Source organism: Capra hircus, chromosome 7, assembly GCF_001704415.2.
Source record: "Capra hircus breed San Clemente chromosome 7, ASM170441v1, whole genome shotgun sequence".
Lineage (NCBI taxonomy): Eukaryota > Metazoa > Chordata > Mammalia > Artiodactyla > Bovidae > Capra > Capra hircus.
This window is the reverse complement of record NC_030814.1, coordinates 100,922,810-101,044,030: the sequence shown is the minus strand read 5'-3', so window position 1 is coordinate 101,044,030 and position 121,221 is coordinate 100,922,810. Positions and strand designations below refer to the sequence as shown.

Sequence of the window (121,221 nt, the reverse complement as noted above, 5' to 3'; positions counted from 1 at the left end):
CTGTGCTTCCACGTCAGGGGACATGAGTCCCATTCCTGGTCAGGAGCTAAAGATCCCACATGCTGTGCAATGCGGCCAAAAACTAAATTTTTAAAAAATTTACATAAATGACTACAATAATGTCTGGTAAGGATCTTAGTAAGTAGGATGTGCTCACAGGAAGGACAAGGAACCTAGTTTAGATAATGTGGTCAGAGCAAGGCCTCTAAGGGGCAGTGATGTTTGAATGATCCCAGAATGATAGGAAGACAGGAAGAAGAGCATTCTGAGCAAAGGGAACAAGTGCAAAGGCCCTGGGGCTGAATGAGGGGAGGCTCCTCAAGGAGCAAGAGGTCAGTGGGCTGGAGTGGGGAACCCACAGGGAGAGGAGACCAGAGGTGAGGGAAGAAGTCGACTGGGAAGATTCTAGAGTATGCAGGGCAGAAATGAAAGGCAAGGGTGATGGGTGCCTCAAGGCAGAGGGACCAGTGGGTTCCAATGCCTAGAGGCAAGGAAGCACCTGGGCCAGCCTGTCTGGGGCACCGGAAGTCATCCTGCCTTCAGCTGTGCTGATATAAAGTGTAGAACAGGAAAGAGGAGTGAACAGTTAGGGGCAAAGGTAACCTCCCCAGGGGGAACCAATTGTCGCTCTTGACCACAAGCCACCCCAGGCTGATTCAGCAAGATTCTGTTATCAAAGTTCAGCTCCCCAAAGAACAAAGCAACACAGCAGCAAGTCCCTCCCCGCCCCCACACAAGAGAATCTGCCTTAAGGATCTCACCTCACCAGCTTCCAAAGGGGTTCAGGAAACCTCAAAAATGCTTGCAGGCTGGATCTAGCCACCAATTGCTATGTGATTTTAGCAAGTTACTCACCCTTTTGAGCCTGAGTCGATCACTTTTTTGTTTGATTCATCTTTAAATCAAAAGCCTGCTTTATTTTTTGGCCATGCTGCGTGGCTTGTGGGATCTCAGTTCCCTGACCAGTGATTGAACCCAGGCTCTCAGCAGTGAAGGTGTAGAGTCCTAACCACTGGACCACCAGGGAATTCCCTCAAAGGTTTATTTAACGCAAGCCCCATCGTCTGCCTACATTCTCCGCATTCATTCTGCATATTAAGATAGGGACTGAGATAATAGAGGGGCTTCCCAAGTGGCATTAGTGGCAAAGAACCCGCCTGCCAACGCAGGTGAACATGAGAGATGCTGGTTCGATCCCTGGGCCGGGAAAGATCCCCTCAAGGAGGGCAAAGCAACCCACTCCAGTATTCTTGCCTGGAGAATTCCACAGACAGAGGAGCCTGGCTGGCTACAGCCTGCAGGGTTGCACAGAGTCGAACACAACTAAAGCAACTGAGCATGCATGCTGATGAAAGAGGGAGATGGAGATCCAGAGTATACCTTGCCCAAGTTGGGAGTTAAACCCAGATCTGTCGGATTCCGGGGATGGTGAGGCTATGGGGGTACAATCCTAAAACCCTCCTTAGCAAGTGTGTGGCACCCAATGGTCACGAAGCAGATGGGAGCTATTCTGTGGTCATTAAACTCAGAGTGGTGTGGTACCTCTCCCAGCCTCAGATTTTTGGCTGCCAAATGGAGACTTAGAATTCTTTCCTCGCTGGCTTTGGGAGGCATCAGAGATCCCAAGTGTGTAAAAATAAACGGTGGAGTTTCATGATCTCTCGAAAGATTAAACATCTTAGTAATTCCACTCCTGGGTGGAAACCCAAAAGCACTGAAAACTGCACTCAAACAAGTGCAAGCACACACTCACGTTCACAGCAGCACTATTCAAAGTGGCCAAAAGTGGAAGCCACCCAGATGCCCATCAAATGACGACTGGAGAAACAAAATGTCAAATATCTACAGAAAAGAAAATTATTCCTCCATAAAATCGAAGGAAGCTCTGACATACGCTACCTGTAGATGAGCCTCAAAAGCATTATGTTGAGTGAAAGAAGCCAGACACAAAATGTCCCATAATGTATGACTCCATTTTTATGAAATGCCCAGAATAGGTAATTCTTACAGACAGGAAGCAGACTGGTGGTTGCCAGAGGCTGGGGAGGGAGAGGGGAAGGAGGAAATGGGGAGTGATTACTTAATCAGTATGAGGTTTCCATCTCGGGTGATGAAAATGTTTTGGAACTAGATAGAGATAATAGTTCAGAGAAGGCAATGGCACCCCACTCCAGTACTCTTGCCTGGGAAATCCCATGGACAGAGGAGCCTGGTAGGCTGAAGTCCATGGGGTCGTGAAGAGTTGGACAGGACTGAGCAACTTCACTTTCACTTTTCACTTTCATGCACTGGAGAAGGAAATGGCAACCCACTCCAGTATGCTTGCCTGGAGAATCCCAGGGACAGGAGCCTGGTGGGCCGCCGTCTATGGTGTCGCACAGAGTCGGACACGACTGACGTGACTTAGCAGCAGAGATAATAGTTGCCCAACATTGTGAAGGTACTAAATGCTACTGGATTGTTCACTTTGAAATGATTAACTTTATGGTACATGGATTTCACCTCATTAGTAAATAAATTAGATATAAATCATCAGTAGGTTGATGTTATTTCATATCACTAATACCTTTGCTCCAAGCATAAGATAGACACATTATTATTCACATTTAGAGATGGAAGAATTAAGGCATGGAGAAAGGAGGGGCTCCACCCAGGGAGTAGGGAGGCCTGAATTGGACCTGGGGTCTCTCTGCCTTCAATCATGCTCCACTCCTCTGCCTGGAAGCCAAGCAGGTAACAGACTCACAGTGGACACATCAGCCTTAGAGCACAGGTGACTTAGCAAGAGGGCAAACAGGAGAACCCAGAGTACTGGCTAGCTTGACCTAGTTCTTTTCCTCTGGCCCAGGAGGACTCAGCCGGAGAGGCCCAGAGCTAAGGGACTGTCCTGTGTTCAGGCAGAAAACCTTCTGTTATTGTCACCCTTCTGTTCTCAGTCTTGTGCTGAATGCCCCCAGAAGACTCACTTCTGGAGCCAGCACTCAAGGAGCTCCCAGTCTGGAGAATATGGAGCTTGAGACACTCTCAGCCTCTCGATGTCAGGACTGAACCGGAGGAAGGACTCTGGAGCTGGGAAAGGCAAGAAGGGAAAGCCTGAGGAGAAGGGAAGTCTGCCTGGATGTTGGGGATGGGTTTTGAAGTATGTATAGGAGTCCACCAGGGGTCCCAGGTGGCACTAGTGGTAAAGAACCCCCCTGCCAATGCAGGAGACACAAAAGATATGGGTTCAGTCCTTGGGTTGAGAAGGTCCCCTGCAGAAGGAAATGGCAACCCACTCCAGCATTCTTGCCTGGAGAATCCCATGAACAGAGGAACCTGGCAGGCTGTGGTCCATAGGGTCACAGAGAGTCAGACATGACAGAGGTGACGAAGCACACACACATGCATAGGAGTCCATCAGGTCAAATGAAAAAGCTTGTGAGTATTTTACACACTCACATACTTTACTAGGGAGAATGCAAAGTGATATGCGTCCTGGAGGGGGGAAATTAGTAAATATCTGGCAAAATTATACATGTATCTATCCACTTAGAGGAATATACCCCAATAGAAGATTTTTCACAACAAAGAAAACTATAAGCAAGGTGAAAAGACAACCTTCAGAATGGGAGAAAATAATAACAAACGAAGCAACTGACAAAGAGTTAATCTCAAAAATATACAAGCAATTCCTGCGGCTCAATTCCAGAAAAATAAATGACCCAATCAAAAAATGGGCCAAAGAACTAAACACACACTTCTCCAAAGAAGACATACAGATGGCTAACAAACACATGAAAAAATTCTCAACATCATTCATTATCAGAGAAATGCAAATCAAGACCACAATGAGGTACCATTTCACACCAGTCAGAATGACTGCTATCCAAAAGTCTACAAGCAATAAATGCTGGAGAGCGTGTGGAGAAAAGGGAACCCTCTTACACTGTTGGTGGGAATGCAAACTAGTACAGCCACTATGGAGAACAGTGTGGAGATTCCTTAAAAAACTGGAAATAGAACTTCCTTACAACCCAGCAATCCCACTGCTGGGCATACACACTGAGGAAACCAGAATTGAAAGAGACACGTGTACCCCAATGTTCATCGCAGCACTGTTTATAATAGCCAGGACATGGAAGCAACCTAGATGTCCATCAGCAGATGAATGGATAAGAAAGTGGTGGTACATATACACAATGGAGTATTATTCAGCCATTAAAAATAATACACTTCAATCAGTTCTAATGAGGTGGATGAAACTGGAGCCTATTATACAGAGTGAAGTAAGCCAGAAGGAAAAACACCAATACAGTATACTAACGCATATATATGGAATTTAGAAAGATGGTAACGATAACCCTATATACAAGACAGAAAAAGAGACACAGATGTATAGAACAGTCTTTTGGATTCTGTGGGAGAGGGCAAGGGTGGGATGATCCGAGAGAATAGCACTGAAACATGTATATTATCATATGTGAAACAGATCGCCAATCCAGGTTCAGTGCATGAGACAGGTGCTCGGAACTGGTGCACTGGGATGAGCCAGAGGGATGGTGTGGGGAGGGAGGTGGGAGGGGGGTTCAGGATGGGGAACATATGTACACCCATGGCTGATTCATATCAATGTATGGCAAAATCAATACAATACTGTAAAGTAATTAATGGAATTTAGAAAGATGGTAATGTAACCCTGCATGAGAGACAGCAAAAGAGACACAGATGTATAGAACAGTCTTTTGGACTCTGTGGGGGAGGGAGAGGGTGGGATGATTTGGGAGAATGACATTGAGACATGTATAATATCATATATGAAATGAATCGCCAGTCCAGGTTCGATACATGATACTGGATGCTTGGGGCTGGTGCACTGAGACGACCCAGAGGGATGGTATGGGGAGGGGGGTTTGGGATGGGGAATACGTGTATATCTGTGGCAGATTCATGTTGATGTATGGTAAAACCAATACAATATTGTAGAGTAATTAACCTCCAGTTAAAATAAATTCCTATTTAAAAAAAAAAAAAAGGATGAGTGAAAAAAGTTTTTCATAGCAGCAGCATTTAAATTGTCAAAAGATTGGAAATTTCCATATGTCCAGCAGCAGGGAGCAGTTGAATGAACTGGCGAGATCACATGGTGGAGTACTATGCAGCTGTAAAAAAAGAAAGAGGAAGCACTCTGTATACAAGGAAGGGAGAGAAAGAGAAAAAAAACATTAAAAATTGTAAATTGTTACTGAAAGGAAGGGAAAGAACATGATGGAGGGTTCTCCATCCAAGAATAGAAGCTAGATGTCTCTCTATATGTCTTATTCTGTACATCTGATTTTGGAACCATACAAGTATTTTGACGGCAAGAGGAGAAGGGGCGACAGAGGATGAGTGATTGGATGGCATCACTGACTCAATGGACATGAGTTTGAGCAGACTCTGGGAGATGGTGAAGGACATCTGAGCCTGGCCTGCTGCTGTCCATGGGGTTGCAAAGAGTTGGACATGACTGAGCAATTGAACAACATCAAAATGATATTAGATTTAAAAATCAATCCCCTCACTTCATACCCATTAAGATAGCTAATATATAGAAAAAAGAAAATAACAAGTGTTGGTGAAGATGTGGAGAAATCAGAACCCTGTACATGGTTGGTAAAATGTAAAATAGGGTAGCCACTCTGGAGAACAGAATGATGTTCCTCAAAAAAGTAAACATACAATTATCACATGATCCAGCAATTTCACTCCTGGATATACACTGGAAAGAAGACAAAGCAGGAGCCTAAATAGATATTGTACATGCATACTCATAGCAGAACTAAGCTGCATTTGTTATAGCACAATATTCAGTTTTTGTTCACTTGCTCAGTGGTGTTGGACTCTTTGCGACCCCATGGACTGCAGCATGCCAGGCTTCCCTGTCCTTCACTACCTCCCGGAGCTTGCTCAAGATCATGTCCATTGAATCGGTGATGCCATCCAACCATCTCATCCTCTGTCATCCCCTTCTCCTCCTACCCTCAGTCTTTCCCAGCATCAGGGTCATTTCCAATAAGTCAGTTCTTCACATCAGGTGGCCAAAGTATTGGAGTTTCAGCTTCAGCATCAGTCCTTCCAATGCATATTCAGGGTTGATTTCCATTAGGATTGACTGGTTGGATCTCCTTGCAGTCCAAGCGACTCTCAAGAGTCTTCTCCAACAGCACAGTTCAAAAGCATCAACTCTTCGGCACTCATTCTTCTTTATGATCCAACTGTCACATCCATACACAACTACTGGAAAACCACAGCTAAGAATATACAGAACTTTGTTGGCAAGGGGATCGCTGCTTTTTTTTTTCTTACTCTCTAGTTTTGCCATAGCTTTTCTTCCAAGGAACAAGTGTCTTTTAATTTTATGGCTGTAGTGATTTTGGAGCCCAAGAATACAAAGTCTGTCACTGTTTCCATTGTTTTCCCATCTGTTTGCCATGAAGCGATGGGACTGGATGCCATGATCTTAGTTTTTTGAATGTTGAGTTTTAAACTAGCTTTTTCACTTTCCTCCTTCACTTTCATCAAGAGGCTCTTCAGTTCCTCTTCACTTTCTGCCATAAGGGTGGTGTCATCTGCATATCTGTTATTGGTATTTCTCCCAGCACTCTTGATTCCAGCTTGTGCTTCTTCCAGCCCAGCATTTCACATGATGTACTCTGCTTGTAAGTTAAATAAGCAAGGTGACAATATACATCCTTGATGTACTCCTTTCCCAATTTGGAGCTAGTCTGTTGTTCCATGTCCAATTCTCACTGTTGCTTCCTGACCTGCATGCAGATTTCTCAGGAGGCAGGTAAGGTGGTCTGGTACTCCCAGCTCTTGAAGAATTTTCCACAGCTTGTTGTGATCCACAGTACTCAGAGATAGCTTTAAATGGGGTGGTGGAATAGTGATGCGAATGTTTTAATAATAATAGCAGGCTAATAATTATCATTATAACATAAACCCTGTTACTTGAGATGTTTTCTAATCACATATTGTTTCCAGTTGCACAATCTTATCATGCTGGTTTTTTATGGTTTAAAAAAATAAAAACTTTCTATCGTTATAAAGAAATTTCCTAAAAATAGAAAGCTTCAAGTTAGAGATATAACCTTACAAAATGAAACTCAGATGACATTGCATGCACGCTCAGCCCCTCAGTCATGGCCTACTCTTTGGGACCCTGTGGACTCTAGCCCCCATGCTCCTCTGTCCATGGGATTTTCCAGGCAAGAATACTGGAGTGAGTAGCCATTTCCTCCTCGAAGAGATCTTTCTGACCCAGGGATTGAACCCTTGTCTCCTGTGTCTCCTGCATTGGCAGGCAGATTCTTTACTACTGAGCTACTAGGGAAGATCCTCAAGTGACAATGCAGGACAGTAACTTGGCAGCACATTCCCAGTGGGATATACCCAACAGACAAAAAGGAGAAAAAAAAAAAACCAGAAAAAAACACTTCAGTGGATTTTCAACAATCATACTGTTTCAGGCACTGTTTTGTTATTCTGAGATGATATATGTGCCTTGTGGAATAAAGGAAATGTCAGTGTCATTGAGAATTTGAATTTTCAGCGTGGGGAATACAGGTATAAGATTTATCAGCTGAAGTAAGTCATATAACCCTAAATATGACTTAGAAGTATCGATATAAGTTCATGATGTATTTTATTTTTTAAAAAATAGTGAGGAATTTTCTATTTCTGTCCAATGAAAACACTAGAAAAAACTAATAACCCATTAGCCATGAGCACCCTTGACTGTGGTGTTAGACCACTTTCCAATCAAAGGAACAAGATCTCCTTGGAGAAATGGCTGATTCCATGCTTGAGGCAAAAAATGTATAAGATGTCCCTTATCTTGTTACATCCTATAGCAAGGAAGCTACCTAAGTGTCCTGTCCAAAAGAGCTCAGGAGTCAATGTGAAGAGCCTCCTACTGACCAGAGAAGGGAAAATCATTTGATTAGTCAAAGCTGTGTTTTTTCCAGTAGTCATGTATGGATGTGAAAGTTGGACTATAAAGAAAGCTGAGGGCAGAAGAATTGATGCTTTTGAACTGTGGTGTTGGAGAAGACTCTTGGGAGTCCCTTGGACTGCAGGGAAATCCAACCAGTCCATCCTAAAGGAGATCAGTCCTGAACATTCATTGGAAGGACTGATTTGAAACTTAAACTCCAATGCTTTGGCCACCTGATGCGAAGAACTAACTCATTTGAAAAGACCCTGATGCTGGAAAGGATTGAGGGCAGGAGGAAAAGGGGATGACAGAAGAAGAGATGGCATCACCGACTCAATGGACATGAGTTTGAGCAAGCTCCGGAAGTGGGTGCTGGACAGGGAAGCTTGGCGTGCTGCAGTCCATGGAGTCGCAAAGAGTCAGACACGACTGAGCGACTGAACTGAAACTGAAACTACATGATAAAGACTGCAATGTGTGTGTTTGTCAGCGGCTCAGTTGTGTCCAACTCTTCGCAACTCTATGGACTGTAGCCCGCCAGGCTCCTCTGTCTGTGGAATTCTCCAGGCAGGAATACTGGAGCGGATTGTCATTCCCTCCTCCAGACGATCTTCCTGACTCAGGCATCAAATCCAGGTTTCCTGCATTTCAGGCAGATTCTTTACCACTGCACCATTTGGGAAACCAATGAATTAATAGATCTAGGCAATAATCATCTATAGCAGATAGCATTGCAGAGGAGAGACAGTGAGTGGAGGTTATGGAAGCAGAAGATGCCTCATGAGTCAACATATATCAACTGGGTGATGGAAATTCACGGAGGTTCATTACACTGGGTTGGCCAAAAGGTGTGTTCAGTTTTTTCCATAAGATGGCTCTACTAGCACTTTATTGTCTTTAATTTTATTTGGAACAATTTTTTATTGTATTGTGACAGCTGTCATATCAGCCTGCCTTTAAAATTTAACATCAAAATTGGTGAAGTTCATGTAGCCATTTTAATATTAAAGATGGGAAAGAAAAAAGCAACATTTTGGAATGTTATACTTTATTATTTCAAGAAAGGCAAAAATGCAACTGAAACCAAAAAAAAAAAAAATGATTTGTGCAGTGTATGGAGAAAGCGGTGTGTGTGTGTGTGTGTGTGTGTGTGTGTGTGTGTTTAGTTGCGTCCGACTCTTTTTCAGCCCCACAGACTGTAGCCTGCCAGGCTTACTCTGCCCATGAGATTATCCAGGCAAGAATACTGGAGTGGGTTGCCGTGGCCTTCTCCAGGGGATCTACCCAACCCAGGGATCAAACCCAGGTTTCCAGCGTTGCAGGTGGATTCTTTACCATCTGAGCCACCAGGGAAGCATGGAGAGGGTGCTGAGACTGACGAAGCATGTCCAAAGCAGTTTGCGAAGTTTTGTACTGGAGATTTCTCTCAGGATGACACTCCATGGTCAGGCAGACCAATTGAAGCTGATAGCATTCAAATCGAGACATTCATTGAGAACAGCCAATATTGCACCACGTGGGAGATAGCCGACATACTCAAAATACCCAAATCAAGCGCTGAAAATCATTTGCACCAGCTTGGTTATGATAATCACTCTGATGTTTGGGCTTCACAAAATTTAAGTGAAAAAAACCTTCTTGATCCTATTTCCACATGCGATTCTTTACTTAAACATAATGAACAGGGCTTTCCTGTTGCTTCAGCGGTTAAGAGTCCACCTGCCAATGCTGGCAACACTGGTTCCATCCCTGGTTAGGGAAGATTCCACATGCTGTGAAGCAGCTAAGCCCCTGCACCACAACTACTGAGCCCATATGTAGCAACTACTGAAGCCTCGGAGCCCTGGAGCCAGTGCTCCACAGCAAGAGAAATCACCACAATGAAAAGCCCATGAACCACAGCTAGAGAGTAACCTCCACTCTCCACAACTACAGAAAGCCCGCGTGCAACAGCAAAGACCCACAGTAGCCAAAAATACACGAATAAATTAAAACTACCTTATTTTTTAAAAAGCATAACAAAAATGTTCCATTTTTTAAAACAAATTGTGACAGGCAATGAAAAGCAGATACCATATAATAATGTGGAACAGAAGGGGTCATGGGGCAAGTGAAATGAACAGCCATCAACCACACCAAAGGCTGGTCTTCATCCAAAGAAGGTGATGTTGTGTATATGGTGAGATTGGAAGGGAGTCCTCTATGAGAAGCTCTTTCTGGAAAACCAAACGATTAATTCCAGCAAGTACTGCTCCCAGTTAGACCAACTGAAAGCAGCACTTAACAAAAAGTGTCCAGAATTAGTCAACAGTAAACACATAATCTTCTACCAGCATAATGCAAGACTTTTTATTTCTTTGATGACAAGGCAAAAATTGCTACTGATTGACTGGGAAGGTCTGACTCATCTGCCATATTCACCTGATATTGTACGTTTGGATTTGCATTTATTTTAGTCTTTAAAATACTCTTAGTGAAAAAAATTTCATTTCCCTGGAAGACTATAAAAGATACCTCAAACAGTTCCTTGCTGAAAAATATAAAAAATTTTGGGGAAGATGGAATTATGAAGTTGCCTGAAAAATGGCAGCAGGTAGTGGACAAAACAGTGAATACATTGTTCAAGAAAGTTCTTGGTAGAAATGAAAAATGTGCCTTTTTTTAACTTAATAACTGAAGGAACTTTTTGGCCAATCCAATACAATTCTCTCTACTTTAAAAAAATGTATTTATTTTTAATTGGAGGATACTTACTTCACAATATTGTGTTGGTCTCTGCTGTCCCCTCCCTCCTGAACCTCCCTCCTGCCTCCCACCACATCCCACCCCATCCCACCCCTCTAGGTCGTCACAGAGCACCGAGTTTGAGTCCGCGCGTCACACAGCAAACTCCCACCGGCTCTCTGTGTCACACACGGTAATGTATATGTTTCAGGAGTGCTCCCCCAGTTCATCTCACTCTCTCCTTCCCGTGATGTGTCCACAAGTCTGTTCATTATATCTGCATCTCCATTGCTGCCCTGCAAATGGGTTCATCAGTTCCATCTTTCTAGATTCCATTTATATATATACGTTAGTAAATTATATTTGTTTTTCTTTCTGACTTACTTCAGTATATAATACGCTCGAGGTTCATCCACCTCATTAGAACTGACTCAGATGCATTCTTTTTTATAGCTGAGTAATATTCCATCGTATATATGTACTACGACTTCTTTATCCATTCATCTGTTGATGGATATCCAGGCTGCTTCCATGTCCTGGCTATCGTAAATAGTGCTTCAAGGAACACTGGGGTACAGGTATCTTTTTCAATTTTGGTTTCCTCACCGTATATGCCCCATGGTGGGATTGCTGGGTCATATGGTAGTTTTATTCCTAGTTTTTTAAGGAATCTCCATACTGTTCTCCATAGTGACTGTATCCATTTACATTTACACCAACAGTGCAAAAGTGTTCTCTTTTCTCCACACCCTCTCCAGCAATTATTGTTCATAGATTTTTTGATGATGGCCATTCTGACTGGTGTGAGGTGATACCTCACTGCAGTCACATTTGCATTTCTCTAATAATGAGCAACGTTGAGCATCTTTTCCGGTGCTTGTTAGCCATCTATACATCATCTTTGGAGAAATGTGTCTGCTTAGGTCTTCCGCCCATTTTTTGACTGGGCGGTTTGCTTTCCTGATGTCGAGCTGTATATATTTTGAAGATTAACCCTTTGTCGGTTGTTTCATTTGCAACTTTTTTACAATTTTATATCTTATTTATTTATTTGTGGCTGTGTTGGATCTTCACTGCTTTACAGGCTTTGTCGGCAGTTGTGCTGCACAGGCAGTGGCGTCTCTTGTTGCGCAGCACAGGCTCTAGGGAGAGAGAGTCACAGTAGTTGCTACACACAGGCTCGGTAGTTGCAGCTCCTGGGCTCTAGAGCACAGGCTCCGTAGTTATGGAGCACGGGCTTAGTTGCTCTGCAACATGTGGGATCTTCCCAGACCAGGGATTGAACCCATGTCTCCTGTTTTGGCAGGAAGATTCTTTACCACTGAGCCCCCAGGGAAGCCCAATTCTCTACACTTTTGAATAGACTTGAAACGTTCTGTTTAGGAAAAAATGTTAAAAATTATTTTGCCCTGTATCGTTTCCTCAAAGCAGGGTGATTAGGAGCTCATTGGTGCTGGGGAAACATTTCTCAAGAAGTGCCAACATCTGACCCATTTACCTCGCACTCACTCTTGACCTCTAGCATACCACCCAGGGCCGAGCTCACAATTTTGCTGCAATATCCAGAGTGCTCAGTTGCAAAACCCCCTCCTCTCTAATTCCAGGTGTTGAGAGATTAAATCTCACCTCTAGTCCCCCATAAAAAAGCAACTGAAGTCAATCTCTGCCCACTGGAGAGGGTAGAATAACACCAGCTGGAAGCTGTGAGGTCACTCTTACACATCACAAGTTGTTTTCCCCTTTGCAAAATAGATCTGATCAATTCTTGGAGCAGTCTGCCCTGGATGTAACAATTTGGCTGTGGTTTCGGACTGTCTAGAGGGCCAGCCCTAAGGCTTAGCTGCTAGGGGTGCTGAGAGGGGGCCAGTGGGGAAGACTTGGCTTAACAAGGGCCCCAGATGTGGAAATAATAAATGACTGTGAGTCTGGACTCATCCAGGATGTGGGAGTCTGGCCATAATAGATTGTCCTGTGGGCTGGCCCTCTGCTGGGGAGGCCGGGACAATCAGGTAGATGGGCAGAAATGACTCTACTTATTGAATACTTTCCACACCCTGGCACAGTTATTGTTCAGTCGTTCAGTTATGTCGGATTCTTTGTGACTCCATGGACTACAGCACTATAGGCTTCCCTGTCCTTCACTGTCTCCAGGGGTTTGCTCAAACTCATGTGCATTGAGTCAATGATGCCATCCAACCATCTCGTCCTCTGTCACCCCCTTCTTCTCCTGCCCTCAGTCTTTTCCGGCATCAGAATCTTTTCCAGTGAGTCGGCTCTTCGGGTCAGGTGGCCAAAGCACTGGAGCTTCAGCTTCACCATCAGTCCTGCCAATGAATATTCAGGTTGATTTCCTTTAGGATTGATTGATCTTGCAGTCCAGGGGACTCTCAAGAGTCTTTTCCAGCAACACAGTTTGAAGGCATGGTCCTTCAATCCATTTTGCATGAATCTCCTCATTTAACTCTCTGAGGCACCAGGGAAGCCCATTTAACTCTCACAATAACCCTATGAGGTTGATACTATTCTTCCATTTCAGAGATGGGCAAAATGAGGGCTCGAGACTAAGTCTTTCTCTAGTTAGTAAGGAACAGAGTGAGAATAGGAATCTGGGTGGGCTGGCTCAGCAGGAGTCAGCAAATTTTATCTAAAGGCCACATGAAGCTGAATGAAATGAAATTACTCCCCAGAAAGGTTTCTGTGCCCCATGTTCACTGATGCATTTTTTTTCATAATAGCCAAAATAGGGAAACAAGCTAAGTGCCCCCTCAATGGAAAAAGAAAATGTGATATGCTTATAATATACAAGGGCTTCCCTGATGACTCAGTGGGTAAAGAATCTGCCTACAATGCAGGAGACACAAGAGATTCAGGTGCTATCCCTAGGTTGAGAAGATTCCCTGGAGAAGGAAATGGCAGCCCGCTCCAGTATTCTTGCCTGGAGAATCCCATGGACAGAGGAGCCTGGCAGGCTACAGACCAAAGAGTTGCAAAGAGTCAAACATGACTGAGAGACTAAGCTTGTATGTATATTATGTATATATATATATATATATATATATATATACACATATATCTCACAAATGTGATATATATTACATATTTATTTGTATTTATATAAGTTGTTATATATACAATTCAGGCATAAAATATAAGAAAGTCCTGCCATTTGCAATGACATGAATGGAAGCTGATGGCATTATGCTAAGTGAAATAAGTCAGACAGAAAGACAAGTACTGTTTGGTCTTGCTTATATGTGGACCCTACAAAAGAAAAAATGAACTCATAGAAACAGAGAGTAGAATGGTGGTTGCTAAGGGCAGCAAGTAGGGGAAACGGGGTGATGTTGTTCAAAGGGTACAGACTTTTAGCTATAAGATAAATAACTTCTGAGAACCTAATGTACAACATGGCCACTACAGTCACCAATTTTGTATTCTTGAAACCTGCTGAAAGAGCAGATCTTAAACATTCTCACCACATACACACAAAATGATAACTATGTGAGGTGAGGGGTTGGACGTGTTAACTAACCTTATTATGGTCATCATTTTGCAATATAAACCTACATCAAATCATCACGTTGCATGCCTTAAGCTTACACAATGCTTTATGTCAATTATATCTCAATAAAGCTGGAGGTGGAGGATGCACATTGTTAAGCATTTTCAACTTTGCACAACAAATGATCTCCATTGCAGGGACACAACTCTGCTGTTAGAGCATGGAAATAACCATAGGTAATGTGGAAACAAGTGGGAGAAAATGTATTCCAAGAAATTTTCCTTTTACATAAACAAATTGTGCTATATCCATAAAATGGAATATTACTCAGCCATATATAGGAGTGATTCATAGTAAAATGCATTGATTCAGGCTACAACATAAACGAAATTTGAAAACATCATGCTCAATGAAAAGAAAACGCCAGACACAAAAATCACATATTGTATGATTATATGAAATATCCATAATAGGTAAATCCAGAAACCAAAAGATTGGCAATTGTCAGGGGCTGGTAAATGATGCAAAATAACTGTTTATTGGGTGCAGGGTTTTATATTGGGGTGATGAAAACTTTGGTAGATCAGATACAGGTGATGGCTGTACAAAACTGTAAATGTAATAATGCCACAGAATTGTACACTTTTAAGTGGTTCACTTTATGTTAGGTGAATTTCACCTCGAAAACAAAAAACAACTGTTTACAAAAACAGACGATCAATCCACAGACTGTGTTTTGGCCACTCCTGCCTTAAAACATCTCTTCACAAAACCCAGAGCTGAACTTAAAAAATGTAGGCTTATACAAAACATAGAAACAATTTAAATGACCATCGATAGATGAATGGGTAAAAATGTGATACATATGTACAGTGGAATACTCAGTCGTGAAGAGGAATGGAATGCTGTCATTTGCAATGATGTGGGTACAACTAGAGGGGTTTCCCTGATGGCTCGGATAGTAAAGAATCTGTCTACAATGCGAGAGACCTGGGTTTGATCCAGAGAGTCAGACAGGATGGGTACGACCAGAGATTATCACACTATAGTGAAGTAAGTTAGAAAGAGAAGGACAAATATCAATACTACAGGATATCATTTACACACGGAATCTAAAATATGGCACAAATGCACTTATCTGCAAAACAGAAACAGACTCACAGACATAGAGAACAGACTTTCAGATGCTGAAGGGGAAAGGTGGAGGAGAGAAGGATTCCCAGGATTGTTGTTGTTTAGTCCCTAAGTCGTGTCTGACTCTTGTGGCCGCATGGACTGTAGCCCACCAGGCTTCTCTGCCCATGGGATTTCCCAGGCAAGAATACTGGAGTGGGTTGCCATTTCCCTCTCCAGGGGATCTTTCTGATCCCCCAGGATTAGCAGATGTAAACTATTATACATAAGATGAATAAACAACAAGGGCTTACTGTATATCACAGGGAACTATATTCAATATTCTATAATAAATCTTAATGGAAAAGAATGTTCTAAAAAATTGTATCTATATGTGAATAACTGAGTCACTTTGCTGTATAGCAGACACTGACACGACATTGTAAATCAGCTGTATTTCTGTAAAGAAAAAAAATGTTTAACATGGGCATATAAAATCTTTTCTTGGCCTTCCATGATGCTCAGTGATAAAGAATCCCCCTGCCAATGCAGGAGACACAAGTTCGACCTCTGATCCAGAAAGATCCCACATGTCTCAGAGCAAATAAGCCCGTGCTCCACACCTCCTGCGCTTGTGCTCTGGAGCCCAGGAGCCGCAACTGTGTCCGTGTGCTCCAACTACGGAAGCCCACACTTGCCCCAGAGGCTGTGCTCTGCAACAAGAGAAGCCACTGAAATGAGGAGCCTGGGCTCCGCCACTGGAGAGTAGCCCCCGCTTTCAACAACTAGAGAAAACCCTAAGCAACCACAAAGAGCCTGCCCAGCCAAAAATAGATCAAGAAAATTATTTTAAAAATAAATAAATAAAACCTTCTCTCAGAGACCCGTACACGAGTTTATCAGGGTCTTCACTCTTATTATCGTTACTCTTACCAAAGAAAGTGTAGTGAAAATGTTAGTTGTTCAGTCATGTCCAACTCTTTGTGACCCTGTGGACTGTCCCAAAGTTCAGGCTTCTCAGTCCATGGGATTCTCCAGGCGAGAACACTGGAGTGGACTGCCATGCCTCCCGAACCCAGGGATCGAACTGGGGTTTCCTGGATTGCAGGCACATTCTTTACTGTCCAAGCTGCCAGGGAAGCCCACTGTTACCAAAGTGAAAGTTATTAACTCGGATCTTGGTCCCCCCAAACCCAGCCCTGCCCCCAAGCTCCTTTTTCTCTGTGCTCGGGCCTTGATCCCAGCGTCACTTTAGATCCAGATTCCAGGGCTCTGCCGGTGTGTGCTGAGGCTGGACCCAGGCACCAGGTACTCTCATAAGACCCCTGGTCTGTCCGCAGCCTGGAGGAGCCTTGACCTTCACTGACAATGGGCTTCACAGAGGTGGGAGGGACGCGGGGGCGGGGGATGACTCATCACGGGAATTCCAGCCTTCCTGTAGCCTCCCAAGCCCAGCCCAGCCCAGGTGCCTTGATGTGTGGGTGCCTGCATGTGCCTGACCTCAAACTGGTCCCCCTCAAGGAGGCCTATTCTATATTCAACAGTCACTCCCTGCTACCCATCTGGTCTCTGAGCTGTGGTGGGCATTCTTGGACAGCCTAAGAAAATTCAACATCTTCTAGCCTGGGGGAGATGGAATCCCAGACAGAGAAACTCGGGATTTTGTATGGATAGGTCTGGGTCAAAGGTAGGAATCCTGGGCTAGGGAACCAGAATGGAGAAACTGGGGAGCCAGGGATAATCAGGGAGGTTTCCTGGAGGAAAGGTCCTACCCGAGAAAGTCACTAATCCCAGACGGACCCTTAGGGAAATGCTGGCTGGCTATGTCCCTGGCTCCAAAACCACCAAGCTCCTACCACAAACTTCAAGCTTTAAAAGGGTATCAGGGCTGCCCATCTGGCCCAAGAATTACTGGGTGTGAAGCTGATCTGTGGCCAGTCTTGCCTCTGACCCTGATCTCACCACAGGATGGTGAACACACGCACTGAGCTTGGCGCTCTCCCCAGGTTCTCTTGCCCAGGTGTGACCTTGGGCAAGTTATTTAGCCTCTTTGAGCTCACCGTCCTGCTGGGTAAAATGAGCATCAGTGGGTGGTTAAGTAAAACTTCAAGGGACTTAGAGAACAAACATGGTTACCGCAGGAGGGGGATGGTAGAAAGGGATAGTTACGGAGTTTGGGATGGACATGCCCGCACGGCTATATTTATTTATTTATTTGTTTTGTTTTGTTTACGGCTATATTTAAAATGGATAACCAACAAGGACCTACTGGGTAGCACGGGGAGCTCTGCTCATGTTATGTGCCAGCCTGGATGGGAGGGGAGTTTTGAGGGAGAATGAATACATGATATACATATGGCTGAGGCCCTCTGTTGTCAGCCTGAAACTATTACAACGTTGTTAATCGGCTATACTTCAATATAAAATAAAAAGTTTAAAAAATTTAAAATGGATGACCAACAGAAAAAGTTTTTTTAATAAAACTGCAAGTGCCCCCCGACAGCCACGAGAATCAGAGAGACAAACCCAGGGTTCATGAGGCCGCATCAAGGTCATTTCCAGACTGAGGACTGCAGGTAGGAATCTCATGGGACAGTCCACCTGGCAGCCCCTGGGGGCTACCTCCAGTGGATCCAGGGCCTGAATGAAGATAAAGCAAGTGAGCCACAAAGACAGCATCAGAATTCCTGGTTTTTCCTTTCACCTCTGGCTCCAATATGTCTGAGCACAGCGCTGCCCCTGATCCTGTCTTTACTAAAATGTTGCTAATTTGTTCATCATGGATTTTTTTTTTTTTTTTTTGCTTTGCTTTTAGTCTTTTAAAACATTGCACTATGACGTAGGGCGCTGAAAGCTGGTGCTCTGTGACAGCATAGAGGGATAGGATGAGGAGGGAGGTGGGAGGGGATTCAGGATGGGGGACACATGGATACCTGTGGCTGATTCATACTGACGTATGGCAAAAACAATCACAATACTGTAAAGAAATTATCCTCCAATTATAATAAATTAATAATTATTTTAAATAAATACATAAGTAAAACACTGCATTAGCAGGACTTCCCTGGTGGGCCAGTGCTTAAGACTCCATCTTACAATGCAGGTGGCGTAGGTTCCATCCCAGGTCCGGCAACAAGGATCCCACATGCCTCGGGGCACAGCCAGAATAAAAAATTGCATTAGAATATTGTTATCTTGATGGCTGAGATTTTTAGCACCACCTTAAACTCTACACTCTCCACTCTAGTCCTGCACCCGACAGACACACAGCCCACACCCTCCACATGGTTCTACCAGGCCGAGCCCCTCACCCCAAATCCTCAGAAACTGGAGCTTGAGGAAGAAGATTTCCTCAGAATCTCCTGGGGAGCAGGCTCTGGGCTAAGCACCCCCCTCCCTTAGCACCTAACTATGAGCCCCCACTGTGTGCCCAGATTTGTGCTAGGCTATGCTTCAAATTTTGGAATTTTGGCGAATTTGAGGTGCTTGCTTGGTTGCATCCGACTCGGCGACCCCAGGGACTGTAGCCCTCCATATTTCTCTGTCCATAGGATTTCCCAGGCAAGAATACTGGAGTGGGTGGCCATTTCCTTCTCCAGGGGATCTTCCTGACCCAGGGATCACCTTCCCAACCCAGAGACCAACCCGTATCTCCTGCATATCCTGCATTGGCAGGTGGATTTTTAACCTCTGAGCCACCAAAGAAGCCCAGGCTGGGTGACTCTCAATAGCTAAGTAGGCCCCTGGGGAATCCCAGGCCTGGCTCCGCCCAAATATCCCCAGGCCCGCCCAGGGCCCGCCCTCTGCTGAATGCCCAGCCTGGTGGGTTTCCTGGAAACTCCCAGGGCTGGTTTCGAGATGGGAGGCCCACGGTGAAGCAATAACCATGGCAGCTCCAGTCACGTTGAGCCCATCCCACCTGACACCAGATAAAGGGGAGACAGGCTCTCTTCAGCAGGACTTGGCCACGGACACCAGCGGAAAAGGGAGAGAACCCCTCACCACCAGCCCAGGTGAGCCCAGAAGTCAGGTCCGGGGACAGAGTCAGGGTCCCGAACACCTCCCCCGAGCCCAGTTCCTGCTCTCAGCTATCCCTGATGGCATGGGATCCGGAGCTGGAAACAGACGAGAGGTAACATCTCAGAGTCCCCCTACACTCCGAGCAGACTTCACCTCGGCCCCTGCACCCACCCTCTGCCTGAGGCTAAAGCGCTGGCATCAAAGAAGGCAGGAGGTAGTGTCAACTTCAGACAGGCCTCTCCTCTCTCCACTCTCAGCACAGCCTGTCCTACCAGTTGGGTAGGCACTTGAGAGTCCCCTCTGGTGGCCAGAAGCAGCCACAAAACTATCCCCATAGGAAGGGTGGAATGCTGGACGGGCCTTAGTCTACCTCTCTTGGGGAATGGGCTGACTCTGATGGAGTCTGAACTGTCCGGTTTCCAAGGCCCCTCCTGGAACTTACTGATCCTTGACCTCGGCCTGGGAGGAATGGGATAGGCTAGGGGAGCCCCTGGGACCCAGACGACCTTGAGGCAGGGCACTCTGTACCCGTGCCTCTGCTGCCTCCCGCCCACAGCTCTACAAGTGGCAGCCGTGTCATTCACCGCTGGACTTTGACAGTAGCCAAAGGTACTACTTGTTTTCCCTGTCTGTCTCCTTCCAGCCCTGCTGAAGTCTCCGCTGAGGTCAACCGGCTATGTCCTTTGGAAACTGGAAGCCCACAGTGGTGGTCCAGGGTATACTCTGGATCCTGTATGGATTGCTGCTGCAGCCGGAGCCAGGGACAGGTGGGTCAGAAGGCAGAGGCCTGAAGCCAGGACTCTTAGTTCAGTATATTGCTGCCCCTCTGTGTCCAGCTCTTTACAGGGTGAGGTTGGACTCACAGGCTCAAGTCTCTAGGAAACTCCAGTCTGGGAACACGGATGTTCCCAGCCCCATAGGATCCGGGCAAGGGTTGGGGGAAGAAACTGAGGCCAAAAGAGCAAAATTTAGGAAGACCTCCTGGAGGAGGGGAAAGAAATCTAGGACAGGAAGAAGAATTTTACTTGGTGGTGAAGCAGTAAAGGACATTTTAGGCAGAGAGTAAAGCAAAGTTATAGAGGAATTACTATGTGAACTGTCTGGAGAAGAGTTGAATTGCAGCAGATGGTGGAGTGTAAGGATTACTACTTTCTGTGTTCAGATCCTGCCTCTGCCACTTCCTCGCTGTGTGATCTTAGGTAGGTAATTTAACCTCTTCACGCTCATAGGGTCCTTGTGCAGATTAAATGTGTTGTTATATAAGTCACCTACAATGGTGCCTGGCATATAGTAAATGTTTAATTAATGTCAGCTATTATTCAACAATTCACCCTAGCTCTGAGCCCCACATTTCTAAGTTCCAAGTTCAACCACTGACATTTTTCCCACATGGCACAGGCTCACCCTCCGCTGGGGACCCTTCAAGACACCGTTCCCTCTATACTTCTGCAAACTCCAATCCACTAAGAAAAACTGTCCATCATTCCCTTAAGATACCTGAGGACACTGCCCACTCTTATCCATCACAGCATCACCATCCTGGCTTCAGCCACCTTCACTACTTACCTCCACCCTCTCTCCCCTTCTCTACTCTGATCTGCCCTCCAAAAAATTATATTCTTCATACGGCACTCAAAAGAGCAATCTTAGAATTTCAACCAGGCTGTGTATCTCGCCTGCTCATGAAGCTGCTGTGGCTCCCCAGTGCCCACTGATAGTCTAAGCTCCTTAACTTGTTGTCGGCGTTTCAGTTTCCTCACCTACACAAGGGCAGTGTCAGACATCGTATAAAGTTGTCCAACAAAGAGTTGGGGGCATTGAGAAGATGCAGAAGCGGCAGGAGGAGGCTGAGGAATGGGGGTGCTGGGCTGTTGGGTTAATGCCATCCCTCCTCCCACAGCGACCCTGCCCCTGCTCATGGACTCTGTCATCCAGGCCCTGGCTGAGCTGGAGCAGAAGGCACCAGCCACTGAGGCTGGCCATAGTGTCGCTGCATGGCTGCTGTCAGCCCAGGGCTCTGGTACCCACAGTCCCCTCCATCACTTCCTGCTGGAGGGGAAGCGTCTCAACATCACAGAGCTGGATCCTCCTTTGCTGAGCCCAGAGCTTCGAGGCCTGATGGGAGAGGTGGCGAGACACAGCATGCAGGATGGGAAGGAATATGGGGTGGTACTAGCACCCGATGGCTCGACTGTGGCTGTGGAGCCTCTTCTGGCAGGGCTTTGGGCAGGCCTTCAGGGACACAGAATCGTAAACCTCTCCTTAGAGAGCACGGCCACCCCTCCGGATGCTGGAGTCACCTTTCCAGACCTTGGCAACAGCTCCCCAGGGCTCAGCGATGCCTCTCCTGATGTCACCTCTGTGGATGTCAGACCTGTGTCTCCAAATGTTAGCACCAAAGATCTAGATGTCGGAGCCACCTCTCCAGCAGTTAGACCTGGCTCTCCAGATGTCCAAGCCTCCTCTCCAGATACCAAGGCCAAGTTACCAACCGCTGTGGACAGCCTCCTCGTGGTCACCCTGGCTGGGGACCTGGGCCTGAACTTCCTCCAGGGCCCTCAGACCTGGAATCATTCTGGACTGGGAGCTGAGGGATGCTGGGACCAGCTCTCTGTTCCCAGGACCTTCACGCTCCTGGATCCTGAGGCATCACCCCTCACCACGGCCTTCCTCAACGGTGCCCTGGACGGAGTCCTCCTTGGAGACTATCTGAGCCGGACCCCTGAGCCCCGGCCAGCCCTCAGTCACCTGCTGAGCCAGTACTATGGAGCCGGGGTAGCCGGAGACCCAGGATTTCGGAGCAACTTCCGACGGCACAACGGAGCTGCTCTGACTTCGGCCCCCACCCTGACCCAGCAAGTATGGGGGGCCCTCATCCTGCTACAGAGACTAGAGCCAGCACACCCTCATCTACAGGGCATGAGCCAAGAAGAGCTCGCACAGGTGGCCACCCATGCTACCAAGGAGTTCACTGAGGCTTTCCTAGGTGAGTAGGACCCCCACCCACTGAGACAATCCTTCTCACAGATACCTTCTCAGTGCCAGACAGGTCAGTGGGATCTATGGTTAGGGGATTCCAGAGGGGGCCAACAGGACTAGGATGCTGTTAGATTTAGTTCCCAGTGGGGGCCAGAGTGATTGAAAAGTGAAAAAAGTAAAAAGTGTTAGTCGCATTGGACTCTTGGTGACTCCATGGACGGTGGCTAGGCTTCTCTGTCCATGGGATCCTGCAAGCAAGAATACTGGAGTTGGTAGCCATTCCCTTCTCCAGGGCATCTTCTCCACCCAGGGGTTGAACTCGGGTCTCCTGCATTGCAGGCAGATTCTTTACCATCTGAGCCACTGGGGAAGACTGATGTGAGAATGAACCGTCCCCAAATCTGGGAGGAGACTGGGGGGATGATCCTTACGTGCCCTCTTACTGTGAGAGAAGGCAGCAGGCAGAGAAACGCTCGCTGACTCCCACTCTCGATTCCCTTCCCCTCAGGGTGTCCAGCAATCCACCCGCGTTGCCGCTGGGGTGCCGCACCGTACCAGGGTCTCCCGACGCTGCTGAAGCTGCCGCTCGGGTTCTTGTATGTGCACCACACGTACTTGCCCGCGCCACCCTGCACCAGCTTTGAGAGCTGCGCCGCAGACATGCGCTCTATGCAACGTTTCCACCAGCAGACACGCGGCTGGGCGGACATAGGATACAGGTGGGCGGGAACCTGCGGAGCGCTGGCAAAGGAGACCAAGGGGCGGTGCAGTGGAGAGGCTGGATGGGCGGAGCCTGACTCAGGGGGCGGGGTTTGAACCTGAGCGAAGCAGGCAAAACCGAGGCGGAGTTTAGGGTGGGTGGAGCCAGGGTTGAGAGGGGCAAGGCCTAGACTGGGGTTGGAGTCTTAATAGCTACTAGAAAGAGCTCACTTGCCTGGAGAATCCCAGGGATGGAGGAGCCTGATGGGCTGCCGTCTACGGGGTGGCACAGAGTCAGACACGACTGAAGTGACTTAGCAGCAGCAGCAGAAAGAGCTCAAGAGTGGGACTCTTTTTAGCCTGGGGTGGGAACCAGGAAAGGTGTCCAGACTTGGGAGAAGAACAGGACCTGTGGTAGCGGCTAAGTCCGGGACGGAGCAATAATGGATATGATCTCAGCCAGAAGAGGGTCAGAACTGCGGAGGAGTTAGACTTGAAATAATGAGGAGCGAGCTGGGTAGAAAGAGACCGGGCTAATGTTGAGGACAGATCCAGAGAAACGAGACTATTTCTGGGGTGGCATTTGGAGGGAGAGTGGGACATGGCTGGACCAGGTGGAGTCTGCGTGACCGGGGGAAACTTGGGGTGACGGTGGCCCTTGGCACGGGTGCGGAAACTGGGGTAGAGGGCCAGATGTGGAGCGAGACCTCACGCCGTCTGGTTCCTGCTTCCCTCTCTCCTCCGCAGTTTCGTGGTGGGCTCAGACGGCTACGTGTACGAGGGCCGCGGATGGCACTGGGTGGGTGCGCACACACTCGGCCACAACTCCCGCGGCTTCGGCGTGGCCTTTATAGGCAACTACACCGGGGTGCTGCCCTCAGAGGCCGCGCTGCGAGCGGTGCGAGACGAGCTCCCGCGCTGCGCTATACGCGCCGGCCTCCTGAGGCCAGACTATGCGCTGCTAGGCCACCGGCAGCTCGTGCGCACTGAGTGCCCTGGCGACCTGCTCTTCAACCTGCTGCGCACCTGGCCGCGCTTCGACAAGGTGAGTCCCCGGCGCCCGCACTACCTCGGCCTGAGGCCCCTCTGTTCACACAAGCTCAGCTCGTGCCCTGATCCCTGCCTGCTTGCCTAACTCCCCTCTCACTCCCTCCTGTAACCCTGTGCCCACAACCTCAGCCAAGACCCTTCACTCCCTTGCAATCTATTCAGGCAATCTAGACCCAGACTTCAGTCATTCTGCTTGCAACATAGCCTACTGCCCCTGCCCCTCTACATTTCACAACCTTATCCCAGCCACCCAACCTTGCCCTCACCCTTGCTCCCAACCCAAAGGCTCTCTGTCCACACAACAGTGATCAAGCCTGTGACCCTCTGCAGAAAGCCTCTTTGCATAGGACAACTTCTGTGCTGTGTGCTAAGTCACTTCAGTCATGTCAGACTCTTTGCCACCCTGTGGACTGTAGCTTGCCAGACTCCTCTGTCCATGGGATTCTCCAGGCAAGAATAGTGGAGAGGGTTGCCATGCCCTCCTCCAGGGGATCTTCCCAACCCAGGAATGGAACCCAAGTCTCTCATGTCTCCGGCATTGGTAGGTGGGTTCTTTACCACTAGCACCACCTGGGAAGCCCACACAGCTTCTGCCCAGCCCCTAACCCAGTTGTTGCAATCCTCAGCCCAGATCTTCTCAGTCCCAAGGATGCTTGTTCAGCCCCAGGCTCCCTGACCATTGATGACAACTTCTTTGCTGGAGCAATCTAGGCCCAGTTAGCACGTTCTCAGCTTGGTGATGGCACCACACCACCAACCATAATGACAAAGCCACCTCTATAATCACCCCTGTATAATCAAGTTCCACTTTCAAACTACCATTCCATTTCAATAAGCTGGCCTGCAGTTGGGGTTGTACCCACCTCCTCACTTTGGGCCCCTGTCCTCTTACCCATCCAGGGTGCCACCGTGAGGAGCACAAACCCAGCTCCATTATCACCACCACCCCCACCACCCCCACCTAAACTCTCTTGTCTTTTTCAGGACGTGAAACCAAGAACTGCCAGGAGGGCCTCCAGCATATCCAAGAGAAGACCACCTCCAACAATACTGCTATCCACTGACCTCCAATAAAGAGACCTGGGAGAGACTTCCCCGGTGGTCCAGTGGTTGAGAATCCACCTGCCAATGCAGGGGATATGGGTTTGATCTCTGGTCTGGGAAGATTCCACATGCTGTGGAGCAACTAAGCCTGTGCTCACAACTACTGAGCCCCGGCTCTAGAGCCTGCAAGTCGCAACTACCGAGCCAGAGTGCTGCAACTACTGAAGCCTTGTGCACCTAGAGCCCCGTGTTCCACAAGAGAAGCCACCACAAGGAGAAGCCTGAGCACTGCAGTGAAGAGCAGCCCCCACTTGCTGACACTAGAGAAAGCCCACCCACAGCAACAAAGGCCTAGCACAGCCAGAAAATAAAATGATTTTTTTTTTAAAAAAAAGGACACCATGAATAGAAAGCCTGTGTTCAAGCATCATCTGCATTTGCATGCTCAGTCACAGTTTGGGGTTCCCCAGAAGCAGACCCTGGGACAAGAATCCCAGTGGAAGTAGTCTGTCTGGGTGGTGATCCCAGGACATATCACCTGAGGAATAAGGAAGTGACACAGGGAAGGGAAGGCATGCTGGTATGGGAGGCACATGGAGCTCCATCCTACGGGGACGTCTGGGGGACAGTGTAGGGCATATACCTCACAGACATCCCACTTACAGAGCAAGCGAGCTGGAGTACTGACCCTCCAAGCCCCATAGTCATTGGTTGAGGGCAGCCCCCTGGTTATTTTCTTTTTTTTTTTTCTGTTTAGTCACTCAGTAGTGTCCAACTCTTTGCAACCCCATGAACTGCAGCCCCCTTGGCTCCTCTGTCCTTGGGGTTTCCCAGGCAAGAATACTGGGATGGGTTGCCATTTCCTTCTCCAGGGGATCTTCTCATGTCTCTTGCTCGGCAGGTGGATTCTTTACCACCAAGCCACCTGGGAAGCCCCGAGCTCCCAGGGAGGTGTTAACGTGCTGACACTTTGGGATTGCTAGCTGTACGGGCAATGTGGACTCCACCTGTCAGAGAAGACTCCTCCAGCAAAAATGCAGGGATTGAGGCCAGTGCACAACGAAGAGGAGAAGGCTCAGAGATCCAGGAGAGCACTGGGAGAAGCTATCAGTGTGTGCAGTGAGTGGACCGAGTGCCGCGTGGATGAGGAGGGCATAGCTAAGGTGTGTGCACCTGCGTGAACATGTCCAGCCCCTGGAGAAGGGGTGTTGATCCTCACTGAAGACCCTCCTCCTCAGGACAAGTTACAGAATGTTCGAGGCCCAGTGCAAAATGAAAACGTAGGCCCCTTGTCCAAAAAGCAGGAACTTCAAGACAGCGACAGCAGAGCATTAAATCAAGCTCAGTGTAGAGCCCTGAGCATGGGGCCCTGGGTGAGTGCACCGGCCGCATGCTAATGAGGGCAGTTCTACCCATCCCATCATGTAAACGCTGGTCACCCTTGCCTTTGCACAAGCTGTTCCTTCTATCTGGTATGCCCTTCCCACGACCAGCTCTTTCTCATGCTTCGGGTCACAAATGCCAGCTCATCATGGAGGCCCTCCTGGGTTTTTCCAGCTCAAAGTGGGTCTCTTGTGCTCAGCCTCTGCTCTAGTCTGTTTATTTTCTTTTAAGTCCTCCTCACCAGCTAGAAATGTCCTACATTCATGTTTAGGACTTGTCTCTCTTGCTGTACTGTGAGTTCCAGGAAGGCAGGAATCACATTCATCTTGTTCCTTGTCACTTCTCCAGTGCCAGCACATAGTAGGCACGAAGAGAACATTGGTTGAAGAAACAAGGTGTCCCATTATAAATCTTTTGAAACTGATGTTATCATCTTGTACAAATCAGGAAACCAAGGCTCAGAGAGAGGAAGTGACTTGCCTGAGGTCACACAGTGAGAGAAGGACCAGCTGGCACTCAAACTCACCCTGGGACCAGTGGGCCAGCATTCTGCTGATTCTCACATTAACTCACTCATTCCTTAGAACAGCATTTGGCCACCCTTTTTTTTTTTTCTTCCAAGTGAACACTTTTTGTGGTATTAGCAGAGATGCAAGAAAGGGCACCCAAATGTGTGGTTAATGAATTTTCACAGCAGAACACACCCATGTAACCAACATTCAGCTCAAGAAATAAAAGAGGTTATATTTATACTATGTGAAGTTCACTTCATTAAAAAAAAAATGATCAGCTCCCAAAAGGCTCTCTTGTGCTCCTCCACCTCCCCAGTCTCCAGCCCCTCCAAAGGGAAACCCATCTCCTGACTTGTTACACATGTTTTGCCTGCTTTGGAACTTACCCAGGAATCAAACCTACGTCTCCCGCATTACAGGCAGACGCTTTAACCTCTGAGCCACTAGGGAAGCCCATAAATAGAAATACATAGTGTTTAATCTACATCGTATTTTTTTGTTCAGCATTGTGATTCATCTGAGTTCGATTATTCGTATTGCTACATAATATTTCACTATGCGAAGAGACCACAATTTATCCATTCTACTGTATATGCACATGTTGGTTGTTTTCAGGTTGGGGCTACCAGGTGGCGCAGTGGTAAAGAATCTGCCTGCTAGTGCAGGAAACACGGGAGACACGGGTTCGATTCCTGGGTCAGGAAGATCCCCTGCAAGAGGATATGGCAGCCCACTCCAGTATTCTTCCCTGGAGAATTCCATGGACAGAGGAGCCTGGCGGGCTACAGTCCATAGCGTTGCAGAGTTGGACATGACTGAAGCGACTTGGCACGCAAGCACGTAATCTTTATAAGGGCTTCTCCCATGGCTCACCTGCCAATACAAGCACCACAGAAGACCCGGATTTGATCCCAGGGTGGGGAAGATTTCCTGGGGTAGGAAATGGCAACTCGACCCAGCATTCTTGCCTGGGAAATCCCATGGACAGAGGAGCCTGGTGGGCTACAGTCCATGGGGTTGCAAAGAGAAAGACAGTAGAACACGACTGAGCAACTGAGCACACACACATTATGAATAGGGCTGGTGGGCATGTCTATTGGGTGTTTACCTAGCATATACACCCAATATGTGGAGCTGCTGAGTCAGAAAAGAGGTATATGGTCAATATTCAAAGATCACACCAGGTTTCCAGCTTGGATGAGTCGGTCTACATTCTGGCCAGCAGTGGATGAGAGTTCCAGCATTTAATCTGCATGTACCCATTTTGCAGAGAAGGCAACTGGGGCTCAAAGAGGGGCATGCGCTACCTCCTGGTCACTGAGAGATTCTGAGTCCTGCTTTGTCACCTCCTCTCCTCTAGCATCCTGCCCCCTGTTGTGCCCTCCCAGCCTGGCTGTGGGGTGGGGTGGGACAGACAGGGTCACGTGGAGTTGCGTTCAGCCGGAGGAAGCCGGGCAGGGTGCAGACGGCTGCTGATTCTGAGGCTGGTCAGGAAATCAAGGTAAGAGACGGAGTGTATGTGGCCCCCAAAAGGGGTTCCCTGGGGGCAGAGCTGAGAGTGAGGAGGGGGCAGAAACGAAGACAGCACAACCCTGTCCAGTGGGCAGACACCGGACAGAATTATCACCGTCTCATTCCCCCAGGAGAATCTCTGCCATGGACCCACCTTCACCAAGCCAGGCCTCCCAAACCCAGCCTGCAGCCCCATCCCCTCTAACCTCCTACCGCTGGCACTCAGGGGGTGGTGGGGAGAAGGGAGCTGGGGGGTTCCGCTGGGGCCGCCTTGCAGGATGGGGGAGGGCACAGAGCCACCAGGAGACCACGGCCAGCAGCCAGCCAGCCCCGCGCTCGCTGTTTCGTCGCGTCCTCTCTGCACCCGCCAAGGAGTCACGCACGAGCCGCCTGAAAATATCCAAGAGCCTCTGGGGGAAAAACAAGAGCCCACCGCTGGATTCAGAGCCGGAGCCAGAAAACCCAGGTACGTGGCTCCCCCACCCAGGCTGGGAGGCCCGGATGCAGGGAGGTTTTGTCTGCCTCCAGAGCATCAGCCTTACAGACACAGGAAGTTGTGGGGAGTGCAAAAGCCCAACAGGAAGTGGCTGGGGGCCCAGCTGGCTGCCCTCTTCCCTCTTTCCCCCTCACCCCAGGGGCCTGGGCATGGTGGGAGTGGCTAGGAACCTATGAGCTGGGGGTCCAGCCAGGGGAAGGGGCAGGGAACAGTCTGATGCAACAGCACTGTCCAAATGCCAAAAGGCTCTTGGCCCTGGCAGGTCTATCCTCATATTCAATGGCCCAGGCATCTTCTCTCCTGCCTGGATACCCATTTCTGCTGTCTTCTACTTTCCCGCCCTCCAGCCTCGATATCTTAGTATCTCCTCTTCCTTGAGCTTCAGTTTCTCCACAGGTTAAAATGGAATCATGACTCCTATCCTGAAGGGTATATCATTCATTCATTTGGTCATTCAAACAGAGGTCTACGAGCATTTACTGTGTTCTAGGCCTGCCCTGATTTAGACACTGAGGACACAGCAGGAACAAAACAGATGAAAGAGCCTGCCTGCCTCATGGAGTTCAGGGTGCAGTGAGTGTGACCGACCGTAAACAAGTAAATAAGGAGATGACGGATGGGGCTAAGTGTCACACAGAGAGATCTAGAATTCTAAAGGATACCATGAGGGTTGGAGCTCAGGAATGCCTATGACTCAGCACATTTTATGTGCTCCATTAGCAAGTGGAGTTATCGCTTATTCCCCTGGTGGTAAAATAGTAGGACAGATGGGTCCCCTGGGAGGGTTGATTCTGTCCTCCTAATTCTGAAAGCTCATTTAATTATCATCATTCATATCCCCACTTTGCAGAAGTATCCCTTCAGCCCCCTCCAGGATATCAGATATTGCCCACTCCATAGCATCCAGTGAGAGCTCTCTGACAAGCCCACCTGCTCTTCCCTGACTCAAACACCTCCCATGGTTCCATAATACCTTCAAGATGAATCCCCATCTCCTCTAACTGACACTCAAGGCTCTGCCAATCTCTTTCTTAACCTTCCCCTCCAGCCTTTAAGCCTTCCAAGCCCTCCTTACCTCTCCGTTTAATTCTCTGGGCCAGGCCACGTGCCAAATCCCAGCCTTTCCTCAAGCTGTGTGTGTGTGTGTGTGTGTGTGTGTGTGTGTGTGTGTGCGGGTGCCCTCAGTTGCTCAGCCATCTCCAAATCTCTGTTACCTCATGGACTGTAACCCACCAGGCTCCTCTGTCCATGGAATTTTCCAGCAAGAATACTGGAGCGGGTTGCCATTTCCTACTCCAGGGCATCTTCTCAACCCAGGGATTGAAACTACGTCTCTTGCATCCCCTGCATTGGCAGGCAGGTTCTTTACCGCTGAGCCAGCTAGGAAACCCTGCTCACTCTGTTAATGCTACCATCTCCTCAATCTCTGTCAAATCAAACCTGCTCTTCAAGATCCAGTGCAGGGCATTCCCTGGTAGTCCAGTGGTTAAGGGGCTTCCCTAAGTAGCTCAGTGCTAAAGAATCTGCCTGCAATGCAGGAGACCTGAGTTCAGTCCCTTGGTCAGGGAGATGCCCTGGAGGAGGGCACAGTAACCCACTGCAGTATTCTTGCCTGGAGAATTCCACGGACAGAGGCGCCTGGCGGGCTACAGTCTACAGGGTCACAAAGAGTCGGACACGACTTAGCGACTAAGCAGCAAATGGCAGCAGCCTTGGTAAAATGGGGGTTTTAATAGCCCTTTGAATGGCTTCTGGAGGATTAAATGAGAGAAGGAATGTGGAGTAGTAAGTACAGTACAGGACACATAGTCTGTGGGGCTGCATCCACTACCCATTACTACCCATGGCTACCGGAGACAAGGCCCAGAGAGGGGTGGGGGCTTGTCCAGCACCTGACATGACTACTGAGTGGGTTGGGAAGAGGAGGCACTTAGGAGGGAACCCTTGATGAGCCTTGGTGAATGGAAAGGTTGTCTTGAGGGAGAAGAAAGGACTCCCAGGTCCCCAGCGCCACTTCCTCTACCCAGAGCCTGCGCCGGAGCTGGAGCCCCTGGCCGCACAGATCCCAGAGGCTCCCACCCCCGATGTCCCCGTCTGGAACATTGAAGCCTTCACACTACTTGATGGGAAGCTGGTGCTGCTTGGGAATGAAGAGGAGGTAAGAGGGGCCACACAGGCAAGGGAAGGGGAAGGAAGGAAGGGAGCGAGCACAGCAGTAAGGGAGCATGAGGGGTATAACAGAAAGGTGTCCGCCTCTCCTTCTGTCTGTCTGCCTCCCCTTTCTGACCATCCACTCCGGTTGGGGGACAGGGTCCTCGCCAGCCCCGGATTGGGAGCGCTAGCTCTGAGAGCAGCATCCAAGTGGCCTTGGGGAATCTCAAGGATCCAGGTAAGCTTGAGAGACAGGGAGGGCTGGGGCATTTGGGAACCTGTTAAAGTGGGGCAAAATCCAAGATGCTCCCACCCCCCGCCAATCTTCCACCCCTGACCACCCACAGATCGGACCCCTGGAAAGACAGAGCCAGAGGCTGCTGGCCCCCACCAGATCCACAATGTTCGCGTAAGTGGTGGGTGGAGGGGAGAGAAAAGATTTCAGACCCTCAGAGGTGAAAGGGGGGACTTTTCCTGGGTGATATTTTTTCATTAATTTCCTGGGATTTTTTTTTTTTACTTTTTAATTTTTTAATTTATTTGTCTTTATTCTTGGCTGTGCTGGGTCTTTGTTACTGCTCATGGGCTTTCTCTAGTTGCTGCGAGCAGGGGCTCCTCTTCCTGGAGGTGAGTGGGCTTCTGCTAGCAGTTATTTCCCTTATTGTGGAGCATGGCCTCTAGGCACATGAGCTGTAGTAATCACCACTTGGGCTCCGTAGTTGCAGATCATGGGCTCTAGAGCTTGGCCTCAGTGATACAATGCTCAGGCTTAGCTGCTCCAAAGCATATGGAATCTTCCCATACCAAAGACGGAAGCTGTGTCCCCTGCAATGGCAGACGGATTCTTAGCCACTGAACCACTAGGGAGATCCTCCTGGGCCATCTTGACCAGGTCACTGACCCTCTCTGGGCCATAGCATCCCTATCTGTCAAATGAAGCAGGTGAGAGAAGCTCCTTCTTGGGGCTGTTTATGAGAAGTCCATAGAGAATGTAGAAAAGCACATTTCTAAATGGCTGGTGCTTTAGAAATGGCAGCTGTTGACTGCCTTTAATATTCTGGCAAATGTAGTCTGACCTTGTGATTTCCCCCAAGATCAATAGATCTTCCAGGACATCCTGGGTGGGGCAAGGAAAGGACCTAAAGAGGGAACATAGGGTTCTGCCCAGCTGACGTCCCCCTCCCCACAGGGGCTGCTGAAGCGGTTGAAAGAGAAGAAAAAGGCCAAGTCAGAGCTAGGAGCCAGTGCTTCCCGAGATGGGTAAGGGTCTCTGAGGAGGTAGAGGGGTTGAGATTCAACACTACCCCTCCCATTCCTCCTGCCGATAATTCTGATCTTCACCAAATATACCCTGTGGGCCTCTGTGTCCTGCCCCTTGTTGAGCAATGCGGGGGCCACTGAAAGACCCTAAGGATGGAGTCAGCCCTCCACTGAAGGGTGGGGGCAGAGTGTGACACAGTAACTCTAAAATAGCAGCCGAGTCAACACCTTGGTTTGGGAGTGAGTGTCTCGGAAAGGGACGCTTGATCTGAGACGTGAAGGGTGTGTGTGTGTGTGTGTGTGTGTGTGTGTGTGTGTGTGTGTGTGTGTTTGGTCATGTCTGACTCTTTGCAATGCCACGGACTGTAGCCCACCAGGCTCCTCTGTCAGTGGGATTTTCCTGGCAAGAATACTAGAGTGCTTTGCCATTCCCTCCCTCCGGGGAGATCTGAAGGCTGCTGCTGCTGCTAAGTTGCGTCAGTCTAGATGGAAGTTAATCAGGCCAAAAAGGACAGGAAAAGCGTTCCAGGCAGAAGGAACAGCAAGTGCAGAAGTCAAGAGGACGAATGAAGTGACAGAAGGCCAGTGTGACTGGAGTACAGACAGTGAGGAATTCAGTGTCAGAAGTATGGATTCACGTTCAACTTAGGTTCAAGTTCCCTCTGGGTTCCTTCCACTCTTTGGGCTATAGGGGGCAGGTTGTGGGGGTCAAGGGAGTGAGTAGAAATGACAGCTTGCCCACGTGCGCCTTCGCCAGGCCCCCCAGTGCTCTGGGCTCCCGGGAATCGCTGGCCACGATTTCCGAACTGGACCTCGGAGCCGAGCGGGACGTCCGGGTCTGGCCACTGCACCGCAGCCTGCTGGAGGAGCCCCACTGCTTCCAGGTAAGTAAAGGCAACTGTCCACCTCGCCTTACCCTTTGGCTCAACCCTTGGCCTCAACCGTACTCTTGGATTCCCCCTCCTCAACAGGTAACATGGGCAGGCGGGAGTCGCTGCTTCTCCTGTCGCTCGGCTGCCGAGAGAGACCGCTGGATCGAGGACCTTCGTCGCCACTTCCAGCCTAGTCAGGTAGGTACGCCCAAGGTCGGACGTGGAGGCCCCGCCCACAGCCCGGGCCCCGCCCCTTCCACCCAATCCAAATTTCTCTCGCGTTAAAACTTTGCCCCTTGGACACATCTGCCTTCCTGCACGTTTGCAACCACTCCGAGATCCTCCGCCGGTTCCATGAATTGCCAGCCCCTTCCACAGCTCGGATTGTATTCAGCCCAAGCCCTATTTGCACCCCAGGGAGTCGCCAAGTTTCCACCCCGCGGTTACTCCTCCATGCCCTGGACCCCGGATCTCTCCGGGAGGGCCCAGAAAAGCTTGAGGATCGTCGTGGGACCCCCGTAGTCCCGCTGTCTTCCCCCAGAGGCACAGCGAACCCTTGGGAGTACGCGTCCCGCGCTTCATCTCTGATGCGGCATGTGGAGCACCGAAGCCACGCTCCTGTCTCTGCTTTGGTCCGCAGGACAACGTGGAGCGGGAAGAGACGTGGCTGAGCGTGTGGGTGCACGAAGTGAAGGGGCTGCCCCGGGCGGCGGCGGCGGCGGCGCCAGGAGTGCGCGCGGAGCTGTGGCTGGACGGAGCGCTGCTGGCGCGCACGACTCCGCGGGCCGGCCCGGGCCAGCTCTTCTGGGCAGAACGCTTCCATTTTGAGGCGCTGCCGCCAGCGCGTCGCCTGTCCCTGCGACTACGCGGAGCGGGCCCCGGGGACGCGGTGCTGGGCCGAGTGGCCTTGGCGCTGGAAGAGCTGAGCGTCCCCCGGGCGCCCGCCGCGGGTCTGGAGCGTTGGTTCCCGCTGCTCGGGGCGCCAGCCGGCGCGGCGCTGCGGGCACGAATCCGGGCGCGGCGCCTGCGAGTGCTGCCGTCGGAGCGCTACAAGGAGCTGGCGGAGTTCCTCACGTTCCACTACGCGCGCCTCTGCGGGGCTCTCGAACTCGCGCTGTCTGCTCAAGCCAAGGAAGAGCTGGCCGCCGCCATGGTGCGCGTGCTGCGGGCCACCGGCCGGGCTCAGGTGCGGCGCCGCGAAGGGACGAACCCGGGTGACCAGGGGCTGACCGATCGCGTGCTCCAAGGCGGGGAGTTAGCGGGGACCAGTACCAGAGTGGTACCTTCGAGGGGCGGGGCAGCTTGAGGGGTGGAGTCTGAACTGAGCTCCTGCACCGTGAGACCCAAGTTTCTGCTTTGATTCGGAGGTTCCCGTTTTGTTAAGAACCCCAGACGCGAGGCCAATGGGCCCGAGCAGCAGCTGCGAGAGGCAGGGCCTGTGCCCCAAGGGTGAGGGATCCGCCAAGAACAGGGATTCTCACGACTCAGTCCGCGCCCAGCGCAACGTAACCCCACTATGCCTAGGCCCTGGTGACAGATCTGGGCACCGCAGAGCTGGCACGCAGTGGAGGCCGTGAGGCACTGCTGTTCCGGGAAAACACATTGGCCACCAAGGCCATCGATGAGTACATGAAGCTGGTGGCACAGGATTACCTCCAAGAGACGCTGGGTGAGCAGAGTTGGGCAGGGGTCAGAGGCTTAGTTGAGCCCGCTAGGGCAACCCAGGAGAAATCTGAGAACCGTTGGGTAAACTTGGATTCTGGTAGTGGGTGATGCCCTGGGGATGCTGGGATCCTAGAGTGAACTGGAGGTTTCCCAAGATTTTAGGTGCCTCCGAAGTAGGTTGGAGATGGAACTGGAGGCTGGGTGCTGTGGGTTGTGGTCATGATCCAGGCCCTCTCTGGTTGTGCTGGACTGCAGGACAGGTCGTGCGGCGTCTCTGTGCCTCCACCGAGGACTGTGAGGTGGACCCCAGTAAATGCCCAGCCTCAGATCTGCCCCAGCACCAGAGCAGACTGCGAAACAGCTGCAAGGAGGTCTTTGAGAACATCATCCACTCCTACAAGTGAGTGTCAGTGCTCTCAGTCACTATGCTAGCTCTGACTCCAAATTAAGGTTTCCAGATAAAATATAGCATGCCCAGTTAAACGAGATACCATATTTGTGACATACCTTTTTATACTAAAAAAAAAAAGTATTCATTTTTTTTTAAATCTGAAATTCAAGTTTAACTGTTTTTCCTAAAGTTTTATTTGCTAAATCTGGCAACTCATTCCAATGTCATGCTACCTAACCCCAAGTAACATGGGACCCGATTCTTTGTCTTCTAGACTACAGGTGACCCCATACCCTAATTCCATGCCCCCTGACCCCAGTTAAATAGGGTCTCAATCCTATTGGGGCTTCCCTGGTGGCTCAGATAGTAAAGAATCTGCCTGCAATGAAGGAGACCCGGGTTTGATCCCTGGTTTGGGAAGATCCCCTGGAGACGGGAATGGCAACCCCACTCTAGTATCCTTGCCAGGAGAATTCCATGGACAAAGGAGCCTGGCAGGCTTCAGTCCATGGGGTTGCAGAGTCAGACAGGGTTCAGCAACTAACACTTTCACTTTCACTCAATCCTATGATCTCTGATTCCAGTAATGCCATACTCCCAATCCCATGATCCCTGAATTTAAGTAACCCTGTATTCCAAATCCCATGTAACTGGAATTCCTAGGCTTCCAATTCCTTGACCTCTGACCCTAGGTTAACCTGTGTGCCTAATCCCATGTCACGTAGGACATCAATCTCATGATTTCTGAATCTAGATGACTCTGTGACCCAATCTTTTACTACTTCATATTATGTACTCTGTCTGGCACCCCTATAACTGGACATGAAGCTCAGGGCTTCTGTCCTCCTGTGAACCTATACCCCCAAATCTAAGATTTCTGACTCCAGAAGTCACCACAATGAGTACACCACCAACAAGCCCTGACCCCAAGGAGACCTATAACCCCAAGCATCATTATCCCCAATGTCTTCTATCCTGGAACTTAGCAAGCAGGCATCTATTGACCCCGACCTTAGGATTTCAATCATCCATGAACCTTATGCTCATATCTTTCCCCTCTGACTATTGCCTCTTCTCTCCCAGCTGGTTCCCAGCAGAGCTGGGCACTGTGTTCTCAGGCTGGCGAGAAGCATGCAAAGCACGTGGCTCTGAGGCACTGGGGCCCCGACTCGTATGTGCCTCTCTCTTTCTGCGGCTCCTGTGTCCTGCCATTCTATCACCCAGCCTCTTCGGCTTAGCATCAGAGCACCCGGCGCCTGGCCCAGCCCGCACCCTCACACTGATCGCCAAGGTCATCCAGAACCTTGCCAACCGTGCTCCGTAGGTGCTGGGAGGCTGGGTAGCCACACTGGGGTGGTGGGGGTGGCAGATTCTGGACCTGACCCATCCACCACTTGGGCTCTGATGCAGGTTTGGTGAGAAGGAAGCCTACATGAGCTTCATGAATTCCTTTCTGGAGGATCATGGACCTGCCATGCAACATTTCCTGGACCAAGTGGCCATGGTGGATGCAGACACAGCACCCAGTGGTTATCAGGGCAGCAGTGACCTGGCCCTCCAGCTGGCAGTCCTGCATGCCCAGCTCTGTACTATCTTTGCTGAACTTGACCAGGTGTGGCCTGAGCACAGAGCCCAGAACATGAGGTAGGGAGGCAAGAGAGTAGGGGTCTCTGGTCCTGGAGAGTTTGCTCAGCATCCTCCCTGCATGCTTTACCAGGCCACCCGGGACAACCTGGAACCGCTGCCCACTATCCTGCATGCCATCGAAGAGGGCCGACCTGTACCTGTGACTGTGCCAATGTGTTTCCCAGCACCCCACACCCAGGGCCATTCCAGGTAACTACTTGCCTCAAGTCCGACCTGATCCAGTTCTGATGGGTGGGAGTAGGGGAAGGGCCAAACGCATGCACGGGGTCAGAGGTGAAGACAGGATCATGTCAGGGGTCAGAGACAGGGTCATGTTCATCATCAGAGACACTAGGATGGAGGTCAGAGGCTAGAGACAGGGTCATCTCGGGGGTCAGGGAGAGGCTTACAGTGCCATCAGAAAAGGGGGCATCAGGTCAGATTGGACTCTGAGGTGGGGATTAGGCATTGCAGAGGTCACATCTAGGGTCAGAGAGAGAAAGTGACATTGTCACTTTCAGCAATGAGGGGCAGATCTCAGGTCAGGCCCAGGGGGAGATGGGGTCAAAGTTTATGGGCAGAGTCATTTGGGGGGTCAGAAGTCAGGGATCATGTTCTTTCAGAAGGCAGAGACAGGTTCAGTTGAAGGTCAGAGGTTGGGGACAAAAGGGAGTCAGACTGGGAAGGAAGAGGGTAGAGTTTTGAGCACAAGTCAAGCTCCAGGGGGCTCTGCAGGCAGTGCGAGTGGTAAAGAACCTGCTTGCCAATACAGGAGATCTAAGAGTTGCAGGTTTGACCCTTGGGTTGGGAAGGTTCTCTGAAGGAGGGCAAGAGAACCCACTCCAGTATTCTTGACTGGAGAATCCCATGGACAGAGGAGCCTGGTGGGCTACAGTCCTTAGGACTGCAAAGCGTCAGGCCGGACTGAGGTGATTTAGCATGCAGACAAGCTCCGGCAGATTGGAAGTAGAGATTACACAGAGCTCCGGGACAAGGCTAGAGAGGGCTCAAAGGTTAGATTGAGGTCATAGAAGGGACAATATTATCGGAAGTCCAGGACAGGATCAGAAGTCAAAATGGGATCCCTTCAGTCGCAGGGCTTGCAGAGACGTAAAAGGTCAGGGGTGGAATTATTTCTGGTGGATGGTTGAGGTGGGGTCAGCGCAGAAACCGATGGAAGTTCTGAGCTCCCCATCCCACCCCCAGCATCTCTGCAGGGGAGAAGCCTGGCTTTCTGGCCCCCCGCGACCTCCCCAAGCACACCCCTCTCATCTCCAAGAGTCAGTCCCTGCGCAGCGTTCACGGCGCAGGTAGTTGGGCCCGACCGCGGCTGGAGGAGGAACAGCCCCCCCGGCTGCCTCGGCCGGTACAGCGCACGCAGAGTGTCCCGGCTGGCCGCCCCGCTCGCCGCCGCCCGTCTGCCGGACCGCGGCCGCGACCCAAAGGCTCCCTACAAGCCGGACCCGCGCCCCGCGGCCGGCCCTGGACTGGAGCCTCAGCATCGCTGCCTCGGAAGCCGTCGGTGCCCTGGCAGCGCCAGATGGACCAGCCAAGAGACAAAGACCAGGCGCTGGGCACCCACCGACCCGTGGGCAAGGTAAGGTGTACAACTCAGGTCTGCGCATAGAGTGGGGAGACAGGATTGGAAAAAGACTGAAAGATAGGCAGGTCTCGGTTCAAACACCGAGCTTGCTGTGGTCTGTGATTCAGGCCTAACCCAACCCTCTCTGAGCCTCAGTTTTCCTCTTCTGTACAATTAGAGCGTCATTACCCTATAGGCAGGGCGGTTAGGAGGCAGAGCAAACGGAACAGGGAGGTCAGTCAGTGTCCGTGGGGAGAAGGGGCAGGACAGTGGCTCAGGTTACAGTTGCTCCCTCCCCACAGCTGGCGGAACTTCAGTGCGAGGTGGCTGCCCTGCGTCAGGATCTGAAGATGCTGTCCGGCCTCGTGGAGTCACTCAGCACCCACATCCGGTCCTTGAGCGAGCAGCAGGAGCAGCTTCGGACCCAGCTTCAGCTTCTAGATTCCAGACTCCGAGAAGGGTAAGCCCCGCTCTCCCTATTAGCTCCGCCCCAGGCGGCCTTGCTAAAGAGAGATCTGCTCAGGCCCTGCCTCCCAGTAAGTCCACCCAAATCACGCCTGGCACGGCCACGCCCCCTCCGTAAGACCCGCCCCTACACATCTAAGAGCCGCTTCTTGGTCACCTCCATCCACCCCAAGTCTCTGGGAGGTCCTCTCGAGCAGTCCCTCAGTCAGCTCCTTCCAGACAAGTTGGGACAGACCCGCTATCTCTTAGTCTGGGCCCGCCCCCTATCCTGCTCACGACCTCACGCAGGACTGGTTGATTGGTCCTTTCATCGCAGCCAGTCCAGGTTCTAATTCAGCAGTCCCGTCTTCAAACGTATCTAGGCCCCACCCCCAGCCTGGATAAACCCCACCTCCATCTCAAGCTCCGCGCGGAGTCCCTGACTCCAACCAGGAGCTCTAGGGGAGTCTCTCAGCCTCTGACTCTTTCCTTTCACCCGTAATCCCTACAGGACCGTGAAGTTGGATCCAGGGCGCGATCCTTCAACCAATGAGAGCCACAGGCTGAAAAGTCTGGTGAGACCCATGCCCGAGCCCTGGGACAGATTTAGCCTGGGTGAGGGAACACGAGTTGGGATGCAACCCTCACCCGGCTCTGAGTCCACTGCTGCTGCCTCCCCAGGAGTGCCGACTGGCTGAGATAGAGAGTACTCAGGCCCAGCTGAAGGATACCATCCAGAACCTGCAGCTTCTTCCCAGGACATCAGAGTCCCAGAGCCAGCCCCTGCCTCTCAAAGCTCCCTGCATCAACGGAGACACCACTTGAGCTGCCCACTCGGCCCGACATGCTTTGGGAGCAGAGAGAAAGCCTCTAAGGGGCCTGTCACCCCCTGCCTCAAACCCACCCCCTGCCTATAGTAGGGAGTGGACCTGTAGGTGCCAAACAGTCTGGCACTGTCAGGTTGCCCAGTAAAATCTTGATTTCAGTAAAAATCGATGTTTTTTTTTTGCCCCTGAATTTTGCCAATCAGAAAGCAAACTCCATTCCCTCAATCCAGCTCTCTCAAACTCTCCCCTAATTGCAGGTCTCAGGGGAGTGGGGCGATGCAGGGAGATTCTCACCAGCTGTGTGACCTTAGTCCCTCACTTTCTCAGAGCCTTGATCGCCTCATTTGTAAAATGGATTTAAAGTTCCTCATACAGTAAAAGACCTATAGTTTAAAGTGTTTGATGAAAGGTATTGGTCATTGTTAGGGGTAGCAGCTGATTCTCTGTAAAGCCCAGATCTCATCTCCACTAATTTCCAGATCTCAGATGAGAGCATCTTCTGCTGCTGCTGCTTCTGCTAAGTCGCTTCAGTCGTGTCCAACTCTGCGACCCCATAGACAGCAGCCCACCAGGCTCCCCCATCCCTGGGATTCTCCAGGCAAGAACACTGGAGTGGGTTGCCATTTCCTTCTCCAATGGATGAAAGTGAAAAGTGAAAGTGAAGTCACTGAGTCATGTCCAACTCTCAGCGACCCCATGAACTGCAGCCTACCAGGCTCCTCCGTCCATGGGATTTTCCAGGCAAGAGTACTGGATGCCACTGCCTTCTCCAGAGCATCTTCATAGCACTCCAATTCCAACACTGGCTCCTTGATTCAGTGAGGGCGTGGGTCTAGGAGACAGATGAAAGAAGGAGTGGGTAGATATGTAGAAAGTTAAGCTGTGTGTGTGGTGGTTGAAAAAATGAATGGGCACTTGAATCATGAGTAGGTAAATGGGTGAGGGTTAGGGTGGATAAGACAATAGGCAGATGAATAGGTTAGCATTTGCTGGATGTTTGCCCTGGTAGGTGATTAGTTGAGTAGATGGTTAGCTGGGATGGGTATGTCTATCTAGAAAAGACCTGGCTCATAGTAGGAAATAAATATTTGAATTAAATGAGTAAGCAGTTATTTGTATTACATGTATATTTGTTGAGGTATCCTGAGACTCTCAGGCTGTGCAGTGGGGAAATAATAATGAACTCCACAGACAGACTCTTGTCCTCATGGAGCTTGTACTCTAGTGGAGAAGACAAACATGCAGTTGATGGATTGGTGTTTGGGTGGCTATCTTTCCTGGTGGCTCAAATGGTAAAGCAGCTACTTACAATTCGGGAGACCTGGGTTCCATCCCTGGGTTGGGAAGAGCCTCTGGAGAACGAAATGGCAACCCACTCCAGTACTCTTGCCTGGAAAATCCCATGGAGTCCATGGTGTCACAAAGAGTTGGACACAACTAAGCAACTTCACTTTGGGGTGACTGTATGAAAGGATTATGTGCAGAGATGGGTGGATGTTTGCTTGGTTGTATGGATAAGTAGGTATTTACATAGGTAGTGGATGGATGAGTAGGTAGATGGGAGGTGGATGGTCACTGAGTGAGTGTTTGGATGGATGGGTGGATAGATGGATGGATGGATGGATAGGTGGTTGCAGAGGTGGACGGCTAGGTGGTTAATCGATTGAATGGGTAAATGAGTGGTTGGGTGTGTGGGTGAATGGGTGGAGAGATGAATGGGTAGTTTGGACATGTGGATCGGTGATGGGTGGGAGAAGTAGGATTGTGTACATTATGGGGTTGTCTAGGCAACTGTGATCTTGCGGGTTGGGTGGAAAGGGGGACTTTGCACTAGGGACCTAGGCCAGCTCTAGGGGCATGAAAGTACTGAAGTCCAGTGTAGGTAATGGGGAAGGAGGGAACGAGCTCGTGGTTGGAAGGTAGCAAGGGTCTGAAGGCTAGGGATTGGCCATGTGGAATCCCCAGTGACCTATGAATGACCCATGGGGAACTTCTCTGCCCCCTCCCCACTCTTCTGGTGCTATTAGCGGACCTAGCATTGGAAGAACCAGTGGGGTGATGAAGAGCCATTGGGGACAAGAGGACAAGAGTGTTGTCATGGTAACAGAGCCTCTCCCTGGACTCTCAGGTCGCGCGGGCCCTTTAAGGGTCACCCTTCTGGCCACTCCCAAAATGGCGGCGCGCCTGCTGGCTGCCCCCCCACCGGGGTGGCGCGGGGGGGCGCCCCAGACCTCCCCATCATGGCGGCGCGGCGGGGCTGTCGCGCTGAGGTCACGGCGGCGCGCCGGGGGGGCGGGGCGGCGGGGGGAGCGATTTAAAGGGACAATGTCCCCCGAGCGGTGGAGGCGGCGGCGGCTGCGGAGGCCGCGGCACCGGCACCGGGAGCCGCAAGGGCGGTAGCGGCAGCGACGGCCGCACCAAAGAAGGGAGCGCCGAGCCCCGGCACCCAGCCGGCGGCGCCGCCTCCCCGGTGAGGCCCGGCCCGGCCTGGGGAGCCCGCGGGCGGGGCGGAGCCGGCACGGGGAGGGGGAGGCCCGGGCCGGGCCGGGCCAGGCGGGACCCCCCGGGGCGGGGGGCGGGGGCGGGGCCTGTAGGGGCGGGGCCTGGTCGGGGGCGGGGCCGCACAGGTTGGGGGGAGGAGCGGGGGTCTTGGGGCAGGTGTCCCCCACCCAACCTCGGCGCGTCCCGCGGGGTCTCCCGCCCCGAGGTGCACGGGCGGAGGGCGCATCGCGTGGACCCTGGCGCCCCGAGGGGTGTGCTGGCGCGGCGCCGCCACCACCCCTGCGACCCCCGGGGGCGTCCAGGAGGGAACCCCCTTCCCCACGCTGCCAAAGTGCTCCGAAGTTGCGGTCCCGCCCGTTCCCCGCGGGCAGTGCCCACCCGGTGGGCACCCGCAGGTGGTTCCTCGGGGCCTGGGCAGGGACCCCCACCACAACGGCCAGTCCACGGATAGGCCCCCTGGGAGCCCCCAGGCCCTCGAGGGCAGCGCCTGCAGCCAGGCCTGGAGCCCCGGCCCCGCCCCGGTTGCCTGGGATCGGCCTCCCTACCATCTCCCTGGGGAGGGCGCCTCATTCCTGCCCTTCACTTTCCGCCGTTACCTTGAAGGTATTTATAGGTAGAGAAGACAGCCCCCACCCCCCATGGCCTCCCCAGGGTCCTCATTTCTGGACCAGGAGCTCCATCCTTCCCTTTTGCCCGCAGACTGGAGAGATCTTGGGAGGGTGGGATGGAGGAACCCAGGCAGGGTATGCATGAGGGGTAACGTTGGGGTGAAGCAAGAGGGTGAAGGTTGGGGTCACTTGCGGCTGAGTGTGAGGGTGAAAGGGTTAATGCTGGAGAACCCTAAGGTTGTGTGTGGACGGAAGGTTGGAGTGTGGGAAAAGTGAGGGGTAACTGATCCGGGCAACAGGAGTGAGAAAAGTGCAGGGGTAATGATGGGGGGACTTGAGACAGTGTATGAGATCAGAGTGTAGCAGTGCTGAGGCACGTGCATAGGATATACATGTGCATGGAAGTGAGTTCACAACTGGGAAAAGTGCAACCATGAATGAATGAAGGGAGGCATCTAGGAGAAGTAATAGGTTTAATGCTTCAAGAAAGCAAGGTGTCTGAGCGTGAATGCTGTAAAGTGGGGGAAACTGAGGCAGTGCAAAGAGAGGAGCTGTGGACGAAAGCCGAGGTGTGCTGAGATTAGAGACCATTGAGATCAATGGGTAGGGATAGGGCCTCAGCACTATGGACTTGCTCATCTGTGCTTGGGGGGTAAACTGAGGCACCAAGCCACAAGGGTGAGGACAGGGGCTTCGAGGAAGCAGAAATTGAGGCAGAATCCCTTTCCAGCCTCCCCTGAGCACCTGTCTCTCTACCCCCACCAGACCTACAATGCCTCACTGAGCCGGGCCAGCAGCTGAGTGGAGCCAAGCAGAGAGCATCTATGGATGGGCCCCTGGCAGGCGGCCTGGCCGCCCCAGATCGTCCTCGAGGCCCCGAGAGACTGCCTGGCCCAGCGCCAAGAGAGGACATCGAAGGTGGGGCCGAGGTTGCTGAGGGGGAAGGTTGCATCTTCCGGTCTACCCATTACCTACCTGTCACCAAGGAGGGCCCTCGAGACATTCTGGATGGCAGAGGTGGCATTTCTGGTAAGAGGGTGGGCCCTGTGGCCCTGATGGGAACATCCAGCCAGGTCCCCAAGGCTCAGCGAGGGCCGAGTCCCCGAGCCCATCAGGGGCTGAGTTGGGATTCTGAGTCTACCTGGGTTCAGAGCCTTTGCCTTCTGCTTAGTTGCCCATTTTACAGTTGTGAAAACAGAGGTCTGGGGATCTAATGACCTGACCAAGGCCCGCCCCAGTGGAGAGCAAGGAGCTGGGACTTGACTCAAGTCTGCCTGCCTTCCTTCTTTGAGCATACTAATGGGGTCCAGATGTTCAGCTTAGCACCCCTGAGCTCCCCTCCCTGAACCCACTTGTTCTCCAGGCATGCCCCCATTCCGGTCAGTCTATTCCAGTTCCATCTTGCTGCTTGGTCTTGGTGAGTCCCTTCTGAGCCAGGGGCCCAAACAGCTTATGCCCCCTAGTGGCCGGGGAGAGACTGGGTAGTCGGGGATGACAGCCATCCCTTTATGCCTCTGTTTCCCAACAAAAGGGGACCTTGCACCATCCCCACCTAAAGACTTGTCATTCCTTTAGTAAATACTCAGCAACTATCATGTGCCAGGCTCCGTTCTAGCTGCTGGGGATACAGCTGTAAGCAAAAGCGACAAGAGTCCCTGCCCTCAGGGACCTGACGTTCTAGTCGGGGAGACAGACAACAAGCAATTATACAAATAACATACGGGCAGGTAGTGACAGGTCCTGTGAGGGTATTAAACAGAGTGCCAGGATCATGCCTGGGGGAACCTGGGAAAACCTCCCTGAAGGGGTGGAATTTGAAACAGCAGGTGCAGAGGCCCTATGGTAAGGAGAAGCCTGGTGTAGTCAAGGGCCAGGCAGGAGCCTGGTGTAGCTAAAGAGTGGTGGGTGCGGTATAGGCTGATGTACTCTGTGTCTCCCTTCATCTCCTTGGCCTGCTCTAAAAGCCATGGTTTCTAGGAATGTCCAAGCACCTGATCATGGGTCTCCTACATGCCAAGCCCTTTATGTGATCATCTCCTGTCATTCTCAAAAGAACTGTGTGGGGTAACCTTGGTCATTATTATCCAGTGTTAGAGATGGGGAAACTCAGATCCTGAAGTGTCAAGTCAATTTCCCAAGGGCCCGCAGCCAGGCAGTAACCTGGTTTGACAGCCCGCATACTTCACCACCACCCTATGTCAGGGCATCCTTGACCTGCTCCAGCTCACCTTAGTGAGGCTCATGAAGCTCAGTTACTTACAGAGCATGCTAACCTCCTTGGGGCTGGACACTGGTGCGCAGCCAGGGACCAAGCGTACACTCCACCTACGCCCCCGCTGGACCCTGCCATCTGGGGTCAGACAGACTGACAGACCAGCCACCAGCTGTTAAGACATAGTTGCAGAGGTTGCAATGGGGAGTGGCCATGGGGGGACATCCCAGAGTCCTGGCTGAGGCACTGTGAGTCAGGCAGGGGGCAGGGGACATCCAGACAGGGGGCTCCACACATGCAGCGGTGTAGAGGTGACTAGTGGTACCCAAAGGTGTCATGCAGGAGCACGAGAGGGCAAGACCCTGTTCAAAGAACCATACCCTCCCCCAAACTGTTAGGAACCAAGGCCCAAAGAGAGGCAAGACCATGTCCCAGGTCATGCCGCTGACCAGGGCAGGTCCAGAACTGTGACTCTGTGGGAGTCCTGGGGAACGGACTTTGGGGCCGAGGGCCCTCTTTGATCTGACTCCGAGGAACTGGGCATTCTGCTCTACCTGGCAGAAGTTCTAGGTCTGAGGACTTCCCTGCTGGTCCAGTGGTTCAGACTCCATGCTTCCACTGCAGAGGGTGTGGATTCGACTCCTGGTCCAGGGAACTAAGATTCCCACGTGCCACATGGTGTGGCCAAAAAAGAAAAAGAAGAATTGCAAGTCTGGAGAGAGGGAGCAAGTAGGTAGGTGGGTAGGTGTGTGCTCACTCCCCTTGGGGAGTCCACCAGGGTCCAGGGCACGTGCCTGGGGAGGAGGGGGGTTGTGGTTGCTGACGGGGGACAGGTCTACTCCTAATGGTACAGCTGAGCATCTGGGGCATGGGGCGAGGGCTTGACTTGGGGTAGGGTCATGGCCTGTAAGGTGGAGAAGGATCTGGGCTTCACACAGAGTGTCTGCCCCACTGCCCTCTTAGCCCGTTCCACCCCGCCTTCCCTAGGCACCTGCCCTAGGAGTCTTGTGATGCCTATAAATAGGAACAGCCTCTGAGGCTGCCATTCCATGCTGAAGCCTGGGCCCTCCCTCATCCCCACCTAGTCCTGGGAGTCTCTCAAGAGCACCCCTGGATGGGCTACCTCCAAACTCCTCCACCTAGACATGGATGAACCCACTGCCTCTTCTGTCCTTCATTATAGCTGTTGGCCTTGGCCTCACCTGCAGCCCCTCACCCAATGCTTGGCTTCTCTGGTTGGCTGGGTGCACCTGAAGCCTGGGGGGCTGGGATGGTCTGTATGGATTTCTGAAGAGTCTGGTGCATGCCTGGCATTGGGACCAGGGAGCTAAGGGACAAACAATGCACCCTTTCTGCCCTCATGGGGTCCCAGAGTGTGGAGTGAGTGGGCCTGAGGTTCACGGTCAAGCCTCCACCTTCCGACTTGGGGGGTGTCTGAACCCCAACCTGGCAAACCATCCCCCCTCCTCCCCCCACCGCCGACTCTCTTGATTGAGCATTTACTCTGTGATCTTCCTTGGCGCCCGCCTCAGGCCCCTTATATCGAGGAAGAAACAGGCTTGGAGTGAGAAAGGCATGCCCTTCAGTCTCCCGCTTGGCCTTGAACTGGATCTGTCTGACTCTGATGTCTAGACTCTTGGCCACTTTGCCAAGCTGCCTGGCTTGGGCTTCAAGCTGCTCATGGACACCCTTCTCATTTTCAGTTGCTCACTTTCAGACCCTCTCGGGGACCCCAGATGGCAGGAGCCAACGAGGACCCCTCGGCACGGCATCACTGGGGGCTGCATCCAGAGTGCCTTGTCTGACCCATAGGGACTTCTGGACCCCCTCCCAGTGGTGGAAGCCACCAGATGAGCCCCCAGTTCCCCCAACAGTCTTGAATACGGGACCCTGCTTGGTCTGCTTCCTCCAAAGCACCTAAAAATAGGTGCTTCACTGGAGCCGCTCAAACAAAGAGGCCAATACGGCCCCCTGGCTCGTGGAATTCTTAGACAACGGCAATCGCAGAACCATTGAATCTGGGACACTTGGAATCTCAGGAGCTTGGGGTCCCAGAATCTCAGAATCAGGACATCTGGACCCTCAGACTTGCGTGAACTGGCTGGCCTCTCCCAAGAAGCTCACGTCTGGGACTGTTGTGTTCTCAAGAGACACACTTCTTGGGGTCTTACTCCCTTAGCTGGTCCAGGCCTTCATTCCCCAAGCCTTGAACCCTCTCCAGCACTCCCCTGACCCTTGCATCCGGGCTCAACCCTGACCTGGCCCTGCTCCCCATCCGTCTACCACAGAGCTGCTCAAAGGAAGGAGTTTCTGCCCCCAGGGGACACTGTGGCCACGTCTGAAGACAATTTTGGTTGTCATGACTGCAGGTTCAAGGGTGGGGGTGGCTCCTGGTGGGTGGAGGCCGGGGGTGCTACTGAAGATCCCACAATGCACAGGATGCCCCCCACCCCAGAGAATAATTCGGCCCCTCAAGTGAGCAGCACCACGTTTGAGAAACTGTTCCAAGGGATGCAGAATCCTGTATCCCCATCACACTCTCACCTCCTGGAGGCCACGTGCCAGTCATGCGCCTTCTCTCAAGCTCCACAGAAAGACCCCTGTGGCCGTGATCACAGCCTGCTGACCCCTACCCGCCACCCTCATCAGCTCTGAATTCTTTGACCCCTGACAGTCAGCTCTCAATCTCCTGGGCAAATTGGAGAGTAGGGATTGGGAAAAGTATCCATACCAACCCCGGCGCTTAGCCCTCTTTCTGGACCATCCTCAAATTGAAGTTGATCCAGCAATTGCATCTGTTGGGCTCTGGATGGGGCGCAAGATCTCCCAGTATGTTAACCTTGGCCCTGGCAATTGGCCTGTGCCCTGACTGGCATGCTTGCCTGCATCAGGCGGGCGTGGCAGGCAGAGGAGGCGCAGGCCAGGATTCCTGTGGTCACTCCAGGCATTGGCTCCACAGGCGGATAATGGAGAGTTGGCTCTATCTGTGTGAGGGTTCCTAGGAGGGATGTGATTCTAAGTGGTAGGCCTGAAAGGGGGTCTGGGAGGCAGGAGGCAGGGAGGGGCCCTCTGCAGCTCAGGCTCAAGGGCTCCTCTTCATCTGGCAGCTGTTGGTTGAGTACCTGCCATGTGCCAGGCACTGAGATGCTGCAGTGAGCGAGGCCCCTGGAGTGGGGGTGGGTGGCTTACGTGCCAGCGGAGGACCCTGGCAATTTCAGAGAGTGCTAAGGAAAGAAAAGAAAGAAGGCAACGAGCGAGGAAATCACTGGGGCTCACTTTAACAGGTGGCCAGGGAAGGGTTCTCCAGGCAGAGGGAATAGCCAGTGCAAAGGCCCCGAGGCCAAAGAGTGAGGTGGGCTTGAAGTTTCATGAGCTGTCTGGGCAGAGTGAGAGAGGGGTGAGGAGGAGAAGGCAGAAAAGCTGGAAAGACCCACAAAGGTCTGACCTCACAGGGCCCTGCAGGTGGTAGTTGGGAATCTGGCTTTTATTGGAGGTATGGTGAGAAGCCAGGCAAGTTTTACCAGGGTGTGACTTTAAAAAAAAAAAAAAGATCACCCTGGCTGCCAGGTGGGGGACAAAGAGAGGAAAACTGAAGGCAGCAAGCCCTGGTGGTCCCCTAGGAAAGCCAAGAGGACCCCTCCAGAGAAACCCCTTTGGGGCTCAGAAGTACAGAGGCCAGAGGCCTCTCAGGGGAGAGGGGTGGGGAGCCAGCTGGGCCCTTCCAAGGTGCCCGGTTGGGCTCCCGGAGCTGGGGTGCTGTGAAGGGCTCCAGCCGGGGGGACCCCAGCCCCTCAGGGTCTCCCCTCTCTGTTGCAGATGGGCAGCCCCACCCTGGCCTCAGCGAAGCCCTTCCCCGTGCCACCTCCGCCACCCATCGGATCAGCAGCTGGTGAGTTGCCACGCTGGCCCTGACCTCAGGGAGGGCAGGGGGGCGAGCAGGACATACCTAGGCCAAAGAGAAGCCCCCAGGAGTGAGATGGGGTCAGGAGGGAATCAGGACACCAGGCAGGAGGAGGTGGCTCCCCTCAGGCAAGCCCCTGGGCGCTCGCAGGGGGTGGTGGGAGGGCTGGGATGAACACAGACAGTCAACTCTCATTATCCCTGCCGGGAGCAGGGCCAGAAGGCCAGGAGCCTGGAGGTTGGACCCTCGGAGTCCTGTCTCTGCCAGGTGACCCTTAGAATAGGGTTCGGCCTCTCTGAGTCTCAGTTTCCTCATCTGTAAATGGAGTCCTTGTAGCGCATCTCACAACCTCACCTCAAAGACCAGAGGGATGTAGCGTCGGAGCAGGAATCAACAGCAGTGCTGATGGCAGCAACCTTTTATTAAATGGCTTGAAAGTGAAACTGTTAGTCGCTCAGTCGTGTTCGACTCTGCAACCCCATGGCCTGCAGCTCGCCAGGCTCCTCTGTCCATGGGATTCTCCAGGCAAGAATACTGGAGTGCGTAGCCATTCCTTTCTCCAGGGGACCTTCCCGACTCATGGATCAACCTGGATCTCCCGCACTGCAGGCAGATTCTTTACCATCTGAGCCACCAGGGAAGCCCCCTATTAAATGGATGGGCAGGCGCTAATGTATAACAGTGTCCATATTGGGATTAATAATAGCTCAGTTATTTAGCGCTTTCTGTATACTGTGCTCTCAGTGTGGGACTTTACCCCACTAAATCTTTGCCATAGCCCTGGGGGGAGTGGGCCCATTAACATGGAGATAACCCCATGATTTCTGCTCAGCCTCGCAGTGGAACCCATCTCCACATCTGTTCCATGGGTGTGATTCATAGCTGCTCGTGGAGGCCAGATCTTGAAAATGAGAGAAATCGATCAGAAACAGTCATAATAAGAACCCACATTGGTTGTGGGCCTACTGGGAGCTGGGCTTCAGGCCAAGTGAAGCGTTTCCCAGCACTGAGTTGCGTCACATTCACCCTGCACTTCACGGGGTCAGGGTTCCCATTTGAAAGCTTGTGGTTGCCATCATTTAAATAAGCACCTGCAGCATGTTAAGTATTCTTTGATTATGGTGTGAGAAAACTCCCTCAGTCACTGCATACAGGCACAGAAGCTCTTGGTTCTCGGGACTTGTCCCCATTTTTAGGGCTGGCAAACTGAGGCTCAGTGAGGTTGCCGCGCCTCCCGTTGCCCCTCAGAGGAGGTCAGGGTCACCAGAGCCACAGGCTGCGCAGGGCCTGACTCTGCCCTCCTTCCAAGATGGGAGACGCAGGGAGGAAAGTGCATTCTCATGAATGTTTCCTGTTGCCGCGTTTTACCAAATTTGCTGGAAAGAGGAAACTCAATGCACAAATCACTCCAATTTGGGGAGGACCAAGACCAAAAAAAAGCAGCCTGCAGCGTAACCAAAATGGGGGTCATCTAGGACCCTCCCAGGGGACAGATGAGAGTTGACTGTGCCACCAGACGTGGAGACATTCCTTGTGATCCCCGCGGTGGCCTCTGCACACTCCGCCCCTGCCCCCGTCCACCACGGTGCAGCAGGGCTGGGTTCCATACACAGGCATGAGACCTGCGAGCCGGATCTTGCATGTGACCCAACTGCTCTGGAAGGGTCCACACATACTCCCCCGACCTCCCAACTGACACCCCCACACTCCCCACCTCAGTCCCCACGGGTTGAGTTCTCTGGAACCTCTCTCAGACCGCCTGGGAACCACCCCCATCCCCTCACCGTCCCTTGCCCAAGAAAAGGAAACCAAGGCCTGTGGCTAACCTGTCCCCATTGGCCCTTCCTTGCAGCTGCTGGGATGAAGGCAGCCTGGACTTCCAACCGGGCTCCCCCTCACCCCATCCCCTGGGCCACTACCCAGACCCCCTGGATGGCCGGGGGCCCTGGGAGCGGCCCCTGATTCAGGAGGCTGTAGAGGACCTCCCATCTGAGCAGAGGTTCGAGGACTCCATCATCATGAGAACCGTGAAGCCCCATGCTGAGCTGGAGGGCTCCAGAAGGTTCTTGTACCACCACCAGAGGGAATCAAAGGTATTTGAGAAGGTCCCCCGGGGTCGCCCCAGGTTCGACTGGCTGCAAGACGCAGATGAGGTGGTCCCGCTCCAGGACGCAGGGCTGGACATGGACTTGCCTCCCCAGCCACCACCCCTCACCTCCTTCAGGACAGTGCTCGTGCCCGTAGATGATACCACGAAGACATTGGATGGGCCGGTGGTGGGCACCAGAGAGCACCTGGCAGGCCTGGAGGGCCTGACCCAGCCATCCGAGTGGAGCCTGCCCCGGTCCGCCTCAGAGGTGGCCACGCAGACCTGGACGGTGAACTCAGAGGCATCTGTGGAGCGGCTGCAGCCGCTGCTGTCCTCCGTCCGGACAAGGCCCTACTTGTGTGAGCTCCTGGAGGAGGTGGCCGAGGGAGCAGCCAGCCCCGACGAGGACGAAGACGAGGAGCCAGCTGTGTTTCCGTGCGTCGAGTGCAGCATCTACTTCAGGCAGAAGGAACACCTCCTGGAGCACATGAGCCAGCACCGCCGAGCCCCGGGCCAGGAGCTGCCGGCTGAGCTGGCCCCGCTGGCCTGTGGCGAGTGTGGCTGGGCATTCGCCGACCCCAGTGCCCTTGAGCGGCACCGCCAGCTGCACCAGGCCTCCCGGGAGAAGATCATTGAGGAGATCCAGAAGCTAAAGCAGGTCCCAGGTGACATGGGCCGGGAGGCACGGCTGCAGTGCCCCAGATGCGTCTTTGGCACCAATTCCTCCAAGGCCTTCATGCAGCATGCCAAGCTGCACGCACAGGAGCCACGGGGCCCAGCGGCCCAGGAGCCCTTCGGGGGCAGCAGCGGGGCAGGCAGCCCAGGCCCCGACGCCACCTCCCTAGCCTACCAGCCCTACGGAGACCCCTCGGGCCTCAGCGCCTGTGTTTTCTGTGGCTTCCCCGCGCCCAGTGAGAGCCTACTCAGGGAGCATGTGAGGCTGGTGCACGCCCATCCCCACTGGGAAGAGGAGGATGGTGAGGCTTTTGAGGAGGAGGGCCCTGCCAGCCAGCCCGGCACCAGCCAGGACGCCTACACCCAATTCTCTGAGGCCGCCGATTACTTTGGCAAAGCTGAGCCGCTCTTGGCCCCCACGTGGCAGGAGAATCCTGCTGGATACGACCCCAGCCTGGCCTTTGGCCCAGGCTGCCAGCAGCTGGGCACGAGGGATTTCCCACTGTCAAAGCCACTCCCACACTGCTCGAGCCAGAGGCCCCTGGGAAGGCCAGCCTTCCCCTCGCCACTAGCATCCGCCGCCTACTCCTTACAGGCCAGCAGAAACAAGAGTGTTGTCCAACATCAGGGGCTCCCGGGCCACCTGGAGGACCAGAGGCACCCATGGAGTGAAGAAGACGAGGAGGAGGAGGAGGAGGAGGAGGAGGAGGAATTACTGCTGGCCTCAGAAATGGACTTTCCCCCCGAAAACAGGGTCTTTGCGCCGCCAGCCAGCCCCAGCCTCATCCCACAGCCAGCCCTGGAGCTGAAGCGGACATTCCGAGAAGCCCTGCAGACCGCGGTGGCCTCGAGGGCACAGCAGCAGCAGCTCTGCGGGATGGTGCCTGTAGTGCTGGTGGCGAAGCTTGGGCCGCAAGTCATGGCTGCGGCAGCCAGGGCCCCCCCAAGGCTCCAGCCTGAGGAGCTGGGGCTGGGGGGCGCCCACCCCCTGGACTTCCTGCTCCTGGACACGCCACTGGGTGGCCCTCTGGGGCTGGACCCATTCCTGGATGGGGACCCAGGGGTGGCACTGAAGCCTGAGGAGCGGAAGTGCCCCTATTGCCCTGACCGCTTCCACAATGGCATCGGCTTGGCCAACCACGTGCGGGGCCACCTGAACCGCGTGGGTGTCAGCTACAACGTGCGGCATTTCATCTCCGCTGAGGAGGTGAAGGCCATCGAGCGCAGGTTCTCTTTCCAAAAGAAGAAGAAAAAAGGTAGGGTGGCTCCACTCCAGCACCCACCTCCCTCCGAGGCCAAGGCCGGGGAGACGCACAGCTGGGCAGCTGAGTCCTGAACCAACAAACCCTCAATCTAAAGCCTCCTGTAGTGCCCAGCAAGGTGAAGGCAGGGAACTGGGGCCAAGGTCACTGCATCAGAGGAGATGTGGGGACATCCCAACTGTCTGAACCTTCCAGTAGCTGGAGTGTGGGCTCCTCAGCCCCACGCAGAAAATATCACTGAATCCTTCATTCGACAAATCTTTACTGAGTGAGGTCACCACAATGAACAGAACAGGAGTCCCTGCCCTTCTGGACTGCACAGTCCCAGAGGCATGGTGGGACCCTGGCTGACTTCAGAACCCCTGGGGCTGCCTGTGAGGTATGCTGATTCCCAGGCACCAAGGTTCTGATTCCAGAGGTCTGTCTCCACATGAGTGCCCTGGGGAGTTCCGATACTGGCAGACATGGAGCCTACATGGGGAGGGGCTGGTATGGTGTTTGAGAGTGTGTGTGTGTATGTGCACTGCGAGGAACGGGCAGGGGACCAACTGCCACAAAACTAGGCAGTTACAATGTTAAGGGGCCTGGGCTGTGATGGGGCAGCTCAGGGAGGGGTTTGGGGAAGCCCAGAGAAGATCCCCAACTCTGTCTGGGGGATCTGAGCAGATTCCCAGAGGAAGGCATCCCTCCCATTGATCTGTTGCTTCATTCAGCCAAGGTTTCATTGATAACACTGGGGTGATACAGACATGAGCTCTAGAGGAAAGAAGGGTATTAATCAAACACTTGTCCAAATGACTGCAAAGCTATCCTGGAGAAGTATTTCTGGGGGTGAGGTCCCTGATGCTTTGAGCTGTGTGAAGGGAGACAATAGAAGGCCAGGAACAGAAAGTTTCTTGAAGTGAGCAGATGCAGGCAGGAGCATGTACAACAAAGGGCAAGGGAGGCATCCAGGGTGAGAACCAGCACAGGGTGTGTGATCCACTGGGGAGCGGCCCTGGGAACGGGGAGAGCGGAGGATGTAGAATAACAGCCCCCCCGCCTCCCACTCAGGCAGTCCATGTCCTCTCTCTCTCTCCGCAGTGGCTAACTTCGACCCGGGCACCTTCAGCCTGATGCGCTGTGACTTCTGCGGGGCCGGCTTTGACACTCGGGCTGGCCTCTCCAGCCACGCCCGGGCCCACCTGCGTGACTTTGGCATCACCAACTGGGAGCTCACCGTCTCGCCCATCAACATCCTGCAAGAGCTGCTGGCCACCTCGGCTGCTGAGCGGCCCCCCAGCCCCCTGTGCCGTGAAGCTGGGGTGCCGCCTAGTGGCTTCCTGACCTCCCGCCGGCCCCGCTTACCTCTTACAGTGCCCTTCCCACCCACCTGGGCTGAGGACCCTGGGCCAGCCTACGGAGATGGTAAGGGGAAAGGGGGCAGGCAGGCTAGAGCCCTGACCCTTCCCAGGGGCCTGGAGGGATGGAGGAGTGGGAGGTGGGCCGCCACTCTGCTTTCCTACAAGTGTTTTCAAGTCACTTTACCAAGTAGGTTGACTACTGTCCTGCCACTTAGGGGTCCTTTCTATTTTACTCAGTGGCTGGGCCAGGGCTCTGTCCAGGTCCAGTTCCTCCCTGCCCTGCCTGACAGTGGTTTTAACAGAAGGTTACTGATCTCTTGACTAGGAGCCAGATATTCTTCTAAGCCTTTAACAAATATGAACTCATTTATATCCTCATAAAGGCAGGTGTTATTATCCCCATTTTACCGATTCGGAAACTGAGGCTCAGAGATCTTCATTAATATGCCCAAGGTCATACAGCTGAAAGCATGTGGAGCTGGGGTTTGAAAGCCCAGAAAGCATAAGCTTCAGAATCCTTGATCTTAATGATGTCTTTTACCTAGAGCAGCACTGTCTGGTGGAACTTCCTGAGACAACAGAAATGTTCTCTAGAGACTCACACTGTCCTACAGGGTCACCACCACTGCCTACATACGGCTGTTGCGTCAAAGGCAGTTAGTACAAGGTTAGTGGTGATCCAAGTGGACAGTGTAGCTCTAGAGTTTACGTTCTAGATTTTCAGTGGTGCCTACAGTGTCCATCTGGGCTTCCCAGATGGCTCAGTGGTAAAGAATCCGCCTGCCAATGCAGGAGCCACAGGGACGCGGGTTCGATCCTTGGGTCAGGAAGATCCTTTGGAGGAGAAAACGACAACCATTCTCGTATTCTTGGTGGGATGATCCTGTGGAGAGAGGAGCCTGGTGGGCTATAATCTATGGGATCGCAAAGAATCAGACAGGAGTGAGCAGCTGAGCACATAGGCATGCGATGTGTCCAGCAGCACTGATAACCCCTCTCTTAAGTGAGTGCTTGCTGTGTCCCAAGGTTTCACCTCACTTACACCTTACAAGAGTTCCATGGAGCTGAGGGTTTCTGTGTTCCTGTCTTTTGGATAAGGAGACTGTGGGTCACCCGCTCTGCCACAGCCGCAAAGCAGCACAGCTAGACTTCTGAACAGCACATTAGGTGGTGACGTCAGAGGCTTGGGATGATCCAGAAGTAATATTTTGGTGAAGGAGCCTGGGGCAGGACTCCGTGGAGGAAGTGGAAATATGAAGGACTCAGCCTTGCAAAGCCTGACTTTGTGGGAGTCTTTCCTGAACCTCACAGGAGAAAAACCTCAGCAGTGAGGAGAAAGTAGGCTCTGAGGATTGGAGAAGGTACCTGGACAGGGGAATTGTCCAGGGGCTGCTTGGGCCCAAGGGTTCCTTCTGTTTCTCCTGCCTGGAGTTTTCAGGGTCCTGGGCTTCCCAAGTGGTGCTAGCGGTAAAGCACCCATCTGCCAATGCAGGAGATATAAAAGATGTGGGTTCAATCCCTGGGTCAAGAAGATCCCCCGGAGAAGGGCAGGGCAACCCACTCTAGAATTCTTGCCTGGAGATTCCCGTGGACAGAGGAGCCTGACAGGCTACAGTCCATAGGGTCTCAAAGAGTCAGACACGACTGTAGTGACTTAGCACACGCGTGCACACGCGCGCACGCACACACACACACTGACTTAGCGTGTGCATGCACGCGTGTGCGCACACATACATGCACACCCCTAGATCTGTACTCTGCCTTTGCTGGATCCATCCACGAGACTGAAGGACATTTGAGGGTCTGCAAAGGGAAGAGTGTGGCTGTTGAAGCCCCCTCCCCTCCTTGGACAAGGAAGAGATTTGAGGCCCAGAGAGAGGATAGTGGTTAGTTGAGGTCACATTGAAGGGAGAGGCGGAGTGGGGCCGTGACTTCAGGCTTCTTGCCTCTGTGAAAGCTATCCCCTAGGCAATCAGCTCATATGCCTGGCTAGGTTTCCTGGTGTCTCAGTGGTGGCTGGGAGGTGCGGTTGCTCTGAAGATGGCTAGTTGTGGGTGGGAGTCGGGGAGGGGGGAAGGGGGGGACAGGAAGCAGTTTATAGGCTCCAACCTTGGCCCCTTCTTTCTCTGACTGAGTCCTGAATGTCAGGCTTACACTCTTTACTTGGTACCCAGTTCAGGCACCCAGGGGCTGACAACATGCAACCAGCAGCCAGGTTCCATTTCTACCAGAAGAACAATGTACCAGCCCCCAGTTAGTGCTGAGGAAGCTGACCATGTCACTGGGACAAAGGAGTCAGCCTGCTACCGCACTGGCCCTGTCCTTGGGGGGTGAGCGGTATGATCAGTCTTTCGCTGAATATGTTGGGGGTTAGGGTGTTAAGGAGTGGTTGGGAAGATCCTAGAAGCCTTGAGGAACGATGCCCAACAGTAGGGCCAGGTCTGGGCACCAACCACGAGAAGCGGCCATCCTTCGGAGGATCTCCCGTGCCTCCCTAAGTGGGCGGTAGGGAGCGGACTCCAAGTTGGGGGCGGGGCAGTGGTCAGATGCTGGTCCCACCCAGCTGTCAAATAACAGCTGGGGGCAATCCGTTTAGTTTGGGGGAGGGAGAAGAAGGTTGCCGGCCTTATGTGGAGTTCAGTAGGCTTGCCAGACAGCGCCGTCAGGGGACAGCTGGATGCCAGCATGATGTTGGGGGATCCTCCTGGTTTGGGGATCAAGTGTCTTCCAGGATTCCTGACCCAGAGGGGAGACTTCCAAGGAAGGGAATGAATCAGTGTCCCCGGGCAGGTCCTAGGTCCTCCCGTCGGGCTCTAGGAGCCTGGATGCTGTTAAGGCGAATGCATGTGGCCGGAGGATTCCCATCGTAGTCTTACAGATGTCTAGGGTACGGGGAGAATGTCTCGGGCCATTGAGACCCGGCTAGGGCAGCAATTAGCAGCCGCTAGTAGCACTGCGTGCGTGAGTGCGCGAGCTCTCCTCTGGTCGGGCGGGGACAAGGGATTCGTTCGCGGTGCTCGGCGCTCGATTGGCCGCCCTGGGCGCTCCCCGAGGGGTGGGGCGGAGCGGAGCAGGCTCCGCGGCGGCGGCAGTCGGCGTTCGGCTGCTCTCGCCTGGGGCGGCCGCCCCGCGTGCGCCGGAGCCAAGATGGCCGCCTCCACCGCCCAGTGCCGAGTGACAAAAGCGGAGAGCAAGGCGGCGGCGGGGCCGCGCGCGGGGGGCGCCCGTGAGCGCGCGCCCGCGGGGGCGCCCCCGCCGGGCCCCCCGAGCCCGGGCCCCGCGGCTCTTCCCGCGCCGCCGCCGCCGCCCCCACCCCCGCCGCCGCCGCCGCCGCCGCCGCGGGACGGGCCCAAGGCCGAGCCGGAGCCGGGGCCCGGGCCCGCGCCCGCGCCGGGTAAGAGCCCGCGCCGGGGAGGGTGCGGGGAGGGCAGAATTGGCGTCCCGCCCGCCCCCTGCCGCAGCCGCCGCCCCAGACACCCGCCGTCCAGTCTCCGGGACTTCCCCTCCCCCCAAGCGCTCCAGTCGCGGGGACCCTGGGCCTCCTGTCGCGGCTCGCAGAGTCCCAAGCTTCAGAAACACTCTCCGCCGCCACTTTGCGGAACCCTCACCCCATCTGACAGATAGGCGCTGAGCTCCTTGGAGCCCGTGGTTTGCCTCTCACCGCAGCCTCTGTTCCTCCGGCGCGGAAACCGACTCCAAGTCACTTCAGCCTTGACACGGTCGCTGCCCCGACTGACAGATGCGCCCACTCCACCCGGAGACTTTGACAAAGTCCTCGGCGTCCCAGGCGCCCACCCCCGCCGAACCCCAGCTTCCTTTCTCCTTGCCTCTGTAGGACTCGGACTGAGCCTGGGACCTACCTGTCCGTCCCTCCTCCCCCTCCCGCTGCTCACAACACGGAGCACCTCCAGAGCCCCATCTGACACACCATTCCTTCATTCTGACCTCTCTCTGTGCTCTGAACGCTAAAACTCGGACTCAACAGGCCTCTCAGTCCCCTTTCTCCAAAAAATTAGGCCATGAAAACTCACCTTTGATTCTCTGTCCTCATGTACGTCTTACCCAGAGCTAAGCTTTGCAGTCTGATGGAGGCCTCAGAAACTTCTGAGAAAGTTCAGTGATTCCCATCCTCACTGTCTCCAGTCAGGACTTGGCCTGTTCCAGGCTCACAGTTCTTACCTGTACCCTTTCCTTGGGCTTAGCTTGAGATAAGAAGACCAACCTAGGGCTCCCAGTTGTCTTGCCTGGTGGAGATTCCCCACAAGTCTTAGGGAGCGTCCCTTCCAGTCCTGTGCTGCCTGCCTCTGTGGCCTCTGACCCTGGCTTTTTCTTTCCGAATCCCCCTTCTGACTGCCACCTACCCGTCCCCCCATGACTGAGAGATGCTCCGCTCCGCAGAGAGGAGCCCAGAGACCTCTCTGCCCGGAGAGAGATTTTCTCTGAGATTAGCACTGCGCCCGGTGACCTGTCTGTGCTGTGGTAGGTGGAAGCCGTTCCTAGTCTGTGCTGTCAGTTGGCGGCCTCGACATCCCTGCGTCGTATCGGAGCTCGGGGTTGTGGATGGAGCCTCAGCTTTCATGGGGTGAGCTGCGTCCCAGAGTGAGAGCAGGCACCAAGGATGAGGAAGAAGGCTCCCACCACCACCAGCCCTACGCCCCTGGCCCTCCGTCCTCACAGGGGTAGACAGCCCACACCTTACCTGGGCTGAGCCTGTCTTCCCAACCTCACAGGCCTGGGTTCTGAGGAAAACGCAATGGTGGCCATGGACTTGGGCTCCCCCCCGCTTCCCAAGAAGAGCCTGCCTGTCCCTGGGCCCCTGGAGCAGGTGGCCAATCGGCTGAGCAGCAAAATGGCTGCAGAGGTTCCTCATGGTAGCAAGCAAGAGCTGCCGGACCTCAAGGGTGAGTGGCGCAGGTGACGAGGGTGCTGGCCAGGCTGGTCACGCTCTCAGGGAGCTCTTGGGCTAGAGGGTTAATGTGGGGGGAGGCCCTAGGTTAGCCACAGCTTTCTCTCTGGCATCTCATGGTACTAAGGAGACCCCCGGCTGTCTTCTCTCTTGAGTTTTTGCTGCCACAGGCATGCTTGGCCTTGAGCCCTGGTCAGGGGAGGGGCATCCAGAGAGGCAGTGGGCACGGTCATCAGGAGCGCACCCCCCAGACCCAGTTCATTTGCTGACTTTGATTGTTGGTAGCTATCTGATCTTCTCCATGAAACTGCCGTGTCCGTCTGTTGATTCTCAGGTCGTTACTCAGTAATGGCAGGCACTGTGCTGGACCCTTGGGATGTGAGAGATGCAAAACAGACACTGCCTTTGTGGGACAGCAGGGCAGAGAAGTAGAGATGAGGGCTCTGCAGAAAAGTGTGCAGACAGGGCCCCACGGAGACCATGGCGGAGGCCCCCAGCCTAGCATCTGGGGCACGAGTTAAGCTACTCTTTAAAGTGTGTGTCTAGCAGGTCAGCGTCTGTATGAAAACCTGTTGCCAGGACACCCTGGTACATTAGAAATGTGAACAGAATGTCACTGGCTGGACCACCAAGGGCTCTGCCTCCCGCTGTGTGCCTTTGGGCACAACTTTTCCTCCCCCTCTCTCTGAGACTCAGTTTCCTATATTTGAAAACTGAACAGACTAAATCCTGCCTCATTAGGGTCATTTTAAGTGTGGGAGGGGTTGACAGAAGCCAGGAGCCTGCGTGAACAGGACCTAACGGGGAGGAACAGCGGGAGGGCAGAGCCTGTGCAGCCTGACAGACAGCTCTCCCGGCCTCGGTCTCATCCTCCAGCCCAGAGCCTGACCACCTGCGAGGTCTGCGGTGCCTGCTTTGAGACACGCAAGGGCCTGTCCAGCCACGCGCGCTCCCACCTGCGGCAGCTGGGGGTGGCCGAGTCGGAGAGCAGCGGTGCCCCCATTGACCTCCTCTACGAGCTTGTGAAGCAGAAGGGCCTGCCTGACACACCCCTCGGGCTGCCCCCAAGCCTGACGAAGAAGTCCAGCTCGCCGAAGGAGATAGTCGCTGGGGCCCCACGACCTGGCCTGCTCGCGCTGGCCAAGCCCCTCGATGCCCCTGCTGTCAACAAGGCCATCAAGTCACCTCCCGGCTTCTCAGCTAAGGGCCTGGCCCACCCGCCCAACTCCCCACTCCTCAAGAAGGCATCGCTGGCCCTGGCGGGCTCCCCTACCCATAAGAATCCTGAGGACAAGAGCCCCCAGCTGTCTCTGAGCCCCCGACCAGCCTCTCCAAAGGCCCAGTGGCCCCAGTCTGAAGATGAGGGGCCCCTGAACCTCAGTGAGTGCGGGTCCTGGGAGCCGAGGGAAGGGCGGGGCCTCAGGCCGGGTCATGGGGCTCGGGGTGGATGCAGTGGGGACCCTAGCGCCTGCGTGTCCTGGGTCGGCTGGGTCAGAGCGTGTTGTGTCTCCGGTTGGGCATATTACCTGTCTCCCGTTTCACTTCGCCGTTCTTCCCCTGGAAGTCTGGCGGTAGCTACTAAACCTGCCAGGGGCTCCAGGGTCATCCTTGCCCCTTAGGGCTGCTTTTGACCTTCGCTGGGCCTGAGAGTTGGGGCAGTGAAGGTAGCTAGGGATCCCATGGGGCACCTGGGGTCCTGCAGGTAAACAGGTGGTCCACTAGCCAGGTGGCCCCGTGCTTGGCCCTGTCTTCACATCCTCTTGTTCCTGGTGTCCTTTGCAGAGGTACCTCCGTGCCCAGGGCTGGAACAGTACCTCTTGGGCTGCCTGTGGGCATGGCAAAGAAGGGCTTGGGAAGCAACTCCCAGGTGTGGTGAGCAGACTTAACAAAGGCCATCTCTTAGGAATTCAGACCTCCCCGCACATTTGTGGGCCTCAGGGTCTGAGAGTGAGCCTAGGGTCTGGCCCCTGCCCAACAGGGCACCCCAGTTGCACCTCATGTTCCAATGAAGCTGCTTCCATGGTCTTCTGTGCTTCCAGGAGCAAGGGTCTGAGCAGGTGTGCCCTTGGTTGTGTGATGCCTGGCAGCCAGTGTGCCCCTGCTTTGTCACCTCCAGCCCATCCTGCACAGCTTCCCTGGCTGAGCTACCTGGGAAGGGGGCCTGGAAGCCTCAGATTGTGCCATTAGAACTGGGCCACTGCCTCTCTACCCCACTCTCCGTAGCCGTAAGCTCTGTACACGCAGCTTGACGCCAAAGGCGTAGGCAAGGAACATGACTTTCTGTTGCCCCAAACCTCATAAATCCACAGCAATGAGTCTTGGACTCCCACCAGCCTGGGCCACCGAGACTCACACCAGGCCTTCCCGCCTCAGTCCCGGAGGGCCGGCCGAGGTGGCGGCCGTGAACCGCCCCCCTGTGTTTTGTCTCCGCAGCTTTAGATAGTGACGGGGGCAGAGAGCTGGACTGCCAGCTGTGCGGTGCCTGGTTTGAGACCCGCAGGGGCCTGTCCAGCCACGCCCGCGCCCACCTGCGCCACCTGGGCGTCAGCGACCCGGATGCCAAGGGATCCCCCATAGACGTGCTCCACGGGCTCATCCGGAGGGCCGGCGTCCAGATCCGCCTCCCACTCGGGCGGGGCGCCCTGGCCCTGCTGGGGCGGCCTCCTCCCGCTCCTGCGGCCCTCTCCTTGCTCCCCCCCCCACCGCCGGCCAAGAGGGCCAAGCTGAAGGCCAAGGGTACGGCCAGCCCCTGGGGGAAGCAGGACCTCCCGGCCGCCGCAGCCGCTGGCATTTTCTGGGCCTCTGATGTGGAGCCGTCTCCTCTCAACCTCTGTAGGTTCTCGCTTCAGCTGCCCCCGTCCTCCCTGCGGGCCCTGGAGCCCCTCCCAGGGTGGGGAGTCACAGCCCTGTCCCTCCTCCTTCCCTGCTGAGGCCAGGAGTGGACAGGGGCCCTTAGCAGTGGCCCAGTTCTGCCCAGAAATCTTGCTGGCCATTGGCTGCTAGGCCTTCTCTCTCGGCCTTTGACCTTCCCTCAGAATGAGAGCCAAGGGTGGGGTGCTGCCTCTTGGTATAGAAGGTGCCCATGGTTGCCCCTGGTCCGGATGGCAGGGCTACCGCTTCCTGCCCCCATCCCGGTTGGGACCCTCAGAGCTGTGGCGTCTTGGTTCTGTCCTTTTTCCACCAGGACCCAGCGCCCGCAGGCTCTCTCTAGAGCCTCCCTGCGCTCCTGCCGGGTGTCTGCCCCCAGCCCCCGCCCGCTCCTCAGCTCCCTCCCTTGCACTTACCCTCCGTCACCACCCCAGCCCCTGGACATGCTGCTGTCCATGCCCAGCCGACCAGGAGACCCGCAGGTGATGATGCTAACAGTGCTGGTGAAGCTAACCGCCCCTCTCTCCCGCTGCAGCCTCGGGCCCGGAGCCGGCACGCGACATCCGCTGTGAGTTCTGCGGAGAGTTCTTCGAGAACCGCAAGGGCCTGTCGAGCCATGCCCGCTCGCACCTGCGTCAGATGGGCGTAACCGAGTGGTACGTCAACGGTTCACCCATCGACACGCTGCGGGAGATCCTCAAGAGACGGACCCAGTCCCGGCCTGGCGGACCCCCCAACCCATCAGGGCCTAGCCCCAAAGCTCTGGCCAAGGTGGTGAGCAGCGGAGGTCCTGGCAGCTCACTGGAAGCCCGCAGCCCCGCGGACCTTCACCTCTCACCCCTGGCCAAGAAGTTGCCGCCGCCACCAGGCAGCCCCCTGGGCCACTCACCAACTGTTTCTCCTCCTCCCACGGCCCGGAAGATGTTCCCAGGCCTCTCCTCACCCTCCCTGCCCAAGAAGCTGAAGCCTGAACAAATGAGGGTGGAGATCAAGCGGGAGATGCTGCCGGGGGCCCTTCATGGGGAACCACACCCATCCGAGGGTCCCTGGGTGGCACCTCGGGAAGACATGACCCCCTTGAACCTGTGTAAGTGTGACCCTGGGGCAGGACAGGGAGAACAGGTAGAGGGGTCTTCCCCTCACTTGCCTCGGGGGTACCTGGAACACCCAGGGTTGAAATGGAAAAGGAAGTAGTACACAGGTCCAGAGAACAAGGGGCTAGCCGAGAGTTCCTGCTATGCAGACCCCCATCTGAGTGAGCTGCTTCTTGATGATTCTTCATTCCTGTGAGGGAGGCAGAATTGTGTCATTAGGCAGTGGTAAAGAGATTCTCTCTGCCGTCTTTGATTGATTGGTAGTGGCTACCATCCAGACTTCAAGGGGAAAAAAAACCCGCTTGTAGGGATCAATCAGTGACGTCTGCCATGGGCAGGAGTGTAAGTGCTGGAAATGGGTGTCTTTCTGATATTCCCGGTCACTAAGCACTTGGCATTTGGAGTTCAGGTTAAGGTCTCAGCTGCTCCAGAGTCTAACTACGTGACTTTGGACAGTTTCCTCTTTTGGAAGATGGAGATGCTCATGCTCCCAGCTCTACAGTTTTCCGAAGTGGTGTAAAGCACTTAGCTTTAACGCTGAAACAAAGCTCCGTGTATGCAGTAGTTGTAACATCCCTATTACAGCAAGCAAGAGTGCTCCCCTCTCGAACTGTCACTGTTCATTCTGCTCCAGTTGGTTGAGCTGCTGTGTGCCGAGCAGGTAAGGAGGGCCCAGGCCTCTGCCTTAGTGCTCACATGCGTTCCACGACCGCTGTAAACCACATGTTTTGAATTGCTCCTGCTTTAGACCCCGGGAACACAAGAGAGGTGGTTTCCATCTCCCATTTTGCAGAGGAGGAAACTGAGACTCCCAGCTTCACACAGGGAGTCACAGCCAAGCTTGCAGCTGAGTCCAGGATCCAGGGAGTGCTTGCCCCTCAATCCATTACAGTGTCAGGGATTCATCGTGAAGCCAGCTAGCATTTGAGGTGACAGGAGCAGCAGAAGGGCTGGATCATGTACTCAGGGGCCTCTGGAGGCAGATGAGGGAGCGGGTCCATTCAGGTCTGGGACTGCATGGATGGGCAGCGGGGCACTTAACACTGACCTTGAGCTTGGAGGCTTCCTGCCAACAGCCGCCGCCTCCCTCTCCTCCCCCTACCCTGACCCACTGCAGCATCCCGGGCAGAGCCGGTGCGTGACATCCGCTGTGAGTTCTGCGGCGAGTTCTTCGAGAACCGCAAGGGCCTGTCAAGCCACGCACGCTCACACCTGCGGCAGATGGGCGTGACCGAGTGGTCTGTCAACGGCTCACCCATTGACACGCTGCGGGAGATCCTCAAGAAGAAATCCAAGCCATGCCTCATCAAGAAGGAGCCACCAGCCGGAGACCTGGCCCCTGCCTTGACCGAGGACGGGCCCCCCACAGTGGCCCCTGGGCCCATGCAGGCCCCCTTGCCCCTGGCACCGATGGCTGGCCGGCCAGGCAAACCCGGAGCTGGGCCAGCCCAGATTCCCCGCGAGCTCACCCTGGCACCCATTACTGGCACCAAGCATGCAGCCACCGGCTACCTGGGCTCCGTGGCAGCCAAGCGGCCCCTGCAGGAGGACCGCCTCCTCCCAGCAGAGGTCAAGGCCAAGACCTACATCCAGACTGAACTGCCCTTCAAGGCAAAGACCCTCCATGAGAAGACCTCCCACTCCTGTAAGCAGTGGGCGGCAGGGTCCAGGGAGGGCATCTGCCAGGGCCTGTCGGGCTGGGCAGTGCCGTGTCGCTCAGCCCCAGTGGGGGTCAAGGCGCCCGTGGGAGGCGGGACTGACTCCCGACCTGGGCAGTGCCTTCTGGGTACCCCTTCTCCCTCGGGGCTGGGGCTCAGCAGCACCCCCTCTGCCTGCAGCCACTGAGGCCTGCTGCGAGCTGTGTGGCCTTTACTTCGAAAACCGCAAGGCTTTGGCCAGTCACGCCCGGGCGCACCTGCGGCAGTTCGGCGTGACCGAGTGGTGCGTGAACGGCTCACCCATCGAGACACTGAGTGAGTGGATCAAGCACCGGCCCCAGAAGGCAGGCGCCTACCGCAGCTACATCCAGAGCGGCCGTCCCTTCACTAAGAAGTTTCGCAGTGCTGGCCACGGCCGCGATGGCGACAAGCGGCCGCCCCTGGGGCTGGCCCCCGGGGGTCTAGCTGTGGTGGGCCGCAGCGCTGGGGGTGAACCAGGGCCCGAGGCTGGCCGGGCAGCCGACAGTGGTGAGCGGCCTCTGGCGGCCAGCCCGCCAGGCACCGTGAAGGCCGAGGAGCACCAGCGTCAGAACATCAACAGTGAGTGCTGGTGGAGGAGGGTCGCGAGCTGCCCCCCGGGTCCTCTGCCATGCATCTCCCCTCAGGTCACTTTCCCAGCCACCCTCCTGTTCAGTCATCCACCCTCCATCCCACCTGTCCCGCAGTCCAGGAGGTTTCCATTCACCAGCCATCCTGACTCAAAATTCCCGCAGCATCTGCCCCTCACTCGCTAAAGGCAGGAACCTCTTCAGGGGCCTTGCCGTCCGGCTCATCTCCCGTCCCTCTCCCCACTTTTCTCCACCTCAGAATTTGAGCGCCGACAAGCCCGCCCTCCAGATGCCTCTTCGGCCCGGGGCAGCGAGGAGGCCAATGACCTGCACCAGAAGCTGGAGGAGGTGCGGCAGCCTCCGCCCCGGGTCCGGCCAGTCCCCGCCCTGGTGCCCCGGCCGCCCCAGACATCACTCGTCAAGTTCGTGGGCAACATCTACACCCTCAAGTGCAGGTATGCAGCCCTCCCCTGGGGGAGGGAGGAGACTGCCCGCCCAGGGCTGGGCCTCCAGAGCCTCTGGGCCAGACTGGGGTGTGGCTGGACCCAGGGGAGGGGCTCCACACAGACAGCGGTACCCCGCAGGCTCGGGCCCTTGAGCTTTATAACCTGCAAGACCTGGGTTCAGTTGCTGGCTCTGACACACAGTTTAGTGACCGTGAGCAAGAGTTTCCTGCTCCATACCTCAATAATCCCACCTATAAAACGGGATTGATAACAGACCCACCAAATAGATTTGTTGTCAGGATTAAAAGTTGTGTAGTTACAAAACACTCAAACTGTACCTGTCACATAGTAAGCAGTTGGCGAGTGTTTGCTGGATTAAGGAGAAAAAAAATAGGTCTTAGTTCATTGTTAGCAAAGTCCATGCATCCATCAGTGTCCAGGAAAGAGAGTCTGGGATGCAATGTGCCTGCCTCAGGCTACACAGGTCAAGTCAGAAGTAGGATTCAAACCCAGGACTCAGAACCACGAGCTTTGGTTCTGGATTTGAGGCTGAGAGGGTGATGAGTGGGTGAATTGGGAGCGTGAGTCAGGTGGGTGGGAGTTGGTACCCAACCCCCCTTTCCCTGGCTCCCATCCTTCTCTCCTGGGGCCTGGCAGGGTTGCGTTTGCTTCCCTGGGGTCCCTCTCCGCCTCAGAGCACATGCTTCAGTCACCTGGCAGAGGTGTTTGGGAAGCTCAGTGACCCGTACCCAGCACCTGAGCTGGCAGACTGCCCTGAGCATAGGGGGGGGTCTCTCCAGGGGGCCCTAGCACGACCCCGTGGTGCATAGAGGTAGCTGTAGGTAGGAGGACACCTAACTTCGGGTCCCCCTTCCCCCACATCCTGGGCCTGCTTTGTTCACAGTGAGGAGCAGCAGGTGTGCCTGATGCTCAGGGTGCGGCCAGGGCTATGGTTCTGCCTCTCCTTACTGCAATGGCCACATCTTCCTCTCTCTGTTCCCTGCGCCCCCCTAGGTTCTGTGAGGTGGAATTCCAGGGGCCCCTCTCCATCCAGGAGGAGTGGGTGCGGCACTTACAGCGGCACATCCTAGAGATGAATTTCTCCAAAGCGGACCCCCCGCCGGAGGAGCCTCAGGCCCCACAGGCACAGACAGCGGCAGCAGAGGCACCCTAACACAAAAGCATTCCAGACCCCCTCTCAACGCCACCTTTCTCCCCTTTTTCTCCTTTCCTCCCTCTTTCTTTTCTGTTTCCAAAGGAGCAAGCCAAAACCTCAAACCGGCACCTTTCACGGGCCGGGCACACTACAGCCGGGGCACCGGAAGCCAGCTAGCCACCCTTCCCCTAGCCCGAGGACTCTGGGGCCACACACAGGGCACCCTCCTCCAGTCCACACCCACCTGCCCATTTGGTTCAGCAGTGGCAGCGGCCAGGTGTCTGGCGGCAGCCAGTCAGTTCACAAGGGAGGAAGACCAGCGTTCTCCCACATCCAGCAGCCAGGCGGGCTCTTTTTGCCATCTGTGGCCACTTGCAAAGACCCCAAGGACCCCTGTCCTGGTTCCCTCTTGCCCCTGCCCCTGTGAATATCTTCTCACACACGCACGCACGCACTCACGGACCTCGTGAGACCCGGGAATCGGCCCCAGCCCTCCAGTTCCCGAGTTGAACGACTACCACATCACGCCACGGTGCTTGCTCAGGAGAAGGCACACTCCCTCTGTGGCCCTCTGCCAGGGCCTGGGAGCCCCCCGCCTGAGCCCACAATGCCACGGAAATCCTTGTTGGCCGCCTCCCCGTCATCCCTTGCAAGAGGGGCCTTCCCAGCCAGGAAGAGCTCAGAGCTGACAGCTGCCTCCTGCCCTGTCAAGGCCCCCCCAGAGTCTCGGGGGCTCTGGGGCCTGGGAGGGGGTGGGGGTGGGACTCTCCTTCCCCACCCTCACCCCCCCCCCCTTTTCACTGTTGCTTTCTATGTATAGCTCCCTAGACCTTTCACTTTTTTAAAAACGCGTTTTGTGTAGAGAATAAGGAACGTGGATCTTTTTATTTTGCAGTCCTGGGCCAGCTAGAAACCGGGAGCCGATTGCCCTTTTAACTTTTTTCAGTGGCCACATTTTGGTTATCGATGTACCTAGAAGTATGTAAATTAGATTAAATTTCTCTTCTGGAAACACCCCGGGGCAGGCAGCCAGCGTTGTGTTTTTCTGTCGAGTGGACAGGCTGGCATTGTCTGTCTGGCAGCCAGGGCTGGGATCAAGCCACCTCCGCCAAAAGGCCCTGGAAGCCCTGGGTTTTCCTGTTGGCCGCCAAGCCCACCAGCCCTGTCTGGGGATGAGCCCGAGTTCCCAGCTGCTGGCCTTCCATGGCAGGGCTGGTGGTCGGGGGAGGGGCAGCGGGTGGGCCTCTGGCCAGCTGGTGCGGCAGCTCCTGTGAGCCAAGGAGCAGAACCAGAGCTCTGGGCAGCTGGTCTGGGAAGGGAGCCAGGATTGAGCCGTGACTGAGGCCTGAAGGGCTCTCTGAGGGCAGGAGCTGTCCATTGAGGGTGAGGGGACCTTCACTAGGGGGGAGGGTGAAGTGCACAGCCGCTGGGACTGCCCTGCCTTCAAGACATGTGACCTGTGTGGGGAGATACACACACACCCTGAACCCAGCTAACACAAGGGGGAAAAGAGCTGCTGGCTCCTTTTCGTTGTTATTTATTTTCTCATTCTGCAAATGTTTATTGAACGTTTCTGAGATTTTAAGAGATTTTGTTGGCTGCTCCTTCTTGTTTATTGCATGTGATTTTTTAGCTCATTATTTTCACTTAAAACAGCCAGGGGCTGGAAAGTGGGAATGACCTCCTGGGGCAGAGGCTTCTACCCCAACCCCATTCTCCTGGGCCCCCAACCGTGCCCCTGACTGGGAAGGGGGGACTCACAGTACGCACCCCCCCTCCCCAAGGGTGGTCTTGGCCTGCACACTTGGCATTTCTGCTTCTATGAGATCAGGATACATATCTTGCCTGCCGGAGGAGGGCCTCTACTACTCATGTCTAACCAATGCTGCGGCTGGGCATGCGTGAGAATTTGAAAGCTGGTAGAGCCTCACTCGGAGAAGGCGATGGCATCCCACTCCAGTACTGTTGCTTGGAAAATCCCATGGACGCAGGAGCCTGGTAGGCTGTAGTCCATGGGGTCACGAAGAGTCGGACACGGCTGAGCGACTTCACTTTCACTTTTCACTTTCATGCATTGGAGAAGAAAATGGCAACCCACTCCAGTGTTCTTGCCTGGAGAGTCCCAGGGACAGGGCAGGCTGATGGGCTGCTGTCTATGGGGTCGCACAGAGTCGAACATGACTGAAGTGACTTAGCAGCAGCAGCAGCAGAGCCTCTCAGAATGAGACCTGACCCAAAGGCACCACCTCTTTCAGCTTTTTATAACTTTTTTTTTTTAAAAAACTAATACGTTAGTTTTAAAAAGCGATGTAAACTGGATGTAAAGAAAAAGTTCAAACTAGTGACTGAACTGAACTGATACAAGAACTTAGAAAGTAGGAGATCCTGCACCACCTACAGTGGTGCCATGATAAGGGCCAGCCCTTGAAAGGGTTGAATGCTGTTCTTGCCACAGAGGGATCTTTTCCTAAAACTTGTGATCACACCCCTTCTCATAAGCAGTTCTACTTGTCTCAGAGGCAGTACATTAGATATTAGTGAAGTCAACATATGAGGGTGAAATATGGCTGTGGCACAGGCCATGAAGGAAGCTATGGGATCTAGGAGAGGCGTCCTGGGGCTATGCCTTAGTTTGGACGGCAGGCAGGTTTCCCTGAGGGTGACACTGAAATGCGCCCCACAACTGGAGTGCACACTAGGCGGAACTCTATGTACTTCATATGTGAAGCTTTTCAATGCACTGTGAGCTTTGGCTCCCGTGGCAGCAAGTTTTGCATAGGCCCAGGGTTGGAGGAGTTGCCAAAGCTTTTCACGGAGAATTCTAGTCACACAAAAGTGGAATAGTGAAATGAACTGTCACCTACTCATCAGTTGTAAACTCATGACCAGTCTCTTCAGCTACAGCCCCTTCATGTCCTCTCCTCCATATGAATTACGGTCATCAGACCAATTAATCTGTTAATGTTTCAGCATATTTCTCTGAAGGATACGGACTTTTAAAAGTGCCATTGAAATGAGAGATTAATATCAAAAAGTCAGTAGTGGCATACTTTAAAACAAAAAAGTACAAGTCACCCAGCTTGATGAACTTTCACAAACACGTTAAGCACAATTTTCAGTGTCTGCAGCTCCCTCAAGTCGTTTCTTAGCAGCTATGAGCTGGCTCTGACAGTGGACACATCCAAAGAGGCTGCTGAGGACACAGCGCTGGAGCCTGGCTGGGCTTCTTACTGTAGGATCTCTAAAGTCCAGAACAAACTGAGAAGGGTTTAGAGTGGGTAGTTCCAGCTTTAACACTTAAGTGTCAAGGACCCTGAGCAAGTCATGAATTTCAAGCTTCAGTTTTCTCATCTTTTTAAATGGGAGTTTAAAAAAAAAAAAAAAACTTCCTCACAGAGTATTTGAAATAATACAAATATATTTATTACATACAATGATATAAACGTGCTGTATATGTTATCTTTATGTAACGGTGGATAACAAAATGTAACATTTCTTTAGATCACCCGGCATCGAACTAAATTCTTCACATATGTAATTTCACATATTTGAAACTGTGCCCAGTATCTTGCTTGGCACTTAGCTGTAATTTTCATTCCAACATGGCTTTACCTTGTTCGTTTTGGAGCTGAAGGCCAGGGAAGTTAGGAAAGAGCGTAGATTGGCACAACACCCCCGTGGCAAAGCCGGGACTGGAGGAGTGCCCTGCCCTGTAGACCCAGCTCCCTCTGGCGGGCCTCCAGGGCACAGGCCTTTCCCGCCTGGCCGTTCTTGGGCCTCAGGTCTTTCCGTAGTGAACAGCTCCGCCCCTTCGAACTCTGCGGGAGTCCACCTCCAGGCGGTCTCCTCTAAGCCAATCCGCATGGTCTCAAAATAACGGGAGGCGGGATTAGGGTGGGGCTCGCGTGAGATTGGCAGAGCCCTCAGCCACGGGCCTAAGGAGGCTCAGAGATGGACAGCGAGACTATCCAACAGGCGTGAAGCCAGGGTCCGGCGTGAGCCAATGCTGCCGAGAGGCGGGGCTTAGTTGTGTGTGGAAGGGGCTCAGGGGATTGTCTCCGCTAACGCGGCGACGTTCGACGCGTGGAGCAGCTGCCGGAATCTTCGGGTGCAGTCTTCGCTGCTGCCATGAGCTACACAGGTGGGCCCGGCAGGGTTGGTGAGGAGAGGGGTCGGGCTCCCGGTGGAGAGGGATAGGGATGTGCCGGAGCCGCGCCGGGCTCGTCCGTGCCTCCCATGGGGCTTGGACACTGCCCTCTCTGCGGTCACAAAATGGCGCCGGGGTCCCGTCGCCTCAGTATCGCGCCCCTCACGCCTCGGCGTCTCAGTACTCTGTGCTGGCCACCTCGGGTCCCGGCTCCCGACCGCCCGAAGTTTTGGCTTCTGTCCTCTGTGTCGGTGGGCCTTGATTTCGGCACCTGAGTTCTCGCCTCCGTTCCTGGCCCGGCCCCCTGGGCCCTCATCGCCTCGGGTCGCCCTTTCTCAGGCCTCGGCCCTTCAGGTCGATCTGCGGACTCGGCCGCTGTCGCCATTGTCCCCCGTGCAGTTTCCCTGCAAACCCCGCGGTTGCCCGCACCCCGCCCCCCCTCGCCTTTACCTGCCCCAGGCTGGGAGAGGCGCCAGCCCCTCCTTGGAGCGGGGGTGTGAGTGAATAAATATATGAAGCGTCTGGGCCGAGTGGGGAACCTCGCGTCCTTAGGGACTGAGCCGTGTGAAGAATGGCTGGCTTCCGTGTTAACTCATTCCACAACTGTCAAATTCATCGTGGCGTCTGGGGTTGAATAGCCACTGACATACTGACGGGAATTCCTCAAGTGTTTTATAGAGTAGGGCAGACCCTAATCGGGAAACGAACGTAGTATGTGTTGTGGAGTAGTCAGTACCCTGAGGACCTTGTTCAATTAAGTGGGTTGGTTGGGGACCTCTGGTGAGCATTGAGCATTTGAGCAGAGACCTGAATGGAACGTGGGAGTTAGGGATATCTGGCCAAGGGGGCCCTCGATATAAAGACCTAGTGACAGGAGCTGCCTGGCGTGTTACGATCAGCCCGAGGTGATCAGTGGGTCTTGAGCTAAGGGGAGGGAGGGGATGATGAGATTAGAGAGGGAGCCATAGGATATGCCTGGGTGATTACAAATCATCCCTGAATGAATTCAAAGGCTGGCCTGGGACTGCTTTCGGAATAACTGAAGAGGCTTCTCAGCCAAGAGCTTCCCTTGTTAACAGGGCTTAAGCTTGTGTGGTTGCTGGGTAAGCTGCATTCTGCTTGGAATGTTTAGGACTGAGAGAGGAATCTGAGCCTCTGGGGCTGCTCCATAGGCACCTTTAGACGAGAAGGTAGTGTTAGCTCTTCCTCCTCCCGGTCAGGAGCTTGGCAAGAACTCCAGTTTTTTTAAGCAACCATCCCTTAGCCCAGTGGTTCTCAACCAAGGGCAAGTTTGCCCTCCAGGGGACATTGGCAAAGTTTGGAGCGTGGGATTCGGTTGTCATTTCTTGGGGTGGGAGTTGCTACTTGTGCATCTAGTGGATAGAGGCCAGGAATGCTGCTAAAAACATGCTATAGTGCAAAGGGTGGCCCCACCCTAAAGAATTATCTGGCCTCAAACATCAGTAGTGCCAAGGTTGAGCAACCCTGCCCTAGCCTTTGTGTACCTTTTCTAGTTCACCAGGGAAGTCAGTCTGGTTGATACTAACATACCTGAAATTGAAAACTGATCTATTTCACCAAATCTTATCAAGAACTGGAAGACAGTTCTGTGGTTATTAGGGACAGGACTGCTGAAGAAACCAGGGGATGACTGGTTGGGTGCTGTGGGGTAGCTTAATAATGATCCATTTAATTTCATAGACAAGGAAACTAATGTATAGAGGTCACAGATGGTCATGTTTGAATATCAGCTCCATATCTTGTAAGCTGTAATTCTGTGTTTGAGTTGGCAGTGAGGTAGCCAAGCTAATAAGGTTATGATTAGTTTTCCCTTGATCTTGACCAACTGAAAACCACAGTCGCTTTATAATGTGTGATTTTCCCTTTTAAGAAGCAGACCACTAAAGTTAGAGGCATGTAAGGATTTCCCTGGCAATCCAATGGTTAAGATTCCACTGCAGGGACACTGGTTCAGTTCCTGATGGGGGAACTAAGACCCCACATGTCAGGAGGTGCTGTCATAAATAAATGAATGAATGAATGTCAGGCATTTTATGTCACATTTTAGATAACTCTTTGCCTTTAAGGAGAATTTCTGGAGGCCTTAAAGCAAATGTTACCGTTAGTAGTAAGGTAGAAGGTGATTTAAAATGTATCTTTTTGATAACTTATCTACTTTTTTAACCTAATTTTTTTATGTATACTTGAGAAAGAAAGTTCTGTCTCTACCACTAAGGGGAGGAAGATAGGAGCAGTGGAAATATAGGACAAAAAATCCAGAATCAGATCTTTAAACAAAGGTCTGAAATGCTGCCAGTCTTTTTATAGGACCATTCATCATCTCATATATTTTCTCTGCGTTAGGAATGCACAGGTGGTTTAGCGGGGTGGCTCTGGCTTGGGATTTCTCATAAGGTTACATTTTGGATGTTAGTTGGGACCTTAGTCATCTGAAGGCTGAACTTGGGCTGAAGGTGACTCAGACTAATGTGCCTGACAGGTTGATGCTGGCTATTGATTTCTATACTATCTGGAGCTCTCCACAGGCCTACTAGAGGGTCCTTACTATATGCTGGCTTATAGTAAGAGTGAATAATCTGAGAAAGAATAAGGTGGACGCCTCAGAAGTTGCACTGGGTCATTTCTGCAATATCTTTTCGGTCAAACTGCCTCCTTTTATTTGGGAAGAGACAACATGATGTCAGAAGGCAAGAATCGTTGGAGGCCATCTTGGAGGCTGATTTTCACTGGATAGTAGAGGTTGGCGGCAACCTAACCTCTTTCCTATTGTCTTCTAGTTTTTGTCACTTACTATTATTTCTTCAAAGAATCCCCTTCTAAAAAAAGAAGGAAAATAATAAAATTGAGAAGCTTTGTGTGTTTTTGAGCAAAAAAAGATACCAGAGAGGCTGGCCAAGAGGGAGGGGCTGTGATACACAGTTATAAACACATTGTCTGACCTTTCAATTTATAGGACCAAAAATTTGCTTATTTTATTTTTTCACTCAGAGCTTATTTTTTCATTCAGAACTTAGTGAAGCTGAAAAATTGAACTAAGACAAGATCGATCCTCAGCCAGATAAGAATTGGTTCATAATTGGAGCATAACTGGCTAAAGAAGGTCCTGCCCTGAGGGCAGTGTTGTGGCGCAGAATATTAATGTAGAGAGGACAGAACTAGAGCTGAGTTTGCCTTTGAACTCTGAAGGTTTGATGCATTGATGAATTATCTTTCCTTTTTCTCAAGGAAGAATCAGGGCCCTCTCCCCTGAATATACATAGATCTTTTGCTCGATAGCTTTGATACTGTGTTCCAGTATGTATTCCTGTTAGCCTGTGGTAGGTTCTAGTTGCAGCTGCAGTACCTTCAGGCCGTATTACCTAAAGTCTAGAGTTGTTTTGCAAGTGGCACTACTGCTGAACAAACAGGTTTCCAGAAGCTAGTTGAGCAAACAGTGGAAAAGGCCAGTGTAAGGTGGTACTTACATTGGGAGCCTTCCCCACAGGTGAACCTTCTTTAGATTACTTTCGATGTTTTTTATGTATTATCAGGGTGACAGTTTGGGCATCTCAGGAAGATCCTGGATCCCTGGAGGAAATCCATGCCGTGTGCCCTCTTTAATTAGGGAATATAGGAAATGTTGGATTTATATGCTTCTGTCACCAGCTGTCTTATTCCCCAGTGCCCAGTTTCAGTTCCCTCCTCTGGGAAGTAAAGTGTGGATCCACTGATCTTTGTTTGAAACCCTTGGAGCTGGGTGTGTTTTGGAATTTCTAGCTTCAAAGGACATTGCACGACACCTGCAGTGGGGTTTGGGGCTGCTGCTGCTGCTAAGTCGCTTCAGTCATGTCTGACTCTGTGCGACCCCACAGATGGCAGCCCACCAGGCTCCCCTGTCCCTGGGATTCTCCAGGCAAGAACACTGGAGTGGGTTGCCATTTTCTTCTCCAGTGCATGAAAGTGAAAAGTGAAAGTGAAGTCGCTCAGTCGTGTCTGACTCTTAGCAACCCCATGGACTGCAGCCTACCAGGCTCCTGCGTCCATGGGATTTTCCAGGCAAGAGTCCTGGAGTTGGGTGCCATTGCCTTCTCCAGGGGTTTGGGGCAGCACCTTGTAATTAAATGAAGAAAGATAAAGAATGTCCTCATGGGTCAGTTTTTCCCAGAATGCATGTTGACACCACATTTGACGAAAACACTTGGTTTTCAGACTTTTTTGGACTTTGGAATTGGCAGGGTAAGGGATCTTGGCCCTGTCCCTTTTGTTGGCTGTGGTGAGGATGAAGCGAAATAATGCAGATGAACCTCTTAGCACCCTGCAGGAAAAACACTTGTTCAATGTTGGCTGCTGTTGCTGTCCTATTTGCTGCTATGGTCTTAAGAAATGAACTGGAAAAAAAAGAGAACTAGAAAGAGTGTCAACAAATACTTGAATGCCTGCCCAGGGAAAGGCACTTGGTGTATGGTTTTATTGTCAGCAAGCTACTGGAGGTGCTGGCTTTAATTTTTAGGTCATGAGTTGGATCTTGACGGGAACAGGCAAATGTTGCCTCTTATGGTGTCTATCATAATTTCAGTGCTAAGGGCAAATCACTTAAAAAATGTTTTAAAAGTGTAGATTAAAAGATAATCAGCATTTGAGACCAGTAGTTTCTGGTAGAAGTTCAGATTTTCCTTACTTGTTACTAATTCATTAGAAGTTGAGAAACAGTATAAGATTTGAGAAGATTGGAAATTATACATATAATCTATAATGCTTGTTCCATGTAAACATGCTAACCCCAAGTAATTACATTTAAGAGGTAATTGTAATACACTTTTTTTTTTAATGGGAAAATGAAAAATATATATAAGCTTTAGATTTGGGGGAATGGAATAGGTATTATTTACCTTAACATTGTTCAAAATTAACCCCCATTGTTTTTTGATTTGGAGCTCACCTTTCAGTGATTTGATATAAACGTTTTCTTCATTTACCTGAATCATTTGGGTACCCATTTATCAAAACAGGGTACTGGTTTAAAGGTTTAAAAATGTTTATCCAATTCTTCTGACATAACAAGTTAAATATAGCCTGCCTTTCCTTTGGTTGATATGTTCTGGAGGTGTTCAGAAACCAAAAGTTTTGGTGGCTTTCCAGTGAGGGGAGGGTCTGCCAGGCAGTCTCCACTGACGGGTAGTCTTAGGTCATTTTCATGTGGCTTATTTGGAGAAATTAACCACACTGTACGTATATTTAGGCTTTGTCCAGGGATCTGAAACCACTTTGCAGTCAACGTACTCAGACACAAGCGCCCAGCCCACCTGTGATTATGGTAAGTGTGGGCCCCTGGGAACTGGAGGGTGTGTGCTCTGCTCTCCAGTGGCGGAGCAATCCGCTGGTTTATTAGTTGCCTTTAACATTGCTGTCACACTGTCGTTTCCAAATGCAAACTTGTGTGAAATGGTACGGTGGGCTCTTAGAATAGCTACGGGGGGTTAGAATTGCCCTTTGAGGGCAATTGTGGGAAAGATGTCTGTTATTGAGCAAGCTGGAGTTCTTGGCTGTATATGATTGGTTCCTTTGACAAACTGTTACAAGTACTTGTGGCCTGTGACAAAGATGTAGGTTCAGAAAATCCCCTCGAGGGAGGGTCTGGGGAGGAGAGTGGCCAATCAAAGTCCAAAGGATTGGTGTGAGCAGAAACCAAGCCATTAACTTAACCCCTGGGTAGTGCATGAGATTCCAGTGTAGGAGAGGCTGCCTGTCTGAATCTAGATGGCTTTTAGAGACACAGTCAGGCTGGTAGGCTCCTCCCACACAGGGGTGAGAGAAAGTTTCTCATTGCTTTCTCAATTGTGGACAGACACACTGAATCTCTAATTCAGAAGGATCCATAGATATTCTTTTGGTATCTCTCAGCAGTCCAAAACTGCCAGTAAAGCTGTTTCTCTGTGATTTGTGACCGTGACCCTAGTTCTTTGTCATGAAGGAGCTTTCTTCGAAAGGTTTTGCCTTGATTATTGAGATGGGTAATTGGTTATACTGCCAAGGTCTAGGGAAAGACTGAGTCTACACAGTCACATTCTCTCAGGAGTCACTGATTAAGTGGAAATAAGTAAAACTCCCTAAAGGATTGTCAGATTGTCCCAGGGGAGAGAGAGACTTAAAAAAATGTTCTGAAAATGAGTAAGGAGGTATCAAATAGTTCATAAGGAGGAGAAACTTTGTTTGCATGGCTTCTCTGTCCTGCCCTCCCTGCCTCAACCCTTTTCATTAGGCATAATTCCAAATTACACATCTTTTTTGAACCATTTTCTCTCAGGTTTATATATTCTAGTCCAAAACATTTTACAAGATGTGCCATTTGCAAATATTTTCTCTCAGGCTGGGACTTATCTATTTGTTCTCTTGATAGTGTCTTTTGAAGAACACAAATTCTTCATTTTGGTGAAATCCAGTTCATCAGTCTTTTATTTTTGTTTGTTTTAAAAGTCTTTCAGCTGTGCTGTGTGGCATGTGGAATCTTAATTCCCTGACCAGAGATTGAACTTGACTCTTAACCACTGGACTGCCAGGGAAATCCCAATCTTGGTTTTGTTTTTGTCTTTTTGCACCGATTCTTCATTGCAGCACAGGAGCTTCTCTAGTTGCAAGATGTTTCTCTCGCTGTAGAACACAGGCTCTAGCGCGCATGGGCTCAGTAATTGTAGCACATGGGCCTCTCTAGTTATGACTCTCGAGCTTAGTTGCCTGACCAGGGTTTGAACCCAAGTCCCCTGCTTGCTTTGGAAGGCAGATTCTCAACCACTGGATCACCAGGGAAGTCCCCCCAGTTGTTACTGGGAAATTTATACTTAACCCAAGGTCACAAAGATTTTCTTTTAAGCACTTCATAGTCTTAGGTTTTACATTTATTTTGTGATTTTGAGTTAATATTTCTACCAGGTATACAATATAGGTCAAGATTCTTCATTACCTTTGTTGAAAATTAATTGAATGTATATGTGTGGGTCTGTATCTGGATTCTAATTCTGTTTCATTGATTTGCATGTCCTAAGTTTCCTCTAGTACCTTACTGTCTTGATCACTATAGTCAGTCTTGAAATTTGTGAATGTAAGTCCTCTAGGTTTATTCTTTTTCCAAAATTGACTTGGATATTCTTGTTCCTTAGCTTGTATGTATAAATTTTAGAATCAGTTTGTCAATTTCTATAAAAATTCCTCCTGAGATTTGGAGTGGAATGGTCTTGAATCTATAGTTTGGGAGAATTGAAATCTTCATAGTATTAAGCATTAAAATATGTGAACACAGTATGTCACTTCATTTGTTCATGTCTTTTTTTTTTAAGTGTTTTGTCGTTTTTGCACACAAATCTTGCACATATTTTGTTCAGTTTACAGCTAAGCATTTCATGTCGTTAATGGTATGAGATATGATAGTTTTCAAAAATTCAGTTTCCTATTGTTCATTGCTGTTATGTAGAAATTTGATTTTTTTTTTCTTTTTGTATGTTGACCTTGTAATAAGCCTTGCTAAGCTCACTTATTTACAAGTTAACTTTTTTTTCCACTAGTAACTTTTTTGTGTAGTTTTTTTTTTTTTTTTGAGAAGTTTTACATCATGTTTTGAAGGAATAGTTTTACTTCTGGCTTAAATTGTAAGACTAATATAACAGCATTTAAATAACATTTTGAAAAACAGTCAGCCAAGGTCCCACCATCTATACCTGTCAGCGTAGTTATTTTAGGTAGTTGCATATCTTACAGGTAGCTAGAATTAATGTTTTGTTGTGCTGTTAGAGCATTTCGTTGTGCAGCAGAAGGCTTAGTAGTTTATTTTTTTGATGCCTGTGTGATATCACTGAGTAGGCTGACCATAATGTGATTAACTATTACCTTAAAGTCAAACATTTACATGGTTTTCTATTTTTTGCTCTTTAAATATTTGCTACAACCAGCTCCTTTTCTTTACTTTTTTTTCTTCTTTCTTTTTTTGGTTTCCTTTTTAAAAACAAATTACATTCTTAAAATACTCTGTCAACTATGGTCTCATCTCCTCTGTGGAGATGAAGTGAATTCCAGTGTTCTTTTGCAAGGGAGTCACCAAAGAACACAGTGTAGACAAAGATTTCCCCTGAGGGGATCTGGCTGGGGAGCCCACCAGGGTTGCTCTAGGCATAGCAGGTAACACATAGAGAGTGCTTGCCTGCCGCTGTTATAGGAACCACCAGCCTGTGCTTGTGCTCAGAGTTATGCCTACTGCTGCTTCCTTTCTTTGTGCTTCTTTGCTGTTCTGGCAAGTCCTCAGTAGTGGAAGCCTGGAGTGGGGCAGGGACACCGTATTCGGAACTCAGGCATAGCCTCGATGGGCTGCCTTTGTCTCCCAGTCCTGTCTCTTTTTGAATAGCCAGTGTCCACCGTCCTGGTTGCAGACAGCCACGTGGCCAGACCCTTTTAGCTGCTGGGACTAAGTGTACATTATTCCTTGTGCGGCTGTGCCAGCCACTCTTCTTGCCTGTTTGAATGCCTCATTCACCACTCACTCCTTGCATGATCTCCACCTGCTGTCCCTTGCTGCTCTCTAATTATTTAGGGTCTGCTTTACCACACAGTGCTCTGGGCCTGAGGAGTGCCTGGGACTGCCAGCCTCTGTTCTGTGTGCTCTGAGCATGATAATCATTGAATAAACAAATGAATGAGAAGCCCCTGCTTTGGTTTCCCCAGCTGTAGAGGATTTTCACTTTGGGAGCTCTAGCATGTCCACAGTTGATTACTGTTCAACTCCAGGTCCTTGCTGGTTTCCAGTGTCTCCCTATTCATTTGTGCAGTAGATCGAGGGGAAACTTGAGTATAGGATCTCAGCTTGCCCCCACGCATGTTCACTCTGATTCATCTTCTCAGTGTATGCACTCTTGCCTTTCTATGGCTGGATTCTGTTGTTTATCACGCTGCCCTCTCGCTGAGGTTTGGTCCTCTCTCTGTTCTGGGACGAGTATGACCTGTCTGTCTGCAAGGTAGACATTGTGGAATAGGAGATAACTCTGAGGTCCCACCAGAGACACTGGGAAAGTGGTTGCCTGTTCTCATGCATTTCCTTGGGAAAGAATCATGCTCGACTCAGAGTTTGCACTTGGTCAGTTTTCAATGGCTTTATGTTTTCGAAGGAAAGACTTTTTCTTATGTGCTGTAATAAAATCCAAAGTACATTAGTTTATAATCCAAATTGTATTTTCATCAGCTCTTCTCAAGAGTGGCATCCTGTGTTTCCCTCTGCTTATGTGTTCCAGCACAGCACACTCACACAATTCAATGGCTTGATAGTTCTCCCTGTTAAGGCAGACATTTGAGGGAGTAGGGTGATTATTTTCTCTGCTCCAGATGGCTTTGTTGGGTGATCTGATTGACAGGATTTTGGAGTGGATATGAGCTCTTTGCTGAGCTTCTTTTACAGTGTGGAATCAGTGTGAGGCACCAGAACTGCTTGACTCTTCCTCTGATTGGTGCTAAGCCAAGGGCCAGAGTAATCTTCCAATTCTGACTTATTGTAGAAGCCATATAGAAGCCAAATTCCTTCCCTGAGAGTGTTAGGAGTGGGGGGGTTCCTTAAATAGCAGATGGTCAGACCCACGAAAGATTAGGCACCAGGGCAACACGTGGCCTGGGTCAGTTATATAGTGCTCTCAAGCTCAAGGCTTCTCAGTTAGGGGAGGTTCAGCCTTCTATAACCGCTCACGTTCTAGGAATCATTGTTTTTATGCCGGAATTAGACTCTAATCGTACTGTAAGCAATTATAGATATAATTGCCCTTTTACTTTTTTGTAGGATATGGAACGTGGAACTCTGGGACAAACAGAGGCAAGTATTATTCCCATGATCACTCTTCTCTCTCCTGGGATTGGACTGGTTGAGTCTTTCTGCCACTGTGCAGCTTAACCAAGGTTTCAGGGTGGGGCTTGCCTTTGGGGGTCTGAGGTGCCCTGGGGCTGGCTGTTCCTTCCCAGAAGGCTGGGCCCATCCAGCCTTGGGTGGCTAAGATCCAGGCTTGTCTCTGTGACCAAAGGTGTCCTTGTCTCTGTGTTTGTCTGTCTCTCCTCGCCCCCTCCATCTTGTCTGTCTGTCTTTCTGTCTCCATCATTGCAGGCTACGAGAACTATGGTTATGGCTATGGCTATGGCCAGGATAACACCACCAACTATGGGTATGGTATGGCCACTTCAAACTCTTGGGAAATGCCTAACTCTGACACAAATGCAAACCCTAGTGCCATGGGTAGTGCCAGTGCTGATTCCGTTTTGTCCAGAATTAACCAACGCTTAGATATGGTGCCGCATTTGGAGACAGACATGATACAAGGAGGCGTGTACGGCTCAGGTGGAGAAAGGTGAGTGGGCACCAGCCTAGGGGCGGAGGCTTTGCAGGGTCACCCCCTGCCCCCTGGTAGTCTCCCCTTCTGAACTTCCTGTTATATCTGTCTGCTTTTTACTTCTTTACCATACTGCTGGGGCTTCCCAGAGACTGTGTAGGGTCTGTTTCACATTCCTTCTCTGGCTTGTGTCCCGTCTTCCCTCCATCCTCACCCATTGTCTGGTGGTGAGCCTCTTTTCCAGCTTGCAGAGGGCTGAGCAAGCCCACTCTGGGCTGGTTTCACTGTGACCTCTGAGTGGCTCTTCTCAGGGTTATTGTTGAATGACTCTTCCCTCTGGAGACAGCCATTTGAAGTCCTTGCAATACTTTGCACCCTGCACTCTGTCAGGGCAGGACCATTTCGGTTGTGTATGAAGGATGGGGTGAGCCCTTGGGCTGAGCACCGTGAGCTGGGCCATCCCACATAAGGCATGGGAAAGATGGGGGCACATCCTGGCCACCCTTCGGTGCCTTATCAGTGTGTAGCTGTTGAGCCTCAGAAGTGCCCCTGTGGGGAGCTGTTGATGTCCTCACTTTGTAGATGAGGAAAGTGAAGCGCCTGTGGGTTGCACCTCTTGCCCAGAGGCACACAGGAGCTAGGCCTTCCACTCAGATCTGCCTTCAGATTTGTCCTTGTCTGATCTGGTGCTGGCCCAGGAGTTCTGTGCCCTAGTGAGAGGTTTCAGTGAGAAGGGCACATGTATTTCTACCACGGGATTGAGTGAAGTGGCCTAATGGCTCCAGTTGACAGATGGGAGAGAGTAAGGAGGGGTCTGACCAGACACTGATAGGGCCAAGTGAGGCCCCAGGAGCACTAGGGCCAAGGGTGCCAAGGAGACTTCTGCTTGCATGGGCTCTCTAGCAAGCAGAAAGTATTGGGGGAGGCCCAGCACATCCCCTCTCCTTTTGCCTGATAGTCAATTGTATTGGATCTGAGGCTGCCAGATGGCGGAGCAGTGGGTGTGGGGGGGGTGGTTGGGCTGACATTGCTGCTGGTGCCAGCTGCCTGTGTACCGTCTTGCAGCAGCCTAAAGCTGGAAAGCAGGGTTCAGAGACAGAGTGGCAGTTGGGTCGCCCTGGCCTCTTCTTTCATGCTGCTGGTGCTTCTTAACTACCCAGCTTTGGCAAAGAGACATGTAGGGCCTGGGCCTGTGGGCTGCAGCCGAGGTTAAAACAGCTGTCTCTCATTCCACAGTCAGAACATCTGGCTTGCCTTCCCACTTGCTGTGTAGGCTGTCCTGGGCACCAGGGATGATATGAGCTCATATGAGTTCTGTTCTTGTCATTGGGCAAGCTTGCAGTGTCTTTGCTGGCAAATGTTCTGTATTCTTTTTAGTTTTCAGTGATGAGGGGGTTTGAGGCTTCCTGTGGATGTTACCAGCCCCAGTGAACAAAACACTGATGCGCTGGATTGCCCATGTATTGCGGGATGCCAGGATGCTTGGCTCTGCCCCTTGAGGAACAGCCTTGGGCATTATGACTGCCACAGACACATGCTCATTCCCTGTGGACCCGCTCTTCTCCGGAGACCTACTCTACCCTAGTAGTCAGTCCTTCTTAGGGTCTGAAAGCTGGTGTGTGGTCATATGCAGGCTTGGGGACATGAGCTGAGGGGACCTGCTGGCTTCTAGAAGTCTGCCCCGAGAAGCCTTTTAAGTTGGCATTTCTGAACGTTGGTCCTTTACAATGGGCTGGGGTAGTGCTGGAGTGGGTCTTCTGTCCCTGAAATGGGGAGGTTTGCTGGAAGGCAGGAACAGAAGCGTGAGGGGACCTGAGGCCCCCTTGATGCTTGTCATCTGCCTCTGCAGGTATGATTCCTACGAGGCCTGTGACTCGAGGGCCGTCCTGAGCGAGCGTGACTTGTACCGGTCGGGCTATGACTACGGAGAGCTCGACCCTGATATGGAAATGGCCTACGAGGGCCAGTATGATGCCTACCGCGACCAGTTCCGCATGCGTGGCAGCGACACTTTTGGCCCACGGGCTCAGGGCTGGGCCCGGGACTCCCGGAGTGGCCGGCCGATGGCCTCGGGCTATGGGCGCATGTGGGAAGACCCCATGGGGGCCCGGGGCCAGTGCATGCCTGGTGCCTCCCGGCTGCCCTCCCTCTTCTCCCAGAACATCATCCCTGAGTACGGCATGTTCCAGGGCATGCGTGGCGGGGGCACCTTCCCAGGTGGCTCCCGCTTTGGCTTTGGGTTTGGCAATGGCATGAAGCAGATGAGGCGGACCTGGAAGACCTGGACCACGGCTGACTTCCGGGTGAGTGAAAGGGGGCCCTTCTGGTCTGTGACTGAGAAAGTGAAGGGCCTGAAGCTGTTTACCCTGACCCTGTTCCCTCTTCTGACCCAGACCAAGAAAAAGAAGAGAAAGCAATGCGGCAGTCCTGATGAGCCAGACAGCAAAGCCACCCGGACGGACTGCTCTGATAACAGTGATTCAGACAACGGTGAGCCCGGATGCTGGGCCTATGACCCTTGCCCTCTGCCCCATGGGACTCCTGCACTGAGCTTGCTTCCTCTTGCCTTTCAGATGAGGGCACAGAGGGGGAAGCTGCAGAGGGCACGGAAGGCGCTGAGACTGTGGAGAAGGGCTCCAGAGCAGTAAGTGGCCCCAGCCCTGCACTCTTGTCTGTCTGTGGGGGAGGCCTGCGGACAGGGGGCTGCTTGAGCCCCGGCACCACAGAGCAGGCCTCTCCCAAGAACCACAGGCCAGCCTGAGTTATCCCTGCATGCAGACATGATTAGCACAGGGAAGTGGAGGTCTGGTAGAGACAGGCTGCTGGCAGCCACCTGACCAGAGGCTGGATTTCCTTTTCAGAACATGGCCCGGGGAGCCCTCTGTGCAAGGCCTGCTGGGAGGACGTGAGGCGCCTGGCTCTATGCCTGGCCTGGTACAGGGCCTTGTCATTTACAGCTGTTAGGAGCAACTACACAGGCTTTAACATTGACTGTCTGAAATTGTGTCTTAGGAAGGAGAAGACGAAGAGGGAAAAGAGGAGGGGAAGGAAGGAGGCAAAGAGGATGCAGAGAAGGGTGAGTCTTCTGAGTGGCCCGGGCACTGGGGGCTTTTCCAGATGCTTGTGGCGGGAGGGGGCCAGCTGAGGGCAGGGTTTTGGCAGAAATAGGCCCAACTTGGATCGTCCCTGTGTGGCTGACTATGTGCTGGTAGGGAGTGACCTCTCTTCCTCTTCCTGGTTCCTACTCTGGCCCTGATCTCAGACAGTACACTGGTTTTGCCTTCAGGTGGGTGGGGCAAGCAAAAGTGTGGGGGAACCCCAGGCGCAACCCCTGCCTTCAGGCCCTTAGTAACATGCAGTTCCGAGTCCTCAGTGGCTGGTGTCCAAGCTGGGACCCTTGGTGCAGTTTTTACGGCTCTGGTTTGCGTGTCCTTTCCCTTAGCACCTCTACAGCCCCTGTTGGGAGTCCGTGTCTCCCTATTCGAGTGATGAGCGCCAGCAGGTACCTAACCTAAATCCAGCCTCAGCCTACTGTTGCCGCGGTACCCAGTGTGGGTGGGCAGGGCCATGTGAGCTTTGGGGCCTTTTACCCTTGGGGGCTGCACTCAGGCCCTACCTGAGGCCTTCCTGCATTCTGCCACCTGGGTCCTCTGAACTTTTGCCAGTATCCCCACTGAGACAGCCTCTCTTTACCTTCCAGCTTCCCTGTGGCTCACTCTGCAGAGTGTGGATGTCCTGGAACGTGGTGGGGTCAACTCCCCACCCATCCCAGGGCACCCGGTCCTGCTTGCAGCCAGAGGCCTTGCTCAGACAGCTGCTTTCAGAAAGGACCCCCTGGAGTAGAGAGTGGATATCCAGCCAGAGGCCACAGACTGATAGCCATATCCTTCTGTTCCCACAGGGGTCCTGAGCGCCCAGGATGAGAGTGGCCAGGCCAAGCGCAAGTTGCAGGCAGGCAAAAAGAGTCTGGACAAGCAGAAAAAGCGGCAGCGAGACCGCATGGTGGAAAGGTAACCAGCTTCCCTCCACCCCTTTGCCTCTGCCTCGCTCTGGGGCTGCCTCCAGGAGAGCAGGGCCATAGCTCTGCTGCCTCACCGCCCTCTGGCCTCCCTTGGGAGCCGCCACCTGCTCGGCCGTGCATGGACCCTGCTTTCCGCCAGGCCCAGCTCCCAAGGCCTGATTCGTCCCCTGCCCCTGTGCGGCCGCCTGGCGACCGCTAGCGACTTTGGCCTGAGATCTGACACTGCTCAGCACCGTTGCCCAGAAGCTCCGGCGCTAGGTCACTTGGCACATGAGCCCCAAGGTGCACTGGGGGCCTGATGCCCCTGTGGGAGGGGGCCAGCTCAGCAGAGACTCAAGGTCCAAGGCGCCTGTGCCACCCCAGCTAGCTGCCAAGAGGCCGTCACCGTGCTCAGGAGAGATGGCAGCACCTGTGGGCTGTGGCAGCCTCGGGCCTGCCCTCTGCCCGGCCCGCCGGCCCTGTCAGGCCGGGCCTGTCTGCGGCTGAGCCCTTCACGCCCCTTGGTCGGGTCTGTCTGCCCTCAGGGCTCCCGCACTGGCGCTTGCCTCCTCCTCCTCCGCCTCAGACTCTTGCTCTTGCTGGACCTTCCTCAGCCTCGCCGGCGCCCGGCCCCTGGGCTCTCCAGACAAAGCTGACCCCGTGGCCCAGATAAGGACGTCCGGCAGAGGTAGGGACCTGCCCCGAGGCCTCGGTGGCGGCTGGCCTCTTCCGCCCCTTGCCACGGCGGCCTGCTCCGGCCCAGGCCCCAGACCCCGGGCTTCTGCTGTGGACACGCGGCCCAGACAGAGCACCTCGCTCAGGTGACTCCAGGCTGCCCTCTGGCAGGCCAGGCGGGCGCCCTCCTTCCAGCTCAGACTGGTCTCTTCTCAGAAGAGGAAGATGAGGCAGCAGGTGCCCAGGCCTGCTTGCCTCCCATCCCTCCCGACACTACCCCCAAGCATTCTGAGCAGAGGATGGGCTGGGTCTTTGAGCCCCTCAGCCCCCACAAGGAAGATGCAGCACCTTTCCGGGCCCTGCCTCAGGACTGCGTACTTCACTCTGCACTCAGGGTCACCTGGCTCACGCCAGGGCATCCTTCCTTTTGCTCCCTAGCTGGGCCAAGTGCACAAGCTCCTGCCCAGCCTCGGTAGAGAGGCCCTCCAGCAACCTTCCAGCGACTCCTTGCCTGTTGCAGCTGCTGCTGCCTCAGGCTTCAGCCTCCTGCCTGTGGGAAGGAAGAGCTCCTGCCCTGTCCCCTACGTTGCAGTAACTGCAGCCTGCACATGTTCTGTCCCTTTGCACTCCCAACCCCACTGGTCCTAGCCTGTCCCCCTGCTGGGACCACACCTCAGAGGCCCATGAGCAAGGCCTGTTTCAGGGCTCACAGCTGGGTTGGGTGAGGCAACAGCACTCTTTCCCAGAACCCTCTTGGTCTCAGCTCTGCGTTTCCCTCCTGTGGCAGGATCCAGTTTGTGTGTTCTCTCTGCAAATACCGAACCTTTTATGAGGATGAGATGGCCAGCCACCTTGACAGCAAGTTTCACAAGGAACACTTTAAGTACGTAGGCACCAAGCTCCCCAAGCAGACAGCTGACTTTCTGCAGGTGAGCCTTGGAGTGGTTGGTACAGCTGTTGTTACCCTGCAGACATAGAGTGGCCCACACAAAGCTTGATATCTCCTTGGTGTATCCGGCAGGAATATGTCGCCAACAAGACGAAGAAGACAGAGGAGCTCAGAAAAACCGTGGAGGACCTTGATGGTCTGATCCAGCAGATCTACAGAGACCAAGATCTGACACAAGGTGAGGAGGTTCCATCCCAGTCCTACCAGGCCGGACCACAGCCTTCCCTCCTCTGGTTCTCAGAGTAGGGTCACAACACCCCTCTGTTCCCCCAGGGAGGGTCAGTGAGAACAGCCTCAGGCCCACGTGGAAATGGCAGGGTGAGGTGAGGAGCTGGTCTGGCATTTTCCCCCAACTCCTGGGTCTTTCTTAGGTGTCTGGGACCAGTGGCGACTCCCTCCTTCTCCCCTCTACAGAAATTGCCATGGAACATTTTGTGAAGAAGGTAGAGGCAGCCCACTGTGCAGCCTGTGACCTCTTCATTCCCATGCAGTTTGGGATCATTCAGAAGCACCTCAAGACCATGGATCACAACCGGAACCGCAGGGTGAGTGGCCACCAGTGCCCTCCCACCATCCTGTGGGCTAACTGGTTTAGGCCTCTGGGGAGGTGCTGGGGTCATGACCCCTGCCTGCCAGGGGCAGGAATATAGACACATCTCCAGCCCAGAGCAATCAGCCACGCTACAGAAGGATGGGAATCGGGGACTCTGCGTGGCAGGTGGTGGCATCAGAGCCAGACCTTAAGAAGAAGTAGGCTCTGGGAAATGGGGACCTGCGTATGCATAAGGGCCAATGGCCAAATTAGGTTCAGATACCAAACAGGGAGAAGCATATGGTACAAGTGTTGTTGGAGGAGGGATTGGACACAGGTTCACAAGGGCTGGGCTGAGGGGCCTGGTCTTGCTCCTATAGGCAACGGAGTTTTTAAGTGGGGGACTAGTAGGATTAGAGTTGGTGTTAGACTAGAGACTTTGGGCACCTGTTCTGGGAAGGAGGTGGGGGGATCAGTGAAGGGCCTTGGGAGATGATGGAAGAGCAGTTTAAGAAGGTGAACAGAAGTTCGGCATGAGGGAGTGATGAAAGTCTGGGTTATTACAGATTTCTGGCTTGTTTATCTGGTGGACAGTGGTGCTGCTAAGATGAGGAGGGTGGGGTAGTATATGGTACAAGGAAAGGAGCGAGTCTGGCAAGAAATTTTAAAAGTTCTGTCTTGCATTCCAGTGTATTCCCAGGGTCTAACACAGAATCCAGAGTGGGTGTTCTTTTGGTTGAATGGGTAACATCCTGAATTAGAGCTAGCTGTTAGAGATCAGGTGAGTGGGGTGGGGCTTTGCAGTAGGGAGAGAGCTAGGAGGCCCAGAGCCAGGTCTGGGCTAGAAAGAGAGGCCTGGCTGCCATCACCTTGAACAATGCTGATAGACCTTATGAGCAGCAGCAGCAGCCAAGGAGAGTGTAAGGAATCATTTCTCAACCTTTTTCCATGCCCATCAAATTCATCTCTGGTCTTTTTCAGTGCAGTGATTCTCAACAGTGGGATGGGCTTAGAGATCTGGCTGGGATGGTGGAGGAGATTCGGGATTGGCATATACCGTTGACAGATCTGAAAAGATGCAGAATATGTCCATTGGCTTTGGCAACAGAGAAGCTGTAGGGATCTTGCCATGGTGAGATTTTTGGGTTGGTAGCTGATAAGGGTTGAAAGAGAACAGAGAGCAGACTGTAGAGAATGGATAGTGCATGGTATTAAAACTTGGAAAATTTAGGTGAAATGAATGATAGCTAGTAAAATACAAACTGATTCCAAAGCAAGTTGCCAAAAAAAAAAAGCTGTAACAACCAGCAGCCACAGAGGGGATTGGAAGGGTACTAAAAGATACTTTGAAGACACCAGAAGTAGTTGGTTATAGAGAGTTCAAGTATAAATACTATATTCTGTAAAATGCCAGATTTAGAAGTAAATAAAAAGCTTCTAGTTATTATTAATTTTGGTAACAGTTTTATTGATGCTCAATTCCCATACCATACAATTCATCCATGTAAGGTATACAAGTCAGTAGTTTTTAATATAGTCACAGTTGTGTAGCTGTCAGCCCAATTATAGAACATCTTCACCTCAAAAGCCATACCTTATAGCTGTCACTCTGTAACCACCATACTCCCCAAGCCCTAGGCAACCACTGATTTACTGTCTGTCTCCGTGTTTTTCTAGGCATTTCAAATAAATGTAGTCACCATAGTAAGTGGTCTTTTGTGATTGGCTGCTTCCGTTTAGCATGTGTTCAAGGTTCATCCATATTGTAGCATGTATCAGAACTTTATCCCTTTGTGTGGCCTAAGCGTATTCTCTTGTATGGATATATACCACATTTAGTTTATTCATGCTTCAGAATTTGGATTGTTTCTACCTCTTGGCTATTATGGATAATTCTATTATGATGCAAGTTTTTGTATGGACATGTGTTATGGTTTTTTAAGACAGGAGTGGAATGTCTGGGTCAAATAATAACAGTTTAACTTCTTGAGGAACTGCCAGCTTATCTTCCAGAACGGCTGTACTACTTTATATATATCCCCAACAACAATGTGTGAGTTCTGATTTATTCATATGTTACCAGTACTTCACCAGTACTGGTTATTATCTGACTTTTTGATTCCAGCGATTCAGTCATTCAGGTGTGCAGTGAGTTGTATCTGTTGTATTTTTCATTTGCATTTCCCTGATAACTGACTAATGATGTCAAGCATCTTATCATGGACTTGTTGGCCATTCGTCTGTCTTCTTGGAAGGGAAGAAATGTCTGTTCAGATACTTTATTTTTTAATTGGTTGGTCTTTATGAGTTAAGGTTTTTTATATATTCTAGATACAAGTCCTTAATCAGACATATGATTTGCAAATATTTTCTCCCATCCCATGGCATGGGTTTTTTCACCTTGATGTGTCTTTGCAGCACAAAAGTTTAATTTTGATGAAGCTCAGTTTATCTAAATTTTTTTTCTTTTGTTCCTTGTGCTTGGGGTATCATATCTAAGAATCCATTGTCAAATAAAAGGTCACAAAGATTTATCCCTTTGTCTTCTTATAGTGAAGGTTTTACAGTTTAAGCTCCTACATTTTGGTTTTTAATGCATTTAAGTTAATTTTTGTATGTGGTGTAAGGTAAGGTTCAACTTCATTCTATTCCATGTGATTTTCCAGTTGTCCCAACATCATTTGTAGAAGAAAGTGTTCTTTCTTTGTTGAATGGCCATGGCTCTCGCCAAAAGTCGGTTGACTACAGCTCCATGGATTTAGTTCTGGACTGTTCTGTTGTTCTCTGTGTTTATCCTTATGCCATTACCACACTGTAGCTTTGTAGTAAGGTTTAGCATCAGAAACGGACACCTATAACTTCCGCTCCTTTTTTTTTTTCAAGATTGTTTTGGCTATTCTGTGTTCCTTGAGATTCCACGAATTTTAGGACCAACATGTCAGTTTCTACAGAGAAGCCAGCTGGTGTCCTAATGGGACTATATTCAATTTCTGTATCAGTTTGGAGAGTATTCCTGTCTCAGCAATATTAAGTCTTCCAATCCATGAAAATGGAATGTCTTTGCTTTATTCAGAATCTTTAATTTCTTTCAACAATATTTTACAGTTTTCAGTGTATAAGTTTTTTTATTTTGGGAGATTATTAGTTTATTCCCAAGTATTTCATTCTTCTGATACTAATATAAATGGAATTGTATTCTTTAATTCCATTTCTGAGTTGTTCTTTGTACCTGTTTCAAAATAGAATTGATTTTTGTTTGTTGATACTGTATTCTGTAACCTCACTGAAGTTTTTATTAATTTTAATCATGGATTGTTTTAGTTCTGTATATCAGTTGTCTGTAGATAGAGATAGTTAAACTACTTCCTTGCCAATATGGATGCTGTTTAATTTGTTTTTCCTTGTTTAATTACCCTGGCTAGAACATCCAACATAGCCTTGAAGAGAAGTCCCTCCCTGACCCTCCTCTTGTCCCTGGGGGAGCATCGGTCTGACCATCCCTCATCCTGTCTCTGGGGGAGCATCGGTCTGACCGTCCCTCATCTTGTCTCTGGGGGAGCATCAGTCTGACCATCCCTCCTCTTGTCCCTGGGGGAGCATTGGTCTGACCGCCCCTCCTCTTTGGGGGAGCATCGGTCTGAATGTTGAGCGCGCTGCTTAGCTGTGGGTTTCCCATAGGTGCTCTCTGTCTGGTCGTTGAATTCCCTTCTGGTTGTTGAATTCCCTTCTGGTTGCATCTTGTTGAGTGTTTTTATTCTGGAAGGGTATGGGAGTTCGTCAGATGCTTTTTCTGCATTTATTGAGATGATCGTGTGGTTTTTGTTTATTTATTGATAGAGTGTATTTCATTGACTTGAGGGTGTTAAGCCACCCTTGGCGTTGTTGGGAAAAATCCTATTTTGCCATGGTGTATGATTCTTTTTATATGTTGTTGAATTGGCTTTTTGTTGAGAATTTTTGCATCTGTACTCATGAGATATTGGTCTGTATGTTTTTTTGTGATATTTTGGGGTTTGGTATCAACATAATACTGGCCTCATTGGAGGGACTGATGTTGAAGCTGCAACTGCAATACTTTGGCCACCTGATGCGGAGAGCTGCCGCATTTGAAAAGACCCTGATGCTGGGAAAGATTGAGAGCAGGAGGAGAAGGGGAAGACAGAAGATGAGATGGTTGGATGGCATCACCAACACAATGGACATGAGTTTGGGTGGACTCCAGAAGTTGGTGATGGACAGGGAGGCCTGGTGTACTGTGGTTCATGGCGTTGCAAAGAGTCGGTCGGACATGAATGAGCAACTGAACTGAACTGAATACTGGCCTTAAAAAATGAGTTGAGAAGTTTTCCTTCCTGTTGTTTGGAAGTTTGTGAAGAATTGGTATTAAATTGGTAGAATCTGCTCTGAAGCTGTCTGGACCTGGGCTATTCTTTGTGAGTAGTTTTTGTTTGTTTGTTTGTTTGTTTGTTTACGAATTCAGTTTCTTTTGTTACTGGTCTATTTAGATTTTCTTTCTTTCTTTCTTTTTTTTTTCCACCTTATCCCTCTGGACTTGGGATCTTAGTTCCCTGTCCTGAAATTGAACCTGGGCCCCAGTAGTGAAGGTGCCGAGTCCTAACCACTAGACTACCAGGGAATTCCCTCTATTTCTTTCTGAGTCAGTTTTAGTAATATCTTTCTGGAAATCTGTGCATTTAATCTAATACTCAATTTACTGTCATGCATTTATTCCTAGTGTTCCATAATCCTTTTTATTTCTGTATTGTCAGTAGTCCCCTTCTTTCATTTCTGATTGCTTTGAGTCTTCTTTTTTTCTTGATCAGTCTTGCTGAGGTTTAATTTTATTGACATTTGAAAAGAACAAACTATGGTTTGGGGTTTTTTTTGCTCTTTTTGTGTGTGTTCTCTGCTTCATTAATTTCTGTTCTAATCTTCTGCTTGCTTTAGGTTTCTCTCTATTTTAATGTAGACATTTATAACTGTAAGTTTTCCTCTGAGTACTGCTTTCACTGCATCCCATAAGTTTTGGATGTCTTATCCTCACTTTCACTCATCTCAAATTATTTTCTAATTTCTCTCTGCCTTCTTTTTCTTAGACTCATTGGTTATTCAGCAATGTGTCATTTAATTTTAATATATTTCTAAATTTCCAAAATTACTCTCTCTTACTGATTTCTAATTTTCTTCAGTGTAGTCAGACAGTATACATTCCATTATTTCAGTCCTTTTCATTTACTGAAGCTTGGTTTATGGCCTAGTAGTATAGAGTCTGTGCTATGCTTTGTACATTTGAGAAGACTGGATATTCTGTTATTGTTGCAAAGTGTTCATCTGTTATGCCTGTTTGGTTTTATAGTGTTCAAGCCTTTTATTTCCTTGCTGATCTTCTGCCAAGTTGTTGTTTGCATTCTTGCAGTGGGATGTTAAAATCAGCTATTGTTGAATTGTTGTCAGGTGCATCTATACTTAAACATCCCCCGATGGAGAGACCCTTTTATCATTATAAAATGTCCCTTTGTATCTTAGGAACATTTTTTACAGTCCGTCGTCTGGTATTAGTATGTTCAGTTCATTTTCTTACGGTTGATGTTTGTATATCTTTTCTCATCCTTTTCCTTTCTATTTATTTGTATCTTTGAATCTATTGGATCTAAAGTTTGTCTCCTGTGGAGCGCATATAATTTGAACTTGTTTTTCTATCCAATTTGACCATCTTTGCCTTTGACTGGATCGTTTAATCCATTTACATTTAATGTTACTATTTTTTTTTCAAATATTTATCTTCTTTAATGGTTTTTTTGTAAAACTTTGGGGGTATTATTAGTGGTTTCTCTAGGCCTTACTTTATATATATTAACTTCAAAAGTTTCCTTGATACAGTCATTTCAGTGGGATTAAGTTCCTCCTATGAACCTCTCTCTGCATAGGTTTTTGTTATACAAAGTGGCACATCTATCTATATGTGTTACAAACCCAGTAATGTAATACAGTGTAATTATTATTTTATGTAATATGTCTTTTAAGGAGCCAACAGAAGAAAGGAGAGCAGCAGTTACATATTTCTAGCTTTTGTTAAACTAGACTTACTGCTCATTTCTGGTTCTCTTTGAATTCTTCCTGTGGATTCAAGTTACCATCTGTAGTCGTTTCCTTATTAGCCCAATACAGTTTTACTCTCCCGACCTTCTTTGTGCTCTTACTGGCAAATATATTACATTTCTCTATGTTACTACAGGTCAAGTAATACAATTATTTATATAGGTTTAAGGGCTATATATTTTTTAAATATTTAAATATGTATTGTTTTATGCAGCTCCTGTTTAAATTAGTTGAGAGGACAGGAAAAGATATTGCATTTATAGTATTTCTTTATATGATTACCTTTATTGTTCTTTCTGGTGGATCTGCATTACTATCTGGGCTCACTTCTTTTCATCTTGAAGGACCTCCTTGGGTATTTCTTTAAAGGTCTGCCAGCAGCAAACTCAATTGTTGTTGTGGACTGTTATTATTTCACTTTCACTTTTGAAAGATAGCTTTTCTGGGCACAGGATTTTTGGTTGACAGTTTCTTTGAGCATTTTAAGTATGTTATCCCACTGCCTTCTGGCCCCATTTCTGGTAAGACATCAGCTTTTAACATTACTGGGGTTCCATTTTAAGTGATGATTCCTTTTTCTGTTGCTGCTGTCAAGATTCTTCTGTTGTCTTTGGCTCTCAGCATTTTTATTATAATGTGTCTTTTTGTGTTTATTTGGAGTTTGTTAGCTTCTTGGATGTGTGGTTTAAAGTTTTTCATGAGATTTACACAGTTTATAGCCATTATTCAGTTTTTTTTTTTCTTTCTGCTCCTTTTGTCTTTCTGGTAATCTCATTATGGGTGTGATGGGTAACCTAATGGTGTCAAGGGTTGTTTGAGACTGTTCATTTTTCTTCATTCATTTTTCTATTCTCCAGATTGTGTGATCTCTGCCAACCTACAGATTTGCTTATTCTGCCAGTTAAGATCTACTGTTGAACCCCTCCAGTGAATTTTTCATTTCAGTTCATTGTATTTTTCAGTTCTAGGATTTATATATTTAATTTCTGTCCCTTTATTGATGTTCCCTATTTGATGAGACAGTATCATCTTGTACTTAAAGCATGTTTCCTTTTAGTTCTTTAAATGGATTTATAATGGCTGCTTTTAAGTCTTTAAGTTTGACATCTGGCCATGGGCACAGGCAGTTTCTGTTGTTTGCCTGCCTTTTTTCCTGAATGTCAGTTTCCTTTGCACATCTCATAATTTTTTGTTGGAAACTAGACAGTTTAGATAATCTGTTCTGACAACTCTTTGTTCTAGACCTCCCCTACTGTAGGTCTTGTTATTGTGTTTGTTTGAGTGAACAGTCAAAATATTTTAGTAAAATCTCTTACATTCCCACAGTGCAGAGCCTGTTACTGTACCTCAGAAGAGGAAGCCATTGGCACAGCCACTTGGCCTATGGTGGTGGTAGTTTCAGTGGTAGGGATGGTGGTAGTTTTGATGGGACCCCATTTGTCTTTTCCCCTACTGCACCAAGCTGTTCTTTTCCATAAGTTGTTGGCTGATAGCTCTGTTGTTTTCAACAATGCCTAAAGGCATTAAATTGTTCTAATCCAACTGAATTAACATAATCCAATTAAACTGGATTTCCATTGTTTGAGATTTATCCTGAACACTAGGGAGGCTCCTTCTACCTGTTTTACGGGTTCTTTTTGGAGACAGCAATGGTTTAGTTTGTGTTGCTTATCAAATCCATGCTCAGTCATGTCCAGTTCTTTGTGATGCTATGGACTGTAACCCACCAGGCTTCTCTGTCCATGGAATTTTCCAGGCAAGAATACTGGAGTGGTTGCCATTTCCTCCTCCAGGGGATGTCTCCTGCTCAGGGATGAGAACCCTGTCTCCTGCATCCATCCGCAGGTGGATTCTTTACCGCTATACCACCTGGGAAGTATATCTGCTACTACTACTAAGTCACTTCAGTCGTGTCCGACTCTGTGCGACCCCATAGACAATAGCCCACCAGGCTCCCCCGTCCCTGGGATTCTCCAGGCAAGAACACTGGAGTGGGTTGCCATTTCCTTCTCCAATGCAAGAAAGTGAAAAGTGAAAGTGAAGTTGCTCAGTCGTGTCCGACCCTCAGCGACCCCATGGACTGCAGCCTTCCAGGCTCCTCTGTCCATGGGATTTTCCAGGCAAGAGTACTGAAGTGGGGTGCCATTGCCTTCTACAGGGAAGTATATCTACCTTCCTTTTAATTGCTTTTCTCCACACCTTTCATTGTTTTGAGAAAGCCCTTAGTTTTGAACTCCCCACACTCTTAAAAAAAGGAGTTCCTTTGGGAAGAGATTTGGGAGCTCATTGTTTTAAGGTCTGCCTTTCCCTCAAGCAAAACTCCTGAGTCCAGGCTTCAGTGCTAGGAGTGGTGACCAGACTCTATTGACTCTGCTGCTTTAGAAGAGAAGGGTTTGGGACTTTTCCCTGGTGGTGCAAAGACTCAGCGATCCCACAGCAGGGGGCTCAGGTTCACACTCTCATGGAAAATTAGATGCCACATGCCTCAACTAAAGATCCTGTGTGCTGCAAATAAGACCCAGTGTAACCAACTAAATATATATTTTTTTTAAAAAAGGAGAGAAGAGGTGTGGAGGCAGCTGTAGCCTCTGGTCAACTTGGTTTGGTTTGCCTCTCTAGGCATGGGGCCTCTGCCTTATGAACAAGCCAGGGTTAGAGCAGTGCATGGTGTTAAACTTCCATTCCATGATAGGAGGGAGCCCCCACCTCTCAGCTGAATTTGCCCAGAAGTTAGCCTCAGCAGCAGGCAGTTAGGGGCAAGATGAGAAATGTTTACAGTCCTGCTTCTGGGAAGATACACCCCCTCAATGGTGATAGCGGAGTAGAGAGGGAGGCCTTTTTTTTTGTTATTGTTTTTAATTATTATATATTGGCTGTGCTGGGTCTTCGTTGAGATACAGGGCCTCTTCATTGCTGGTCACGGGCTTTCTATAGTTGGGACGAACAGAGCCTGTTTTCTTAGTTGCCGTGCGTGGGCTTCTCATTGCACAGGCTTCTCTTGTTGTGAAGCACAGGCTCTAGGGCACATGCTCTAGTTTTCCTGTGGCATTTTGGGATCTTAGTTCCCAGACCAGGGATCAAACCCATGTCCCCGGCATTGGCAGGTGAATTAACCACTGGACCATGAGGGAATTCCTTTAGGAAGTCTTTTTAACCTTAATTCCAAAAATCTGGTAAGAATAATAATGAGATGAAACTATAGATTAGTTCATTGAAGAATAAAAGTGCTAAGTAAAATTGTGTTGTCAAGGATGTGAAATGAAACTTTCATCCATTGATGTGGTGGTTGGTGGTTTACTCGCTGAGTTATATACAACACTTTGCCGACCCCACGTACTGTAGCCCACTAGCCCTTTCTGTCCGTGGGCTTCTCCGGGTGAGAATATTGGAGTGGGTTGCCATTTCCTTCTCCAGGGGATCTTCCTGGCCCACGGATCAAACCCACATCTCCTGCATTGCAGGTATATTCTTCACCACTGAGCCACCAGGGATTCCCAAAATATTCCTAATTATCAATCTAGTGGTGATTCAAATATGTAACACATTATAAGGAAAATTTGCTTCTGGAATACAAGGATGGTTCAATAAGAAATTAGCAACATTATCAGTATAAAGTCCTAGAAATGAAAACTGTTTATATGCAAATAATGTGATTATATTCCTAGAAAAGCTGATGATTCCAGAAAAAAAAAAAAAAGTTCTTAGGATTAATAGAATTTGGTAAGGGGTTGGAAAAAAAAGTGTGAAAGTTGCTCAGTGGTGTCTGACTTTTTGCAAACCCATAGAGGGTTAGGACATACCAGAAGTAGGCTTTCCTGATGGCTCAGCTGGTGAAAAATCCACCTGCAATGCAGGAGACCTGGGTTTGATTCCAGGGGTTGGGAGTCTCTGCTGGAGAGAAGGGATAGGTTACCCACTCCAGTATTCTTGGGCTTCCCTTGTGGCTCAGCTGGTAAAGGATCTGCCTGCATTACGGGAGACCTGGGTTCAATTCTGGGATTGGGAAGATCTGCTGGAGAAGGGATAGGTTACCCACTTTAGTATTCTGGCCTGGAGAATTCCATGGACTATATAGTTGCAAAGAGTCTGGGGTTGCAAAGAGTCACAACTGAGAGACTTTCACTTTCAAAGTAGTAGTAGTTTTTATCCATTCTAATAGTAATAACCAATTAGAAACATAAATGAGGAAACATCTATTCACAATAACCGCAAAATGTGTGAAATAACTAGGAATGTAAAGAAGAAAGGTATGGGATCTTAAATTCAGAGATATGAAACAAGCAAGACTTCAGTGAATGGAAGGAAGTACTAAGTTCTTAGATGGGAGGTTTAATAGCAAAATAAAACAAAAACCAGTTCCTCCCATATTATTATTGACAGAGTTAAGTGTAATAGCCAGGAAAATTATACAGCAGTCAGTTAGTACAGGGACTCGCTGTGACAGATAATATGATTCATGTAGAGTCATTGTAATTGAAAACAAGTGATATTGGCATAGTGATTTAAAGAACAGAGTCTAATGAAATAGCCCTCTATGCTTTGTTTTTGGAACTCAGTATTAAAGTCAGTTGCAGACCCCTTATCAAAAACCTGAATGTTTTTTTAAATAATTTTTAGATTTCAGAACAGCTACATGATAGTATTGCCAACATCCCCAGCAGAATCTGGGAAAGTGCCTTGCAGTTAAACCATCAATAATTCTTCAAGTGACTTGTTTAGGTAGGATAAATAAAGATGGTATAAAAATATGTCAGCTCATAATTTGCATCAAATAAATTTTAGAAGAAAAACTTTTCCTTTTGGATTTCAGATTTGCAGATAAGGGACTGTAGACCTCCATGTCAATTTGATGGGGGGAAACAATGGTTTATCTTACACATTTCTGGAAAGGAAAGTTGGACTCATACCTCATACCATATATTAAATTTCAAGATCTTAAATGTGAGGGGAAAAGAACAACATTTCGAAGATTGTTCACCTTGACATTAAAGGAAGCCTTCCTGAACAAGCTAGGAAACCAAGAGACCGCAGAAGAGATGACTTCATAGAAATCCGGACAGACAGCCCAGTGTGCATATCGGATTCGCTGGTGGGCAGGGAAATGCCACGGGAGGCAGCATATATTCTTTTTGCTCACCCTATAGGAAAAACATTCAACAGTGGTAATATCTAATGTTGATGGAGAGGCGGGGACAAGTACATTGTTTTAGTACAGATGGAGAAGCACAGCCTACAGTGTTTTTGCAGGGTACTCAGGCACTGTCACTTTAGGGAACGTGTTTAGTAGGATTAAAAGCACTAGCATGGAAATATTTAAGTATATCCTTAATTTGGTTATTGTAGCAAAAATCTCAAAACTATGTTAAGTTTGCTCAGTTGGGAGACATTCTGGCGTGTCCGTCTGTGCACCTGGAGGGAGAAGGGTAGTGTGTCAGCAAGTAAGATGTAGTAGTATCCTAATTGTGCATCTTTTTTTTTGTCCATTCATAAAATTTTTATTCCACATTATACTTGGATTATTCATAAAAATCTCATAAGAGATTAAACAAAGCCATCATCTCAAGTTATTTCCATGTTAACTATTTTTTTACAGCACATCATGTTAGGCAAGTATATTAAAAAAAAATCAAAAGCAAAAATCCTAAAATTTAAATATATGAGATTTTTGTTTTATTGCTGTGCTTGATATACATGAAGTAATAGATAACAAGCAATTCACTTCTGTTGCATCTTTGTATATTTGTTCTTGAGTTAACTGAATACAAAGAACGTGAGTGTAGCAAAAGCGACAAAAGCAAACAGCTGTTGACTTTACAAATAATGCAATGTGACAGGTTTCTGCCCTTATCCAGAGAAAATTGAGTCACAGCTAAAGGAACACTTCTGTAGCTGTAGTCAATGGTGTGCACATTGAGAGTGCGTATTCCACAGATAACACATGATGTAACATATAATATATCCACGGGATATCCATTTCTACTACAGCCTTGTAAGTGCTCCAGAGTGTAAAGTACCCGCAACTACAGCTGTGATTAGAACCGGTTATCCCTTTTATTCCCCACCAGGGGAAACCAGTATGTAGGCAGTTTTCTTTTGTGCATCTTTAACTTGTTTCATTTTGAGCATACATGAGGACTATTTTCCCCAAGTAAAAACGAAAAAAGATGAAGGTGGGGAAAGGGAATAGAAACAGACAAATGAGGTGATTTTCTGAAATGCGATGTAAAGAGTTGGCTAGGGTTGAGTAGAGGTCCCAAAGTTCAGCTTCCCCACCCCTCCAAAAATAGCTTTTTTTTTTTTCTGTTTATGGCTTTATACTTGGGTTACCCATTACTTGCATTAATGATGGAAGTGAGAGTTGCCTTCACTCACAGAGAAAATCATGTAGCATTTTGGTGTAAATCGCCCCAGACACTGGCATGCTCCGCACTCTGTCCCATCACACATTTTATGCCAGGGGAGAGAGAAGCCCTGTTTTAAGACTGCATGGTGTTCTTCTGAACATCTGGTTTATGTAACCACTTTTCCACTGAAGAACACCAAGGTGCTTTCCAATTTTTCACCTCTGCAACCAGTGTACTTGCATGTTCCCAATTTTAAATTTAGGCTAGACTCCCTGGAGGAATTGCTGAGAAAATTTTTGCTTTTGATTATTGTTCAGTCGCTGAGTCCTGTCCAACTCTTTGCGACCTCAGGGACTGCAGCATGCTAGGCTTCCCTGTCCTTTACTATCTCCCAGAGTTGCACAGACTCATGTCCATTGAGTCAGTGATGCCATCCAACCATCTCATCCTCTTTTGCCCTCAGTCTTTCACAGCATCAGAATCTTTACCAATGAGTACTATCACGATTTTTCAGAAAATAAACACTTGAGCCTCTCACCAAGAGTGTGTCTCTTTTCAACCTTTACATTTGAGGGTATAATTCTTTATCTTGGGAATCTTATGGATTAAAAGGATCACTTAAGGGCTTCCCTGGTGGCTCAGATCGTAAAGAATCTGCCTGCAATGTGGGAGACCTGGTTTCAGTCCCTGGGTGGGGAAGATCCCCTGGAGAAGGGAATGGCAACCCACTCCAGTATTTTTGTCTGGAGAATCCCATAGACAGAGGAGCCTGACGGGGCTACAGTCCATGGGGGCGCAAAGAGTCGGAGACGACTGAGCAACTAACAGTTTCCTATCACTTAAACATAGTGTTTGACATTCTTTTCCTGCCTTTATATCCTCCCTGTTTATCCTGCAGAGTTGTGTGTGTTTTAGGGCAGTTGCCCTCTTGTTAGAAGTTGCACATTTGGTTTTTAGTGTTTGTTCACTGCTTATAAATTTTTATGTAAGCAAATCAGATCGCTGCAGTACAGCTGTAAAGACATGACTTTAATCAGTTACAGTAAGTATGGCGTGGAAAGATGGGCCATTGGAGCAAAGATCAAATCGGGTCTTGGCTCCATGCTTGTAGAGTGAACCCACGCTTGTACTCAAGGGTCCACTTACAGACCTAAAGCAGTCTGCTTGTAGTCATTGGCAGTGCTGGGTCCCGAGGTGGAGGTGGAGAGGTGTGCGGGTGTGTTTGGGCTCTACCCGACCCGGCGGTGTGAGGGTGGGAGGCTTCTTTGGAATGCCTGGGTCAGCCTCTGCAGCCCTGCCTGCCTTGTCCGCAGCTCATGATGGAGCAGTCTAAGAAGTCCTCGCTCATGGTGGCTCGCAGCATCCTAAACAACAAGCTAATCAGCAAGAAGCTGGAGCGCTATCTGAAGGTGAGGTGCACGCCCCTGGCATGCCGGCCCAGTCCCCAGCCGCGACCCCGCGGGTTCTCCCTTTCTTCATGTCGCGCCCCTCTCCGCAGGGTGAGAACCCTTTCACTGACAGCCCAGAGGAGGAGAAGGAACAAGAGGAGGCCGAGGGAGGTGTCCTTGATGAGGGGCCGCTGGTTGAAGCGGCCGGGGTCGCGGAGGGTGCAGAGGCCGTGCCGGCTCAGCCCCCAGTGCCTCCAGAGCCAGTACCCGGGGCCGCGTCCCCACCCCCGCCCCCGCCCCCGGAGGAGGACGAGGAGGCCGTGCCCCTACTGGGCGGGGCGCTGGAGCGCCAGATCCGAGGCATCCCGGGCCTCGACGTGGAGGCTGACGACGAAGAGGAGGGAGGAGGAGGCGCTCCATGACTTGGGGCGGGCGGGGCTCGCGGGGCCGAGGCTGCAAGCTGAGTCTAATAAAAGTTCGCCCCATCCCACCTCGTCGTCGTCGTCTTTTGTCTGTGTGCTGCACGGTCCGCCTGGGCGGGTGTCCAGGCCTCACCGCTGGGCTGTGTGTGTCTGCGGGTGCGACCTGGGGCTGTTGGGTTACGTTTGCGCGCTGGCGGCGAGAAGAATGGATACGCCTGCGAGCGGTGAGGCACAGCGCCCAGGAGCAAAACTAGCAAGCTATGAACACCGACCCGGAACAACCGGAAGGCCAGCCGGGGTGATAAAGGAGGGCCCGCCGTGAACTACGGCCAATGGTATCGCGTAGCAGGGGTGACGTATGCGCCTGGTCTACCATTAGAGGACGGCGGGAAGTGCGTTGAGCGCATGCGTCCTGTGATAGCCTAGAAAAAGGAGCTGCTTGGCGGGCGGAGCTGAAGACATGGATCAGGGCTACGGAGGTTGGTGTGGGCGACTCTGCGGGGTGGGGCGGGAAGGTGGTGTCCCGGCGTAGTTCCGACGCCGTGCAGGGGGCCGCGGGCCGGAGACTACACCCGAGCGCGGTTACCGCAGTTCGGTCTTGGCGGAGAGGCGGCCGGGGCGCGCGCGCGCAGCTCATTGGACCTCGGCCCTGTCGTTCCCGGGGCGCTGCGTGCGGATTGGCCGACAGGGCTTGAGCACGTTGGCCGAGTTCGGCGGCCCGACGCTGGGGCGGACTTCGGGGGGCGCTTCAGGCATTCGGCGCAGTTTCAGTTTTTCACCCCCGGCTGGGTCGGCCGGACCCTGCCGAACCCCGCCGCTCGCAGGCCCGGTGTCCCTTTTGGAAGACGCCACAAAATGGCGGCGCCGGGAGGCGGAGCTATGACGGGATCTCGTGGGGCGCGCGGGGTCTGTGGCTTGGGACCGAGACGGGATCGCTGCCTTTTCCCGAGCTGTCGTGCCTGCCTGTCTGGGAACCTGCGGGGTTGGCTGGGGCCTCCATGTGGCACAGGAGGTCTGGGGCGCTGGTCCCGAAGGCCGTGTGGGCGGCGCAGGTTCGGACCCCTTGCCGCCAGTCGGGCGGTGCAGAGCAGCCGGGCCTAGTGCAGCCTCTGCGGTTATCAGCCTCACTGGGCGACTGTCGCGGACCTGGCTCAAGCACATCTGGGACAAGACACTGAGGGTCAGATGCGGGGTACCTTCTTAATCAAAGCCTGGAAACTCTATGTGCTCTGGGGTCGTGACAGACTGGTGGTTCTCCTAAAGGTTGTCGTCTGTGGTGGCCTGGAGACGCCAGAGGGGCTGTGTGAGGTGGAAAGTGCCCTTTACCCACTTGGATTTCAGGGCCTGCGGCAGAACGGACCTCGAGCGACCTGCTCTGTTTCTGGAATCTGAGCCTCCTAGGAGGCCTTTGCTGCTTGCTGGAAGCCGCGTTTACCTGCAGGGAATAGTTGGAATATGCAGGACTGGGCTTGACCCGGCGCGGATCTCTGTCCTGGCTTATGAGGTTCAGACACGGGCGATCAGATCTTGGCTGCCGCAGGGAAGGCGCGTGTTTTGAAAGGGCAGCATTAGCAGGAGGCCAGCAGCAGAAATTGCAGAGAAGCAGAAAGGTCCTGGTGTCTGGTGTGCTTGGGTGTCTCCAAGGTCGTTGAGTGGTTCAGCCTGGTTCTCCGGTCTTTTCGGCAGTCAGACTGGATTTCACCCTTCTTTGCCTGCTTCCCTAACCAGATTTTTCAGCTAGTAATAATCCTGCCTTACCTGTGCTCTTAGCTTAGAGGGGTTACACCCTGCTCCCCTTCCTACCTACCAGAAAACCTTTTCAGACTCGGTTTAGGTGCAGCGGCCTCCCAGAATCCTTCTGTAGCTTTTCCACCTAATTTCCTAAGACTTGTTGCCGTTAAAGAGTTGCTCTTTGGCCCTCGGAGGCACCTCGATCTGGGTCCAAGTCCTCCTCTTCCTGCTCCTTAACATGTTCTTGGGCAAGTGACTTATCCTCTGGAACCCCTGTGTACCACAGAGTGAACAGTACCTATTTCAAGGTTCTTGAGGTTATGTGAATGGTTTATGCTTTTTAGTTAGACCAGTGCCACAGAGTTGGTCATTTGCTGTTAGAATCACTACTCTGCTTTTCTGCTGCATAGACGTGGAAATCTGTGTGACGGGAGATAACCTTCAGCAGGGTGACTTCAGTTCAAGTCCCATAACGTCTGAGCCTTAGCTCCCTAGCTCCCTCTGAATGGCATTCTGGGATCACCAGCTGAATGTCAGTCTCGTGTGGGCATACAGTAGGCATTCATCTAATGGTTTGGATTGTCTTGGTAGGAACATTCATGCTCCATCGCTAACTCACGTCCAGCTCTTGCAACCCCACGAACTGCAGTCCACCAGACTTTTCTGTCCATGGGATTTTCCAGGCAAGAGTACTGGAATGAGTTGCCATTTCCTACTCCAGTCCTGGTAGGAGAGAAGGGAAGTATTTGAGAGAGAGGAGGCTTTGCAGAAGTGAAGTCATTTGGCAGGTGTGAAAGGTTGCCTGTGCCCAGCTCAGTGTCAGGCTGGAAACACAGGTGAAGAGGGACCAGATAGATGCTGTCATGGGAGTGTCCAGAGGGGCCGGGGGAGCCACTACAGAGAGGAATGCCATCTGATGCCTCAGGACCCGGCTGAAGCCCTGGGACTTCAAGGCCCAGAGGAGCATTGGAGAGTTCAGAGTCAAAAGAAGCGAGGCCTGCAGAGACACAGCTGTTGGCTCCAGATAGTCAAAGTTTGTTCCCAGTTAGGAGGTTCTTCCCTGGTGGCTCAGAGGTTAAGCGTTTGCCTGGAGTGCGGGAGATCCAGGTTCAATCCCTGGGTCAGGAAGATCCTCTGGAGAAGGAAATGGCAACCCACTCCAGTACTCTTGCCTGGAAAATCCCATGGAGGGAGAATCCCATGGAGGGAGAATCCCTTGGAGGGAGGAGCCTGGTAGGCTACAGTCCATGGGGTCACAAAGAGTTGGGCACGACTGAGCGAGTTCACTTCACTTCATGGCTGCCTGAGGGGGCTGGGGGTGGGGACTGTGTTCTAATGGTGAGTGAGCTGGTAGCTAGTCCTGTGTCTTCCTTAGTTGTGGGTTGAGGCTTAGGTCAAGGTCCCTCAGCAGGCGATGGACCAAACTGGTGCAGAGGCCCATCCCCCTCCTCTTTTTTCTGCTTTGACCTCAGGCAGGTGGAGTGTGATAATGCAAAAGCCAGCTGTGGGATGACTTTTAGGGGGGCATTGTTGTGGTTGTGCTGCCTTCTTGTAAGACTGGCACTCATCTCCTTCAAGGAGATTCCTTTATGCTCCTCAGAAGCACTTGTTCTCTGGTGTGACAAGTATGACTGTAACTCACAAATATGTTCACAGGTTATGGGGCATGGAGTGCTGGACCTACCAACACCCAGGGTAAGTGAGACCTGCTTGTCAGGGAGGCATGGGCTACCCGCCTGCAGCACTAGCATGAACATAGCTGGAACCAGGAAGCCTTTTTTGTAAAGGGCCAGATAGTAAATTTTTTAACTTTGCAGGCTACATAGTCTCTATAGTGCAGAAGCCACCATAGACAGTTTATAAACAAGTAGGTAGGACTGTGTGCCAATAATGTTTACATAAAGACACTGAAATTTGCATACCATGTGATTTCCATTATGTCATCGAACAGTCTTTATTTTAACAACTTTTGTTGTTCTGTCTTAAGTAAATAGCCGAGGGTATAACCAAAGATTTTTATAAATAATACTTTTCAGTAGTTTTAGGCTTATGGGATTGATCAGATAGTACATAGAACTTCATATGCGCACTCACAGCCTATCTGCGACTCAGGCACAATTTCCTGTATTATTATAGTTAGCAGAATGTGTTACAGTCTATAAGCCAGTGTTCATACAATGTATGGTCTATAGTTTACATTAGTTTTTACTCTGTTGCACAGTTTTGTGAGCTTTGACAGATATGAAAATGTGCCTTTTGTCAGAATTTGCATGTTATGAAGTATTATTTTGACTTTTTTTGTTTGTTTGTTCCCCAACCGTTTAAAACCATAAAACCCATTCTTAGCTTGTGGGCCCTGCAAAAACAGGGCTGTGGACTGGATTTGGCCCTGGGCCCGTCCATGGACCCTGCTCAGGAGTCCCCATCCTGGTACTTAGTGTGTTTGAAGAACTAGAATGTGCTCTCTGGTGGGCGAGGTTTTCTGCTTTTTGCCAGCATTTGTTCCAGGGGATTGGTTGAAGGTTTCCTTTGTTTTCTGAGCCTGGAATTTGGCCCCTGCACCACTGGCAGCAGGGTCGCTTTTGAGTCACTTTTCCACACATCACCTAGTATCCCAGCAGGAGGCCTTGTGTGTTGCCCAGGCACATGATGTCCCCTGTTCAGTTGAGCTGGGGACGTGATTTTCCACCAGTGCACTCCGTGCTGTTGGCGGTGCCTTAAATCTGGCGCCTGGTGAAACTGGCACTTTGGAACAGCTCTGCCTGGGGGCCTGGCCTGGCAGCCTCTTCGCTGCTGGCCCACGCTGGACGAGCTTCCTGGAAAAAGACTATAGTGTCCTTTCTGTTGCCCTAAAGGACAGCTTCCTTAGGAGAGGTGCCCTGGTTACGCTTAGCTGAGCATTTCTGTAGGAAATGAGTTTTACAGCTAGTGGACCCCACCTTTCCTGACCTCAGTGGGCATCCAAGGGTGCCTCCTTGCAGCACTGACCTAGCCACCCCCAGCTCTGGCCCTGTGGATAGTGGAGTGAGGTGATGACCGTCCCTCAGTGTCTAGGCTGGGGTCGGGGTGAGGAACTACGTCTTAGATGCCTTCGTTTTGTAAACCGAAATCTTGTATGTTTCTGTTTCTTCTAATTTAAGGTACATATGGAACTGGTGTGGCCAGCTGGCAAGGTACGCCCTTCTAGGGGTCTGTGGGTGGGTGAGTAGGCCTCTGACCAGCTACCTCGAGGGGCTGGGGTGCAGGGACCCCCATCTCCCATCCTTGGTGTGCTCATGGTTGTCCTGAAGCCTCAGCAGACTGGGTCTGGGATATGGGGGAGGGCTGGGGGCAGGCCTCCGAGGGAGCTTGCTGGAGGTAGAGGGTAGGGAGGGTTGTGGTGGTGGTCTGCTCTTTGGTGGGTCCATCAGTCTTCCAACTGCCAGCTCCTGGGCTCTCTGGCTTTGGATGAGAAGCAAGTCTTATGATTCGGTATAGAAAACCCACCGCTCAGAGTTGAGGCCGTGCCCTCCTGCCGCCTGTTGGCAGGTGACGTGTGCAGTGCTGGGGCAGTGGCAGCAGCCCTTGGTCTCAGGACCCTCTTTCTTCTCCATAGGCGGCGGGTGCTCCTTGCCTGACTTGTCCCCCAGGGACTGGTCTTGTAGCTGCTGAGATCTGACTTAGCTCTTCCTCCCTCCATCAGGTTATGAAAACTACAATTACTATGGTGCCCAGAACACCAGCGTCACCACCGGAGCAACTTACAGCTACGGCCCAGCCTCATGGGAGGCCACCAAGGCCAGCGACGGCCTGGCGCCTGGGGGCCCTGCCATGCACGTGGCTTCTTACGGCCCAGAACCATGCTCTGACAGTTCTGACTCCCTCATCGCCAAGATCAACCAGCGTTTGGACATGATGTCCAAGGAAGGAGGAAGGGGCGGGAGCAGCAGCGGTGGGGAGGGCATGCAGGACCGGGAGAGGTGATTATAGACCTGAGCCCTTCCCGAGGGTCCCGGGTGCCCCGCTTTGTATAGAGGGAGTGGGCACCTGCTCGTCCTGGGAGGGCTCTTCCCTAGCTCCCTCCACACTGTAGGCCAGATAAGTTGAGCCTTTATTGGGGCAGAGGCGTTTGGTAGGACTTGCTGGTTTCCTGGGTGGTGGGCCTTAGGGCATGGCCGTTAGCTCAACTGTGTAAGACCCCTTACGTCTGCATCAAGCACCCAGCATCTTCTCCCTGTTCCTGTGGCCAGGGCTCCACTCCCCGTGTTCAGTGGTGTTTCAAAGGGATCTGGTCTGTTTTACTCTGTGAGCGTCTCAGAGGGGTGCGTGGCAGTTTGGTTTTGCTGCTCTGAATGTAGGGAGGTGTGCTTTGCAGGAGGTGTTGAGGTGGTGCCTGGACAGTGTGGTGATGGGCTGTGCTTTCTTTGCAGCTCCTTTCGCTTCCAGTCGTTTGAGTCCTATGATTCCAGGCCTTGCCTGCCTGAACACAATCCCTACCGCCCCAGCTACAGCTACGACTATGACTTTGACCTGGGGCCCGACCGCAATGGTGGCTTTGGTGGTCAGTACAGTGACTGCCGGGACCCAGCCCGTGAGCGGGGCTCCCTCGATGGCTTCATGCGGGGCCGCGGCCAGGGCCGCTTCCAGGACCGGAGCAACCCCAGCACATTTGTGCGCGGTGACCCCTTCATGCCACCTGCAGCCGCCTCTGAGCCTCTTTCTACTCCGTGGACAGAGATGAACTATGTGGGTGGGCGGGGCCTTGGCGGCCCCGCCCCCAGCAGGCCCCCGCCTTCCCTCTTCTCCCAGTCCCCGGCCCCTGACTTTGGCATGATGGGCGTCCAGGGTGCAGGAGGTTATGACAACTCTGTGCCCTATGGGTGTGGCCGGTCACAGACCCGGATAAGAGATCAGGTGAGCCTTTGCCAAGTTCTAACCTGCCTTGTTTGCGTTTCTTTTTATATGTTTATCTTTAAAGTATTTTAGAGATCGTACCAGACCTTACGTCACTTTTTGTTTTTAAGTGCAGTTGAACTTCTAGTGGAAATGTACAGAATTGTGCAACCTTCACTCTTCACTACTATGTAATTAAGAGTGTTTCCATCATCCCAGAAAGAAACCTGTCATTTCCTCTTCTCTCCCTCAACCCATGGCAACAGCTAATCTAGCTTTTGTCTCTAGATGTCCTTCTGGACATTTCATATGAATGCAGTCATGTAGTACGTGGCCTTTTGTGTCTGGCTTCTTTCACTCAGCATAAAGTTTTTGTGTTTTGGCAGGGGGGTGAGGGTGGGAGAGGTTCCAACCGTGGTGTCTTCCTTTGCTTTCTGAAAGACCTTTCCTGCCCTTGTTCTCTGACCTTACAACCCCTCTGTTCTTCATTGCTCTGGGGACAAATGGGGACCATCAGAGTAAGCAAAACATGAGAGTGTGCTTCTGTTTGTAGCCTCGGCGGAGAGGGTTCAATCGCTGCGGCCCAGAAAGCTTGGGCAGGAAACGGAAGCAGCTGCAGATTTATGACGAGCCTGACACCAAACAAGCTCGAGCTGACAGCGAAGGAGATTTTTCTGAAAACGGTATGCCCTGGGGCCAGTAGGCCAGCGTGGGTATAAGGTGGGTCAGTTGCGTGTTTGGTGCTCTGCCTGCCTGTCTGGACAGCGCACATGGGAACTCAGTGACGTGTGTCACTCACACTCCCACAGTCCCCGCTGTAGTCAGGATGAGCACAGTCACTCTGGACAGTGAGTTTGGGAAGTGAAAACAGGGAGTGGGCCCGCTGCCAAGGGGCTGACTTTCTTTATTCCTTTGTGTTTGGTAGATGATGGAGCTGGTGACTTCCGCTCAGGAGATGAAGAATTCAGGGGTGTAAGTTCACCTTTACCGATCAACCTCCAGTGTCTCTAGTCTGGGTTTTCCTCCTTTAGTGTCTTCCTCACAGAGAGGCAGGAACAGCTGCTGTGGTAGATTCAACTCCACCTCATGAGTCGATTTAATAATCAGACTTGCAGCTCGGTTTCTGAGAGTTTTCCACTTGAAACAATCCTTGTTTTCCTGAAAACGTTCCCAGCCCTCTCCCCAGCCATTCCTAGGTCCTCACAGTGATGTGCCTGGCTGCCACATGGTAACTGCAGTGGCCACGTAGGCTGAGGCTTTCAAATAGGCACTGAAGACTCATTTGCTGCCAGCTCTATGCCGTGCTGAGTTGCATCCCTGTCCTTCAGCTCTTAAAACCGGTCATGGGAGATGGGTGCTGGAGGCTGGCTCTTAGCCAGGACCAGGCACAAGCACCTGGGGTGCAAGCCTTTGCCGCCTCCTGCGAACTCTGATCCAAGTCTGGGGCAGGACCTGGAAATCTGGGCGTATGAAACGTCATCCAGGGGCTTCTGATGGTCAGATGAGCTTGGGGGAGGGGAGGAAGTCCCTGGTTACAGTGACTTTTCAGCTCTTCTGATTGTCTTGCTTGTCTAGGTTGTTTAGATCTTGTTGGGGATTTCTGTATACCTGCTGATAGATCTGTATATCAGCTTGATGTCTAAGAAATGGGTTCAGTTACATGAGTTTTTATCTATATCTGACTTGTTATAACCTTTGGTAGATGTAAACAAGTAGCTGGGAAATGTCATAAAGCCCATTTTCAGGAAAGAGTGCTAGGACTAGCTCTTTCTACAAATTGGGGTTTCTTGACATTGTTGATGGGTGAACTTTTGGTATTCCCACATGCAGAACTGTGCGTTTGCCAGAGGTAATTCTCCAGCTTTAAAGCTAGTCTGTGTCTTTAATTTAAAAAAAGCAAGTTAGTTGTTAGCACAGAGCCTCAGAAGGCAAGCGGGACTAGTGACAGGACACTCAGGCCCTGGGTCTTGTCCTGATGCTCTGTGGCAATGTTCCTGGTGGCTGCTTGTGGAGAGCTCTAGAAATTCCACCTCACAGTGTGCCTTTGTGCCCTTTTTCAGGAGGACGAATCCTTTGACTCCGGGAGGCAAAGAGGTAGGCATGCCCCAGAATCCCTTTGAGCTTTCTTGTGTCTGCCCAGCTGCCCTGTACTCACTGCCTGACGCCCAGCCACCTGGGCTTCCGAGCAAGGTTGGAGGAGGGGCTGGAGGCTCAGGGCAGAAGAGGGGCCGTGGCTGCCGGGTGGGCCTTGGCCTTGCCACTCGCTCTGAGGCTTTGCCTTGGTGTTTGCAGCAACACTTGCTGGAAATAGGTCTGCTTGCCTCACTCAGTGCAGGCCCTGGAGGCCGGGGGAGCTCGTCTCTGGGTGTCTGCAGTAGCTCGAAGCGGTAGGGAAAAGAGTCTCAGAAATGCAAGAGAGAAAAGAAAAGGCGCCCTCCAGCCTGCCTTCTCTGTTCCCCTGTTGGCCAGTGCAGGTCCATGTACTGTTTGCTCCTGGGCTTCATTCTGTCCACAGTCCCCTTGCTTGCCAGGCCAGGGCCATGCTTCCGGCCCCTGTGGTGGAGACACTGGCACAGTGTGGGGCAGAGATCAGACGCCTGCCTGGGAGGGGAGCCGGGGGTTGGGGGGGCAGCCTGGATCCTCCAGAGGCAGGCACTGCTCAGCAGGCCCCAGCAGTTCCAGCGTGAGAGACGTGAGAGCCCCAAATGAGTGGCAAGAACAGAGCACCATTAAGCCCTTCAGGAGGGGCGTGGAGAGGCAGCCACTTGCTTCTCTCCTGGTCCCGTGGGTACGTCCATAGCTGGTTTCCCACAGGCTGCTCCCATTAATTATGAAGGCCCTGACTTAAATGCTCCTTCTCTTACATGTTCAGGTTTAGACAACCCTCTGAGGTCCTCCTGCCCTGTTTATTGAGGCAATTACATCCATAGCATGGGACCACAGAGCATTTAGCGGCTCGTGCAGCGGGGTAAATGCTAAAGCAAAGGTGACATGTTTATTGCGCACAGGTCCTGCTGCCTACCTGGGATGACTTTGCTATTAAACAGCAGTAATAGTTTCAGGCAGTGACCTCTTGCCAAAAATCCCACACGCCCTTTTGAGAGGCTTCTGAGCAGCGCACACCGGTCGCCATCTTCGTGGGACAGTCTCGTGACTGGCATCAGGGGTAGGGGTTACAGTTCAGATGCTTATCCAACCTTGTTTCAGCGTCCGGCCCTGGCCCTGAGCCGCGGTGAGGCAGCCTGGGCCAGGCTGCACCTCTGGGCTGCACGGCTCTCTCCAGAGCTCCCGCGCTGGCCCCATGGGATGGACAGAGGACCGTTTGGTCTCTTCCCATTTTTATTTCTGGGATTGCTTCCTGCATATCGCTGGGAAAACCAGAGATTGATGGTTCTGGTGAGTGGGAGGTAGAGTCCAGGCCAGCAGGGATTGTCAGACCTGCTGAGGCCCTAGCTCAGAGGAGGCCGGCAGGACGGCTGTCACGGCCCACCTGGAGGTGGGGCGGAGGGCGGCAGAGTGGCTGGCGTCACTCTCTAAGGCCGTCCAGCTGCTGCCTGGGGAGAACCGCTTCTTTGTCTCCTTAAGTCACATTGGGAGAAGACCCAATGGTAGGGTGCTGGACTGGAAAAGCAAGATAGGGAAGGACAGAGCTAGTGGGCCGTAGTGTGAGTGGGGTGGGCGGGCCGTGTCCCTGGCCCATCCCAACCTTATCAGGCCCTGGGGGGGAGTGACGTGACTCCCCTGGGAACTGCTCAGGGTTCTCATCAAAGGCCCACTCCTTTTGGGAGCCTTTGACAGCCCCTTGCTGCCTCAGGGTGTCCTGACCCTGCCGTGCGTGGAGGGCGCAGCAGGGCATGGGGTATGGTGGCACAGCTGTGGCCCCCGTCAAAGCCCTGGTGCTCAGCGCCTCTACCGGCGCCTCAGAGGGTCTGGAAGGGACTCCTCTGTTGCAGGAGAGAAGGACGACGAGGACGATGAAGTGAAGAAGAGGAGGGAGAAGCAGAGGAGGAGAGACAGGATGCGAGACCGGGCGGCTGACAGGTGAGGGGGCAGATGAGGCGGGCGCCGTCAAGGCTCTCCTGAGCTCCGCTGTCTTCACTCCGTAGTTGGGGGGGTGAGGGGCCTGGTCACCTCATTTCCACTCCCCTACCCCCAGGGCCTGACAAGGTTGGGACGAGCTGGGGAGGACACGGCCTGCCCACCCCACTCGCACTACGGCCCACCTGCTGTCTGTGTCCTTCCCTATCTTGCTTTTCCTATCCAGCAGCCTACTGTCTGACTCTGGGTGTGTGTCAGGAAAGCCTAGTCAGGTCGATGGGAGACAAAACTTGGGAAACACACTGAGTCTTAGCCTTGCTGGTGTTGCTTGCCCTCCTGTAGGCCTGTGAGGAGTTCCCTTGTCTCTTGGCTGTCATTCCAGACAGGTGAAGTGTATTTAGCTGAGCTGCCAAGGTGTTTTGGATGCCTCGTCCATGTAAATCCAAACCACTTGTGGAGTTTGACGTGTATAGATGTTAAACCTCAAGATTTAAAAGCACCAGTGCAAACCGCCAAGGGCATCGGTGTGGGCACACTGTACCTGTCCTCATAAACCACTAGAGTACATGGTTGGTGAGGCCGTGACCAAGCTGGCTACTTCCCTGTGCGCAGGTTCTCTTCAAGACTTGAGAGGAAATCCTTGCCCTTAAGGCTCAAATGGGGATAATGGTTTTCCTGTGCAAGTAACACTTAGCAAAAGAGCAAACAGTAGAGGCTGGAAAGTGGGGTAGGAGGAGTTCCAAGTGTTACAGAATTCACTGAAATCTTATCTTTAAACAGATGCATAAAAATGACGGTCATTCTAGATCTGTTTTCATGCCACAAGGGAACTGAGATTACTGTTTTAAAAGAATCTTTAGACTGCCCTGGGCTTCCCTTGTGGCTCAGGTGGTAAAGAATCCGTCCACAATGCGGGAGACCTGGGTTTGATCCCTGGGTTGGGAAGATCCCCTGCAGAGGAAACGACTACCCACTCCAGGATTCTGGCCTGGAGAATTCCAGGGACAGTCCATGGGGTCACAAACAGACACGACTGAAGGACTTTCACTTAGACTGCCCTAATGACTGAAGATCCTCAAAAAAATTGGAGAAGTTGTCACAGGGGAGGTCAAGATGCAGCAAAGAAGCGGGGCCTGTATTTCTTCGGTGGCTTCCTGACAATTGTGCACACAGGGCCCAGGAGACTTTCCTCTTCGCTCCCCTTTCGGGAGTATCTGCAAAGGCAAGGCTGTCTTGTGGCACTTGTCCAGCAGAAGTCTGATTTGGCAGAGGAGGATTCCTGAGTGCCGCAGCGCCTCTGCTCTGCTCTTAGACCCCATGAGGAGTGGAGCTGAGGGAAGCAACACCTTGCTCTGTGCTCTGGGGGTTTGGGAGTCTGTCTGTGGGGTGCTCTCCCCTTGTCATACGGCATGCATATATCTGGTGAGATTTTGAAAGCACACAACAAAGAAACCTCAGTTTTCATCTTTAGGTATGATGTGTCCTTCCATTGAGTCCCATTGGAGAACTGAGATCATGTGAGTTTTGAATTTTGTGAGATCATCAGGAATTCTGTGGTGCTAAATGGGGTCAGTTGTCTTGTATTCTTCCAAGTGGCTGCAGAAAGAAGCATCTGAGAAGCTATGGAGTTGGGTTCTAGGTCCCCAGAGCAGTGGGCTAGAGACTTAGGGAATCCACAGTTCTGAAAAGTCTCCACCTCTTTGGGCCAGAAAGAGTGGTATGGCAGAGTGCTACAGGAATCATTTTCCTGAAATACTTGAAAGGTTGCACTCTGATTCTTAATGTGGAGAAGCTTGGAGTAACTGTTACTCTGATGCAGAGATAAGCTGGTTATCTCCATCACTGCTTTTCTTTTTGTCTTCCTTCTCCAGGATTCAGTTTGCCTGTTCCGTGTGCAAGTTCCGGAGTTTTGAAGATGAAGAAATCCAGAAGCATTTGCAAAGCAAGTTTCACAAAGAGACACTGCGCTTTATAAGTACCAAGCTGCCTGACAAGACGGTGGAATTCCTCCAGGTAAATCACAGTTAGCCTCCATCACGGCGTGTGCCAGTGATCCTACAGGTGTTGGATACCCCATAGAGAAGGGAAGCCTAAACTAGGTCAAGACTTCTTTTTCCAGAATAGCAGTGTGCAGGTCCCTGAGGCAGAAGGACAATGAGAGTTCCACTCATTGTAGTTCGCACGAATTCTGCCCATGGAGCTGCTCTCCTGGCTGTCTTCCAGTTCTGAGAGCAGCTGAGATAAGGTTGTCACCACCCACCGTGGGCTTGGCAGTTACCCTTGATGAGCTGCCTCTGGTGCAGTTGAAAAAATACCCATGTGCGCCTTCCCCCCTCATTTCATTTGGTGCATCTCCCAACGTCTCTAGGAATACATTATAAACAGGAATAAGAAAATCGAGAAGCGGCGTCAGGAGCTGATGGAGAAGGAAAGTACAAAACCAAAACCGGATCCTTTCAAAGGTGGGTTTCGATCTGAGGTGGGGGGTGGGTGTTACTCCAGAGCCCAGGTCAGGGTGGTTGAAAATGTGACAAAGAGAAGACAAATGGGAGGGGCGCTTAGCAAGGGAAGGAGACCTTCATGTGTGGCCTAAGGTAGCTGACAGCTCTACAGGCAGCTTCCTGGGGTGCTGTTTAAGCACTCTGATGTTTTTCCTCCTTAGTATGAAGAGGAAGGACCAAAGGATGAGAAAAGTTAAAAATAAAGTTCCCAGGTGTGGAGGCCGTGTGTTCTGTCTCCATGCACCTGCTGGAGGGCAGGTGATGTGTGTCTCAGATTCTGTCCTAACCGAGTCCTTAGGGCCATGGGGAGAAACTGTGAGCCCTGATGGGGAGTTAGTGGGAGAGAAGCATCACTTGGATGCCGACCCAAATCCCACAAGTCTGGGGTGTTGTCAACAGGGATTGGCCAGGAGCACTTCTTCAAGAAAATAGAGGCTGCTCATTGCCTGGCCTGTGACATGCTGATCCCGGCGCAGCCCCAGCTCCTCCAGCGGCACCTGCACTCTGTCGACCACAATCACAACCGTCGGGTGAGTGCCCCCCTGGTGTGGGGTGGGGCAAGCAGTCCTGGCTGCTAGTGCGAGGGGTTCAGCAATTTGTGTGTGTGCATGTGGAAGTTAACTTCTTTAGGGGCTTTTGCCATAAGTCCATCATTTCATGAAGTGATTGTAACATGCACCCAGTTTCTATTAAAATGTGAGGAAAATGTGTTGCTTAAGATTGACTGGAAATTTTCCTGGGTTGAGAATATTCCTTGTAAGTCACATGAGTAAATTCCCCAGTTGCTGAAAAACTGGATTTCTTACAAGGTGAGGCTGAAGACCACTCATAGCGGAATAGTCTGGAGGACTCAGGGTCAGGGATTGGTTTGATCCTTACTAGCTGATGGGGCCTGAGGCTAAATGCCAAAGTATTGACAGCTTTTTTAATTTAAATAAAGGGTCAAACTGTAAGTATTTTTAGCGTTGCAAGCCATCAGGTCCCTGCCTTAACTTGTTAATCCTCAAGTCTGTGGCTGATGGGCAGAAACAGCCACAGGCCTTAAGTAAAGGGAATGGGTGTGGCCGCGTCTGGCCTGCAGGCTCTAGCTTGCCAAGCCCTGGTTTAGCATCTCTGTGGTTAGTTTACCTGACTACCAGATTGGAGCTACCTACCGGCCCATCATCTCCTGGTATTACTAAAGACCAGACAAAAACCACTGTACAAACAAGGGATTATCATCTGAGTTAAGCTCTAAAACAGTCAAGTGTTTGCAGCATTCAGACTTTCCCTATAGAATTTACTTGTAAAGTCAGTATAACTCAGAAAACTGAAAAGAAAAAGCTTGCCCTTTTCCCCTACTGAGTCCACCTAGCTTCTGATCTGTAAATGTTTTTATTTTTTCCTTGCTTGTATGCATGGTACTTGGACATCAGTGGTGTGCCTGCACTTTTTAACGTCTTAGACTTATCCCCGCTATTTCACAGACTCAGTTCTGATTCTTCTCCAGTGCTTGCTTGCTTTCATTCTTGGAGTCCAGCACTTGGAGACTTGCCATACTGAAGAAAGATTTTAGTTGCATAGGACGAATCTCAGAACAACTCAGTGTACCCAGGCTGGTTTATTCTCTCGCTCCTCTGTGCACACCATTTTTAACAACTCATGTTTGATTCCCTTTGTAGTTGGCTGCTGAACAGTTCAAGAAAACAAGTCTCCATGTGGCTAAGAGTGTTTTGAACAACAGACATATAGTGAAGATGCTGGAAAAATACCTTAAGGTTTGTGCTTCAGAGTCCAGTAGATGGGAAAAGCTTTGGAAATGGAGGATGAACTAACTCTCTGGGTTTGGAATTCTATTCACAGTGCAGTATTTAGCATTTCTGAGTCTTTTGAAGAATTGAGAGATGTTGGAATGTATCAGGCTTGGGGATTCCACAGTTGTGCATTCCCTGAGACTGACTGCTTGCCTGGGAACTCTGGGAAATGGTCCTACTTGATTAATCTGTGCAGTGGTGCTGACTGTCACCATGAGAAAACCAGACTGTCTCTCCATAAAATAGCAACCCAAATGATGGTGAAATGCTCACAACAAAACAGAAAACCAAAGTAGATGGTCATTCTCCATGTAGATGCTAAAACGTGTTTTTGCTGGCAGAGACAACCGACGTAAGATCGGGAACAAGGGAGAGGGAAGGGCTAGCGGTGCCATAGTATCAGGAGCAGAGTAATCAAAAAAACGCCAAGGAGGATATCCTGGATAGGAGTCTGGTTGGAAGAGTCTCTGGTTCCTCCTTTGGAAGCCCATTTTGCTAAGTGCTCAGACCCATGACTTCAACATTTGGGGCTGGCAGTTAGGATTCAGCATAACCTGACTAGGACGTGTTTGCCCTCTTCTCAGTTATTAATTGCTTCAGTATTTGAAGATTCATTTCATCCATAAAGGGATAGAATTTAAATAATCAGTGTAAGAACCATGACTGATCAGTGTTTTACCTTGTGGCTTAGACAGTCTTAAAAGTTTCTGGAGTCAGCTGTTAACTCAAGTTTCTAAATACTTCGTTTTGTTTTGGCCCTACCTCATAACTTGTAGAATCTCAGTTCCCTGACCAGGGACTGAATCCAGGCCATGGCAGTGAAAGCTCAGAATCCTAAGCATGAGGCCACCAGGGAACTCCCTACACACCATTATTTTTTTGGTATGTGCGATCTTAGTTTCCCCAACCAGGGATCGAACGCACATCCCCTGTAGTGGAAGCTGGGAGTCTTAATCACTGGACTGCCAGGAAGTCCTAAACACTGTATTTTAAAACATTTTCTGATTACTGTTTAGTAACTCTCATTTTCTTCACTGTAAAAAGAGGGTAACCTTCATGCCAGGGCTGTGTGCTTAAATGAAACTTTAGAAAGAGCCTTGGGACTTTTCTTGGTGGTCCAGTGGTGAAGAATTTACCTTCCAATGCAAGGGATGCTAGTTTGACCCCAGGTCACAGAACTAAGATCCTACATGCCACGAAGCCAGAAAATCAAAATACAAAAGAGAAGTAGTATTGTATTAGATTCAATACAGACTTTTAAAATGGTCCACATTGAAAAAAAAAAAGCCTGAACTTCCTGTTAAAATGAGGTTTATGGGTTTTGGGGTTGTTTTTTTTTTTAATTGGGTTGAGAGTATCTATGACTTTTTAAACCTTTCCTCATCATTATATGCTTGAATAACAAGTATAAAATAGTACTCGTGAAGCTTTTCTGAGATGTCTTTTCTGAGCACTTGTAGGATGGACTCACTTGATATGATTTAAAATGTTTCTCTTGTTGACTCTGCCCATCATGAAAACATGATCTCCCAGCAGCCTGAGCCTCAGTCTCTCGTTTGGACAGTTGTTTAGACCGCAATAACCTGGGTTTCCTCTTGTTGGCCAGGGTGAAGACCCTTTCACCAGTGAAGCTGGTGATGCAGAAATAGAAGGAGATGAGCATTTAGGAAGTGAGGATAAGGAGGAGACCCCTGAGGAGGTGGCAGCCCAGGTCTTGGCTGAGGTGGTTACGGCAGCAGTGAGTGCAGTAGATGGGGAGGAAGCTCCTGCTCCAGAAAGTGGGGAGATGCCTGCCGAACGGGATGGCCCCGCAGACACGGCTGAGGCCACCAGTGGTCCCCACCCCGAAGCAGAGACTCCCTGCAGAGTGGCACCTGGGAAGGGCAGCGCTGAAGCAGAAGCTGGAGGTGAAGCTGCTGAGGCTGGAGTCGAAGCGGAAGCCGTGGCAGCAGAGCCAGAAAGCACCTCGACAGTCACAGCTGCTGCCGAAGCCACAGTGGGGCAGACTGATGCAGAGCCCAAAGGTGCTGCTCCCGCAGAGTGACCCTCCTTCCCTGTTTCAAGGGATAGGCTATATGATGCATTATGCTCTCTCCTTTGGCTTCTGAGTAGTAGTAGGGTATGTGATACTGGAATATTATTTCGGCAAAGAGACACAGCCATTTCCTTCAGAAAAGTGTACCTCACAGGCTTGTCTCACAGAGTCGTCACAAGGCTTTCTGCCTTGGTGTGAAGGCTGCAAAAGTTGTACATTCCCCCAAGTGGCTGTCTTTACATCTCTCTTTACATGGTAGTTGGAATAATAAAATTTGGATAATTAGACTTTGCTGATGCTTTGCTTGTTAAATACAGCCACTGGCTGAATGCACCCCTTTTTATTATTTTTTGGTCGGGAGCAGTTCAGTACTAGGATGTATCTTGCTTTATAAAGCTTTTACTGTTTTTGTTAAAAGTTTCGAGAATTTACTTTGGCTTTGGTTTTTGATCTCTGCTTTTGTGGTACACTGTGTGGTGTGTGATCCTCCTTCACAAGAGGTAGCAGAATCTTGGTAACATGTGATTTGATTCTGTCACATCAGTGAATTCTCAAAGTCCTGAAGACTCTCACACGTGAACCATTGGAAGCACACCTACTTACCCTCAAGAATGAGGATATTTTGCCTGGGGCATTGTTTCCCAACTTTTAGTCCTTGGTGAATCACCTTTGCAATGTTTTACCTCATTTGTGACCCACCTCTGCATTACTTCAGGGTTTCTTGTTTTTCTTTAAATTGAGTTACTTTTACTTATATATATTTAAAAAGAAAATTTGATGTCTTGTGAATGGAAATCAATATAAATTGCCATAGAGATACCTATCTGTGGAAAATGAATAAACATTTTATTTTAGATAAATATTCCTTTGGAAGTTTTTGAATCTGTAAGACAGAAAAGCTAGCATGTGTTGAAGGTTAGTAAGCAACAGTTACACTTTCATGTAATCAAAAGAACTGGAAGATTAACCGCCCTTTTGAAATGGTACTGCTGGGTCTGTTTGCCTGTAAGCCTTTGAGCTGTCACACTTAGGAAGGCACTGGCCAGTGGGACGTTACTAGAAAAGAGGTGATAGAAAAGAGAGCACCTGTTGTATACCAGGTGCTGATTCATGACAACACTTAGGTATGTGCACTGTTCTCAAGGAGCCTTATTGGAGACTTGAGATAGGTATTTATGGAAAAGTCAAATGGTAGAACTAAGAACAAATAAACTGCTTAGTAAGCAAGAAACAGTGCCTCTGAATCTTTTCTGCTCATCATTCCTTAATACTGCATTTGTTTTGTTCAGTCACTAAGTTGTGTCAGACTTTCCAACCCTGTGGACAGCATGCCAGGCTCCCCTGTCCATCTCCCAGAGTTTGCTCAGATTCATGTCCATTGAATTGGCAATGTTATCTAACCATCTCATTCTCTTCCAGCCCCTACTTTTGCCTTCAGTCTTTCCAGGATCAGGGTCTTTTCCAGTGAGTCAGCTCTTTGCATCAGGTGGCCAAAGTATTGGAGCTTCAGCATCAGTCCTTCCAAGGAACTTTCAGGGTTGATTTCCTTTAGGATTGACTGGTATGATCATGCTGTCCAAGGGACTCCAAGAGTCTTCTCCAACACCACAGTTTGAAAGAATCAATTCTTCGGTGTTCAGCCTTGTTTATGGTCCAGCTCACATCTGTATAGGACTACTGGAAAACCCATAGCTTTGACTCTATGGACCTTTGTTGGCAAAGTGATGTCTCTGCTTTTTAATACACTAGGTTTGTCATAGATTTCCTTCCACGGAGCAAGCGCCTTTTAATTTCATGGCTGCAGTCACTGTCCACAGTGATTTTGGAGCCCGAGAAAATAAAACTTGTCACTGTTTACATTTTTTCCCCATCTTGTTTGCCTTGAACTGATGGGACTAGATGCCATGATATTCATTTTTTGAACATTGAGTTTTAAGCCAGCTTTTTCACTCTCTTTCACCCTTATCAAGAGACTAGTTCCTCTTCACTTTGTGCCATTAGAGTGGTATCATCTGCATAGCATCTGAGGTTGCTGATATTTCTCCTGGCAATCTTGATTCCAGCTTGAGCCTGGCATTTCCCATGATGTACACTGCATATAAGTTAAATAATCAGGGTTACAATACACAGGCTTGTCATACTCCTTTTCCAGTTTGGAACCAGTCAGTTGTTCATGTCTGGTTCTAACTCATTTCTTGACCTGCGTACAGTTTTC

General features: G+C 51.1%; 5 protein-coding genes across 23 annotated transcripts; all 5 read left to right on the top strand.

Moving 5' to 3' along the window:
• PGLYRP2 (peptidoglycan recognition protein 2) lies at positions 19,172 to 25,247 on the top strand. 2 transcript variants are annotated; one of them, XM_005682223.3, is made up of 6 exons: positions 19,172 to 19,306; positions 19,957 to 20,080; positions 21,214 to 22,299; positions 22,801 to 23,011; positions 23,739 to 24,036; positions 25,026 to 25,247. In XM_005682223.3, exons 2-6 carry the CDS (start codon positions 19,990 to 19,992, stop codon positions 25,113 to 25,115), a joined length of 1,776 nt encoding a protein of 591 aa, XP_005682280.2. In that variant the 5' UTR covers positions 19,172 to 19,306; positions 19,957 to 19,989; the 3' UTR covers positions 25,116 to 25,247. The 2 variants fall into 2 exon arrangements, with proteins under 2 accessions (XP_005682280.2, XP_013820500.2); XM_013965046.2 differs by lacking the exon at positions 19,172 to 19,306 and having other exon boundaries at positions 19,675 to 20,080.
• RASAL3 (RAS protein activator like 3) lies at positions 28,411 to 40,201 on the top strand. The gene is made up of 18 exons (XM_018051316.1): positions 28,411 to 28,481; positions 28,624 to 28,958; positions 31,016 to 31,146; positions 31,299 to 31,377; positions 31,487 to 31,548; positions 32,329 to 32,399; positions 33,157 to 33,283; positions 33,371 to 33,469; positions 33,912 to 34,457; positions 34,796 to 34,940; positions 35,192 to 35,336; positions 36,411 to 36,647; positions 36,738 to 36,939; positions 37,045 to 37,163; positions 38,160 to 38,550; positions 38,838 to 38,995; positions 39,491 to 39,554; positions 39,661 to 40,201. The coding sequence occupies exons 2-18, from the start codon at positions 28,637 to 28,639 to the stop codon at positions 39,802 to 39,804; spliced, it is 3,042 nt and encodes a 1,013-aa protein (XP_017906805.1). The 5' UTR covers positions 28,411 to 28,481; positions 28,624 to 28,636; the 3' UTR covers positions 39,805 to 40,201.
• Positions 42,137 to 68,738, top strand: WIZ (widely interspaced zinc finger motifs). 7 transcript variants are annotated; one of them, XM_018051309.1, is made up of 13 exons: positions 42,137 to 42,276; positions 43,682 to 43,945; positions 48,945 to 49,017; positions 50,882 to 53,049; positions 54,139 to 54,462; positions 59,129 to 59,299; positions 60,181 to 60,684; positions 61,738 to 62,136; positions 62,708 to 63,259; positions 64,384 to 64,911; positions 65,105 to 65,524; positions 65,792 to 65,987; positions 66,993 to 68,723. In XM_018051309.1, exons 2-13 carry the CDS (start codon positions 43,741 to 43,743, stop codon positions 67,150 to 67,152), a joined length of 5,700 nt encoding a protein of 1,899 aa, XP_017906798.1. In that variant the 5' UTR covers positions 42,137 to 42,276; positions 43,682 to 43,740; the 3' UTR covers positions 67,153 to 68,723. The 7 variants fall into 7 exon arrangements, with proteins under 7 accessions (XP_017906798.1, XP_017906799.1, XP_017906800.1 ...); XM_018051310.1 differs by lacking the exon at positions 59,129 to 59,299 and having other exon boundaries at positions 66,993 to 68,150; XM_018051311.1 differs by lacking the exon at positions 61,738 to 62,136 and having other exon boundaries at positions 66,993 to 68,150.
• On the top strand, positions 71,149 to 102,106 carry AKAP8L (A-kinase anchoring protein 8 like). Of its 10 annotated transcripts, none has more exons than XR_001918364.1 (15): positions 71,149 to 71,275; positions 76,521 to 76,595; positions 81,087 to 81,119; positions 81,405 to 81,645; positions 83,477 to 83,930; positions 84,021 to 84,117; positions 84,201 to 84,271; positions 84,640 to 84,703; positions 85,529 to 85,637; positions 87,090 to 87,231; positions 87,324 to 87,429; positions 87,525 to 87,569; positions 87,743 to 87,796; positions 101,540 to 101,635; positions 101,725 to 102,104. XR_001918364.1 is itself a non-coding variant. In XM_018051304.1 (15 exons), exons 1-15 carry the CDS (start codon positions 71,263 to 71,265, stop codon positions 102,034 to 102,036), a joined length of 1,842 nt encoding a protein of 613 aa, XP_017906793.1. In that variant the 5' UTR covers positions 71,150 to 71,262; the 3' UTR covers positions 102,037 to 102,104. The 10 variants fall into 10 exon arrangements, 6 of the variants coding, with proteins under 6 accessions (XP_017906796.1, XP_017906795.1, XP_017906797.1 ...); XR_001918366.1 differs by having other exon boundaries at positions 87,525 to 87,574; positions 87,666 to 87,796; XM_018051304.1 differs by lacking the exon at positions 87,525 to 87,569 and having other exon boundaries at positions 71,150 to 71,275; positions 81,405 to 81,462; positions 81,565 to 81,645; positions 87,666 to 87,796.
• AKAP8 (A-kinase anchoring protein 8) lies at positions 102,405 to 120,233 on the top strand. Of its 3 annotated transcripts, none has more exons than XM_018051300.1 (14): positions 102,405 to 102,515; positions 105,424 to 105,462; positions 106,908 to 106,940; positions 107,450 to 107,726; positions 108,177 to 108,660; positions 109,193 to 109,322; positions 109,565 to 109,611; positions 110,700 to 110,733; positions 112,593 to 112,680; positions 114,549 to 114,690; positions 115,046 to 115,139; positions 115,578 to 115,708; positions 116,840 to 116,935; positions 118,578 to 120,233. In XM_018051300.1, exons 1-14 carry the CDS (start codon positions 102,497 to 102,499, stop codon positions 119,013 to 119,015), a joined length of 2,052 nt encoding a protein of 683 aa, XP_017906789.1. In that variant the 5' UTR covers positions 102,405 to 102,496; the 3' UTR covers positions 119,016 to 120,233. The 3 variants fall into 3 exon arrangements, with proteins under 3 accessions (XP_017906789.1, XP_017906790.1, XP_017906791.1); XM_018051302.1 differs by lacking the exon at positions 102,405 to 102,515 and adding an exon at positions 103,143 to 103,216 and having other exon boundaries at positions 118,578 to 119,866; XM_018051301.1 differs by lacking the exons at positions 105,424 to 105,462; positions 106,908 to 106,940 and having other exon boundaries at positions 102,417 to 102,515; positions 118,578 to 119,868.

Bases quoted from the DNA above. Each gene is read 5' to 3' on its own strand.
- RASAL3 (XM_018051316.1), top strand. From the start codon at position 28,637: ATGGACCCACCTTCACCAAGCCAGGCCTCCCAAACCCAGCCTGCAGCC. The intron at 28,959-31,015 runs GTACGTGGCTCC...TCCTCTACCCAG, and splicing joins GCCGGAGCCAGAAAACCCAG to AGCCTGCGCCGGAGCTGGAG. The intron at 36,648-36,737 runs GTAGGTGCTGGG...GCTCTGATGCAG, and splicing joins AACCTTGCCAACCGTGCTCC to GTTTGGTGAGAAGGAAGCCT.
- WIZ (XM_018051309.1), top strand. From the start codon at position 43,741: ATGGATGGGCCCCTGGCAGGCGGCCTGGCCGCCCCAGATCGTCCTCGA. The intron at 54,463-59,128 runs GTAAGGGGAAAG...CCAACCTCACAG, and splicing joins TGGGCCAGCCTACGGAGATG to GCCTGGGTTCTGAGGAAAAC. The intron at 62,137-62,707 runs GTAGGTTCTCGC...CTCCCGCTGCAG, and splicing joins GCCGTCTCCTCTCAACCTCT to CCTCGGGCCCGGAGCCGGCA.
- AKAP8L (XM_013965051.2), top strand. The intron at 83,931-84,020 runs GTGAGTGAAAGG...CTTCTGACCCAG, and splicing joins GGACCACGGCTGACTTCCGG to ACCAAGAAAAAGAAGAGAAA. The intron at 84,118-84,200 runs GTGAGCCCGGAT...CTTGCCTTTCAG, and splicing joins TAACAGTGATTCAGACAACG to ATGAGGGCACAGAGGGGGAA.
- AKAP8 (XM_018051300.1), top strand. The intron at 106,941-107,449 runs GTACGCCCTTCT...TCCCTCCATCAG, and splicing joins TGGTGTGGCCAGCTGGCAAG to GTTATGAAAACTACAATTAC. The intron at 115,709-116,839 runs GTGAGTGCCCCC...TTCCCTTTGTAG, and splicing joins ACCACAATCACAACCGTCGG to TTGGCTGCTGAACAGTTCAA.
- PGLYRP2 (XM_005682223.3), top strand. From the start codon at position 19,990: ATGTCCTTTGGAAACTGGAAGCCCACAGTGGTGGTCCAGGGTATACTC. The intron at 20,081-21,213 runs GTGGGTCAGAAG...CTCCTCCCACAG, and splicing joins GCAGCCGGAGCCAGGGACAG to CGACCCTGCCCCTGCTCATG. The intron at 23,012-23,738 runs GTGGGCGGGAAC...TCTCCTCCGCAG, and splicing joins TGGGCGGACATAGGATACAG to TTTCGTGGTGGGCTCAGACG.